Below are 144,179 nucleotides of genomic sequence, written 5' to 3'. Positions count from 1 at the left end.
AGTTGGTATCCTCTCTTGCCCATCATCACAATAACATCCTAACGTCTTAACATTTTAATATCAATGCCTCTTGATTTCTGTAGCTTGAGTAATAAAAATTGAAATGTTTATATAACATTGGATTCATCACTTATCTGAACTTAAATAATTTAGTGGCATAAGCCATCAGCACGTTAAAGTGACAGCATTAAGAAAACGGATGTTAATAACTGGGAAAAGTGCTAAATTTCTCAAAGTTACTAAGTTTTATAGAAAATGAGGGACCAGTAGAGGTGAGGACTATTTTATTCATAAAAAAGCCACTGATTGTTGGGATACCTTGATCCCAGGGGGGAAAAGTCTTCCTAAAATAAGAGTTTGTTCCCCAAAGGCCAGAGGTAGTTTTTTTTTTTTTGTTTTTGTTTTTATTATTTATTTATTTTTTATTTTTGAGACAGAGAGAGACAGTGTGAGCAGGGGAAGGGCAGAGAGAGAGAGGGAGACACAGAATCTAAAGCAGGCTCCAGGCTCTGGGCTGTCAGTACAGAGCCCGACATGGGGCTTGAACTCATGAACCACAAGATTGTGACCTGGGCGAGGTCGGATGCTTACCCCACTGAGCCACCCAGGTGCCCCTCAGAGATAGTTCTGACTGGTGAAGATTAACTTCTGGATTTAGAGGTCATGCCGTAAAACTAGAGGACTTCTAATTTCTGACCAAGAGACCAGCTTTTTAAGTGGTCTACAATTTTTGTTTTATGTACCAAGAATACAAAGCTGAATAAAAAACGATCCCGCTCTAAGCAGTTTTTAATCTATATGGAGGCAGCAAAGCATTAATCTTTCTTTTGGAAATTCTTTCTGGATACTCAAATAATCATGACAATGGTGGAATGTATGGGAGAGGTTTTCCCTGTCACTTGGGTAATTTGTTGTTGTGGCCCAGTCAGCCATTTATTTGATTATATTTTTAGAATCTGCATTCAAAAGTCTGCATACAAATTCTCATTCAGGGAATGGAAAAAATATTTTTTTTTTGTCTTCTGGCCCAAGTCATCTTTCTAAGTCCAGGGAATATTTCGCTCTATCATTAATTCCTTTTCAACCCTTGGACTCTCTCCTCCAGAAGCTTCAAAACATCTTTGCTATAGCCTTCAGCTATCAGCATTACTATTACTAATGCAAGTGCTTTTTCTCCCATTAGACTCTGAACCCAGCCATACTGACCATGTATCATTTGTCTTTGTTTTATTTTGATGCTGTTATTGTAGTCTCAAAAATACATACCGAATTGAATATCTATAATAAATTTTAAAGGCTTGACTTTATTTCCATGTAGAAAAGAATTATAAGAGGAAACTATAATTTGTTACTATATATCTAGTTTCTTCATACATCTAGTTCATTAGGTAAATCAGCATTCTTTTAGTGGGGGCAGGAATGGCTTTTGTCTTTTAAGACTCTTTAATATTTGTATCAAGGAAGCACATGCTCTTCTAATCTTCCTCAATCGAGTAACTTATTCTTGAATTCTTAGTTTGGATAGTAAAAGGTTAACGTACAACTTCGGTTTTGCATTTTGCATTGCAATCTTGATTTCCTTGATAGTTTTTAGTGGGCATTCAATGCATGAGCATGGTTATTGGGTACCAGTCATTGCTTTGCATAGGTTATTTTATTGACTTTATGAGCTAGATACAGTTTTAATCCTAATTTTATGAGTGAGCAAACTCTGAGAGGTTAAATAATTAGCTGGTAATGTAGCTGGTAAGTGATCCAGCTGGATGCAACATAGCCCATTCTTTTTAAACAATTAGCTTCACTTCCCTTAGCTACTATCCCTGTGTGCTTCCCTCGTTGCTCCCTGCACCCCCTCAAAGTATTGACCTCAAATGTTATTCTACCTTGCTGCAGAGTGGAGCATCGGTCTTAGCAGATCTTGGTGCACATGGAGTGCACCAGGGGTTATCACTACAGATCGTGTTTATTGCTTCACCCAGCCAGGAGTTTTTGGCAGTTTTTAGGACCGTGGAGGCTTCCTCTCAACACAGAAGCCAGTGTAAATACACAACAAAGGGACCACACCTGACGAGGGTTTGCTGTCTGTTTAAGTGACCTTGTTCATGGCTCTGGGCCACTGGTGATCCTTCTCATCAGTCAAATATTAAATTTCCCTTTCTGATATTTCCTGTAGACATGTTTGAAGTCCACCCCATTCCTCCCCTCCCCCCCCCCATGCCTTGTGTTTTAAGGAGTGATAAAAATTTCAAGCTCTTCAAAGACAAAGCTGATATGTACTTTTTAGATGACACTGTCATTATAATTATATTGGTCTTACTAGAATTGTCTTTTAAAGATAACTACTTATCACTGCTGTTTCTACCCTACCTGCCAATTGTCAGAGGACAAGATAAATTCAGTGTTTGGCTTTGACATTCACAACTATTCAACAAGAAGCCGATCAGGAATTAGATTTCTGGTACATGATGAAAACTATATTGTAGGGCTGGGCTATGTCAGATTGAGCAAAGATATTTCCTTCCTCATTCTACTACTGCATGAATGTCAATCAGTGAGTATTTCTGGGTGCCCAAAAATGAAATGAATGAAAGAGATGAATCACAGGGGTGCCTGGGCGCTGGGTTAAGCGTCCAACTTTTGCCAGCTCAGGTCATCATCTCACAGTTCTGTGAGTTCGACCCCATATTGGGCTCTGCACCGCAGCACAGAGCCTGCCTGAGGTCTTCTCTCTCTCCTTCTCTGCCCCTCCCTGACTGGCGCTGTGTCTGTCTCCCTCAAAATAAATAAACTTAAAAAAAAAAAAAAAAGAAAGGAATGACCTAAGCCATGTACACAGGAATTTGTTATGAAGAAATGATTCTGACAAACTCTGGTCATCAACAGTCTGGAGACACATTTTTGCTTTTGTAAACTGAATATGAAAAGATGACAGGAAATAATAGTTGAAATTTGTGATGAGTGGTGGTGTTTGAAAGATGAAAACTCGGAAACGTTTGCTTTGGTAGACCTACAAAATGCTGAAGGACCAAGCAGAACTGCAAAAGCCAAATCTGCAATTTGGTTCTCACTGCAGGGGCTTGAGGATCCCAGATCATTAACAGAATTTAATCAACTTGCCTACAAGGAGTTTCCAAGGAGGTTGCTGACATTTCTTGTTGCTGTAGAAGATACAGTTGACAAGTAATAAAACTAAAGTTAACCTTGCCTGCCAAAGATTAGAAAAGGATGCTTATCAAATAGCAATAATTACTGAAGTATGTATGTAAAAATACCTAAATGGAGTTTTACCAAGAATAGCAAACTAAACCATGGAAATTTCCTAAGTGCCTCTTTAAACAGAGTGCTGAGATATAGATGAAACTGTTTTGCATGCTTTTCTCTTTTAAGTATTTAATTTGGAGATTTATCTACCCTATTGTGTAACTCGATTTTATACCTGACATGGAGTCAGATGTATTTCAACATTCTTTTTTGTTAAATTTTCAACAAGTAATTTCAGTTTAGCTAATTTATAATTACAGTTTTACTACTTTACTGTAGTGGTTTATTTCTAATATAATATGCTTCTATATTAAAGGGTGATATGGTGCACAAAAGGTGTTAAGCATATTAACTGATGACATTATTTGCTCTTGACCTTGGATCTTGGTAGTTGCTGGAAGACTGAAGAGAAAGCTTTTTTTTTTTTTTTTTTTTTTTTTTGGCCACTTGGGAGACTACCAAAGACATTAATTTTAAAACTATACCAGAGTAATTACCATTACATTTATGTTAGAGGTTAACATTTGTGTTTTCCTCTTATTGCCTGGCTTTACAGAATGTTATGCCTCACTGCTTTTATTAAATCCAGGTAATAGAGGAAATAACAGTATTATTAACCTTTAACACTGATGAAAAATTAGTTTTAAGTAAAACATGGTTTAAAATCAGAGCAATTGTGTTAGTTGTCTAGCTAGTTTCCCGATGAAACACAGTCCTTGTGTACTCATTGTGTCCATATTTATAATTATAAAAGTAAAAACAAAGTATAATATGAAATAAATCTCCAGGGAAAAGGGATTACATTTTTAATACACACTGTATTCTTACTGATCAATGTTATAGATTTGCATGACATTACATGAAAAAGTACTGATTTTAAAAAGTACCACTTTTCTATGACTGAAAAACAAATTAGTTTTGATAACTAATTGTTACTACTTTCACAGAAAAGCACGTAGAAATTGAATATGTAATAATTGACCCTATCCGAAGTCTCCAATGGGGTGTTTCTAAACATAAATATTTATATAGTTGGTATGGCTGTAGAAAAATTCTCTTTTCCATGATTGTTGATTTTAAAACATTAACTTTTAAAGTGATTTTTGATATTTAGGCAGAGTGATATCTTGCCTCCTTGGTTATACAATATACATACATGGTTTTGTGGGGATGTTTATTCTAAGGGAGAACAAGAAGAAACTGTATCAATTTTATTACTTTTAGACAAATGTGGAAATAGAGACTTAATAAATAAAGTTAAGGAAATAATTTACTATTGGAAAATATTCTTTGTAGAAGAGTTTGGTTTCATAGCCTATTGATTAGTTATAACCTAAACGTAATTTATATTTTTTGAGTCATAAATATTTTACTTAAATTTAATATTAAAGCAAAACATCCACTCTATCAAATATAGCATATGTGTATCCATCTAAGTAACTTTAAATGGTTTTTTTTGATCATTTGATTTTAAATAAATCTTTCAGCCTAAATTTTATCAGTAAGTTGCCAAATTATTTGAAGATAAATTTTTTCTTGTGGCATAAACAGATCTTTTAATTATAAAACTAGTGTTTTCTAAACTACTCTATTTGCTACTATGACTTTGTAAATAATCAAGTATTAAGAAATTTATTTATAATCTATTATTTTTAGTTTAAATATAGAATTAAGATAATTGATTAGAACAGGTATCATTTTGTTTTATGTATTTATTTAAAGCATTATGTAGGAGAACTTTAACATATTTGAGAATGTTTTCTGTGAATTAAATGAAGCCATATAGGGGCGCCTGGGTGGCGCAGTTGGTTAAGCGTCCGACTTCAGCCAGGTCACGATCTCGCGGTCCGTGAGTTCGAGCCCCGCGTCGGGCTCTGGGCTGATGGCTCAGAGCCTGGAGCCTGTTTCCAATTCTGTGTCTCCCTCTCTCTCTGCCCCTCCCCCGTTCATGCTCTGTCTCTCTCTGTCCCAAAAATAAATAAACGTTGAAAAAAAAAAATTAAAAAAAAAAAAAAAATAAATAAATGAAGCCATATATATGAAAGTGCTTTGTAACTGCAAACATGAAATATATAATAATATTATTCTCATGACTTAGAATGGATAATATTTAAACATCGTAGTATTCATAGCATTTCTATAACATACATTTGCCTAATGGAAAATAATTTTAAAAAGTAAGCGCTGTACTTCTTAATCTTTAGGTAAATATACATTCCAGTTGCATGAGCAATTCTATGTAAGGCTCAACAACCCATTTACCTTTTAAATTAACAACCACTTCAACGGTTAATTGAGTATTTCTAAGCCAATAAATTACCCTTCAACATTACTGACTGGAAGCTTAGTTAGTACCCACAACAAGCCTGCCATTAATGAACTCATTCTCCAACAAAAAAAAGAAGGCATCAAATCTGAACTGTGGATGTGTTCGGTTCCCTCATTCTAAACACATTAGTACACTGTATTTTCCCACTTAGAGAAGCTTTTGTACACTGAGCATGTGGCTGTTTAAATGCCCCAGCGGGGCATCCAGAGGCTGCGAAAAAAGGAAAAATTATTTGGAACAATTTGCATTCGTTCAAGGGCAACGTTACGCATTTTACAGCTGGTTTATTGCTATTCTTGTGCTGTTTAAGCTGTCTTTCATGTCAAAAGTCCTTTCCTGCTTACAGATCATCCGGAAGCATTCTGCTGCGTGCTGTTTGCCCGAGTTCCTCCAGGGCTCTGGGCCTTTGATCACGGATACCATTTGCAGTCTGGTTAAAAATAGGAGGCTGCGGAGATAAGCCTGAGTCCTGACAGTGAGGAAAGGCTCTTTTCTTTCTTTTTTCAACTTTGTTCTCTTGTTTTTTAGGATGGGAAACATATGATCCCAGCACAGAGAAATAGTGTTCAGGAGTTAGAACACACTTAGAGGTATAAGAATTTTAAAGGTGAAGAATTTTAAAGGTGCAACGAGGCTCACCAGTAAGTTAAAGTTTTACAAGAACTCTGTGTGCCATTTTCTTTGGGTATAACTCAAGCGATACCCGCCTCTCTTACGTTGAGGATATACGACTAGTTGCACAGATTTCTAGGTTCTGCTCCCGAGTATGGCTTTTAAACTAGGGGAATATCTTTTTAATGGAAAAAAAAATACAATGATGATTGTTGCTAGCAAACTTAATATAAAAGAACAACAATATAATGAAATTGCAATTCGATAAAGGATAAAGCCAGAAAAAAATGACTCACATTTTTATTTTTTATATTACTGGTCATTTATCAGTACCTCCTTAAGTTTGTCTACTTATTGAAAACAAAAGCAAGAGGATTTATTATACGTTGTTGTTTTTGTTTGGTTTCTACAAGAATTGTGATTAACATAATTTTATCAATTTTATGATGTAGGGAGATGGTGACTTTCATTATTGTTTGCTTAAGCAACAAATCCAATATGCCACAAGCCATGAAATTAGAGACTTCTTTGGAAATGAAATCTAATCTAATGGTAAAAGTGCAATAACTTTGAATACTAGAATGTCAATATGATACTCGGTGTGGAATATTTAGTATGAAATGAAATGTACTAGAAGGGGTCTTGGGAGTTTAATGAATGTCTTTGCCAGCAGGCAGGACCATTTATTTGTTAATTTACCCAAATAGAGATCTGTGCAAAGCCAAATCCTGTGATATAAAGCAGGATATGAGCATGCCATCAAAGAGGCTAAAAAGATGTTTGTTTTAATGCCACATCCATTCTTGGCAGTTTTGGAGCCTGCGCATATTTTGGAGAGACAAAGAGGAATTAGTCAAAGAAAGAAATATGGGAGTAAATTTGGAGAATGGGAGTCGGGGTGAGATTGAAGGTGGAGAAATCAGTTTATACAAATTTCAGGACAAAAGAGATTTTGGGGCCTTCCTGAGGAGGCTGCAAGTGAGGCAGGTTATGTGTGGCTGATGGGAAGCCTGGTGGGGGTGGGGCGGGGATGGGAGTGCCTGGAATTCACAGAACCAGCCAGGGGTAGGATCATGGGCTATGTATATTAAGCTCTATCCATACTTTTTCTTTTAATCATAGTGCAATAGCTTTTGCTGCTGGGTTTGCTACAGTAATACATATTTTAAAAATTCTTATCGGCTTAACTTTCAAAATAAAGCAGGAGATTTTGTAAGTTGTTCTTATGTTTGTGTTTAAACCTCACCAGGTGTGGTAGGTTAAACCCCAGCAGACAAAATACTGTGGTTTAATCAGACCAAATTTTATGTTCAAACAGTTTTACATGTAACAATCTTTAGAATGGAGACAGTCTTTCTTGAAAGGCGCTTTTTTTTTTCCTGAAAGTCCAATGCAAAGCTGTTTTGAGCTTGCTGGTTTAATTAGTGCTTTGAATATGTCGACCTGCCGTGTTGTAGGTCAACTTTGACGCTCTACAATATCCTAAGATGGGCATTTTGTATCTCTGTTGAAAAGTGGTATTAAACTTATGCATACCAAGGAAAAGGATCAGGATTTCACTGAAGAGATGGAATATGCATTTGTCCTCATGTCTGGAAAATCAACTTGCTCCCAAGTTTTTAAAGGACTAGGAAGAATCAGTGAAATTTTTGCAATCCTCCTTTACAATATATTCTGGTAAAGTCATTTTGTCCCCTAAGTTCTGAAAGGTTAATTGGATCTCTTGTAATGAGTGACTGCACCCAGTCACATGTGGTTTGGGAATTTATTTATTAATTTAAAAATTGTTATTGTTCAGACAATAACAGTGGGGTACTAAATTCAACTTTCTTTTATTGAGTGGGATTGTTCTAAATTTGCTAGTTTTATGGCTCTTGTAATGAAAATTATTAAAAATGAGCACTAAGGGCCAACTTATTTTAAAAAACTAACCCATGTTGCTCCAATATGTTTTTCATCTACATGTCTAATAAATTGCTCTTAGGTAAATTTGAACCTGCTTTGAGCTTTTTGGAACAAAAAGGTATTTGCCATGTACCAGAGGTGGTCACTGAGAGTAATTTTGTTGGACTAAGGAGTCACTCTTAATAACAAGGAAACTATAAGAAAAGCAGGAGGAGGGGTGGGGGAAGGTGTGGCTTGATACCATGTGATTAAGGAAAGGAGAAAAATATTTTGCAAATACAGTTGTATATTTCATTTGCCTCTCTTCCATTTCATTTTTTGTCCTTCAGTTTTTTCCTTTTTTTCTCAAATTCTCTTTTGATTTAAAAATATATTTATTGTTTATTTTAAAGCTTAATAGGTATCATATATATGTATATCTAATTTAATGGAATAGCATATTACTTCTCAAATCACTCATCTATGAAGGAAAAGGTATTTCAAAGAGGCCCACTATATAGATGTGCCTGTAATTCATGATATCTTAAGTGGTCTCTTCCCAAGGAAGTGAGAGGAAGATATTAATTATCAGTATCACAGCATATCCATGTACCAAAACAGGTTCTGATAAGGAATTAAGTCTTCAGCAAAAAGACATCAAAGAAATCCTAAAAGTGGATTGGACTTCATAGTTGTAGAAGAACAATCTAAAAGGATATCTTTGGTTTAATCATCTTGTCTCTTACATTTTCTCTTATTTTAGGATATTCTCTTTCTTAATGGTCTTTGAATTCACAGATTTTAGCATAGCATATTTTGGGGGAATGTAGAAGTATGGAGAAACTCAAATACTTCTAATAAGAGGCACTAAAACATTGTTATGGGAGAGACTGAAGAAGGTGATCTTATCTGGAAGATCAAGAACTTTCATGTGTCTCAGATATTTGGGACCATATATGAAGATCATCCCAGAGATCTAGCCCATCAGGACTTGAAATTCTATCAAGCATAGGAAAACTTCATGTACATTTCTAGATGTAGATCCTGTATGACTTTGAGGGGAAGGGTTTAGGACTTAAAATACCAAAATTTACAAGTACACAGCCTGTAAGAGTGGTAGGCATTCAGGCATATCTCTAAAGAAGAAGTCCATTGTGCCATTTGCAAGGAGTCAGACCCCTTAAAAATATATACCAAACCAAAAAAACTCAAATGAATCTCAATCATGAGGGAAGAATAACATGTACACAGAATTTCCCAAGGAAACAAAGTAGAAAGAAGCTCTGGTGTGTGAGCAATTCCCTTTGAAATAGCTATGTGAGAGATACTAAGAAACAGAAACCTCTTGGTCCTGGAAACTTTTAATTATAAAGCACAAAATGTCATTGGAAATATCCCATGGGTGAAACTGCTGTAGATATTCAATGTATAAAATTCCTAGGCGTTAGGTATCCACAGACATCAGAGAACTTATATATGAGAGAAAACTTTTAAATGTGGAAAGTAAAAGCCTACAGTAAAGCTCAGATACTGGAAACCAGTCCAGTTGGCCTAGAGAAGAAACCCCATATCTGTGATGGATTGTATTAAGAACTTCAAAATGCAGTGATTCTTGCTTGCTAGTTAAAACTTTAGTTGCTTTATGAATTAGCCTTTATGAAAGGCTGTGAGGTGTTAATCTGTCTGAAGAGAGGATATGTCTAATCATGGGTGATCGGTGGACGCGGACGAGTTGTAGATTGCCAGTATCTACCAGAGACAGCACAGAGCATGAGGGGATGCTCCCTCCCAGGGAATACCATACTTATGAAAAGAGATGTTTGTTCCTAATAACATGAAAATAATTTACAGTAAAATCTTGGATTACGAGTAACTCGTTCTGCGAGTGCCCTGCAAGAAAAGCAAACATTTCTAACAAATTTTGACTTGACAAATGAGTGATGTCTTGCAATATGACGAGACGCTGAATGTCATGTAATCACAACCGGTTCTTCTCTCTCTCTCTCTCTCTCTCTGGGATTGTGGTGATCATCTCCCCATGCTCAGATGCTCAGTCTCAGGCTGTGGTGTTTGGTAGAAATCAGTGATTTTTCAGAACATTGGAAGGTGCGCCCACAAGTGGCGCTAGTGTATTATTTGTCACTGCAAAGCACCTGTGGACAGTCCTTTGCTTTTTCATACAAGAATAAGCTTGGGAATGCTTTGCTTCATTCTAGGTCAGTCTGACTGCATATATAGACCTTTTCCTCTGCTGCCCTATTGCCAGTTATATTAAGTACAGTATAAGACAAGAGTTTATTAATACTGTACTATAGGCAACATCTGTGTGAGCATATACAATGACCCCCATGCAGAAAAAGGTTGAAAAGAAAAGTGGTGAAAGGAAGGAGATGATTATGGTGGAAATTAAGAAGGAAATCATCAAGAAATATAAACGAGGTATGCGAGTGGCTGAAATTGCAAGATTTTATAAGAAGTCTACATCTGCATCTCATTTGCAGAGGAGGAGGAGGAGAAAAAGGCGGAGGAATCCCTCACTTCAGATGAGATTAAGGAGTTGTATAAAATATGGGAAACAGTGCAAAATTTTGTACAAAACACCACCCGAATAAGGCTGTAGCAGTGCAAGGGATGAATCTGTTTAACAACAATGCAATGTCACATTTCTGCAAAATCCTCTCAAAGGAGGCAAAAGCAAGTGTCATTGGATATGTTTCTTGTTAAAGTTGCACGAAAAGAAAAAGATTCCGTTGAGCCAATAGACAGCAGTGATTCCATTAGTGATAGTGAAAGTCGCCCTACACAATAACCCTCCTCTCTCTTGTCTCCCTCACACCAGCCACAAAGGTTTTCAAAGGTACCTGTTGGGATGAGAGCACTGGGTGTTGTATGGAAACCAATTTGACAATAAATTTCATATTTAAAAAAACGAATAAACATTTAAAAATAAAATTAAAGGTAATACAGGTTAGTTTATTTTTCTTTATATTTTGTCTTTTCTTTATTATTTTGTATTATGTTACAGTATTGTAATCATTTTTATATGAATATTTTTGGGTTGTGGAATGAATCATCTGAGTTTCCATGATTTCTTATGGAGAAATTCACTTAGATATACAAGTGCTTTGTTACAAGCATGTTTCCAGAACAGATTCTGCTCACAAACCAAGGTTTTATTGTAATTAATTTTATTTAATCTCATTCTTTGATCATCTTCAGATTATAATTTGACTTCTATGCACTTGCTAATTAAAAAAGAAAAACTACAGAGGAAATGAGTATATAGTCTTTTTACAGCTTTATTTTTTACTGTATGTTACTACAGTAAGAAGTATAGACTCTACAGTTTCTTGAATTGTATTAGTCTGGAGTTTAATCTGTAGTTCAGATAACTTTTGACGGTGGCATGATAACTACACATGGTATTATGAGCTGGCCCCATAGATTACTCTATGAAACCTCATCTAGGGCTAAATGACACATTTGTGCAAGTTGAAAAATGTTGCGCTTTTCTCTGACTAAACATAGCCTTTCACCAGGGACGATGGCTTGGGGAGTGAAGGATGGATTGGCTCTTGCCTCCTACTTTCTCTTGATTGGTGCCCTTGCTCAGTGAACAGCTGGCACAACCACATCGGTGGCCCTGATGGCACCAAGTTTCCTAACAGCAGGCCTGATGGCATCTTGTCTGGTTTTGCTCATCTTTCTTCAAAGCATACTGTATATATCGCTCAGATTTGTACTCAACATACTAAATTGATAAACAAGGGATGGTTATTTTCATTTTGGAAGTTTATGTGCTTCAAAGTAAGGCATAAAATTATGTATTTAAGTGATCTCTCCTATTATTTAGTTTACAAAACAGTTTAAGAATGCATGTAATAGTTAAAATATGTTTGGCTTTAAAAAAGTTTGGTTTGTTAAGTTCCACAAAAAGTAATAATAGATGATGTCTCTTTGCCACATTGCTATCTCCCCTTACCACAATGGCTGCAAATGCAATGTCTACTCTTTTTTTCCCCCTTGGGTTTAGAAAGTTTTCAACACAGGTACGCACAAGTATTTATGGCAGATTGTTCGGTTGCTCCTGATTATTCATTTACTTCTTACCCCTAAGAGGATAATGCATGTTTGTGCCATTGATTTGAGACTTGGCCATGTGACTTGCCTAAGCCAAAGTATATGCCAACTGTGAGAAATTCTTTCACTTCTGGTCCTTGCCATGAGAAAAGTATGTATAAGTTGGGCTCTGCTCCTTCAACCTGGTTTCTAGAGTGAGAAGTCAAATGGAGCAGACCCCATCCACCCACAGCCTGCAACAGAGCCACAGCCAGCCAATCATCCTCCTTTTATGTGAAAAATAGCTGCTTGTCATTGTTAGCTCTGAGATGTGGGGTTATTTGTTATCACAACAAAAACTATTCTAAATACATATTTTAAATATTGCTACCATAACAACTATTTTTCCAATGTTTGCAGCAGTCATTGCCACTTTACATTTTGACAACACTGGATATTGTAAACTGCTATCAACTGGATGACCTCATTTGTGACTCACAGTTTCATTAAGAGTAGATGAGTAGGTTGAAACTAAGAGGGGTTCATAAATTCTCCCAAGGTCAAAGTGCTAGTAAGTGGAAGGATAGGATTTGAACTCAGGTCTTCTTATTTCAAGTTGTCATTTTTCTGGACCTTCCTTTACTAATCTCTAACCCACTTTGCAAACTTCTTGAAGGTTGTGCACCATCCCAATTATCCATCACTCCATGATTCCATGGGAACATGGTGACTCCATCTGTACAGGTGCTTCCTATATATTACTACTCCACCTAGCTCAGGGGAAAGCTTAAAATCCTCAACATGTTCCATGCAATCTGAATTGTCTTTGTGTTACACATCTTCCTTGCCTCAAATTTTTACTTAGTCATTTTTTGTATTGCTCTCTGGCCTCCAGCCACATTGGCTTTATTTCATTGTCCAGGGAGAAGTCATGCTTCCTTCAAGCATGGGGTTTTGTGCTTCTTATTATTTCTGGCAAAACGTCACCTTCTCACCCTAAAATCCTACCATGTACATCTCCTTTCCCCTCACAACCTAGGTCACTCTTATTCTTTCTTTAGATCTGTGCTCAATAGCAAGGAGACTTCCTTGGACTTTCTAGATCACATTGATCTGCATACTCTGAAAGGACATTTACCTCTGCTTCAGTGATCAGTGTAGCTCAATTTGTATAATGTCTCTAAGTTCTATTCCTTTTCTTTCATTATTAGTTTATAAGTGTTTATGTATGTTACTCACCATAGCACTTAACACACTGTCTGGTAGATGCTAAGTAGTCAACAAGCAGTCCTTAAATCACTGAATATATGACCCTAAATCTCAACTCAGCAGCGGTTGATACAACTGAGCTGACAGAAATGGTGTAGGAGTCTTAAGCCTTGATAAAGGGTGGGTTCTGTTTTATGGAGCTGGAGATAGTGATGAGAGGAGAATTTGGTAGGAAGAAGCCAACAGGTCATTTGTGGCCATGGGAACATCACCAGGTAATAATCAGAGAGATAACGGAAAACATTTCCACTGGATGTGACTATACAAGGGTCACTGCTTTGAGAATGTGTATACCAAGAACTGACCTACTTCCCTTTAGTGGCTCAAGTCTTTAAACTTTCCTTCCAGATTTCACAAAGGTTTTGTTTTCAGACTTGACTATCAGTGAGGCTTAGAGATTTTCATGTGTTTCTCTAAGCCTATGATTTTTGTAGGCTTTTATTTCTTGAAGTCTGTCTTCCTCTGTAGGTTTCATTCATTCTTTTTTTTCCCCTTTGCTTGAATAAACAGTAAAATTTGAGGCTAAATAGAACAGAAAATGAAGTGTATCCTATAATCTATTAATGGCATAAAAGCAGGTCCCCTTTTGCAGCACATACTCCCTTCTGGTATTATTGTTACTTATGAGGACAACATAGCTTACTCATGCCTATTTAGTCATGCATCTTTAAATTTTTATTTTAAACATTTTTATTCGTTTTTGAGAGACAGAGAGAGACAGAATGCGAGCAGGGGAGAGGTAGAGAGAGAGAGGGAGACACAGAATCTGAAGCAGGCTCCAGGCTCTGAGCTGTCAGCACAGAGCCCGACGCAGGGCTCGAACCCACAGACCGTGAGATCATGACCTGAGCCGAAGTCGGGTGCTCAACTGACTGAGCCACCCAGGCACCCCTATCATGTACCTTTGCTTTTTTATCTTTTTATTTTTAGTACAGATCTTTGAAGGATTTTCACTCTTTCACTGGGACTGCCTCCCAGTCCATTTCTTTGACAGCAATATACAATTTCGACTTAAAACCAAAAACAAACAGAATTTTTTTTCAGGTTTTCTGATAAACATACATGTGGCAGGGGTATTGGTGTTACACCTTTAAAAATAATATGTTGGTTTATAATGATAAAGAAGGGAGAAGTTGGATGTGAATAGAAAATAAAGGAGCGATAGTTTGCTTGTAAGACTCAGATTAGGTGCAAGAGTTCAGTTTGAGAAGGGTGAGGGGGGCATGGGTATCGATGTGGGTAGAGAGCAGCTCACTCTGGGCAAGACCATCCAGTGAGAGAAGTCAGGGAAGACATCTCAATGGAAGATACAGGGAAAGCTGAGATCTCCTTACAAAGCTGCATTGGAAGGCTCTTGAATCCCTGTATATAAGTATGAATCTACCCAGTTCTTGCATTTTACTCAAGAGTACAGTCAAGCGATTCCCAGTGCAGAGGTACCTCTGCATGCCCCAGAATCCCATAAGCTCCTTAATTTCTAAAGGTCTCCTCCACTCTTTTGGGATCCCAGGAATTGGTTAAGAAGGCTTAGCATTTTTCTATGAAAAATGACACACATATGTCCTCTTCCATGGCATCTACAAAGGATGACATCTAGTTAGCTGAGTGTAATTTAGAGGTGATCCTACTACTGCCACAGTGAGTGATGGCACATGTATAGAAACATGAAGTAGTAAGATTAGCTAGTGTTTGCTATCACATGCCATTAATTCAGTAAAAAAATCCTTGTTCTAAGTTTGAACCCAGATGCCAACAATATGACATTCTGTGACACATTCTGTCACTTGGAGATGTCCCTTATCTGTCCTTCCTTCCTTTGCCTGACCCTGCCTATCTTAGGATCTCCTGACAAACATCCAACACATACCTTCTAAAACCTTATGTTTTTGATCTGATATCTTTAGTTCACTCTGCCACTATTTCTTCTTGTCTGATCTTTTCATAATTCCTTTATAGTTTTCTCCTCCAGTCTCTTCATCCATCCAAGTATAATCTCCCCATCTTCACTGTCAGTTTCCTGACAGACCAACAGATAACCAAAATCTGGTATAAAATTCAATGGAATACTGTGCAGCCTTGAAAAGGAAGAAAATCTTGACACATGCTAAAATAAGGATGAATTTTGAGGACACCATCCTGATTGAAATAAACCAATCACAACAGGGAAAATGCTCTATGAGTCCACTCATATGAGGTACTTAAAGTAGTCAAACACCTTGCGATAGAAAATAGAATGGTAGTTTCCAGGAGCTGCCAGGAGGGCAAATGAGGAGTTATTGTTTACTAGGTACAAAGTTTCAGTTTCACAAGACGAAAAGGGTTCTGGGAAAGGGGCGCCTGGGTGGCTCAGTGAGTTAAGCATCTGACTTCGGCTCAGGTCATGATCTCACGGTTTGTGAGCTGAGTTCCTCGTTGGGCTCTGTGCTGACAGTTTGGAGCCTGGAGCCTGCTTTGTATTCTGTGTCCCCCTCTCTCTCTCTCTCCCCCTCCCCTGCTTGCATTTTCTCTCTCTCTCTCTCTCTCTCTCTCTCTCTTCTTCTCCCTCTATCCCTCTCTCTCAAAAATAAATAAACTTAGAGAGTTCTGGGATGGATGGTGAGGATGATAGCACAGTGATGTGGGTGCACCTAATGCCATCAAACTGTGCACTTAAAAGTGGTTAAAATGGTAAATTTTATGTGATGCGTATTTACGACGATTAAAACATTTTAGGTAAAAAATCTCACTTCTACTATGTGAAACTCATTATAGATTGCCTACTATGTGCCATATGTTGAAGTAGGTACTTCACATACATTACTCCTGATAAATATTCTTATTCTTATTTTATGAGTGGGGAAACAGAAGTTCATAAGAGTTAAAATAATTTCATAAGGTTATATATGCAATTAAGCAGCAGAAATGAAATGTGAATCCGGGTCTGTGTAATGCCTCCATCACCCCATACTTCTTCTACCCACGTGGAACTAAAGTCCTTGTGTAGATACACACACACACACACACACACACACTTCTGTGTTTCATCTTGGCATATAATATGTATTATTCCTTAGCTTAAATTAATTGTGTTTCTATAAATACAAATGTTGAGGCTAACCACTTAATTAATATCACAGAGTTAATCCAGATAATCACCTTATAGTTCGTGGCACAGACTGATTCTTATTGCTTCTGAGAGGAAGAGATGCCTGAACACAAACAGCTTTATTGGTTGCCTCAGGAAACAGGGAATTAGATTGATTGCTTAGGCTTCAGGCTTTGTAATTACAACCTGACATTTTAGTAATGGTAATTTAAAATTTAAGCTCCCCAAAGGCTGAAGACCAAGTCTATCATCTGAACGTTTTTTTGCCACATTTTTGGGAAAAGAGTGAGCTATTTAAAAATGTATCTTGTGGAACTGCCAGAGATTTTTGTAAGCATTTTCTGTCTCTAACTGGACTTAATATGTATTTATCATGTAACAAGAACAGTCTGTCTGGTATAGGCAGAAGCTGGGTCCCCGGTAAACAAAACGGCCTCAGCCTTGCTTGAGCATGTATTTCCTAAGTAGTGGGCACAGAGGCAGGGTAATTGGCTACCTCCTGGTTGTAAGTATAGGTATGTTAACTGTGGGCCTGAGGGGAACCTCCATTTTGGTTTGTAGCTTATTATTAGGTGAGGAAATTACTGGACACCTCCAGCTGCCATTAATCAGCCGCAGAGTCAGACTGGAGCCAAGTGAGAAGCCTGTGGGTGGATTCTGCCCAGTGCTGTGGAAATACAAGAAGACAGAGACAAATGTTTTCCAGCCTAGCAGCACTAAACTCTGCCCTTTCACAGTCCTTAACATGCGTGTTCAAATTGATTTAGTCCATTTACCCCCTCAACCTAACCATCTATTTTCCCTGAAGACTGACAGTTTTATGTGTTGCTACCATGTTATTATGTGTTGCTGCTCTGCCGGTAGCTATAGTATTTCAGAAACATTTACTTCCAGACGTAAAGGATGAGTGAGGAGGGGGTGTAGAGAAAGGGAGGTGAGCTTGCGTCACTTTAATTCCCTTTTTATGGGGTGCAAAACATGCCCGTCATGGCACCGACTTTCTTTCTCCCTCTCTTTTCTTTATTCCTTTTCTGTATCAATGATTTCCATGAAAAAGGCTTGAATAAAATTTCCCACTTGAGAAACACATCTGTCAGGTGATGTCAACGCCTGGCTTACTCCTCTTCCTGTTGGGTTGCAAACATGGCATTCTCTCATGGTCCTGGAATGCTGACATGGTCCGGTGGCAGAAGCCAAACACAGGTAGGGTCAAGCTGAAAAAATCAACGGGGGGCCTTCTGTCCTCAGCTTACTTTTGGAGGGAAGGGGAAGAATCTAGAAGCAATTAATTATCTCTGTTGCTATGTAAATTCAGAAAAGGGGGGTGGGTGAGGATAAAAAACAAGACAGCAAACAGCCCCCTGTCAGCTGCAAGGATGTCAGTCAAGACATTCCAAGTGTTTGTCCAGTTGGAGATGTTTGCCTCAGGATAAGCAGGAATTCAGATCTGACCCTCACCCTCAACATTTTTGGAACTGGATGAAAGTGACTTATCTGAACATGTAAGAATATTTCTGGCACTGAAGGCCAAAAACTAAAATTCAGAGTTAAAATAAATACTCAGAGAAGGAAAGGAAACAGTGAGGTTAAGGGTTTGATCAGATACGAACCTCTAAGTTAAGTGAATTTTACCATACCCTTGTTTTATTCTATCCGGTTTTCATGTACTAATCTATGCAACAGCAAGCAGAGAGACTCTCTTTTTACTCTTCCTGCTTTTGTGTTTAAGGGTACAAGACAACAATTCCATTGATTTATGGAGACAAATATAAAGTAAACAAGCAAAATAAAATTAAATAAGCCAGTTTAAAGTGTACAACTAGATAATGAATATTTCCCACTATTTCCTATGCATCAGTACTTGGTTATATATACAGTATCTGATTCTATTGAATAGTTAGAATTATTGCCCAGTTGATAGAAAAATGTTTTCAAATAGTATTCTTAGAATGACTTTGCCACTTGATGATGAAATAGAAGCTGGGGGAAAGACATTGAGTGAAACAAACATATGCTCACACACACACACACACACACACACTCACACACACTTTTTTTTTTTTTTTTTTTTTTTTTTAGGGAAAAAACATGATTACTTAGCATGGATTAAACTTGAAGATTAGGGTTTTAGTCACCTAGGGACTTCCTAGGTGGGTCCCGTCTGGGCTGCTGGAGGTCACAGGGAGGACTGCCTGAGTAGGTGTTGAGATGGTGTTTGTGGTAATCCTTATGTCATAAGCATTTAGATGACCATCCCTTATTTTCTCTGCAGTTCTCAGGGTTTGCATGGCTGACTGTTCCTAATCCGAGGTCCCCTCAGTGACACGCCGAGTTCTTCTGAAGCAGGGCAACTGTAGGCCCTTAGGGAAATGAAACGTGGTTACTTTAAGCAGACATCCAGTCTCCATTTGATGACTATGGAGTGACTGAGACGGCCTTACTGACATCCACTGGCTTTTCCTTGTGCTCAAGTATTGTTGTGGCTTTAGTGCTTGGAGCACTGGCCTTGTGAGGTCGGGGCGGCCAGATGAATTACCCAGACCGCTTTCTGCAAGACCAGTCTTTTCTTTGATGGGATGCCATGCAAATACCACTGACTAACACAAATCTTCCCAGTGTGAAATTCTGATAGATCACAAAACTACTATGGGAAATTTTTTCTCCTGACAGTGATCTTTAAAAGCTATTTAAAATCTCTCTGTCTCCCTTTGGAATATTTATTCTTGAAAGAAAAAGAGAGAGCACGAGACAGGGAGGGGCAGAGAGAGAAAGAGACACAGAATCTGAAGCAGGCTCTAGGCTCTGAGCTGTCAGCACAGAGCCCAACATGGGGCTTGAACTCACGAACTATGAGATCATGACCTGAGCCGAAGTCAGATGCTTAACCTATCAAGCCACCCAGGTGCCCGTAAAATCTCTTTTTAAAGGGCATAAAGACATATATACACAAACTACTTAGTCATTGAAAAAGTTACCTTTATCGTTTTGGAAATGTGATGCAGAAGTTTTTTTTTTTTTTTTTTTTTAATTTTTTTTAACGTTTATTTATTTTTGAGACAGAGAGAGACAGAGCATGAACGGGGGAGGGTCAGAGAGAGGGAGACACAGAATCTGAAACAGGCTCCAGGCTCTGAGCTGTCAGCACAGAGCCTGATGCGGGGCTCGAACTCATGGATCGCGAAATCATGACCTGAGCCGAAGTCGGCCGATTAACCGACTGAGCCACCAAGGCGCCCCAATGCAGAAGTTTTTTAACACTATCAGGAAGTGGGAGATAGTATGACTGTTCAGAATCAAAAATTGGGATATACATTGTAAAACATTACAACTACCTCTATGGGAACTATAGAATCAAGAGTGTTCTAGAAAATTGGTACAAGTGATTGCCACAGTAATAGTTTAAATAGTTAATATTTTGGTGCCTTTATTCATATTTTATCTGTTTTAATCTTTCCCTAACAAAGTAAAGTAAAAATGAACCAGTAAAAACATTTCTACTTGAATTAACCAAGGAAGTCTCTCAGTAGTCAGTGGAGAATTTAGACAGAGAACGATAAAACTGCTACTTTCTTCATCCTGTCAGAAAGTTAGCAATCTGGTGTGGCTTTCTGGTGCAGAAACGAAGCTTGAGAATGATCAGCAACATTATGGAAAGACTGTGATTGAAGACTCGGAAGTTTTCTTCATTGGTTTTATCTTTTAAATGAACACACCTCTTTAACCGTAAACAAACCTCTTGTGGTTATTTTTATTTGAATAAAGTTCAGTGTTTAAAACTGTTAAAAAATGCAAGTTTTTGTATTCATTGAATCATGTGTGGTGTGTGTGTGTGTGTGTGTGTGTGTGTGTGGCCGTGTCATAAAGTATTCCTTCAGAAGATTTGGATCAATTATAAATGTTTGTGGGATGGTAGTAAGTGGCTCTGTGCTACCAAAGAAAGATTTGTGTGCCATTTAAGGCAGACAGAGAGTATACTGAAAAAGCAAATTAAATTTTATTCCAGGTATAAATTACCATAGCACAAAATGCTTATCTCTTGTATGTTTTCTACCATATAGTATTGACTGAAATGGCCAGTGTTTTGCCTTTTCTTGTTTTCTAGTTTCCCACAGGACACTTAGATAGAGAAGGGAGCTGCTACTTTTGACTAAAGGAAAATGGCCCTGACCTTCCTTTAGGTTCAGTGACTCCAGAGAGCTAAATGTTACTGGCAGTGAGCAGTGTGCTGTACTCCAAAGCCCTGAGGGGAAAGCCTTTCTGTTGTAAAGCAGTATGCTTTATCTTGGTTATATGGTGGTACAGTGTATAAAGAAAAGAAATAGGATCAAGATAAAATACCATCGAGAAAAAAATACAAAATCACCTGTGTAATTAATTCTTTCTAGTTAAATGCTTACGGCTGAGTTGTATTTACACTATAAGAAGGAAATGACTTTGGAAAACTTTTGGTGCAGACACTCATGATCAGTTATATCAAACAGCATCTTACATAGCATCAATACACTGAAGAATACAGATTACTCTCCAGAGTTCTAGCAAATACAACTCAGTCATACTTCCCTTTAGCTAGTTTGCAATCTTAAATCATACCATGTTTCCTTCGCAATTGAGCCAGGGTTAGTACACGAGCTGACCGTCCATCTCACATTCTATTCAAACTGTGGTTCATTTGACTCTGTAATTCAGCTTTTATTTTTACTTTATTTATTCATTTTTAAATGTTTATTTTTTTCACGAAAGACAGAGAGTGTGAGCAGGGGAAGGGTGGCGGGGGCGGGGGGGGGGGATCTGAAAGAGGCTTCATGCTGACAACAGCAAGTCCAACGCGGGGCTCGAACTCACAAACCGCAAGATCACAACCTGAGCCAAAGTCGGATGCTCAACCTCCTGACCCACCCAGGCATCCAAGTTTTTATTCTCTTATTTATTTTTATTTTTTTTAACTTCATTTATTTTTGAGAGAGAGAGAGAGAGAGAGCATGAGCAGGGGAGGAGTAGAGAGGGTGTGGAGATACAGAATCTGAAGCCGGCTCCAGGCTCTGAGCTCTCAGCACAGAGCCCAAGGCGGGGCTTGAACTCACGAACCATGAGATCACGACATGAGCTGAAGTCGGACGCTCAACCACCTGAGGAACCCTGGCATCCAAGTTTTTATTTTTATTTTTATTTTTTAAATTTTTTTTAACGTTTATTCATTTTTGAGACAGAGAGAGACAGAGCATGAACAGGGGAGGGTCAGAGAGAGAGGGAGACACAGAATCTGAAACAGGCTCCAGGCTCTGAGCTCTCAGCACAGAGCCCAAGGCGGGGCTTGAACTCACAAACCACGAGATCACGACATGAGCTGAAGTCGGACGCTCAACCACCTGAGGAACCCTGGCATCCAAGTTTTTATTTTTATTTTTATTTTTTTAATTTTTTTTAACGTTTATTCATTTTTGAGACAGAGAGAGACAGAGCATGAATAGGGGAGGGTCAGAGAGAGAGGGAGACACAGAATCTGAAACAGGCTCCAGGCTCTGAGCTGTCAGCACAGAGCCCAAGGCGGGGCCGGAACTCACGGACAGCGAGATCATGACCTGAGCTGAAGTCGGCTGCTTAACCGACTGAGCCACCCAGGCGCCCCCCAAGTTTTTATTTTTATTTTTTTTTTCAACGTTTATTTATTTTTGGGACAGAGAGAGACAGAGCATGAACGGGGGAGGGGCAGAGAGAGAGGGAGACACAGAATCGGAAACAGGCTCCAGGCTCTGAGCTGTCAGCCCAGAGCCCGACGCGGGGCTCGAACTCACGGACCGCGAGATCGTGACCTGGCTGAAGTCGGATGCCCAACCGACTGCGCCACCCAGGCGCCCCCAAGTTTTTATTTTTAATGAGAGCTTATATGCTTACCTTTCCATTCGATTTACTTTTTTTTTTCATTGTTATTCGACCCTCCATCATTGCAAAAAGTATAGCTGTAGCTCCTTCCCAAGCGGTTCTTGAGTGCCTTAGGGACCTCCGCATACACTGCAGGAAGAAGGTTGCTGGGAAGGCAGAGTTAGTAGGGAGGAGCCTTTTGAAATATTTTTTGATTTGGGGTCTGGGATTTAAATCATGAACTTTTATGTCTGATCTCGTGTGCAATGCCAAAATATTTATCAATAATTTGGCATAATTTCTTTATAATAAGCCACTATTTAAGAATGAAACCTTGAGAGTTTAATGACAGAGCAGTTTAATAGACACATATATAATTTATGGATAATGATATATATGCAGTTATATATTATTATATATAATGAATATATTATATATATGTATATATGTAAATTTATACACACGCGCACACATTTTCCCTTGGTGTATAAATGTATAATGCAAGAAACAAAGTGAAACAGATTTCCCTTGTGCTTAAAGATATCATGCTGGATTTAGTATAATTCAAAAACTAATTATAGAACAACAACTGTACACTAGATGTTAGCAACAGAGAGGAAATAAGGTATATACGTTTTTGTCCCTAAGATACTTATGACGTCATTTAGGCGACCCGAAAAGAAACAGAAAATGTTACTGTGTGACAAGGCACACAGCAGAAGTTCTGTGTCCAGGCTGTGGCGCGCTGCAGGTGCATACAGTGCCCTAAAGGGTGTGAAAATGTGCAGAGAATTATTGAGAGAAAATCTGACCTACAAGCTTGCGTTTTGATTTGAGTTTCTCCTTGCCGATGATGATCAGATTTATACAATAACCTCCAAACCCTACATTGTTATTGTTGTGTTTTTAGCTATGTCCCTGACCAGATATAATTCTTTCCCCTTTCAATCCTGATATTTTGTTACTCTGTGATTTAAAATAATCAGTCTAGGGGCTCCTGGGTGGCTCAGCTGGTTAAGCGTCCAACTCTTGATCTCGCCTCAGATCGTGAGTTCCAGCCCTGCATCAGGCTCTGCGCTTACAGTTCGGAGCCTGCTTGGGATTCTCTCTGTCTCCCTCTCTCTCTGCCCCTTTCCCACTCACACTCTCCTTCTCTCTCTTGAAATAAATAAATAAACTTAAAAAAAAATTGGTCTAGCTGCTTCTTTTGTAAAAAACACAAGGCTTAAAGAATAAACAACACTCCCCTTCTTCCCATCCCTATTACTGCTGTTGTTGACTTTGGTTGAATTTGGTTGAATTTCATAGAACTTAGCCCCACATATGTCAGAGATGGTTTGGGAAATTTTGTGACTCATTTAATAAGTTATTACCTTGGTATTTAACTTCGATGTAATGATCATTACATAAATTAATGCTTCCAAAATTGCTGAGCTTTGGTTAAGTTTAGGTTATGGTAATGTGAATTATGGGAATTAGACATGTTTTATCTTTTATTTTGGTTATCAAAACCATATTGGATTAGCCTGCAGGAAATCTGGTCAATTTTCATGATAAATGTACTTGGCTATATAATTCATAATTCAGTTGCACAGCTGTATAGTCTGGTGTGTTCTCTGAGGCATGTAGCTTTATCTGTAGGTTTGCATCAAGAAAATCTACTGCACTAAGTTTGATTTATATCTCAGAAACACATAAATATGTGCATATTAATTTTGATCATAAAACCAAATTATACACTTCATTTTAAACATTGCATAAATTTTTCCTGAAGTTCACATTCCAGATTTTGAAAGACCACACAAACTTTTGTGGAGGTTTTTTTCACAATATTATTGTAAGGAGTCCCTCGTTTAGAGAAATCTCACTTTTTTTCTGGTCATAGTTCTAATAAAAATGCTCCTTAGTGGGTATTTAAAGTAGGTGTTGGATTTTTTATGGTGAAGAGGCTGGATGGCATAGTGGCTAAGACTATGAGTATTGAAATGACAGGCTATTAAGTATCCCTTTTCTGGTTTCCTAATCGCTGAATGCCACAACATGAACAAAACCAATATATACAAATGTATGTTTTCTTTCGGCCCCATCTGAGATTGAGATAAGGGCAACAGGGGTATGTAGCAATCATTCTAACATGGATTCAATCCCCAATGAATTTACCATCCTGGCTTAACTTAGAAACAGAATACATTATATTAATAAGGACACAAGATTAATGCGGGACTTGAAAGTACTGAGGCCACCTGAGTTCAGCGACAATGGATAGATAAAATGACTCTGAAGCTGTGTGGAAGCTGATGGCAGAATTGATTCCGAGAGCTAAGGTAAGTGTGCTAAGGGGGGTTTCCATGAACCTCATTAAAGTATACCTCTTAGCTATGAAAAGCCCAGGGCATTCTATGAACTGGAAAAGCCCTGTTCCAACGTGGAGAATATCTATTCCACAGTCACTGAAATACAATTTCTTCATCAAGCTTCGGCAATGTGTAATTCTTAAGGTTTTAGAAGAGAGGCAAAAGAGTGTTTCCAGATGTTTGAAAAATATCATTTTAGGCAGAACATTCAGCAAATGAGTTTTTACTTTGGTTGTGCTTACCTTTGAGGAAGTTCAGAGATTTCAACTTAAATAGTGGATGTGAAGTCCATCTTGAATTCAATTTCACGTGAGTATTAGGTTCTTTTTAATTTCCTCTTTTCTGCGTGGTCTAGAAATACACTCCTTAACCAGCTGGTGTATGTCAGGGACAGTGCTGGACCCGATGAGGAAGCTGGTTGCTAAATATTCCCAATTTCTTGCTTTCTGCTTTATTGTTATTATTCAGGCAATTGTCAACATTCAGAATCATCAAAAATATTTAATGGAGAGGAAGGTGAAATTAATGCTGTATTTTTATTCCTTATTAGAATATTAGAATGATTATTTGACAGAGAGGCATTATGTCAATTAAATGTCAAATATGTTTTTAAGATTTTATATAGATGTTTACTGTTATATAATCATTTTTGTGAATGGGAACAAGTTAAGGTTACTGGGTAAATACAGAGTAAAATTTATATGAAATGCTTATTTTATGCACATATACAATTATATAGACAATTGAAACCCAAATTTTGGTGTGCTAAATATCCCTTAAGGGTTATGACACCATTAGAACACTGTCTGTGAACTATATTACTAAGTTTCACCCACACTTGAGAATTTTCAGATGTTTTTATTTTATAAATTCATGATTGTTACATTTATCTAGTATAATTTTAAAAGGTAGAGAAATTACAAAAATTTAATTAATAATTTTCAGTAACTTCTTTTGTTATATGCTGTCTCCATTTCTCTCAATATTCTAAGATTGAAGAAACAGTAGATTACTACCTATTCATGCAGAAAACCTTTGCTGGTAAATCAATAGCACAGCTGGCAAAGCTAATGAATGTAGCATTTAAAAATGCTCGTAGAAGTTCAAAATCTATCCCTGGGTCCCAGAGGTGGCTATTTTTGATATAATCAACCCAAACATGAAACTTCAGAACCACTTAAATACCCACTGGTGAAATACATTTGTCTGTACTACAACTTTCACGATTTTTTCTCACGATTGTCTTTCATCACTCATTATTTGCTTCTGACAATGTTCATTTCTTATACTCTCTTTAAAAAGACAAGTTGCTAATTGACCGGCAAGGTAGCTGGCCCTGGTTAAAGCTCTGTTATTGAATTCCTATAGTGGGAGTGAAAACAAAAATAGTGATGGATACCCATGTTATGCCTACAATTAACAGAGTAAACATCTTAATAGGCATAGAAGACACAAACAGATGTTCTAATTGCATGTCTGTGAGAAACTGATGTTTACTGGTTCCACTCTGGCTTGGCCTTTGAGACCTCAGGAAGTTTCCCTCCCAGTGGGGATTTCAGTGATTTATTGATTTCAGTACAATGAATATTTCAGAAACTAGCAGGATTTTTAAGAGGTTAAATACATCCTTACAAAGGTTAGCATTAATTCATGCTTGAAGGGAATGCTTAACTCTGCCTTAACCAGGGTAAGGATGGTCACATTTGCCACATTCCTGCCTAAGTGGGAAGGAACACAGACAGGGTAACAAAAGGATTTCCTAATAGAGAATGTAGAAATAAAACATTAGCACAGATCTTTTTCCCCCTAAGCTAAACAAAAATGAGAGACGTATGAATAATAACAAACTCCTAAAAATTCCTGGTTGAGTAGTCTTGATCAAAATAGTAAAGATATATTTTAGACTTGTATTTGAGACACTCAGACCTGAATAATGTAATACGTTTCAGAAACTTGAAAGGTTTTAAAAGCTTTAAGAAGTGCTTAATTTACCACTCACTTTCTACATTGAATTTACAAATTTATTCTGATGTAATTATTTGGCCAGTGTCTACCAGAAAGAGTCTTAAAAGTAATCAATGGGTACTTTGTATTCTTCTGCTTTCTTTCTTCTTCATCACATTCATGGATATTGATAAGCTGGTATATCCCCATTAGTATTAATAATGATGCTCATTGTTTATCCAGAATACTTATCCAGAATTTACTTCATGCCAGGTACTGTGTAAGTGCTTGAAACAAATTATCTCATTAAAAGAATGCCATTACATCAGATGAATAAGAATGAAACATTGACAGACTGTTATTTTGTAATAAATGCAAACTATTTTATCTTCTTAGCTTCTCTTTTAAGTTGTGCTCAATTATTGGCTACCTGACATAGGATCTGGCTACAGGTTTTCTTCTTTTAGAGTAAAAAAATTAACAGATAAGAGTTTTGTGGTGGAACGGGCCTCCTGCTTGAAAATTTCATGGCTGTAGACCAGCAATGGTCATATGTGGCCGTTTGGCACCTGAAGTGTGGCTGGTAGAAAGTGAAGACTTGGGATGTGGAAAATAATTTAAAATATTACCTTAAGATTTTTATATTGATTACATGTGAAAAGAGTAATAATTTAGACATATTGGGTTGAATAAGATATATCATTAAAATAAATTTCACCTGCTTCTTTCTGCTTATGGCTACTCGAGACTTCACATTTTAATAACCAGAATTACTTACCTCATGGGCACTATACAGCTTCTCAAATCTTAGAATCAGATTGGATACTGCCAACTTCATTTCCTGTTCCACACTAACTTTTGCATGGTACTTGCTTTTCATCACAGCCACCACAGATAACCCAGCCTTTCACTAAGGCCATCATTAAAAAAATGTAGCGTGATTTCTAACATTGAAACTGTGAAACACCTTGATGTAACAATTCTCATGGTGTCTAATTAATGCCTGTTGAGTATTGCCATAATTTCCTCAAACATTTAAAATACCCAGGATCACCTCTCTGTGTTAAGTGAGGGTCCCTGCTATGCTTTGGCACACTGTTTGGGAGCCATGAACATATGCTATTAGAGACGACAATTTTTAGTTTTGTACATATCTCATAAATAAGTAGAATTATAAGTTCTACCATCTATTCATTAATTTAGTCATTCAAATTTTATCTAAAGTGTGCAAAACACTGAGGGCTACAAACTGGTGATGCAGCAGTGACAACACAGGCAAAATCCCAGCGTGAAGTTCACATTTTTTTCTTTTTTCTTTTTTACATTTATGTTTATTTCTATTTTTGAGAGAAAGTGAGAGACAGAGTGTGAGCGGGAGGAGGGGCAGAAAGAGAGGGAGACACAGAATCCGCAGCGGGTTCAGGCTCTGAGCTGTCAGCACAGAGCCCCATGCAGGGCTTGAACTCACGAACCATGCGATCATGACTTGAGCCAAAGTCGGACGGTTAACCGACTGAGCCACCCAGGCACCCCAAGTTCACATTTTAGTAAACAGAAACAAAGAAACAGATTTTAAAACTCCAAGCAAACAACAAGGTGATTGCAAATCATGATAGGTGCTGACGAAAAAGACATAGCACAGAGCATTGCTGGGGTGAGGGTGGGGGATGGTAACCAGGTGAGGTGGCCATAGAAGACCCTTCTGAGGAGGTAGTTGAACAGACCCCTAACACAGGGAATGGCTAACTAGGAAATAATCTGAATAGAGTGTTGTGGAGGAAGCAACAGCAAAGACCCTGAGGGAGGAAATCACTTGGGGTGTTTGAACTGCAGACAGGAGACATTGTGGTTGAGGAAGGGGAGGGAAGGCTGATGTGAGACCCTGGAGGGGCTGGATCCCACAAGACTGGAGATGATACAGTCATTAGCTTAAGCCTCACTTAGGCAATCTAGCACCTAACAAGTGCCAAGGAAACGTTTGTTGAACTAATGTAGATAGGCAAATGATGGGTGCCAAAAATAGGTACGGGGCCCAGCTTAAAAAAATAAGAATAAAAACCTGAGCACAAAGAACTTTATCTTATCATTCAGGCCCAGAATATGCCTCAATCAGGCTTTTTTGGCCTGCACGCCTAAAATGTCAGAATTATCTTCTAGTTCCAAACTATTCCTACTTTGCGGCTGGCCTGTCTTGTCTACCACAAACTACTTCCCTCTTTGAACTTCAATTTCTACTCCAGGCATAGATTAAAGTTATCATTCCTAGCAACCCAAGCAGTATGCTGCTTCTGGTTTCTAGTTTCTAGTGAACTAACCATTTCCCCCTTTATAACTACCTCTTACTGCTCAGCTTTCTATGTTTCTTTTTGATTGATTCAGTCTTGTATTCTTTTAGAAGTACCCTTGATTTATTCCAGGAAAGATAAATGACCAATAATTTATTTTCTCACTTGCGATTAGTCCCAGGTATGATACACATATGGAGTTGTGGGGTTTGGGAGGTTTCGTATGGGGACCAGCCAAGACTAAAATCCTGTTGCTTGGGGAATTACCTTGATTCAGTACCTTCAGGTACACTCCCAGACAGATCATTTCAGAGCTCATGAAACACAGACAAACTAAATGAAGATGTTTGAATGACAAAGTGTATTAAATAGATTTCAAATTTACAGCAGTAGCAAAGGAAAGGGGACTGAATAGATTAACACGCTTATGATAGGGAGCAAACAGGTAGAAAGCCCATATCACCCAAGTCCTGGGTTATGTCACATTCACATGCTCTGGGCTTCCCTGCTAAGAGTGCAGCTACAAGAACAAGGTGAGTTATAGCCAGAATAGTGTCCCCCTACCCGCCCCCCCCCCCCCCCCCCCGCCAACCAAGATGTTCATGTTCTAATCCCCTGAACCTGTGTCTATGTTGTCTTACTTGGAAAAAGAGATTTTGCAGATGTGATTGTGTTAAGGACCATGAGGTGGGGAGGTATTCTGGATTATCTAGATGAACCTAATCTAATCACATGTATACTTAAATATTAGAGAACATTTCCTGGCTACAGAGAGAGATGTGGGGAGGAAGTTAGGGTCAGATAGATGTGATGTTTCTTGCTGACTCTGAAGATGAAAATGGAAACCACTAGCTAGGGAAGGCTAGTGGACTCAAGAAGCTAGAAAAGGCACAGGAATGGATTTTCCTCCGGGCCTTTGGAAAAGAATGCCACCCAATGAACACCATGAGTTTTCCCCTGTGAAATTCATGCCAGACTTCTAACCTACAGTACTGTCAGGTGATAAATTTGTGTTGTTTTAAGCCACTACATGTGTGGCAGTTTTTTATGGCTATAGGAAACTAATACAGGAAGGAGAGCCAAGGGGCTGGGCAGGTGAAAGTTGCCTTAAGCCAAAGCACACTTTTCTACCAGAGACATGCCAGACCAAGGGTGCTGGCTAGAATCTGGCCACAGTTGCACCTCACTATACAGCTAGAGCTTTTCTTTCCGTTCTGCAAGCAGAGTACAACTGGGGAACGGATTGGTGGCTGTACCCGAGGTACCATAGCTGTCTGTTCAAAGTGGCATGAACCGTAACTTATGAATATTTAAGGTTTCTTGGTTTGCCTATTCATTTCCATCTAAAAATCAAAGTCATTTGCTTCATTGTTTTTGCCTATATTAAACACCATATATTCCATTTATTTAATCCAACTTCATTTTTTGTTAAGCTTATTTATTTATCTTGAGAGAGAGAGAGAGCAGGGGAAAGGCAGAGACAGAGAGAGAGAGAGAGAGAGAAAGAGAGAGAGAGAGAATTCCAAGCAGACTCCACGCTGTCATCATGAAGGTGGACATGGGGCTCCAACTCATGGACTGTGAGATCATGACTTGAGCTGAAATCAAGAGTTAGACGTTTGACATACTGAGCCACCTAGGCAAACCATTTAATCCACCTTTAATATGCTTTACTGACTGACTTACCTTTGACATTGTTTGTGAATCTTATCCATTCTATTCTTTCCTGACTTCTATAGTTGTAATGACTACTCCCAAAGAATGCAGTAAATGCATATTAAGAATCCCACAAAAGGCAGTCCTCCAGGAGCATCTGGGTGGCTCAGTCAGTTTAAGCGTCCGACTTCAGCTCAGGTCATGATCTCGCACTCCGTGAGTTGGAGCCCTGCGTCAGGCTCTGTGCTGACAGCGTGGAGCCTAGGCTCTGCTTCGGATTCTGTCTCCCTCTGTCTCTGCCCCTCCCCCACTCATGCTCTGTCTCTCTCTGTCTCTCAAAAATAAATAAATGTTAAAAAAAAAAAGGCAGTTCTCCACAGGTATGAATGAGTTGAATGTGTTTAGTTGTGTCCCTGCTGTTGAATATAGTCAAGGATGACTCACTACCTTGATGAACCTCACCTTTGCCTCATATTTCCAGTGAATCTGAGGTGATCGTCCTAGAGAATTTTCTAGCACCTCAAGTTAAGCAGACTTGAAATAGATGTGCAGGTTTTTCCAGTAGAGAATTTGTAAGTTCTCTGTTTACAGTCTAACGGTGAACTAAAATATTTACTTATCCCGATACATTGGTGAGGGCTTTGTGTACAAGGACAGATTATATATGTAAACATTTGGTATATATCTAACGTGGGCTTAAGAGATCACATACTATGATTATTGTAAAAAAAGTAAAAGCAGTTTAAAACTATACCTGGCTTTTGTTTCAAGTTTTAAAGATTAAAAATAAACAACAGATCATTATAGTCTCAAAGTAATTACAGATCAAAGAGGCTATTATCTATTTAACTAGTTTAGAATAATGTGGTTTCTGATAAAATTTTGAATTCATAATTAGAGAGCAGATTACTTTGATTACGTAATCCCAAACATTGCTATTAAGTGATTGGGTTTGTCTTGACTTTTCTTCTTTTTCAAGTCGTTTATGGTGGCTGGAGATGGTCTGAAAGACGAAGTTTCTCCTGATACAAAAAAAAAATCAGTTATACAAGGAACTTCAGTGTTCATTGATAGATGGTTGGATAAAGAAAGTGTGGTATATATATACAATGAAATATTACTCAGCAAGAATGAGATCTTGTCATTTGCTACAACATGGATGGATCTAGAGACCATTATGCTAAGTGAGATAACTCAGAGAAAGACAAATACTGTAGGACTTCACTTGTATGTGGAATCTGAAAAACAAAGTGGTGGTTGCCAGAGGGGTGGGGAGGGAGGGGAGTGGTCACAATGGGTGAGAGGGTAGTGGGACACACAGGAGTGTAGTTATGGAATGAATAAGTCGTGGGGATGACAGGTACAACATAGGGAATATAGTCAGCGGTAGTATAATTGCATGGATGGTGACAAATGTAGCCACACTTGTGGTAAGCGCAGAATAACACACAGAGTTATTGAATCACTATGTCGTACACTGATGCAGCACTGTGTGTCAAGGATACTTCAATTTAAGAAAAAGGAAAATTAATGTTCTCTTGAATCAAAATATTTGTGGGAAGGCAGGTGAAACTAGGCTTCTTATTTCAGTAATCCTTGGTTAGTGGGAAGTATGACCCATTTCTGAAGGGTAGGAATCACTTTGCATTAGAAAAATTTAGTTTATTAAGTCCATATTTTCATTTAGAAGTTCTTCCTTTCTCAGTTTGTATGTGAAGAATGAGAAGGCATTATTAATATTTATTTATCTTTGCTAGGTTTTGTATCCTGATCCAGAAGTCGATGGCATATTCGGCTTTCTTCGGCTATATAGGAACTATTAAATATGCCAGTTTTTTCCCTAAAAGTCAGCCTCTACCAAGTAGTTTTCTTAAGAAATTGATCAGTGACTAATATAATAAAAGTGTTAATAAAAGTGTTTTCTTTGGGTTGGAAACATCCAGTTAAACTATTCAATTTCACAGGAAGAAAAAAGTTTTTAAACAAATGCTATAATAATTGAACCGGATAAGTATTAATTTGATTCAGATTTATTAAGATCAGCCAAGCAAACACTATTTGCTAGTCTGTCACATGAAGCTTAGCATTGAGCTTTCCGTTCATGTTGTCACCAGGTTGTAATTTTCTCAGAGATCAGTTCTTAGAGAATTAAATAAAGGCCATTTTAGTAATTAGCCCATGAAGGTGTTAAAATTGTCTTATGGCCCATTAGTTACACTTCGATGTTGCCGGCGTCTATGAAATAAACAAAGATTTAAGCAGCAGAGGGGAAAGATTATTGTAATGGAGACTCTAGCTACTGAGAATTATAAGAGATGACGAAAAGTCATTATGACCTTATTTAATAAATTTATAACATAAAATCTGAAAATTATTTTAAAATGTCATTTTGGCATTTTTTATTAAGAAATGGTATGGGGGGGGGGGCACCTGGGTGGTTCAGTCGGTTGAGCCTTTGACTTTGGCTCAGGTCATGGTCTCCTGGCGCGTTCGGCCGTGATTGGCTAGCTGCTGCCAGCACAGAGCCCGCTTCAGATGCTGTGTTCCCCTGTCTCCCCTCCCCCATTTGAGCTCTCTCTCTTTCTCAAAAATAAGTAAACATTTTAAAAAATGGGGTGGGAAATAAGAAGAATAGATTGAACTTTAACCAATGCACAAGCAGATGCAGTGTGCACGTGTGCACACCTCCACTCCAAATAAACAACACACATAACCAAATTCAGTGCAAGTATCTATCTCTACATTATTATTAAGCTTGGGATCATTTACAATTTTTTTTTTTTTTTTTTTTTGGAGTATGAGCTTTAGTTGAAGGTTCAGATTTAGGATTCTAAAATCTAGAATTTACAGTTAGCTCTTTCATTAGAAAAAGTCAGAATTCTCCATCTTGCCTAGAGCAATTGTTGCTCAAACGGGATTGAGTTCAACTCCACATAAAGGGCTGCAGATGTGCCTCCTAACTTGGGAATAGTGAGCACCGTTGCCAGCAGCTTGCACGGCTTCCTCTTCTCACCTTAGTTTGGAACAATGGGGGGATAGGTGGGAGCCATTTGGGACTCTGGAGTCTTACGTAGCGAGTGGAAAAAGAGAAGAACCAAGTCCCAGAGCTTCTATATACTCTGCTGTCCCTTGCATCTGTTTCATACCTCTAGTCCATGTTGTATGGACCAATGCAGTAGGATCTCAGATCATCTCCTGACTCCTACTCTTCCTAATACACACAAAAACCGAAGTCTTCCTGACTGAAGCTCCAAGATTATTTTTCTCCTGTTCCAAAAATATCTTCAATACTCTTTATGTTCTGAATTGACTTAAATTGATATCTGACTTTTAAGGCATCTATAGTAAGAATTTTCCCCCTATTCCCAGTCATTATGCCCTTGATGTGTGCTCTCTGGTCTTTCAGGTATGTGAAGAGAGTGAATTGGTAGAAAATTCCTCAACTAACATAAATACATTGGGATTACCACTGATGTGACACAAGTGTGGAGTTATATGGAAACGAATTTCCATCAAATGAATTTCCACCCAATGTTTTAGTGAATTTGTGTATGGTGTTACTATTATCAATTCTCTAATGTGCTATCTGAATTTACCTGTTGTGTTTGCATTACACATATAATGCGAGATCCTCTATTTTACGGTCCATTATGGAGCAGCATCGTGGGAAAACTCTCAGGAGATTCATTGTAATTACAGAGCAGATAACTCTTGACTCCTGTTTCTTACTCATTTATTGAGTGTTCTTATGGTGTCTTTAAAAATCTAAAGGTCTGATAGTGTCTTGACTCTGTAGGAAATCTATTGTCTACTGTCGGAATCTACTGTCTGCTGAGAAAAGAGGTGGTCCCCCAGAACTACATCTGCAACAGTTACTTCTGAAAGAGCTACCAAGTATCTAAATAGGATCTTATGAGGTTTGGTAAAAAGGCAACTTTCAGAATTTAAAATCTTTATGTCCTAATATTGCCGCTCTATGCTGTGTGGTCTTGAGCAATCCCTGAATCTCAGTTTCCATCTTTGAATGAGTAAACTGAAAACCAGGGTTAAAGAGATATTTAAGTAAATATATTTGAATAAAAAAAGAACTTTGCCAGTATCTTTTTTTTTTTTTTTTTTTTTTTTTTTTTTGAGAACTAGCATAAGTCACATGCATGGAATGAGAAGTAGCATGCGGTGAAGGAATTTGTATTTTGGCATACATGGGGACAGATGTTGATGATTGAGCTCCCAGTTGAAAAAAAAAAAAAAGAAAACAAACTCTAAAAAAAGATTCTTTGGGGCGCCTGGGTGGCGCAGTCGGTTAAGCGTCCGACTTCAGCCAGGTCACGATCTCGCGGTCCGTGAGTTCGAGCCCCGCGTCAGGCTCTGGGCTGATGGCTCAGAGCCTGGAGCCTGTTTCTGATTCTGTGTCTCCCTCTCTCTGACCCTCCCCCGTTCATGCTCTATCTCTCTCTGTCCCAAAAATAAATAAACGTTGAAAAAAAATTAAAAAAAAAGATTCTTTATGTAGATTCACAAATTCCTTGTAATCATTTAATTCTAGTTCAACACTTTCACAGTTGGGGAGAAGTGGCATGGAAAATTTAATAACAGCCAAGGGTTAAGAATGGAGATCATAAAAATAGATGTTACTGTTCTGAAATTACAAATATTATTTCTCTCATTCTGAAAATAGGTCAAAGATACTTTTAAATGTAATCCATTTTATGGGGACTGCCTGATAAGCCATGCTATAATGCAAATGTTTAGACTTTTTATCAAAATAAATGATAAAAGACAAGCTTCTGTTTTGAAGTGTCCATTAGATATTTAGATATATTGCTTTCAATTTTTTTTTTTTTTCAAATCTAGTTGATCTTCCAGCAAAAGATGTAAGTATGTAAGTATTTAGCACCTGCTAGGTATTTTGTATGATACCAGGTGGGATGAAGGATAATGACTCTTTATCCTTATACAATTATATCTAGATATAATTTAGTAAAAATTGCACCTAAGTGCCACTTCTCCAGAAAACACAGCCTGTGGTGAAGCTTCTGTGCTAATGTTTTCTTGGAGGGATATAATCCCAAGGGAAGCAAAGAGAGAGGGAAAAATGGATGTGAGTCAGAGAACGAGGGAAAGTATATACAAATATTCCATTACTATGCTGGTCAGAGCTTAACAAGAAAAGACTGCATAAACAGGGTGGCTTTAGAGAAGGGGCGTTGTGCACTGGAAAAGTCATGAGGGAAGGTAGAACTGAAAGAATTTATTTGCTGGCCCTTCTCCTTTCCTACCCGCCTCCCTCCCCCTTTGCCTTGAATTCCTTGCACTTCCAAGTCCTGTTCCCTTGCCTGTGTGTGCAGCTCCCAGATCAGCTGGGGTCTCCATGAGCCCCACTGTGTAGGACTTAGGTGCTAGGGATTGTTTGACTCCAACTGTCCAGGTGTGCAGGCGGCCATGTTGCTGGAAGATGAGGCGATGTTGAGGCAAGGTGTCCAGACTTTCAACTGTGGGGAAGCAGGGTGAGTGGCAGAGGTGAGAGTGGCAAGGGGTGCAGATGAGAATGGTCTGATCCGGGGAGATGCATAAACTGGGACTAATACAAGTAATAGTTACTGTTGGAGGATTGTTCAACAAAATGCCATAAGTGTTCAGAGAATCAAGAGATCGCTGGCTCTTTTGGAATTGTTTTTGAACCTTTGTTTTAAGAAAGAGGAGGAAATAAACATTGAAAGTGTGCCTGTGCTATGCCAAGACTAATTTTTTTTTTTTGAGAAAGTGGGAATAAAGACCGGATACACAAACTTTGTAGCAGAGAATAAGACATAGTCAAAAAGAAACTAAGAAGACTTGGGAGAGTGAAGGGTCATGTATTCAGAATACTAAAATGGACTTAATCACACTTAAATAAAAGTTTGTACAAATGGCCTTATAATTCATGGTTCTGGTGTCAAGAAGGAAAAAGAAAGCCTTTTATTACTTTGATGGTCCCTCTTATGACCTTCCAGAGAAAAAATATAAAATCAACCAAAAATAAATTCCTCATTTTCAAGCATGATGCTGAACAGAAATAGCTAGCTTTTTCTGATTTATTTACATGCTTATCTAGCTCACAGAAAACATTTTGGTTACTTTCTTGCTGTTCTAAAAGGATAGAAAAGCATTAGTAGATTTTTTTTTTTTTTTTAATCGTGAGTTCAAAGAACTGCATAAGGGGCCTTTGGAGAGAAAGATCCAGAGACCCAGGCAATGTTATAAGTAGATAATTAATAAAATTGATCCTATAGTATAAAACTAAGAGAAATCGTAAGTTTTGTCTTTTTGTTTTAGGCTCTCTTTTTTATTCCCAAAGATTTCTATATGCTACCCTCTAAGAGACAGTATGCTTCTCTAAGGGCAATGTGTTGCTTGCTGTTGAAACACACAGCAAAATCTGTATAAAAATCATTTTATGTAGAGAAGTAGAAAATTCGCCCTTTAAAGAAAACTGGTAAAACCAGTTGCGAACGCCAACAGGAGTAGAAACCTGAGATTTCCGTGAGTTTCGTGTCTAGCGAAGTGGCCTTACAGGTTGAGGCAGGGCTGGCATGGGCATGGAGCATGCCTGGCAGGCAGCCCGAAGTTGCCCGTCTTGGCCAATAGCATGATTCTCTTTCTATAGTGAGTTTTGGGTAACAATTATTGATCTGATTATCTGTGGTTGCTGCCTCTCAGGGAATTCTGCTTCTTTTACACGTCTATTTATTTTTGAAAGACACACAGAGTGCAGGTGGGGGAGGGGCAGAGAGAGAGAGAGAGAGAGACAGAATCCAAAATAAGCTCTAGGCTCTGAGCTGTCAGTGAAGAGCCCAACACAGGGCTTGAACTCACAAACCTCGAGATCATGACCTGAGCTGAGATCAAGAGTTGGACCCTTAACCAACTGAGCCACCCAAGGGCCCCAAAGGAATTCTGCTTTTCTTGAACTTCTTATAAATCCTCTGTAAGATTATCTTTACTAAACTGAAAACCAAAGTTTAGTAGTTATTCATCCTTTTCTGTCTCCATGACATTCACATGAGCAACACACACTGGGGTGAAGAGGAGGGTGACATGGGCCCCTTGGAGTGGCAGCTTAGAGTTTTGGGGCTTCATGCTTTATGTGACAAACCTTCCTAACTATTGTGGTCATTCTTTTCAACCCTTCCTAATAGAGCATTTGTGTTGTAAAAAAATCAAAGAAACTCTTCAAGATTGTGTAGCATAACCTTTGCCAGTTCTGAATATAGTAAAGCTAAATGCCTCTGAAGCTTTCAAACACACAAAACAAAGTCTGTATGTAACCTCCATACTGCTGAGGCAGGCTGTTTGTTGAATACTTTTTCATAGGATTTGTCTCATTCTGTAAAGTGACTATAGCCATTCTAAAGCAATCATCTTGTTGCCTCTGTTGGGTTCTTCTAGCATTTTTGAAGCTCAAGTTCTCAGTCAGTAGCACGAGTAGCTTTACTGTCAATAGAACTCAACAAATATTAATGTGGCAAGTTTTACCCCAGTTTGGATAAGCAAGATATTTTGCAATCTCTAAAAACTCATTAGCATTCCTGATACAGTAAACCTTGGTTTGTGAGTATAATTCATTCCAGAAACATGCTTCAATCCAAAGCACTTGTATATCAAAGTAAATTTCAAGAACCATTGGCTCAGTTGTGATCATGTGACATTCAGTGCCACAAACTACTTGTATGGCAAGGCATGGCTCATTTATCAAGTTAAAATTTATTAGAAAATTTGTTTGTCTTGTGGAACACTCACAGAGCAAGTTACTAACAATCCAAGGTTTTACTGTATTGGTTTCTTAGGACAAAAATACTCAACATCGTTGACTTTCACTACACATGTAATTCCCACAAGCATGTATGTCCAATATCCAATTCATTACTATAAACATTTGTTGAACATCTTATTTGACCTGACATTAGGTCCAGGCACATGAAGATAACTAAGTTAAAAACAAAAAGGAGACAGAAAATCTACAGGAGACAAAAAGAACCAAAATAAGATAAAGCTCAACCTTCTTTTAATGTAAGGGCAAAGATTCTAGAGACATCATTAGACCTTGAAGGCATTATAATATTTTAACACAATCATTTCTGAGCCTGAGATAGCAAGGAAACTTAATCTTCTTTAGGCATGCTTAAGAGGGCATGGGACACAAATATATACACATGTAAAAATTCACCAAGTTGTGTACAAAAGCTCTATGTACTTTTTTGTATGTAAATTGTAATTCAATTAGAAGAAGGAACTATAGAAGTGCGGATTACACTACATTCAGCATCATTTAAAAAAATGTGGGATTCCTTGGATAATCCGTCACCTGCTCACCCACCTACTGAGAATATTTGTCAACTCTGGGTTCTATATAGCTCAGGCTTTCTGTGTTATAATGCATAGTCTGCATCGGTATAATACTCTTTGGTTAATTCATCGTTGCTTTTGGTGAATACTTTAGCTTCTTAAGCATTATCATTGAATACCTCCTCATTTGCCTAATGTTTTTAAATGTGTACGACATAATTCTCATACCATATTAGTATCACATTCTTTAGTCTCATGCAAGAGACTAAGTGCTATAATTTTAAAAAGACATTCAACTCTATTGTGCTTTGGGAATTTTCTAGAACAGTGGACTAGGCCAGAGCAATTCTCCACAGTGGCCACAAATCTAGAACAAATATTCTGGTTGACTCTGGGGTTGCTTATTTCTATTTTGAACATTATGAAACGTCTTCCTAAACAATAGGTAGACAAATTGCTTTTGTGGTCAGAAAGCCTGTAGTTAGATATAAGGCAGGCTAAGAATGTGAATTTATTCAGTTTGGAGAAGGCATAGAGATAATGTCAACTTTAATTCCTGTTTTTTTCCAAACACAGAGAATAGGCCAAAGGTCATGAGTGGAAATTAAAGAAAAATGGAAAACAGATGTTAGGAAGCTCACTACAGGAATGGAAACACAAGCAGCACTGAATATTATTAAAGAAAAAAAAAAAGACCACTGCTTTAAAAAAAAATAAAAACGTCAGAAAGTGAGATCTTATGAAAATTCTACTTTCATAATGATATGTTTAAAAGAGTTTGACTTCTTAATGTTTTACTAAAGTGTTTTGATTATATATAGTCTCATATCTAGAGGTACACTTTGGGAGCAAAAAAAGATCTTAAAATCCCCCACTATGAACTCCACCTAAAAAGATGATGCCTGGAAAGCAGTTTCTTCTCAAAAACTGAAAATACAGGTGCTCCCCCCATCCTTCCCCGTGCCCTCTGTATCAGACTTTAACAAAGAAAGTTTTTCTTTTTTCAATTGACAGTGGTTGTTCTTTTTCAAAATACATCTATTCTTAAATTATCTATTAGGACACTTGAATATGTTTCCTTGGCATTAATAAGAGCTGTGCAGATTTACTATGGTGAGAAATTGGTTATTAGGTAGAAATTCAGTTAGATTATAAAACACATGAAAATGATTCTTGAATAGATGGCTTACGTTTTTTTTTTTATTTGAAGAGGATCTATGTGTTTTGACATGTTTTGACTTTTATATATTATATTCAGCTAAAATAAAGGAAGATATTGCAAGATCAACAAAAATACATAAATGTATATATGATGTCTTATAAACACACACACAATGGACGTCTAGAGTCTGTCCTCCAACTTTTTCCCTTGTAATCTTTTCGACATTCAGAAAAGATATGTAAAAATGAAAAAGAGGTACTGTAACATGATTAAAAAGCAATTCCTAACACTTAAAAGACCGCAAAAAAAATTAAGAGAAATTATTTTAAATACATAATCCTCAGCATATCTTTTGACCCGAAAGCCCCCCACTGATGATTTTCTTATGTGCCTATGTATTTGTTTAGTTTAGTATTAACCAGTTGACTAAACATTGACAAAGAGGAGTTGGCATGCATATGCAGTAGGTATGTAATTAAGAGGATGTAATTAAGGATCGTTGCTGGATGCACTTACATTAGAGATGTAATTATGAAGAAAGAAGAGTCAGTGCGGTAGCCAAGGCATGAATGCCAAAGTGAACTTGGAAACCCAGAAACTAAAATGAGTTCCTTTGCAGGGGTCGTGTCCACAGTCATCCTGGCCCAGTGCTGTAAGGGCAATGGTAACAGTGGAATAAGGAAGAGGCTGCAAGCCACCGTGTCCAGACCCACTGGCCTGTAGCAAATTATTCCCTCGTCCTTTTTTGTTCTCATCCTACTCTGCCAAACGGAATCCATGGCATACCATTTTTATGTGCAGTTTTATTTTCTTATAAGTAGACACATTAACATGATGGGTTTAACCATAGTTCATCTTATTTATGAGCCTCTGGTTAAATGTTAATAGCCTGAAGTCAAGTATCAAACACAAGAATTTAGAGCTAAAGACCTTGCAAGCTGCACTTACTGACTACACAACAGGATCTCTATCCAGTCAGTCCTGTTTCTTCAGCTGTTTTAATATTATCAACAATGAACACTTAGCATGCTTATTAAATGCCTGGCATGGTTGTAAGTGCTTTAGATCTGTTAACTCATTTAATTCTCATGGTAATCACATAAGGCAGCTATTAATATTATCATTTCCATTTTAAATTTGAGAGAATGCTTAGGCACAGAGAGGTTAAGTAATTTGCCCAAGGCCACACAGCTAATGATGGCAGAGCTGGATATGACTGTGGGTCCTGTGCTCTTAACCACCCTATCACCATCTGTGCCTTTCCACAATTTCTGGATAAACAATTTTATGACCATCTTTTATTGCTGGAAGTAGTCAACATTATTGAATTGGAAGAGTGCTGAGTTGTTCATGCTGTATAGATGATGATGGGGAGTTTTCTCCAACTCTATAAGCCTGTTTTAAGTGTTGAATGTACAGCTTGTACCATGCCACCTATCATTAGACATACTAATCTAATCTAATATCACCATGTAAATTCATCGTCATCCTGTCTGGAGTGTGAATAACTCACAGTCTCAGCCTTAGCAAGATAAACTGATTCTTAATAAAAGAAGACAAGATTAAGTTGGAAGACTAATTAAAAAGAAGGAAGCTGATCTCATGCCCAATAAATTTCTAGTTTTGTCTGTTTGGAAAACATCCAAAGGGTTAATCTATGTGGTTCACTGAAGAGAAATGAAAATTCGGACCGGTGGGAAATGAGATAAGGTGAAAAGAAAGGAGACACAAAATACAAAATAGAAAAGACTTTACGGAAGTAACTCCTCTTCCCTCACATTATACAGTCTTCATATGTAGGAAAAGGTTAACTTCAGAGCCATCCTGTCCTGCATATCAGTTATCTTTATTATTAAGACACAACAACTTTATTTCATAATCATTTTCTTCCGGCCAACCAGCTGTGGTTACTCAAGGCAGATTAACTAGAACCTGATGGATTTCAGCCCCTGTTCAGCAGTGCCAGCCAAATACTGTAATTACACAGGATGCAGGCTGAGATAATGTGGACCTTGTACTGAGAGATAGTCCTAGATAAGTTGAATTGTCAGTTTTGCAGGTTAGGCTTTTCAATTACTGGTGCTGTATCTGTGAAGAGGAAGAAAGAAAGAAAGAAAGAAAGAAAGAAAGAAAGAAAGAAAGAAAGAAAAGAAGGAAGGAAGGAAAGCGAGGAGGGAGGGAGGAAGGAGAAAGAACAAACTCTCATCATTTTAGCTGTTCTGAAAGAAGGTATCTAATAGGCTGACTTCAAGAGATAGGAATAGATTCACCATGGTAGATCTTAAAGAACTGTATGGAGGATGTGCCTGTGCTGAAGTGAATGTAATTTCTGTCTTTTCTGAGCCTGTATATTCTGTGGGTATGGCGTGAGAGCCTCTCCATTCGGCAGTTTGCGGTACACTGCTGATGTTATGAAATTTACATTAAATTGGAAAAACAGTCCTTGTCATACTTTATCCTTTTGGAGGAAATGGATTTCCTTAATAAGAGCACTGCTTTATTTCCCCTAAGAATTCAGATAGGGAACACATTCCTGAATGGCATTCTACCAAATAGAGAGACTGCAAGGGAATGGCTTATTATTCTAAAAATTTTAATGACCCAGAAGCAAAATATTTTTGGTCTTTATATTATAGACATAAATTCTTAAATTCGGACATCAAGTGCCAAGACCTCTGATATATGACTGTTGGAAATCAACCAAAGATGAGGGATCCAGAGTGCACTTATTAATGGTTAATGGATAAATCCCTAAATCATTTGGTTATTATTAACTAGTTCAAAATGTCTCACTTCTAGGTCCTTGTAACCATATCAAACTATCCCAAAGTTCCTTGCTTTAATAAACATAAGTTAAATGTGAAAATATTTTATGTATTTTATTATTTTTTGTTTATTTTTTTTTTAGAGAGATTACATTCACGTGCAAGTGGGGGAGGGACAGAGAGAGAGGGAGAGAGAGAATTCCAAGCAAATTCCATGCTGTCAGGGCAGAGCTTGAGGCTAGGCTCCAACTCACGAACTGTGAGATCGTGACCTGAGCCAAAATCAAGAGTTGGACCCTCAACTGACTGAGCCATTCAGGTGCCTGTGTGTATTTTATATATATCAAATATATTTATTTTATATATCAAAAGTTGTGCCATACTTTCATTTCAGTTTAATGCTTTACAAAGCTCTGTATAGGCAAATGTCTGTACCTTTGCCCATGGGCATTGTTTTTTTCAGGGATATCTTTGTTCCCACCCACTTTCTCCTAGTAAGTGCCTATTAATGATCCAAAGCCTGCATCAGGATTCCACTTCATCCTGGGTATTTTCAATCACCATATCCCTTTTCCTTTTTTCCAGTAATTAATTTCTCCTTCACTTTTGGGTTCACAATATAATATTCCTCCGAATTATCTTGTGTATCACTTCTCCTCTTTCTCAGTTAATAGGCCATTTCTCCAGCTAGAGCTCTTCAATGACATAGAGGCTTATTTGTCTTTTTTTTTTTAAATTCTTTTAACATTTATTTATTTTTGAGAGATGGAGAGAGAGAGAGAGAGAGAGAGAGAGAGAGAGAGAGAGCATGAGAAGGAGAGGGCAGAGAGAGAGGGAGACACAGAATCTGAAGCAGGCTCCGGGCTATGAGGTGTGAGCACAGAGCCCAATGCTGGGCTCGAACTCACGAACCATTCATGACCTGAACCGAAGTTGGATGGTTAACAGACTGAGCCATCCAGGCGTCCCTATTTGTCTTTGATCACTGACACAAAAGAACCAGGAGCATGGTTGGCATTTAACAAATGTTTGTTGAATGCATGGGTGCATGAGTAAACAGTAAAACAAGTCATTCTGAAGAAAGAGGTTAGTCTTCAGGGTTGAGCAAGATTGTGTTTTCCGACATGTAAAGTCAATTGTAGCATAAAAGGCAACTGAAAAATGACATTCCTCTTGAGAGTATAATAAAACCATCCTATTCTTCATTCTTCTTCATGAAGAAGAGGAAAACTCCTCTCATCTTTCCTGAGGAATCTGTAAAAGAAGCATTTCTAGCTTCTTTTCACCTCTTCATTCACTGCCCTCCATTGATTATTGAAAATAGAGAAGAAATAAAGCCAAGTTGGCTCCATGTTTTCTGGGTCTTCCCAATATTTCTGCTGCTCTGCTTTCCACTCTCTGGCAGCCCAACAGGAAAAGCCTGCACTTTTGTTGGGGGGGGGGGTAGAATATTTTTAATGCAGGGGTTATTTATTACATCTGCAGAAGAATGTGACTTATCATTTAACAAAGTTTATCTTTATTGGTAACAAAGGTGCTTTTTGACCTTCCATGTATCTGACTCATATGTCCATCTTTTCTAAGTACCCTAAATCAGTTAAATATTTGTTGCTTTCCTCCCAAATAACTCCAGTACAATGTCTCTAGTTATGCATTCCCAGAATATTGTGAAATTATAATATTTCAGTGAACTCTTATTATCAATGCTGAACTTACTTTAAAATTAGCATTTGAAGCACAAAGTTAAAGCAGAGATATCAAGTAATCTTATTTCCTCCAGAGATTATTTCAAAATCATTCAAAACATATCTCTTTTTTCTCACAGAGTAACATCAGACTTGTGAAGGTCTAAACCCTCATCCAATACAAGTATTGAATATAACCCATCTTCTGTTTGATTAGGCCATATTGTTTCAGCCTGAATCCAGTAACAGGAAACTCAGTAACTCTTGGGACTTCCTGTTTGTTTGTTGGATAACTCCAAGAATAAGTGAATACATTATTTTATTAAACAAAAATTTGCTTCTTTGGAAATTTTATTTGTTTTACTCTCTGGTGGAATAAAAGAAAATCCATAAACATTTTATCCATGATAAATCTTTAGATTTTTAATGTATTCCCTTGAAATCAAAGACCATATGTCTTTTATCCATATACTTCCTTTAATGCCTAATACGAATAAAACAAACATCTTTTGAGCACCAGGCACTGTGCCTGGTGTTAGTCAAAAAAAAAAAAAAAAAAAAAAAAAAAAAAAAAAAAAAAATGAATAGGACATGGTTCCTTTCCCTTGAAAGGCAAACATGTACATGTAAAGAAATTCTTACAAGCCATTGTGTAATTTGGTGTAATGAAAACATACACAAAATGCAGAGGATTTCAAGAAAGAGGATATCAAATACTGCACAGGACAAGGCCTCAGGAGAAAGGATATTGTGTGAATCTTAAAAGATAACTTTTCCAAGCAGGAAAAGAAGGGAGGAATTTTCCAGTTAGCAAAATCAGCATGAACAAAGCCACAGAGGTAAGAAAGTTCAAAGCACATGGAATGAATGTAAGTGTTTGAAGAGGCTGAAGCTTGGGTGAATGTGTGGAAAGCGGCAGATGAGCTTAAAAGTGAAGGTGTGCAGAGTATGATGGCTTCTCATACCTGCTAAAGATATGGATGTTAATCTTATAGGTGAAGGAATGCCATTTTGCATAGAAAAGTGGCTATATTAAATATTTTAGTAGAGTCACATAAGCTGTTGTAAAATGCAAATGGGATGAAATTAAAAGCAATAAATCTATTCAGATGGTTTCTTCTTGTTTCTCTTTTAATATTTGCAGTGGTCCAGCTGACCGCTCAGTAAGAATTAGTGGAAATGGAGATTAAGAGAAAATTGTAAATATGAAGGATATTTAGCCCGTAGAATAAATAAGATTTTTTGGCCGGATGAAGATGAGGTGAGAGAGGGGAGATATTTAGGAAATAAGTACCTTGGGACAGATTTTTTTTCTTTGGAGTATTCTAGTGAAAGAAAATCCAGAATATGACGTATATTATAGCAATGAACCATGGGAGTGTTCTGAGATTCATAATATTATAGAATCGGGATCCTTTAACAGTTGAATAGTACATGAGCCACGGGAATGTGTTGTGTAAGGAAATACCATGATCAAGATCCTAGGGAACATTAACACTTCAGGGGCTGGCTGCAAAGTAGACTTAGAAGGATTGCTCAGAGAGGTGAGAGGTAAAACAAGAGCAAATAGTGCTACAGAAGCCAAGAGAGCAGAGAATTTTCTGGAGGTGGGAAGTATTCATCATTGTCAGAGGTTACAGAAAGGTCATGTTAAACAAGGGCTGATAAATCTCTGGTGTATTTCTTAATTAACTCATCATTGATGATCCTCACTCAAGACTGACTTGAGTGAGTTGAGATGTAAAAAAGCAGGGATGTTGTATTACAGATAGTGGTGCGGCTAGTGTTGTACAAATAGATATATAAATAATATGTAGGTATTCGAACTTTTTAGGGTCTTCTAGTTGTCTATCTAGTTTATTATTTTGCCTCGTCACCCTCTGAAACAAACATTTGGCTGAACAGATTTTATTTAATTTTTAATAATTTTTTAATGTTTGTTCATTTTTTGAGAGACAGAGCGTGAGTGGGGGAGGAGCAGAGAGAGAGAGAGGCGCAGAATCTGAAGCAGGCTCCAGGCTCTGAACTGAGAGCACAGAGCCCGACTCAGGGCTTGAACTCACAAACTGTGAGATCATGACCTGAGCCGAAGTCAGACACTTAACTGACTGAGCCACCCAGGTGCCCTGGCCAACAGATTTTAATAAGAGACTTCATATCAAGATTGGAATATTTGGATCATATACCTACAGCAGGGTTTATTTTGTGGATCTGTTTTCAACATATTTCATCGCTTCTGTGGAACTAAGTGAGAGTGGCCACTGTCCTGGTCATAATGGAGTTGGTGTGGCTTACCTTGCTCACTGAGCATGGAAAGCATGAAGGCCATTATCAACTCCACTCTGTCATATGGTTTGCCAGAACTAGCCTCTCTTGTGGAAGGTCTCCAAAAGGTGAGCCACAGAAATGTCTACCTTTCCTGAATATAAAAGTTATAACATAAAGTATGTTATTAGAAGTTCACAACTGCCTTTGAAATTCTTTGTGGAAAGATATAGGTAGAACTTAAAGGAAAAAAAAATTGTACTATCTAAGAAGTTTAAAACACCAGTCTAATACATCAATGCAACTTTAAAAGCAAGAAATCAAAAACCATAAAAAGATTAAGTAAGGAATATCTATTTTATGCTTTATAGAATTATTTGGAGGATTCTATTAATGGCTTGGAAATGGTAATAGAAATTTCTTTCAATCAATTGTGTTTGAAATAAATATTTCAAACTGCTAAGTAATGCTCAATTTTCTATGTTTATTCTGTGCTTGGTTATTTGGGGGGGGGTGTGGGGTGGTGAAGCGAAGTTAAAATTTTAAGAAATTAGGTTTTGTTAAAAGTACTCTAAGTTAGTTATTTTATCCTTGTTCAGATTGATATTCCAGAAAATGGGCACCATGTGAGATGTTTTGCTGGCTATTCTACAAATCAATAGCAGCGATCTTTAAGAGCTAAGAGAGATTGGCCAGAAATTATATTTAATTTCACAGCAACTTCAACTTGCACTTATTTTCAGCCCAATTTGGTAGGAACTGGCTAGAGCTATTTCAATGCAAATGATCCTTATTTTTCTTTTTTGACCCTATGATCTCGTCTTGAAAATAAATCTCTTTAACGACAGGCTCATTTAGAGTTGGTCTCAAATATTTTCCTCATTGCCTTGGTCTTCAATTGGAAACCTGCCTGAATGGCCCTGGGGGATAACAAGCTTCTAATAGCATTACAAGATCACTCCTTTTTGGAAATATATTCTGGTATCCATAGTTTTGATTTCCTATTAAGCAGTTGATTTTGCCATTAAATTAGGTATCCGTTATGAGTAGTTACTATTTTATTTTGTAGAATATCGCCAACGGGCTTCAACAGGAGAAATGTTCAGTCATGAAAATGAAATCTGTAGGTAAGCTCTTAGGGTGAGCACTGTGGCACTGTGTGGTGTCCCAGACGAGGCTCCTTTGGTAGGTCTTGCTTCTCCACCACCTTCAGCATTGTACCTCACGTTTCCAGAGGGCTATTCTTGCTGCCGCCCTTGTCAGCATTCCAGCCAGCAAGGAAAGGCTGAAGAAAGGCAGCCCTGCTCTCCTCAAGGACGTTTTCAGGAAATTGCACACAAGTTTTCATTTACATTCTATTGGCTAAACACTTAACGACAAGCCCACAACCTAGCTGCAATGGAGTCTGGGTAATGTAGTCCGTATTCCAGGTGACCGCCACACTCTAAGGATTCTTTTTTATTTTTGTCTTTTTAATTTAAAAAAAAAATACTTTTTTTTTATTTGAAAGAGAGAGAGAGAGAGAGACAGAATCTTAAGCAGGCTCAGCACAGAGCCTGACACAGGCTCAGTCCCACAACTCTGGGATCATGACCTGAGTGGAAATCAAGAGTGGGATGATTAACTGCCTGAGCCACCCAGGTGCCCCAAGAAGATTCTAAACTAAGGTAAAAAAAAAAAAAAAAAAAAAAAAAGGCGGGGGGGGGGGGGGATACTGGATCCTGTAGAACAACCAGTAGACTCTGCCACAGTTTTCTTCTTTCTGCTCAGTCTGTCCCACGATCCCCTCCATTAAACTCAGTTCATGATTCCCTTATTTCACTAAAGCTTTTTGGATAATAGCCCTCTCTTTTCTTCAGCTGTTAGAAAAATGACTTCCATGCTTTTTTTTATATATATTTATATTTCTGTTTTTCTCATGTACTAAATAGTATTCCTTAAGGATAAGGGTCTCATGTATCCCAAGCCCAGTGCGCAGTTATGCACCCTGAAGGAATTCAGTAAAACTATGACTAGAGGTCAGAGGTACAGAAATCAGAGATAAAAATAAATATTAGATAGTACTATTCTTGCCAGATTAAGATTCTTTAGAAATATTATAAAATCTATCATGTATTCCCAGAAAGCTGTTGTGCTCCACTGAGCGTCTCCTGTGTGACCTGCTGAGGAACTTTCTTCTGGTCGGTCCCTGCAGTTTTCCACTGGTGGAGAGATCAGAACAGGTCCTGGAAGATGAAAGCTGAGGGACAGTGGAACTATCTATCCACCATTGCGATACTGTAATGACTAGATAGTTCTTCATTCTCTCAGTGTGCTGGGGACAGACGTGAGAAGGAAAATGAATGTAAATCGGTTGGTAAATCTGACTTGTACGTTTAATCAACTGATGAATGGAGGAATCATGCATCTAAAGATAACAAAATAGCTAAATAAAAATCGCTTTTCTGGTCTTGCCACTTTACGGATAAGCTGTTAGTATTTGTGAAGAGCTCTAAACCCCTACACTTTAAAATGTTTCTTCATACATATATTTTTAGCAACATTTATTGGCCAAGATTTCTGAAGTTAAGCTATGACTGTTTTCTATAAATTAAAAGTCCATGTTTGTGGTCAACATTTTAATAATGACAATTAATTAGTGCTGCAAGATAAAATACAGGACACCTGGTCAAATTTGGAAGAGATAAACAATGAATTTTTTTTAGTGCATGTGTATCCTATGCAATATTTGGGACCTGCTTATACTAAGTCAAAATTGTTTCTAAAATTCATATTCAACTAGAGTTCCTGTATTTTTATTTGATAAATCTGGCAACTCTCCACTTAACGATCCATGTCTCTGTCTGCCCATATCACTTTGTCATATGGCGTTGCTGCTCCTCTCTCAAAAGCTGGAGCCTATTTCTTCACTGTGTTGAACTGGGTTGGCCTTGTGACTTGCTTTGATCAATAAAAGGTGGCAGAAGAAACACGGGACAAGTTGTAGAACTTAGGTCTAGGACATTGTGTGGCTCTTTCTGTGGAAATAAGCAACTGTCCTAGGACCATTTATTGAAACTTTTCATACTCAATTTTTATTATTTCTCTGTCAAACATCATATTTTTTTTTTTTTTTATAAATGCCTTGGTCTGTTTCTGGGTTTGGGGCAAAGTTCCATTATTTTAGCAATACTATATTGTCTTAAATGGTATATTTTGTTATAAGATTTAATACCTAATAGGTTTAATACTTCCCTGAGTCTCAAGAAGGATTCTGCCCCATGTCCCACACTTTAGAGGACCCGCAACTCAAACCCAAGGGCAATTTATTTTGTTTTCATCTTGATATTCATAAATTTGGGGGGTGTGTGTGTGTGTGTATGTGAGAGAGAGGTAGACTGATCAATTAAGCAAATGAGAATTGTGAGAGGGATTTGTGAGCCAAAACAAGCCTCCAAGATACGGAAGGGACTGAAATCTATGTGTATCTGTGTGGAAAAGAGAAAATCTGCTTTGCTTTGAAAACCACAGAAAACGTGTCTCTTTTTGGTTAAAGTTGACCTGCTCCAAATCACTCAAAGCAATGCCCAACCAGACAGCATTCCCCAATCAACTGTACTTATTCCTTCTCTTTTGCTTGGGAAGTAGTTTTCAGAGGCACTAGAACTGCCTGGAAAGGGTCAGGTGGGACTTGAAAAGGGAACCTGCCACCTTGGGAGACAGAGTAAAGACTGTATGATCAGGTCCCAAGTTTGACCTCTGGAACCTTGTTCTCAGATGTACTCAGGATTTATTTCAATCAGGTATGGTAAGACACAGAGATGTGAAATGATAGTTATGAAGGAAAATTGTATACTCACAGATCCCTAGAAACAGGAGGCATGTGGGATGCCACATGGGGAAAGTCAGTCAGGAGGCAGAGGAGCAAGGGGAAAGCACAGGCAAAAGTCTTAATTGTTGTTTTCATGGAAAGAAATGGGCAAGGCAGGGTACACAAGCTAAACAGATTTGGGCGTGGCTTTTTGGAATAATTTCATCAGGTTCTGGGGTGTAAGGATTGCCCCTAGTTGCTTGGAACTTGGCCCAGAGGTGATATTAGGGCAGAAGCAATGTGGTTCAACCTGTAAGAGGCTGATAAAGAAGGTGTAGTTGGGTGTGAACTCGGCATTGATCTGCTTGCACATAAAAGCCACAACTCAGGGGAGTCACTTGCTATCTCTAGGAATGAGGTAACCCTGGGAGACGCAGTCTTGTCAGGATCAGCAAGGACCCAAATGTCAAAGCATCATAAATCTGCATACCATTTTTTCCTGTCAACACAACCTGACTCTTACAGATGAAAGGTATATCTTTCACAATTTTTGTACTTAAAATGAACTTCAAAAGATTAAACTAAACAAATACTTGGTCTTGGCTGCATTTTGCGCTTTCCATGAACCATGTCTCAACCTGAGTGGGTGAAAAGCTTTAAGAATAATGATTAATGAGGCGCCTGGGTGGCTCAGTTGGTTAGGAGTCCAGCTTCGGCTCAGGTCACATCTTACGGTTTGTGAGTTCGAGCCCCACGTCAGGCTCTGTGATGACAGCTCAGAGCTTGGAGCCTGCTTCAGATTCTGTGTCTCCTTGTCTCTCTGTCCCTCCTATGCTCATGCTCTGTCTGTCTCTGTCTCTCAATAATAAATAAACGTTAAAAAAATAATGATGAATAAAAAATACAATGGTTAATTAAAAAAACATCATTCCATAATAACTTTAAACCATTATTACAATAGCAGCTAATGACAAATTATTCATTGCTTATTTATCCCTTTATTTGTTGCTACTAAAGTGCAAGTTAATATACATGAAGATAGAATCCATGCAAAAAACTCACCTGAAAATTGAATGTGATTCTGACTGCATGTTTAACATAGTGCAGATAATTTTGCATTTGGCATGTTTACAATCCCATATGACTGCCGGGAATTTATCGTTGGGAAATATTCCTGTAGGTAAGATAAACTCAACAGAAAATATTAAGGGTTATTATTAGATTCAGTTTTTAGGACAAACTCCTACTGCAGGAGTCTGCAAACTACACCTATTGAGCCAAATCTGTCATGTCATCTGTATTTGTAAATAAAGTCTTATTGGAACATTGTCATGCCCATTAATTTGTATATTGTGTATCTCCATTTTCGTACTCCATCAGCAGAATTGAGTAGTTGAGGGAGAGACCTATGGCCTGCAAAACCTAACATACTCTAGCCCCTTATGGAAAAGTCTGATGACTGCTGCCCTTGAGGATGGACTGAGCTCAAAGAGAATATATTTGCATGAAAAAGAACAAAAAAATTATTGTAATAGTAAGATGGCAATTTTCTGAACTAATACAGTAGTGATAGAACAACCAGATGATGTGGAATATTCAGAATTTGATGACCAATTGGATAGATGATGAAGTCAAGGAAAGAACCCCAAATGAATCTGATGTTCCTACTCTGAGTGACAGAGTGGAACTTGATGCCATTAACTGAAATAGGAAGCATATGATAAGCAGGAAGCAAATGAATGTGCATGCATGTGTGGGTGTATTATAAAATAAGGGGTGGTAAGGATACAATAAAAAAATGAAGATTGAGGGCAGTTTGGGTTTGGAATAACTATAAAGTAAGAAGCACAGACATACCTTGGCGATAATGTGGGTTTGTTGTGGACTATTGTAAAGTAAACATTTACAATAAAGTGAGTCAAATAACTTTTTTGGTTTCCTAGTGAATATGAAAGTTATGTTTACACTATAGTCCATTTTAAGTGTGTAATGACATTATGTCTAAAAAATATGCATAACCTCATTAAAACATATTTTGTGACTAAAAAATGCTAACCATCATCTGAGCTTTCAGTGAATCATAATGCTTTTGCTGATGGAGGACCCTGCCTTGATGTTGACGGCTCTTGACTGATCAGGGGGGTGGTGGCTGAAAGCTGGGGTGTCTGTGGTAATTTCTTAAAAGAAAGCAACAGTGAAGTTTTCCACATTGCTTAGCTCTTCCCTTCTGGATTTATTTTTCCATACAATGTGATCCTATTTAATAGCATTTTACCCACAATGGAACTGTTTTCAAATTTGAAGTCAGTCTTCTCAAACCCTGCTGCTGCTTTGTCAACTAAGTTCATGTAATAATCTAAATCCTTTTTTGTTATGTCAATAATTTTCACAGTATCTTCAGGAGGTGTAGACTCCATCACAGAAACCACTTTCTTTGCTCATCTCTAAGCAGCAAATCTCATCTGTTCAAGTTTTATCATGAGATTTCAGCAAGTCAGTCACATCTTCAGGCTCCATTTTGAATTCTAGTTCTCTTGCTGTTTCCACCACATCTGCAGTCACTTCCTCCACTGAGGTCTTGAACGCCTCAAAGTCACCCAGGAGGTCTGGAATCAGCTTCTTCTAAATTTCTGTAATGTTGACATTTTGACCTATTCCCATAAATCATGAATGTTCTTAATGATATCTAGAATCCTGAGTCCTTTCCAAAAGTTTTTCCTTTTCCTTTGCCCAGATCCATCAGAAGATTCACCATCTATGCCAGCTATTGCATTATGAAATTTAAGATTTTAAAGTCAAAATGACTCCTGATCCATGGGGTGTAGAATGGATATTGTGTTAGCAGGCATGAAAACAATATGGACCTTGTACATTTCCATCAGAGCTCTTGGGTGACCAGGTGCCTTGTCAATGAGCAGTGATATTTTGAAAGAAATTTTTTTTTTTTTCTGAGAAGTAGATCTCAGCAGTAGGCTTGAAATATTCAGTAAAATGTATTGTAAACAGATGTGCTGTCATCCAGGCTTTGTTATTCCATTAATAGAACATAGGCAGAGTAGATTTACCATAATTCTTCAGGGCCCTAGGATTTTCAGAGAAAGAAATGAGCACTTGCTTCAATTTTTAAAGTCCCAGCTGCCTTAGCCTCTAACAAAAGAGTTAGCCTGTCATTTGAAGCTTTGAAGCCAGGCATTGACTTCTCTTTAGCTATGAAAGTTATAGATGCATCTTTCAATGGAAAGAAGGCTGTCTTGTCTGCATTGAAAATCTGTTTAGCATGGCCACTTTCATTAACCCTCTTAGCCAGATCTTCTGAATAACTCGCGACAACTCCCATATCAGCATTTGCTGCTTCATCTTGCACTTTTATGTTGTAGAGATGGGCTCCTTCCTTAAACCTCATGAACTAACTTCTTCTAGCTTCAAACTGTTCTTGTGTATCTTCTTCACCTCTCTCAGCCTTCATAGAATTGAAGAGATTGAGGCCTTGCTCTGGATTAAGCTTTGCCTTAAGGGAGCATGATGGCTAATCTACCCAGACCACTAAAATTTCTCCATATCAGCAGTGAGGCTGTATTTTGTTTTCTTATTATTCATATATTCCCTAGAATAGCACTTTTAATTTCCCTCAAGAACTTTTCCTTTGCCGTCACAACTTTGCTAACTGCACAAGAGGCTTAGCTGTAGGCCTGCCATGCCCTCTTCGCTGAGGTTAATCATTTCTACCTTTTGATTTAAAGTGAGAGATATACAACTCTTCCTTTTGCTTGACACTTAGAGGCCATTGTAGGCTTATTACCTGGCCCAATTTCAATATTGTTGTATCTCAGGGAATAAGGAGGCCCGAGGAGAGAGACAAGATTGGGAAAAAGCTGGTTGGTGGAACAGTCAGAACACATGTAATATTGTTGATTAAGTTTTCCATCTTATATGGGCAAGGTCTGTGGCATTGCAAAATAATTACAATAGTCACATCAAAGATCACTGATCACAGATCACAGTAACAGATATAACAATAATGAAACAGTTTTGAGTATTGTGAGAATTACTAAAACGTGACACAGAGACACAAAGTGAGCAAATGGTTGGGAAAGTGGAGTCTACAGACTTATTCCAAACAGGGTTGCCACACACCTTCAATTTGAAAAAAAAAAAAGAAAAAGAAAAGGAAAAAAAAATGCAGTATCTGTGAAGAATGTTAAGGTGAAGCACAAATAAAACAAGGTATGCTTGCGGAGAGTCTTAGAAAGGAAGACGAATCTTGGAGGTCTAGAGTTCAGGGAAATTAGAATATAGATTTTCATTTTGAGAACACAGGAAAAGGTGTCTCTGTCCAAGCAGGAGTGAGTAGAGCAGAGAGAAGGGAGTGATAAAGGTAGAAGGCCTGGAGATGATACATTTACATTTTTTCCCTTTACATTGGGTACAGAATGAAGCAGTGAAGAAGCTCTCAGAGAGGGGACATGCTTCCCTGGGACTGGCTTGCCTTCCATTTCTTCTATAGCAAATCAAAACACTGTGTACTGCAACCTTACCTCAGTGCTTGGTTTTAGCAAGTGGCTGTTCAATCATTGTCAACAAATGAATGAAAGTTCAGTTTAAAACCCTTTTCCTTCGTAAATAATTAATACTCAGCCCCAGAAAGAATTTCCCTTTCTACTTACTTCCCTCTGGTTACATCGTAGCCACCTTTCTAACATCATGAGGAAGGACAATTTTTAATTTTGTAATTCATACGATGCCTTGTGTAGTGCCATGTACATAACTGATGCTTAACAAAGGATGAATAAAATGCTAATCCAGATATTTTTTTCGCCTCAATAGTTATCCCAGCACATCAATGCCTTAAAAATGGTCGGTGGCTTCGAGCAAACAGCATGTCTTGCTGGACTCGGGAATGGTGCCACTTGGCAAGTTTGCAGTCATGGTGGATTTTGAAAATGAAAGCACAAGGGTCTTTTCTGAAAATGCCAGAATTGTTTATTTTTGTCTATCTTTCCTGTAGCTATTAATCATTGTCTTATTTTTGAAGATGTAACTTAGAAAAACATGTTTTATCTCAGTTATATATAGAACCATGTATTTAAAGTTCAAGTGATGGTCAAAAACTCTGCATAAATACAGTATAGATGAGCTCATAATTGTATCACGTTACTGACTTCAGTTTTTCTTTTGTTATTTTATAGATTTTTTTCTCTTAAAAATTAAAAACATGACAAGGGAAAAGCAATTCAAGTATTTCTTTTTTAAAAATCGATTTATTATTTATTTAGAGAGAGCAGGGAGGGGCACGAGAGACAGAGAGAGGGAGAGAGAGAGTCTGAACCAGGCTCCACACTGTCAGTACAAAGCTCGACTCAAGGCTCCATCTCATGAACCCCAAGATCATGACCGGAGCCGAGATCAAGAGTCGGTCACTTAACTGCTTGTGCCACTGTGGCACCTCCAATTCAAGTAATTCTAATTGAAGCAGAAGCACTTCTTCCCAGTGACCTAAGCTTCCAAAAAAAGGATCTGGAAAAAGAAGAGAAAATTAAACAGAGTGAGTAGAAGAAAGGATATATGAAATATAAAACAGAAATCAATTACATAGGAAAGAAATTAAAAAAAATAGAGTAATAAAGGAAACCAAAAGCTGGTTTTTGAAAATTTGTAAAAATCCAGCCAAGTGATTCAAAAAGGGATAGGATTAGACACGAAGACAAAGAGATACACACGGAGACAGACAACAGAGACAGACACAGAGACAGCGATGGACACACAGAGAGAGATAGACTCAGAGACAGAGATATAAACACAGAGACAGAGACAGAAACAGAGACAGAGACAGAGACTGAGATAATAAGACCTGAAGTTCTGATCCTAGTTCTGCATCTCTAGAGCTTCCTGGCAAACTGCTCAGAGAGTTCTTACAGAATAGAAGCAAACCTGAACGCTAAACCTTCCCTTTGTCAGAGCCCGCTCCTCAGCAACTGGCTGGCTGTTCAGAATCGCTCTGACTCGATTAGTTCAGCGGTCCCTCTCTCCTAATTGGAACATTGCCTGAACACGACTACTAATTCCTGTGTCCTTCTTCCCTTCAGCCTTGGAGTCTGCAGTTTTGCCTAGTTGGATTACTTGCCCTATTTATCGATCCACCTATGAATATAAAACAACCATCTTGTCCCTTGACTAGCAGTGGATTTGCTTGTGGTATCTAGACCTGTTTCTTAGTTTGTGAATGAAGCAATTAGACTATATGTCATGGCTTTTCTTTCTGACAAACAATTCCTAATTTAGCAATATAAGACAGCAAACAGTTTATTATGCTCTTGGATTCTGTGAGTGAGGAATTTGGAAAAGGGACAACATTGCAGGCTTGACTTTGCCCCATGATGTCTGGGACCTCAGCTGGGAAGACTGAAAGGCTGTAGCTGCCTGGAGGAATAGAGGCTGGAATCATTTATTGGGATTATCTATTGGAATCATCTCTTGTTTATTTGAATATCTGCTCCCTGTACAAGGAGAACTTGAAACTGGGGCTGCCAACCAGAGAGACTACCCTTGGTCTCTCCAAGTGGTTTGGCTTTTTAATAACATGGGAGCCACAGTGGGCGTTCTGGATCAAGACTCAAAGTGCAAGAGTTCCAGCTAACAAGGTACAAGTAAGGACAACCTTTTCTGACTGAGCCTCAGAAGTTATGCAGCTTATATCCTATGCCTCAGTATGAAGTCTACGTATATTCAAGGTGATTCATAGACCCCACCTTTTGGTTAAAATAAAGGTCATGCTGTAGATGAAGATGTGAGATAGGAGAAATATTTGGAAACTCCACTCTGCTATACTATATGAACAAAACTGGAAATAGAATTTTAGCATTTATTTTCCTCACTCTATTCTCATTTTCAACCCTATGGTGGCCTCCTTCATATTAGGTAAGAGGGCTAAGATTCAAGTGGAATGTCAACTTTTATAATTACATAGTTGTGGTGTGTGTGTGTGTGTGTGTGTGTGTGTGTGTGTGTGTTTATTTTCTATAACTTTCCAGGGATGAAGAAGGAAATGCATTATTATAATTTTAAAAATTTACTGCTGGATTCCCAGATGCTTGAGAAAGTAAGCTGAATATAGAAAGAGCATCACTAATCAAATCAACTCGTAAAATTTAAAGTTTGACAATCAAGGAATATTTTCTCCTCTTAATTGTAGAGTAAAAATCCTGACTCATATTTCAATGAAAACAGGAGTCATAATAAGCCACTGTAAGAAAAGTATTATGTATTTTTATTACTATGTTTCAGGATGTGAATTTCAGTTGTAAAATAATTAGGCATACTTAACCACTGTGTCCCCTCTTTTCTTCAGACACAACATGAGTAATGGGTCTGCAGTGGTGAAACAGATGTAGATTGATGTCTTTTCTAATGGAACTTTTAGTCTAGCTGGGTAGGAGATACCGGAACGGGTGATGAGAGTCGTCGTATAAGTAAACATATTAACGAATATGAAAATTGTAGTAAGCAAAGGGAAGAAGAAGGATTGGGTACCACAAGAGAGAATGAAAAGGAAAGCCCATTTAGATTCAATGAGTCAGGAAAGAAATAATTGAGAAACTGACATTTCGCTGGTACCTGAATGATGCTAACTAGCGTGGCGAATTTAGTTTTTAGGAAGTGGGAAGAACCTTTTCAGCAGATCTGAGTCAGATAAAACTTTGTTAGATTTTATTTTGGTTATTTCAGGAACTTTGAAAAAGGAAAACATCGATAAGTTCCAAACAGACAAGAGAGATGTTTGTACTTGCATTTATAAAAGATGTCTGACTGCTGCTATACAGAAAATAGATTGGAGCAGGGCAGGAATGGAATTGGTCCTGGATGATATATTTGTGAGGATGAGGAGAAAAATTCACTGAGAAAATAATTTTCAAAGAAGAAGAAATGAAGGACCTTCCCAAATTTCCTAACTGCATAGAAATCGCTCAACCCAGAATCGCATCTGAAGGGTATAAATGATAGTACAAGCCTAGACACAATACTACAAGAGAATTCCCTATGTATTTCCTGAATTCTTACCTTCTGTCTTTGCACATACTGTTAATTATAACTCCCAGAGAAAGCCTTCCTCTCTCTAATTATCTGTTGAAATCTTAACCATCTTTCATGTTTTGATTTCAATGTTCCCTCCTCCAGGAAAGGCTGATGCCTCTAACCAGATATTTCCTCTTTCCTGACTCCAACTCTCTTGCACTTAGTTAAAAAAAAATTATTAAAGTATAGTTGACATTCAATGTTATGTTAGTTTCAGATGTACAACATAGTGATTTGACGTTACTCAGGACTCACCACAATGAGTGTAGTCACTGTCTATGTTTCTTAGGTCATTTTTCTACTGACTGTAGACATAAATTTACTTTCGTAGTCCACTGGGCTTGAATCACTGTTGCAGACTCAGGGCTTAGCCGTAGTGTCTGAAGGAGAGGTGATATTCAGTAAATACTGAATGAATCGATTAATTTATAACTGAAATTTACATCCTGAAGCATTATCACAAAATGTTATCACATTATAATATCACATTATGATTTTCTGCTGTTTTTAGAAGTGGATTATTACGACTTTTTTTTCATAAGCCATCTACAATCAATTCCCCAACATGTATCTTCAACAGTGTCTCTATATTATACAAATTGAGTTTAAATTTAAATATGACTCATATTTGATTTTAAAAATGATTAGCTAGGATTTATTCATTTACTTGGAGTGGTATGCACTCCTTTCTTGCTGCCATTCTAGACGAAAATTTGTACCAATAAAAACTACATTAAAAATGACACGTAGTTTTGTGCAGTGGTGGTATGGTAGCCAATGACGTTTATGTGAAGCATGATTACTACTAATTGAAAAATGACAAAAACTCACAACACAAAAGTAAGGTCAATCTTATATATTAGTTTTCATCCCTAGACATCACCTAGCTGAGTAAATTGGTTAAATCGGTGATGAATTTATGTATCAATTTCTTAATGCCTTTCAGTCTATTTTTATTATCCAAGTCTCCAGTTCAACTGAATCATTAGAAGGATTACTTGCAAGCCTAGGGTTCTTCAGTATTATGTAATATTACTTGGTGTTTAGGATTAAATCAATACGTGTGTAAGAGATTAAAAAATAAAGAATGAGAAATCAAGTAGTACTTGTACAATAGAAACAACACAAAATATTTTGTGTTGAAAATAAAATAGGGTGTTTAATTTAGGAAGATGTAAAATTCATGTACTGCAAGCACCTCATATGGTCCATGAGGAGCTTTGACTAAGTGACACATCCATACAGGACCTGATTGATGTCTTTTTTCAAGGCTTATTCACTACATATAACCCAAGCATCACAAAGCCTCTCATAGTACTGCCTTGAAATCTACTAAATGTAACTTGTAGTATATCTCCAGTATTTACTTTTGCCTGCAAGATTATTAAATTTAAAGAAGAAAAGAGATAACACTCATATTTCTTCATTAATAACTAAGCAAATAAAAAGCAGGCTTAATTGAATCTCTTTAGAATTTCTTCCTTTTGCATTACTACTATTTGTAATAAATAGATACCCAGCTTAGAATTTCTTATTATGGCAGTTTTCATAGCTCAACTCAGTGATTTTACAATGGCTTAAACATAGCAGTGTTCAGTGTGGTATAAAAAACCCAGCTATTTATTGGAATGCGGGTTGAAAAAAAGCGATGTAATAAGTCACATGATTCAAATGTCCTCCTGGTTCTCTCACTCCCAACTATGTAAGCTTGAACTATTCTTTTTTTTTTTTTTATAACAAAGAAAGAACACAACATAAAAAAGAGCTGCTTTCTTCTTTTGTCAGTAATCATATTGCTGGATCAGCTAATCTTATTGTTTTGTTCCCTCCTCTCTTTCCGTAGATTGCTTCCAAGTGTAAGAAATGACACTACCGACATTCCACTTGCTCACTAGCAATGCCTCAAGACTTGTTGGTGAACTTATGTGGTGATTTGCTTTAAAATTATGGCCATTATTCAGTTTTATTTTTATCTAGGCTGATTGTGGATTAGTGTACTTGGAGGAAGGATTAAGTACTTTACCTTCTTGCATCAGAAGTATGTAAAGAGCACTCCTGGATAATATCAGGTAATAGATAATTAGTTTGGCACCTGACCAGAGTGAGGTCCGGGCTTGAGTATTTTATTACTTACCAACACAAGTGAGCATTCAGCTTTTGGGTCAACTCAGATACCTGAAAAACAGCTACTCTGGCACGTTTACAACCTGGTGAACAAATTTATGCAATTTTACGTCCCTCTGCTGATTTACCTGGAAAGACCATTATGTAAGGTAATGAATTTAACAGAGGAAAATCAGTAAATGCTTTTGCACACTGTCACTTTATACCGTAAGGGAATATTTGGCATTTTCTCATTTAAACATGTCCATCCTCATGTGAGCTACATATTATAGATACGTGGCCCTTCTTTGAATTGAAAATTTTCCTTGGTTAATTTTCCCTTGAATATTGGATGTATTAAACCAGAGTGTTTTTAACCTGAGTCAAGTGCATGCATTAGTGAGACATCTTCAAATATTCGGGCTAAAATGGCAATACAAAACCAGAAATTATTTCTTTTTTCCTGTATTTGTACTTAAAAGATAGGTGAAGCTCTGGTTAGTGTATTCCATGAGGTGGGGTTAGGACTGGGGTAAGAGTAGAGCTTGGGGTTGGAGTGAATAAGGAAATTAGCAAAGAAAGGGTATTTTCTTCTGTTAGTATCTTGTATTTCTTGAGGGATGATGACCCGGGTTATTCATTTAGGTGTTCTAAGATTCACCAGTATCTAAGCTAATTAAATAAATGCTCGATGAAAGGGGGATGATTGGAACAAATTGAAGGAAGGACAACGAAACAGACTAAGAATAGAATGAAATAAAATTTTATTATTTTCTATTACTCCAGAAAAAAATAACACAACCAATACATCAATAGCGATTGCAAACCAGCAAACACAAGAAGACAAGTCAGAGTAGGAACACAGAAGAAATTGGAAACAGACACTTGAAGACTCTTTTGAAAAGATAGGGAAGAATAGAGTGAAGACAAGGGAAGGAATAAAATAAAAAGCGGAAATTTTAAGATAAGCTCAAGTTACTTTATTAAGGAGTGGTTTTGTTGTAACAACTATTAGTGGGACTGATAATGCTGTGAATTTCTAGCTATCTTGTTAATATACAAAAAGTAAAATGAGCTTATAATCACTTAGGTATCTTTTGTATTAAAATAATCTTTGACCGTCAATCTTGATTTTTATAGTTTTTAAACCATTATAAAGATGAGAGCATTAAGAGTGAGGCGTCAAGGAATCAAACAGTTAGATTTGAGCCTTGGCTTTACCACTTACCATCTTAAGACATTTAACTTCCTATGCTTTAGTTATCTTATCTGAAAAAGAGGTATAAGAAGATCATTCATTTGTCAGAATTACTGTGTGCTTTAAATGAGTTAATACACGTTAAACTCTTGGAAAATAGTGCTTACAGCATAGTAAGTATTATTTAAGTCTTATTATTTTTGGATGAATTCTTATAATTCTTATAATATTCTTATAATATATAAGTCTTATTATTTTTGGATGAATTCTTATAATATAATATTATTGCCCCTATCTCCAGAATCAAATTATTTTTCTTCATAAGGAATCTCAATAAATGTTCAAGTTGTAAGATATCTCCTTGATCTTTTGTCATGTTTATATTTTGAATTGAGGGACAGGTGGTTTTTTAAAAGGCATTTAAATTATCAAGATGATGAGGCTATCATTTTGAGGAGCTCTGTTGTGGATAACTAGAAACAAAAGGAGATGGTTTGGGATTGTCAGCACAAAATCTTCATCTGTTCATTCTCTGAATTCAATTTTCTTTACTCTAAATCTCTTTGCCCAAGAGTGGTCAGGGAAAACGCTGGGAATGAGTTTGATTAGAAATTGAAATAAATCTGCTGAAAACCTAAAATTCGTGTTGGTTTATCACATTCTTTCTATAATCTAATGTGCCTCGAGGAGTGATACTGGATGATTAGAATTGCTGGTTTATGAAAGCAGCTGGTGTGGGTTTAACAGTTTAAAACTGCACAGAGAGCAGAAACCAACATCACACATGTTTTAGCTTAATCACATATGAGTTAGCTTAATCTCTTGATATGAGCTGAACTTATTTGGAAAGAGTTAATCAGAAGTCACAATGCATTCATGTGTGCAGCAGTGACTGGCCATAGCATTAACTGACAAAGAGAAGTACATTATTGAGAAAGAATGTTATATGCAGGTTTTGTTTCTGGAATTCTCTATGTGATTAGCAACAAAAAAGTTTTGCTTTTTTTTCCCCCACAACAATAATAAAAAAGGCATGACTGTTAATACTTCTATCTTTGCTACCATTACTTCCACCCAACCAACACTACAACAATAGTAGCCTTGGTTGGTTAAGTGACTGCTGACAGACTCGTGGTAAAAGCATTTGACATATAATTTCACCTGATCCTTAAAAGGACTTTCTAAATAGTCACTAACGACCCCATTTTGGGGTGATAAAATTAAGGATCGGAGTTGTTAAATTATTAACCCAAAGTCATCCAAATCATGGGTAATAGAGTTGAGATTTGAATCCAGTCTTACATGACAATCAAACCACTTGCCCTTTCTATGATACCAATGATTCCCATAACTTTGTGTTTCACAAGTATTGAGAACTTCAAAGTAATTTGAAGTCCTTCATAGAACTAAGTCAGGGTATTTTTTATTTTTTATTTTTATTTTTTTTTCAACGTTTATTTATTTTTGGGACAGAGAGAGACAGAGCATGAATGGGGGAGGGGCAGAGAGAGAGGGAGACACAGAATCAGAAACAGGCTCCAGGCTCTGAGCCATCAGCCCAGAGCCCGACGCGGGGCTCGAACTCCCGGACCGCGAGATCGTGACCTGGCTGAAGTCGGACGCTTAACCGACTGCGCCACCCAGGCGCCCCAGTCAGGGTATTTTTTAAAATCATCAATCATAACCTCAGAATGCACTGAATATATTTCGTTGTTACCGATATGTTGCTCCAACTGAATATACTTAGCCTTGTGATAACTCAGTGCATTCATTGTCCACATTTCTTATTTGTATGCATACTGATGAGAAGTCTTTTCCGAATTGGCACTGGCTTAATGAGTTGACATTCAGGAACCACTGTATGACACCACAGTGACTTGATTGCTTCCAGCTATATGTTAACTCCATGTTTTATATTAGAGGGATTATTGGAAAACTTGTGTGTAAAATTGCTCTGCCTGTATTAGACTACATTCTTTCATTTATTTCCGTTATGAATTGAGAAATGTGTTCCTATAAAAGGAAATTTGGCTCTAACTCATAATACGCATGATGCTTAAAGATCCTAGAATCCTTGTGATTTGCGTGACGTGAGGTTGATATGCATTTTTTAAATCACTGCGACATGTTAAATAAATAGTCAATCAACATGATTTCTCATGTTCTTTCTAAAGTGAGATATTTTAAATGTTAACATTTTAAATGTTTAAATATTTTCATTTTTTAAAAGGTTTTGTTTGACTTCATGTAATTTGAATTTGTAAGTGACTTGGAAGAGCAGTATTTAGCTAAGTTCATTAAATTCCTTTATAACTTTTCAAAGGGCATATATAGAGAGCACTTGCAGTTTTTAACTCTAAAATTGAACACATAAGTGTACGTTATTGTACACATACATGAAATATTTTCAAAATAATCTCTATAAAGATAGACCCTAGTACATTTTTAGGATTTGCTTTTCTGATCTGTTTAGATTTTTAATATAGGATTTCTATGTTCCCTTCTATCAAATATTACTACATAGAGTCAGATATTTACACAATCTTTCTCAGAATAGTGACATAAAAGGACTAAGCTGTGTCTACCAGCCTAAGGTCAGTATCATACATAATTTCAAGACTCCTAATCTCTGTTCGATTTATCCCTGTAGGGACTGAATGTGTTCACCACCCCAGATTCATAGGGTTAGATGAAGTCATGAGATTAGTGCCTTTATAAAAAGAGACACTAACACCAGATTGTTTGCAAGGACACATGCCATCTAGAGAGAACCCTCACCAGAACCTGACCATGCTGGCACCCTGGTCTCCAATTTCCAGCCTCCAAAACTGTAAGAAAATAAATTGGTGTTGTTTAAGACACCCAATCTGTGGTATTTGTTATGGAACCCCAGCTAAGACCACTGCTAAAATCTGGCTCCTTCTTCTGGTATTTGAATGAATGTTAGGGAATGAAAAACATTAAACACTGTCATGAAAAGGTCTTGAGAAAGCATAGGGACCTCTTCAAACACCCATGGCAACTAAGATCTGGAGTGTTAGCGATTTGTTTCAAGCTGTGCTACCAGCCAAGGTCCCCACGTAGCCAAAGTTAGGCAGCTGGTCAGTAAACCTGCTTAAAACTTGTATTTTCACCTTTTAAAATCTATTCACTAGGAAAGGAAAGGATAGTATTTGTTTAAAGGGAATCTTAAAAATAGTGAAAAAACTTTTATTTATTTTATTATTTTGGAGAAGGGTAAAATTTCATGGCTAATCGTAAACCTTTAGGAAATTTCAGGCAAAAACCAACTTGAGATTCCTATATTATTTAGTATTTGAAGATGGTCTCAATATATCTTTACATACTTTTTATATGAAAATATGGTTACATTTAAAAACTGTGAGATGATTTAAATAACAGGTAACATGTAGCACTTACTCTGTTCTAGATGTTGTTATAGAAATTTATACGTATTTAACTTTCACAGAAACCTTACGAGGTAGGTATTTTAATGGTTCCCATTTTATGAATGAGAAAACAGAGGCCTGCAGAAGTTAAGGAACTTGCACAAGATCGTGTTGGCAGTGAGTCCTAGAGTAATTTGATCCTGGGTAGTCTGGCTTTCGACTCCAGCTTTTAACTTTGCCACAGCTGTGTCTTTTCTCCGTTGTCTCCCATGCCCTTCCATTCCAGGAATGCTTAGTAGTAATTCCTTGTCTCTTTTCTGAACATGTTCTGCTTGGCATCAGTGTCTTGATACTGTCTTTTCCTATCACGTGACTTCCATTTCTTTAAACATGCTTTTGTTATTAAAAAATTTTAAATATTAAATAGATTCCTTCAACCTTTTTCTGTTACGCACTCACTTCTCATAAATTACTAACTGTAATAAGTATTGAATGGCAAAGCCATTCCACTGTAGGAACCAACAGCGGTGCATAGAAATAGACTGAATATTCCACTCTCTTTGGTAATAAGATTTTCTCTCATGTTGCTTATGTATCAGGGCTTCTCTTCCTGTTGTCATTAACCATTAGATTTTAGATATGTCTTTCTTCTATTTCATATGTGTCACTCGTCAGCTTTTGGCTTTCTGTTTAGGGCCATCCTGTCAGGTCATCCTACTCTCCACCTAGGGAAGGATGCCACCCTGATATCCGGGTACTACAGTTTATGTTGAAGTTACTTATCACTAGAAATTAATTTTAAAATTGCCTGATTATCACACAAATTTCCAAATGTGACTAATAACAAAATTTTTAGCAGTGACCACCTCATGGGTTGCTCCGAGGACTGAATGAGCTCACGTATATGAAGTGCTAAACAGTGGGCAGCATCATGAGCACTTACCAAGTAGTACATGTCACTATTATTGCTGTTTTGGGGAAAGGGGCTGGTCAAGTGACTTTGAGTACGTTGGTGTCAATGACAGGTTTTATTTATTTTTAACAATGAAATATATACATTGATATTCCGATTAACAAAAAAAAACTTAAAAAATAGCATTTCATTCTTATAATAACAAATAAGCTTATGTTCAACATAGGTCAGTAAGACCTGTTAAGACCCAGGTATCACCATCACAGACCTTCCGATAACCCTGGGGGAAGAAGTAACAAACTCATATAAACAGTAAACACTATGAAAGTGTACATAATTAAGTCCTCTAGTGAGGTCTAAGGATTGGATGCTGCTCAGGAGAAAAAAAAGCAATCCAATTGGGGCTGAAAATTTTATAAAGATCTTGTCATGATAGTGCTGGAATATGAAGTTTTCTTTGAAGAAAAAGGGCTGTCTGTTAAAGAAGGAAAAATATAGGCATAACTATACAGAAATAATGTAGTATATTTTTGTGGAATATTTGTAATATTAATGGGAAAATCATCATTGATTCTTATGTCTTTTTCTTTGCTTATAGCAGGCACTAGGCAAAACTTTTTCCCATGAAGGAGAATATAATTTTCAAACAAATCCCAGATCATTGTTTCTGTCAGAATCGATGTTACTTTCTAAGTAAATGCTGAAACTAATGGCCTTATAATGCTATTTTTGCAGACTGTATTTATTTAAATAATCTCATAGCTATTAAATTACTACATTGGATCTGGCACATGAAAGTATCTGTGCTTTGCTTTACAAATTTGTTTATATCAAAGGCTGCCTCTTCAAAAAATAACAATGACCTTGGGGTGGAGTGATCATGTCATCCTATTCTAAATAGGTCTATGTTTCTCACTTATAAATCAAAAGGGCAGGGTTGTGGAATTAAATGCACTAAGAGTCATAATTCATCTTGAAATATCTAGGCTGGCATTCATTTGGGAAAAAACATACAGGGAAAAAAATTTCCACACAGAAACATTTAGAAATGAGAACAGGGCTTATACAGAGGGGTGGAATTGGTAAGTAGGGATGGTTTTACACCTGCCTCTCTCTCCTCCTTCCCCTCTTTCTCCTCCACTTCTTCTTCCTCTTCCTCAATTTCCTCCTGGTTCCCTTTTCCTTCTCTAGTCTTTATTCTTTGTGTCTAATCAAAATTAGTATTATCTAAACATCTTCCAGTTTTATTTTCAGAGCTTAACCCCTACAAAATGTCTCTCAGCTGGAATTCCTCAGGCTGTGGCTTTATCTGTGTGCAAAAACAGACTACTGACTTGCTGTGTTCCTGCCATCTTGCCTTACTATTTTTCCAGGTAGTCAACTAGCTCCTCTTGTGGGTCTGATATTTTCCTGGAAAAACTGCCTTCCATCATTAATCACCAGAGTGACCATCACCTTGGTCTTGGAGAAACAAACACTGCTATTCCTTGGGATAATCACCTTTTCTGTAATTTCCCACATACTGAGACCAGATCTAATTTTTAACAGGGTTTATAGAAGGTTAAGGAATAATGGAGAGAAGCTACATTAAGATAGGAACTTATGACTACTGCCAGGCCTAGAGCTGTCTTGCTACAAAGCTGTCTCCATGTGAGAAGGGCTGTTAATTTCCCATGCTTGGGGCCATTTCAAGAAAACAGGTGGCAAACAATTGGGCCCAGCCTAGCCCATACCAATCTCTGTCCAGTCTCTCTCTCTCATACTTCCTAACCAAAGATTAAAACAACCTTGGTGTCGTGACTCATGTGGAGTTACTTAATACATATATTTACATGACTCTTGATCCCATACAAATTTTGAAGCCATTTAGAAACATGGACAGTCTAATGCAAAATAAGAAATCAAGGAAGAGAAAACAAGGATAGAAAGAAGAAATGGGTGAGAGTGATGGGGAACATAGTACACAGATATACATGCTATAACCTCCAAGTTTGAACCAGAAATTTGGCTATGAGTTTTCTGTTAGGCAAGGAAAAAGTGGAAACATGGTGGCCAGTTAATGAGGTCGTATTTTCTTTTTTAATGTTTGCTTATTTTTGAGAGAGAGAGAGAGGGAACACAGTGGGGGGAGGGGCAGAGACAGAGGGAGACACAGAATCTGAAGCAGGCTCCAGGCTCTGAACTGTCAGCACAGAGCCTGATGCAGGGCTCAAACTCACGAGCCTTGAGATCATGACCTGAGCCGAAGTCGGAAGCCTAATTGACTGAGCCCTTCAGGTACCCCTGGTTAATGAGGTCTTAAAGAGTTTACTTGTGTGGACATTCCTAATGAGAACACTGAGTAATAGAGAAACAACAGAAAGAATGCAGGAAATTATATCTTTAACTCCCCTAAAATAAAGTTCCCATTTGATATCTCTTCCTCCTTGGAGTCCAAGACTCCATCATCTTGTACTTGTATTACATAAAACTGCCTTCTAGTTAGTCTCCGTTTGTCTACTTATAACTAATTATTTATATGGAGGGTCTTTAATAGTGTCTTTTTCAAAACTTCAGTTAGATCACATCAGTTCTCTGTTCACTGGGAAACTTTTCTGATGGCTTTCCATTAAGAGAAGAATAGAATCCAAACTCCACATTGACTCAAATTCCTTGTATGATCTGGCCCTTGCTTACCTCTCCAGCACCATCTCCAATCCCATCTCCCTACCACCCCACTCTGCCGTGACCACACTGGGCTTTCTTTAGTTTCTGGAACACACTAAATTTGCTTCTCCTGAAACACTAAGCTCCAGTATTCATATAGCATGCCCCAAAGCCAAGGACACATATTTTGGGTTTTATGATGGCACCTATGTTCTTGTACCCAAACTGTCCAATTATCTATGACTGCATAATTAACCGCTCCCAACTTAATAGCTGAAAACAATTATTTATGTAGCTCATGAATAGGTTGAATAGATTTTAGCAAGGAAATTTTGTCACTGTTCCATTCAGTATGAGCAGAAAAAAGCTTTGACAAAATTGAATAACAATTTTACAGTAAAAAAAAATTGTTTTATAATAAAAACAATTTAGTCAACAAGGGAAGGAGGCAAAGGAGCTTCCCTAACCTTATAAAGGGCACTTGTGAGAACAAACAAATAAAAAAAAACGATACCACATATAACATATACTTAATGTTGAAATAATAAAACCTTTTCCCCAAGAATCAGGAAGAGGTCAAGGGTCCATTCTCACCACTTCCATTCAACATTGCAGTAAATGTTCTAAAAAGTACAGTAGGGCAAGAAAAGAAAGAAAAGCCGTAACAATAGGAAAAGAAGTAAAATTATTATTATTCTCAGATGACATGATTACTTACAAAGAAACTATTATGAAATCTACAAAAAAAGTACTAGAACTAATAAGTGAATATAATATAATTATTATATATAATAATACAAGTTCTATACACACACAAAGAAATTATGGTATTTTTCTATATTTGTAACAAGAAAATAATTTAAAAAGTATCATTTTCTGTAGCTTCAGAAATCATGCAATGTTCAAGAATGAATTTAATGTAAGATGTTGTGGTAGACATAACACAAGTTGATCCCAATGCTATGCTCTGTATCATACCCTCCCCTTGAGTGTGGACAGAACCTGTGGCTCGCTTCTAACCAATATAAGATGGCAAAGGCGATGTCATCTCCTGATTAGATCACTCTGTCTTGCCAACACATACTAGAAAGATTCTTCTGCTGGTCTTGGAGAAGCAAACAGCTTCATACTGTTGCCTACTGTTGCATTCCTACCAACAGTGTAAGAGGGCTTTCCTTTCTCTGCATCCTCACCAATGCTTATTGTTTCTTGAGTTGTTAATTTTAGCCATTCTGACTGGTGTGAGGTGATATTTCATTGCAGTTTTGATTTGTATTTCCCTGATGATGAGTGATGTTGAGTATCTTTTCCTGTGTCTGTTAGCCATCTAGATGTCTTCTTTGGAAAAATGTCTGTTAATGTCGTCTGCTCATTTCTTAACTGAGTTATTTGTTTTTTTGGTGTTGAGTTTGATAAGTTCTCTATAGATTTTGGATACTAACCCTTTATTAGATATGCCATTTGCAAATATCTTCTCCCATTCTGTAGGCTGCCTCACAGTTTTGTTGATTGCTTCCTTTGCTGTGCACAAGCTTTTTATCTTGATGAGGTCCCAATAGTTCAGGTTTGCTTTTGTTTCCCTTGCCTTAAGGAAGACTTTCATTAAGTCAAATTCACAATTCTGATTAATACTTTGGAGTAAAACTTTATCTTCTGAAATGACACTGTGTGACTGTTCATTATCCAACAAAATGGTGAAAAGCCATGGACCCAGTAGAATTTTTATCTAAGACCAAGGAAAGTGATCTCATTGAATAAATTGTGAAGAAATAGTGACAGATTTTTAAAAGTTGCAGGTATACCTGTATCAGTTGTTATAGCTATATCACAACCACCCTGTGATAGTCATTTAAAATGGCAAAAACTTAATAAATTTCTCATAATTCTATAATTGGCTGAGTCTTGATTAATCTCACCTATCTGGTTGCATTTAGCTGAGGGATGACTGGGGGTAAGCTGAATGCTTGAACTTTTCTATGTAATTTTTCATCCCTAAGAAAGCTAGGAAAGACATTCTCACATGATGACAGCAGCTTTGAGGAGTGCAAATCCTAATATGCAATTGCTTATCACGCTTCTATGTGTGTTACATTTGGTGATATCCATTGGCCAAAACAATTCATGTATCTCAGCACAATATAGGAGAGAAATATACAAGAATGTGGAAACTGGGAAGTGTGGCGCTTGGGGACCATTCCTGTAGCAATCTACCCCACTCTACCTTCTGGTCCCAGTGAACCTCACGCCTCCCATGTGCAAAATACACCTACCTCAAGTCCCCAAAGTCTCATCAAACTTGAAGTTTATGATTTTGTGAATTGCATCAGGTCTAGAACCTGACAAATCTTAGATGTAGCTCCTCTTGATCTTGAGATTTATAAATTAAAGACTGTTATCTTCTTACCTGTTCACCTAATATGAAGTGGTGGGTGAAACAGGAACAAGACAATCAATAGACACTCCTGTTTCAGATAGGGAGAAATAGGCACCTAGCAGTCACAGGGCCATAGAACCTCTGAAGTCTGGCTGAGCACGTGTTGTCAGGGCTTTGTAGTCTGGATGCAAAGAATGCTTCTTACTAAAGCTCAGTTTTGTTCCCTGGGATCCATATGTCTTCTGGGTTCTTGACTTTCCCATCCAAGGCAACTTTCTTTTTCCACAAGAAAGTCCCTTGTTTACCACTGAGTAGTTTTCTAAGCCTGTCTCTTGCCTACTGAAAAGTTGGGAGCCCAGATGTCTCTTTTCATTTTGAATGGTCTCAGTGTCTAAACTGGTAATGTTTTTGTAACTGAACCCATGTGTTTGCCCAACATGCAGCAAAGCCAACCACTAAGACATTAAGTATGCAGCAAGGAAAGGGTTTATTCGAGAAGCAGCCAAATGAGGAGACAGGAAGCTGGCTCAAATCTGTCTCACCCAAGTGAGATGAGAACAAGTTTTTATAATCACAGGGACTGGGATTACATACATATGGGTGAAAAGGGTGGGAAAATTTGACTATTGATGAGGAAAGAGAGCATACACATTTAACAAACGTATAGGTAGCATATATCCTGTGTTTATCTTGAGGTGGAGACTTAACAGTATAATGAGGTAAAATTCTGCCTCTGACATCAGAAGGTCATCTGTAGGACAAGGAGAGGGGCTACGCACATACTCTGAGAGCTGGTGTAAACTGGATGGTCTCTGTGGCTCATTGTCTCAGGGAAGTAATGTAGGACCTTGTTGTTCATAGGCTGGAACCGTACCAGTAACCTTTATTTGTGTCAGTCCAGGCCTCTGTGGAGACAGCTTAGTGGATTTGTTAGTCAAGTCTGAAAAGGGACAATAGTGGGGCACCTAAGTGGCTCAGTTGGTTAAGCTTCTGACTTCAGCTCAGGTCATGATCTCACAGTTCATGAGTTCGAGCCCTGCATTGGGCTCTGTACCGACAGCTCAGAGCCTGGAGCCTGCTTTTGATTCTGTGTCTACCCCTTTCTCTCTGCTCTTCCCCTGCTCACGCTCTTTGTCTTTCTGTCTCTCAATAATAAATAAACATTAAAAATTTTTTTTTTGAAAAGGGACAATAGTTGATTAGGGGGATATGGGCTCCTGAAAAACAATCTTTAAATTTTCTGTTGCTCTTCACGTCATTAACCCTATGGGACACGGTTTCACTTTCATTAATTCTATTCTCTTGACAGCACTGAAGGTTTTCTATGAGTCTTATTGAAGTTCACATGCTACTGCTGTATCCATAATTCTTTCAGGAATTTTCCACAGTCAGCAGAATAATATCCTAAATTTGATCAGGTGATCATCCCAGACTTGTAGATATGTTATGTTGCAAGTCAAAGGGGAATTAAGGTAGCAGATTAGGTTGTTAATCAGATAACCTTAAAATAGGGAGATTATCCTGGATTATTCTGGTGCGCCCAATATAATCACAGGGTCTTAACTACGGAAGAGGGAGGCAGGAGAATCGGTGTCAGAGTGATTTGATGTGAGAAAGACTCAACTGGCCATTGCAGGCTTTGAAAAAGGAAGCAAGCCATCAACCAAGAAATGCGGGCAGCCTCTAGAAGCTGGAAAAGGCAAGAAAATGGATCCCTCACTATATTCTTTACAAAGGAACACACTTCTGCTAACACCTTGATTTTAGGTAACTGAGATCAATTTTGAACTTATGACTTGCAAAAATATAAGGCAATAAATCATATTGTTTGAACCCACTAAGTGCTAATTTGTTACAGCAGTAATAGGAAACTAAGGCGTTAGTTTGCATTTAGACAATACCTATAAGCTACCTAGAAGCCCTTTTGTCCAAATGCCACCTACTATGGGTCAATCTTAGATACTTAGTTACTACACTGTGCGATCAAATGATTTCATGGCAGCATTTTTCATGGTAGCAAAATTCTGAAAAGCACCTCTAAACCCATTGTTAGTAGAATGGATAAGTAAATTTTGGAATATTGATAAGATGAACGTCTTATTAACATTGGGTAAATTAACCTTAACATTGGGTTTAAGTTAAATTAACATCGGGTAAATATCTATGGTATGATATTATGGGAAAAAAGTAATTTTCTTGAAAATGTAAATATGAATCCTTTTATATAAAATTAAAAAATAATAGGCTGTATGAGGATACTTACATGTGTTCTAAATCTGTAAAGAACAGGGGAAGGATTGATACAGACTTCAATGTTGGTGGCAATTGGGGACAATGTTATCATGGAGGATAGCACAGGGCTCTCTAAGGTATTGGTGACATTACACTCCTCAGACTGATGAATTTATAAGTGACTTTTTCATTATTTAAGTTATATATTTTATTTGTATTTTCTAAGCCTCTTTGTATATATAATTCACCAAAAAAGTCAAGAATTAAAAAAAAAGCAGCAAAAAGTGAGAAAACATACAAAATATTTCCCCAAGAAAGCTGATATAGTAATATCACTATTGGGCAAATAAAAAGCATGTTGGTCAAAAAAAAAAAAAAAAAGTCCATTCAGCATAACAAAAATAGTAACTCCCGTTGAAGATATAATATTCCATAGCCTAAATTTTGTTTTATTAATTCCACTAATTCTCCAGTGAGTAACAGTTGTTGAAAAATATATGAGGTTTATAGTAGGTTTTAGAAAACCAAGTAGTGATTACTTGTTCTTGTTATACTACTTTGGGGGCAGTAGTCATGTGTGTTGGGGAAGGCTCATAAGAGATAATAGAGAAATATTTCAGTAGAATATTGTAATGCTAATTAACACAGTTTCATAATTTTAAGTAATTTATTCTCTAAAGACTTTTTAGAATGGATAAATTAACAATTATTATAGCTGAATACAATTTATATTTCCCTTTTATTTACAAAATAAGAATGAACAGTCAAAACACAGATTCATCTCATAACATGTCCTAAATTTAAAAAACCAAAGAAGGATGCTCTTCTGCACTTTTGAAGGCTTGGTTAGTAAAGGAAAAAGAATTCAGGAGGATGACTTTAGAATTTTTTGATGACCTGACCTGGATAGCAAAAAATTTGATATTATTAATAAATAACCAATTTCATACTAAAGATACACGTTAAGATTTAGTGTAGACTTTACTTGCTTAAGAAAACAGAAATTTAAAAATGGGTATCAAATAAATCAAACAATCAGATTTGGGGGATCTTTAAGATTAAGATTAAAAGTCAATTTGTCATGCATGTTTTAGTGTTAATCCTTAAGTGTTAAACCAGACAATAGACTATGGCCAGTGCCCAGTCTCCTAGAACCTCTCTGCTTATTTTCCATTTGCTGCACCAAAGAACTGTGGGCACCAGTGTCTATGACTTACACTATGATGTGAGAGAATGTTCAGGAGAACCCGCTGTGTTTGACATGGTGCCCCATTACTTATCCTCTGAGAGCTCTGAACTCACTCATCACTGCAGACTCAATGTACAAGCTAGAACCGGGCACGTTTTAGGCACTGAAATACTTGTTGAGAAACTAGTTGAAAAAGCGAATATTAAAAAAATAATAAAAAAAGTAGTAACTTTTGAAAATAAGTTGTAATTGCATTCCCATTAAAATAATTATTTAAATATTAATTATTGTTAATAATACAAGGACTTTATTGCAGTTCTGCCATTGGCTTGCAGTTTTATCTCAGACAAGACCCCAAAGTCATTTTTAAAAAATGAGTTATAGTGTTTTTTTATAACTGTCTTTATTTTTCCTTGCAGTTCTTTTACAACACATTTGTCTCATTTGGCCTCCTTTTGCGAATTTCAATATGTAAAACTTTTAAGTTATTTTTTTTAATGTTTATTTATATTTGAGAGAGAGAGCACGAGCAGGGGAAGGGCAGAGAGAGAGGGAGACATGGAATCTGAATCTGAAGCAGGCTTTAGGCTCCGAGCTGTCAGCACAGACCCCAACATTACGCTCGAACCCACAAACCATGAGATTATGACCTGAGTCGAAGTCCGACGCTCAACCAACTGAGCCACCCAGGTGCCTCTCAATATGTAAAACTTTAAAGACAGTATTATTTATTCTGTTCTTAGAAACTAATGTAATGATCTTGTCATTTTACATTTATAAAAACAGAGAAGTTAAATGACTTGGCCAGTTAAGTATGGTAAAAAGGGAAAGACCAGACTTCACAATGGATATCAATCTGGCAAACACCTGATGTTGTTCTGTGGTCTTCCTCACTTTCTGCTCTTTCTTTAGGAAAAGAGCATTTTAGGGGTACCTGGGTGGCTCAGTCAGTTAAGCGTCCGACTCTTGATTTCAGCTCAGGTCATGATCTCACGGTTCATGGCTTCGAACCCCAAATCAGGTTCTGTGTTGACATTGTGCAGTCTGCTTGGGATTCTGTCTCTCTCTGTCTTTCTCTGCCCTTCCCCCACTGGCTTGCTATCTCTCTCTCAAAATAAAAATAAAACAATAATAAATTTTAAAAAAAGAAAAAAAGCATTTTATAATTTTCTCCTTAATACAGGAATACAAGTTCACTTCAGAAAATAGTAAAAAAAAAACACACAAATAAAACTGTCCTCATACTTCCACCACCACACAAATAACTACTTTTAAGGATTTTACTATATTATGTTGTAGCCTCTATCTTTCTATTTTTGCATGTATTTACAAAATATATACTTTCACATCTAGAATTTGTTAATTTTGTTTATTGAGTAGCATGTCAGCCATGTTTTCATGTCATTAAATTCTTAAGTTTAGTAAATAATGCTGACTTTATTTTATTTGTTATTTCTTTTTGAAGTTTATTTTTTTTTTATTTGGAGAGAGTGAGACAGAGTGCATGTGCACGAGCAAGTGGGAGTGAGGCAGGGAGAGAGGGAGAGAGAGAATCCCAAGGAAGCTTCACGCTGTCAGTGCAGAATCCAATGTGGGGTTGGATCTCACAACCATGAGATTGTGACCCGAGCCAAAATCAAGAGTCGGATGCTTAACCGACTGAGCCACCCAGGTGCCCCAATAATGTTGATTGTAAAATAATTTAATTAATAATGTTGATTACAGTAATAAAGATTACAACAGTTCACTAAACTAAATCCCCTATTTTTGAACCTTTAGGTTGCCTTTAAGTTTTTACCATTATAAATTGTAATTGTACTTGGAAACAGATTTCCTTCACGTATGAGATTAGTTTTAAAATCTTGATAATGATTTGTAGATATCGATATTGAGGTTGTCCAAAAGTTCCCCCCTTCAACTTCTATATTTTGCCAGAATCTGATTTTTATTTTTGGAAGGCCAGATTTCCAAATGCTTATCTCAATATACAGTTTCTGGTTCATCTGAACTTGGGCAACAGAAGTGATCATGTGATCTCACCAGTTAGAACTACATCTTTACATTCTTTCCTTCTCACTTGGAAAATTATTTACTGGGGAGTGGGGCTAGGCACTGCAAAACAGGAAAATAATCACAAATATAATTCTTGTGCTGGGTTCCAGTCACACACAACCATAGATTGGTTATTTCCATCCATTTCAATGAATTTGAGAATAATTTTGTCTTACTTCCTGAAAAAGGCTATTTGAAATATTTATTAAAATAATATTCCAATGAGAGTGAAGTGTACAATGTGGTGACTCTAGTTAATAATACTGTATTATATATTTTGAAGTTAAGAGAGCAAATTTTAAAAGATTTTATCAAAAGAAAAAAGAACGTATAGTTATGTATGGTAATGCATATTAACTAGACTTACTGGGGTGATCACTTCATAATATATATTCGAATAAATGGAATCATGTTGTATTCCTGTAACTTACATAGTGTTATATGTCATTGATACCTCAGTCAAATAATAGACTCAATGTGTTATTTAATAATAGGAAATATTAACATCTGTAAAATTCCAAGGCTTCCTTTACATTCCTCAATTTTTTATAAACATTAAATACCATCTATAAACATCTATCTGTATATTATCTAATGTAATTTCTGAACATATTTAAGTCATTTAAGTTCTTTAGTAATATGTTGCCATTTTCTGCTTATAGGATCTGTAAATAAAAGGTTAATAATTCTCAATTATACCATCAATTATTCAAGGTTCACTAGATGTCAAACATTGTGCTGAGCATTTTACATAAATGATCTTATTTCCTCCCCACAACAACCATATGAAGAGGGAGCAATTATTATCCCAGAGATGGGGAAACTGAGGCTTGAAGGGGTTAAATATCCTGCCCAGGGCAACACATGAGGTAAGTGGTGGAAGATTTTGAAACCAAGTCATTTGTAAAGGTTTTAAGTAATTTTTTTTTATTGAAGTCTAACATATGTGGAGAAATGCGTAAAATAATAAATGTACAGCTCAATGAATTTCTACCAAAAATATGCATCCTCGCTTAATGTCCATCCAGATAAGGATAGAGAACATGCCTCTCCCAGGTTCCCTTCTGGTCATTCCCTGTAGGTGAACACTAGTCCAGTTTTTATTACTATAAACTAGATTGCCTAATTTTGAACGTCATATAGCTGGAATCATAGAGCATGCTTCTGTGTCTGACTTCTTTTATTAAGCATTATATTTCTAATTTATTGTTGGGTTTAGCTATAGTTTGTTCTTTTAAATTGTTGTATAGAATTTCATTTTATGTATAAACCAGCATTTATTCATTCTATAGTAGGTGGCATTTGGATTGTTTTCAGTTTTGGACTACTACAAACAATGTTTCTATGAACATACTTTATCTGTATTTTGGTATATAGATTTTTGTTAGCTCTGTACTTAGGACTGGAGTTGCTCGGAATGTATATGTTCAGCTTTAACACATATCCCAGATTTCCAAAGTGATTATACCATTTTCCACATTTCGCTGTAGTTTATAAGAGTTCCTATTGCACTAGAACTTTTGCTGTTGTGTTTTTAAAATGATAATTGCAAGTAGAGTAATAGGAAACGATTTTTTTCTGTATTTTTTCATTATATGTATTTTGCTACCTACTTCTTATACTTTAAAAATGCTCTACAGCCCAGTTATATCTCCATTTTTATTTCTAATTTTGTGTATTAGTATATTTTTATTACACTAATAGTTTTATCTATTATTGGTTTGATTTCTAGCAAAAATATCTATGAGGATTATTTATCAATTCTATTGTTTTGAAGTTTTAAAAAATCAGTATTTTCTTCTTCCATTTTATTAATTCTAGTCTCGTTTTCTTCAGTTCATTTTGTTTCATTTTCCTAACTCCATTAGCAGAATACTTAATTTATTTTCATTGTATAATAGTACAATTATGTCTGCTCATGGAGTGATCAAGTTGAAGAGAAATCTGCTGTTGGTATTTTGATTATTAAAGATTATTGTAGTCAAAAGACAGACAGAGAGAGAGAGAGAGAGAGAGAGAGAGAGGGAGAGAGAGAGGTGAATAAGGAATTAATTATCCCTTTCCTTCCCCAGGACATTGCCATGTCTGCATGTGTGGATGAAAAGTATGATTTTAATCTTGCAGCCAGGAGGGCAGTTAGCCACAGGGAAAACTCCAGAGTAGAAGATTAAAGATACCTTGGTCTCTGCTGACATCAGAGCCACTGCATTTCTTTCAAACTTCCTCTTTTGAAAGACCAAGAAAAAAAAATGTTTTCCCTGATTTTTATGCTGTTTGGAGTTCTGCTTTCTGTTATTGTCCAAAACATCCCGATTCTCTGTCCATATCTTTATTCATTTTTGCTTTGCTTGATTTAACAAGGACTGAGAGGTATGATGGAGTGTCCTGGTACTGATATTATTTTCCCTTTTTTAAAACCAGTTTTTGATTTATATAATTCTGTATTTTATTATTCAGCTTGAAGGTTTATGAGTTATAATTTCATGTTATAGACATACTGTTCTCTCCTGCCACATCCTTTTCATAATATAATCTATGATTTTGTATTCAGCTTCTTATTTAAGGTATGTGATGGCTCAATTACATTTCTTTCAAATATTATTAAAAAGTGCATTCTCATTTAACACTGTTAGAACAATTATTTACACTTAATGCTATCTTTTAGTGTTTTCTAATACTCACTCTGTCTTTACACCATCCTTTTCCCTTTCTTAAGTACTCCTATACCCTGACATGATACTTTCCCAAGTAGCGTTTTGGTTATTCATTTTTAGGAAAAATATATGGGCGCTATCCTTTGAGTCACTTTTATACTATCCTTGCCATTAAGATCAAATTAAGAGAGTTCTAGAGGTTCATTGATTATAGCTAGTATGTATCACTTATCCTAATACAACCAGCTGTACACTAGGTCTTTCAACATAATCATCCTCGATTTAGCCAAGCTACTTCCATTTTCTGCTGACTGCTGCATCAAGGTAGTTTCCTGCCACTTTTGTGTGATGCCTCTCCCACTTATGCACCCACCGTACCCCATTTAGTTCAGGTTCCATGTGTGGATTAAAGGAAGGTAGGAGACACAGGATTGGGCAGAGGAAGAAGCATAACAGTGCTATGCTGTTACATACGGGGGGGGGCAGGGGGCCCCTGGGTCAAAATTGCCATCCGGCCAGTGTCCCTTTTTGGGTCAAAATGGTTGGGCCTTTGTCCCTGTTGGGTTGAAAATCAGGCCTTTATATTTCGTCCTCACTCAGACATCACCGCAGCTGCTCCCAAATAGGAGTGATGGTGGCTAAGGCAGGTCTCTGCAGCTGAAGAAGACTGTCAGGTGTCAGCAGCTAGAAGCTGTCGCTGCCTTCCCTCCCTGGGGGCCGGGCAGTGACTTCTACCAGATTCATCTCCTTAAGCTGGCATTTCCCTTCACACATCCTTTTTTCACTCAATCTTTCTTACCTTCTAAAATGCCATTCCCCGGGGCGCCTGGGTGGCTCAGTCGGTTAAGCGTCCGACTTCAGCTCAGGTCACGATCTCACGGTCCGTGAGTTCGAGCCCCGCATCGGGCTCTGGGCTGATGGCTCAGAGCCTGGAGCCTGTTTCCGATTCTGTATCTCCCTCTCTCTCTGCCCCTCCCCCGTTCATGCTCTCTCTCTCTCTCTCTCTGTCCCAAAAATAAATAAACGTTGAAAAAAATAAAAAAAAATAAAAAATAAAATGCCATTCCCCCGTCTCCCCCCCCCCCCCAATATGTGGCATGACTCCTAATAGTTCTCTGGTTTTCATTAAAAGAGACTGGCGGTGGTCAAAGTCTGCAAAGAGTAGAAGAGGTGCCTCGGAACAAATGGCTTTTGATCCTCAAATAATTACTTGTGTTTGCCGAATTTACCTAACTTATTTGGCATCTAAAGTAAAGCATTTTTTCACACCCCCTTCTGTATTTAATAATATTACTTTTAGTGAATTTCATAAAATGAACTAAATGGTAATGGACAGATTTTTAAATTGAACCACATATATATAACCACAACAGCTTAAAATATTTTTAAAAATTAAAACAAAGTAATTAAAACAAAGATAAAATAAAAAAAGAAGAAGAAGAAAGAAAAATAGAAGGAAAAAAACCCCAAAACTAAAGTAATCATAAAGTATAAAAAAGGACAGGGGCACCTTGGTGGCCCAGTCAGTTAAGCGTCCAACTCTTGGTTTTGACTCAGGTCATGATCTCATGGTTCATGAGTTTGAGCCCCATGTTGGCCTCCACTCTGACAGCGTGGAGCCTGTTTGGGATTCCCTCTTTCTCCCACTCTTTCTGCCCCTCCCCTGTTCGTGCTCTCTCTCTCTCAAAATAAATAAATAAACGTTTTTTTTTTAAAGTATAAAAGAGGACAAAAGCACAATTAATTTAATAGTTTCATAGTTACAGAGCAATTTCAACCTTGAACTTTTAATTATAGTCTTATAAAATAATTCTGTAAACAATGGTTTGGTAACTAATAGATGAATTATAGTGAAAACAAAACATCTGTAAAAGCTAAAATTTAAGCAACTACTAAGTCATATCCTGATTTTATTTTTATGATTTATTCATATTTTGAAAACAAACAACACAGTTCCTTAAAAAGTGAAACATAAATTTACCATATGATTCGGAAACCCCACTCCCAGGTATATCTACAAGAGAAATGAAAAGACTTGTACATCCAAAGACTTGTACACAAATGCATAAGAGCCACATGATGGAAACAATCTAATGCTCATCACCTGGTGAGCAGATTAACAAAATGTGGAATATTATTTGGAATCCTTACATGGAATATTATTTGACAGTAAGAAAGAGCCATGTGCTGATAACATGTTACAACATGGATGAACCTCAAAAACATTATGCTAAATGAAAGAAGCCAGATGCAAACTACTACATAGTGTATAATTCCCTTGAATGAAAAGTCCGGAAATGGCAAATCTATATAGTTGAAAAACAGAACAATGGTTACCTGGGATTGAGGGTGAGAAAGAGAATTTATTGCAAATGGGCACAAGAGATCTTTTACGGGTGATGGAAATGTTCTGAAACTCAATTGTGGTGATGGTTATGTAACTCTTTATTTTTTTTTTAATATTTTTTCTATTTTACCTACCTATCTATTTATTTATTTTTGTAACACAATGTTACATTAGTTTCAGGTGTGCAACTTAGTGATTTGACAAGTTTACACATTATGTTACGTTCACCATAAGAGTAGCTTACCATCTGTCCTGTTACATCACTATTACAATATCATTAACAACTCTTTAAATTCCTTTAAAAACATTGTTTGCTTAAAACGGGTGATTTTTTTTAATGTTTATTTTTGAGAGAAAAAGAGAGTGAGTGAGCAGAGGGTCAGAGAGAGAGAGGGAAACAGGATCTGAGGCCGGCTCTGTGTTGAAAGCAGAGAACCCAATGAGAGGCTCAAACTCACGAACTGTGAGATCAAGACCCGAGCTGAAGTCAGATGCTTAAAGTCACCAAGCACTGCTAAAATGGGTGATTTTTATGTTGTGGAAATTATACCTCAGTAAAGCTATTAAAAGCAAAAAACGAACAAAACAAAAAAACAAACAAAAAAAAAACCACACCCCACTAGTTAAAAATAAAGGAATGAACAGCTTAAAGATATTTAAACTCAGAAGAGTATTTCATATATTTGTACTAATAAATATTACACTTTGCAGTTCATACTGTTTCATTGTTTTAAATTTTAAACACAAAAATGCTAAGTGTTTACATAAAATGACATAATTTAAGCAATTATGCTTCATTTTTATAATTTTTATAATTATAAAACTCATTTTTATAATTCATTTTTATAATTACTGTGCTGTCATTATTTATTTTGAATCTACTATTAAAACATGCAAATATGCAGTCAAAGAACTGGAGACACAAACAGCACCTGAAGTGAGCATGGATGGTTCTGGAGCACTTGAACTTACATTCTCAATGAATGCATGATGCTGAACCTGCCTGTGAGGGCCAACTCTATAACTGACATTTCTCTGAGTTAACTTTCTTGTAGAACACAATGTTTATTAAATGACTAATAATTAAAATGTGCTCATCTAAAACTGATGTTATCAAACAAAGCTGTTTTCACAGCAATTGTTTATAACAGTGCATTATATTAATAAAGAAAAAGAGAAAAATATGTCAATAGATGTCAAAAAGTATTATTTTATTGAATTAGATATACTGATTTAAAAATATAATGGGCATAGTTTTAATATACAAAAAATAGCTTTGCCTCAAAAGGAAAGCTAATAATTAATGCTCATTCACTAAAAGAACTACCATTTTAACTTGTTTGATAGATTAGATATAGATATAGATATAGGTATATAGTAAGATATCATTATTTCCAGATTACAAGACTGGATTAACCAAGAAAATCTATGAGAATCAGTTAAACAATCAGTCACTAGGAAATTTCAGAGTGGCAGGAATTTTCGAAATAGTGAATTAAGAAAATAGTTTTTATATCCAAACAAGAGCATAGTAGACAAAGTAGAGGAATTTTCCCTTTACATTTCAACCTCAAACAGACAATATCTAGAATATGCTAAATATGAGATGTGTAATACCTACATGAAATAAAGGTAAAAACTTTACAAAGAGACATAATGGGTAATTGAAATTAATATAAAGATACTCTCTATTCTTGAGTAGGAAGAATCAATATTATGAAGATATCAGTATACCTCAAGTTATTTATAAATTCAATATAATCCCAATGATTAACATAACACCTATATGATATTGTTACTGGTAATCTAATGTAAAACTCAGCTGGAGAAATTGACAAGCAAGTATATTCAAGAGAATTCTGAAGAAAAGAATTAATACTGATGAACCAGCCTTACTGTTTCTAAAGCATATATAATAAAGCAACAAAATTTAAAACTTTTAGTCCTTTTGAATAAACAGACAGCAACAGAACACTATCCAGGAGCAGTACCAAACACCTATAGAGATTTAATTTATAATAAAGTGACTAAATATTCAGAAAAAATTAAGTAGATCTGGATCTTTATTTTTCTCCTATACCAAATATTTAAACATCTAAAACAAAAACACAAAAAGTCTAGAAGAAAACAATAACCTTGTTTATTATTTTAAAGCAAGAAAGGACTTCTTAACTGTCCCTGAACCCAGAATTTTAAAGTGTCCATGAGAATCCAAACTAAGCCATTCATCAAACAAAATAAATTTCTGACTAGAGCAAAAAATTGTCAACCTAGTAAGTACAACTTATATTTTTTAGGGAGACAATTACAATACATATGGCAGAAAAAAGTCTAGTTTCCTTGATTTATAATGAACAAATATCACTGCAGTCAAAGTTGGATCATTTAAATGAGTGAAGAATTAGGGGTAAACATGCAACAAAATATTCATGAGCTACAAAAAAGCAAGGTCTCTAAAAATGTTAATGTTTATTTTCATTGTTTTCCCTTTTGTGTTCTTGATTATGCACCAAAGATTTTTCTTTGCATTTCAGATTGCTTTCTTTAAAATATCCCTCTTTCATTGATTTTCTGAGCTGCTACTTTCTCATTTTTGTAGCTGATTACAAAACAACAGAAAGATAAGAAACACATGTTTTCTCTGTAACTGTTTTTAATTAAGCTTTTGGTAAAACAGAGATGATTGTAATTACTCTTTCATTATCTTGAAGAATCTTCTCAAGCTTCCTCAGTTTCTCAGATCATTCCCTGGAGGCAAAGCAGCCAGAAAAAGGCAACTTTATTAGCTGGTGGCAGTTCTTTAAGAACATAGACTCTAAATCCTTCATTTTCAAAGAAACTTCCCCCATCTTTTTTGCCATTCCTTACTTTCTTCTTATTCTGTCCCTGAAAACTTCACCTTTAGGGTAAGGAGCATGAGCTCATAAAAACTCACAGATGTCCTTCAAAAGACCCAAAATCATATGTAAAAATTTGATGTTCTTTTATGTGTTCATTTTTTTGTTCCCCTAGAGAAAGGGCTCTAGTGCTTTTATCAGTTTCTTAAAGTTGTCTTGAATACTTCCCCTTTCTACTCCTCCCTCCCCTCAAAAAATAGAAGAATCTTTGGGGCGCCTGGGTGGCTCAGTCAGTTAAGCGGCCGACTTCGGCTCAGGTCATGATCTCGCGGTCCGTGAGTTCGAGCCCCGCATTGGGCTCTGTTTCCGATTCTGTGTCTCCCTCTCTCTGACCCTCTCCTGTTCATGCTCTGTCTCTCCCTGTCTCAAAAATAAATAAAACGTTAAAAAAAATAAAAAATTAAAAATTAAAAAAAAAATAGAAGAATCTTGCTTAAAAATTAGGATTAGAACTTTTGCTTCAGTAGTAAAGACTGTGTTAATGTCTTAAAGGCCACTGGGTCTTACCTAGGGAGATAAAGTCTCCAAAGTGGGAAGCTGGAAAGTTTTAGTGATTGGTGGGTTACTACAGGCAGCTAGTGGGTGCGGTCCGGGAGTACTAGACATCCTGCAGAGAGAGGGATAGATCTATCTGTGGAACAATTCTCATATGGTCCAATTGACATTTAAATTCCCATTGGATATAACTCCAGGTGAAAACACTGCAATGATCTGAATGTAAACCTGTTTTAGCAGATATACATAAATAATTTTCACATGTTTTTACTTTACATTGAATATATGAAAAATAGAACTGCGTTTATTTTTTATTGCTGCATAACAAATTGCTATACACTTAGTAGCTTCAAACACGTATTTATTATCTCAGTTTCTGTGGGTCATGGGTCAGTAGTCTGGGCACACTTAGCAAAATCCTCTGCTCAGGGTCTCACAAGGCTGCAATTAAGATGTCAACCTGGGATACAGTCTCCACTAGGGATTGCATCCTCCTCCAAGTGCACATGGCTGGTGGCAGAATTCATATCCCTGCAGCTGCAGAAGTCACAGTAGCTTCCTGACTCGAGGCTAGCAACGAAGAGGATATCTGCTTGAGTCTTTCCCATATCTATATTCTCATGTAAAGGGCTCCCAGACGAGGTCGGACTGGCTCAATTCCTCTTTTGATGAACTAAAAATCAACTGATTAAGGATTTTTTTTTAAGTAATTGCTACACCCAACATGGGGCTCGAACCCATGACCCCAAGATAAGAGTCCAGTGCTCTTCTGACTGAGCCAGCCAGGCACCCCTGATTATATCTAGGAAATCCCTTCATGGTTGCCACCTGGTGTGACGTAATCACGATGTTGATATCTTGTTGCCTCTGTTGAATCTATTGGTAAGAAGCAGATCACTCACAGATTCCTTCCTCATTCAAGGGGAAGCAGTTACAGAAGGACATGACTAACTGGAGGTCTCTCTTGGGTGTGTCTGCAACAGCAACAATTGTGTAAATCAAAGACTGAACTCTGTTTTATTTGAAACTTTACTAAAGTTGTTCACCATATTGAAGAATGTCATTAGCAGCAAACCATCTGTGGCCAGTAGTTACAGATGCCCCAGTCATCGTGATCCCACGCAGAGGGCAAACAGTTAACTGCCTCACTGTGTCTTTTAGAGTACACAGTTTTGCATAGAGAAAAGTTCTGTTTTTAGATAAATGACTCTCTTTTATTTTCTTTATATTATACTTAATGGAGTGTATACTCTTTTATGTGTAGGTAGTTTTGTTGCCCATGAGTTTAATTTTTTTTTTTAATTTTTTTTAATGTTTATTTATTTTTGAGAGAGAGAGAGAGACAGACAGAGTGTGAGCCGGGGAGGGGCAGAGAGAGAGGGAGACACAGAATCCGAAGCAGGATCCAGGCTCTGAGCTGTCAGCACAGAGCCCGATGTGGGGCTTGAACCCACGAACTGTGAGATCATGACCTGAGCTGAAGTCGGATGCTTAACCGACTGATCCACCCAGGCTCCCCTATGAGTTTAATTTTTTAATTAAAGCAGCATTACAAAATGTTTGCTTAAAAAGGTAAGGATACATCTAGTTGGGTTGACATTCACTGTGATAAGTAGTTACAGTTAAAATCTACTTTTTTATATGTAAATGAACTGAGACTTTCCTAGCCATAACTTTAACCCATTAGCACAGAATCATCTATCATTAATTTGAAGGTGTGGGAGGTTTGCTCTTGAATGGATAACATCAACAGCTAAATTCTGAAACTAGGAGAAGAGAGTATGCAGAACTAGATGAGGATGGCAAGAGAGCTCACGGGCTATCTGACAGTATGGGCTTCTCGCCGAGGCAAGGTAGAGGAGTCTGGGAAGAAGACATCGAATGTGGGAGTTGTAGGTAGATATGGAGCCCTTGCAAAAGACCCACAATAATGAGCATGGTTGTTTGGCTTAGGGTGGCCCTGATTAAAACAAGATAATTTTTACATGAAATGTTGGACTTATTGAATTTTTTTGATAACCAACTTATTCTCAATACTTATACACTATCATCGAAGTAATAATACTTGTATAATGATACACAAGTAACAGTCCTTGGCTTACTAAAAGGATATTTTCCCCCAAATAACAAAGAAACTCTTGCTTTCTCTTTCTCTGTCCCTCTCCCTTCCTCTTTCTCTTGCACTTCCCCTTCCATCTTTGGAAGATCAACAGAGTGTAGCTAACAAGTTGACATTCAGGCCACATTAGCTACCACATACTACTTGCATAATTAGACTGTCACTGATTTGCCCTGCAGGCAGACAGAGTAATGAGGGGTATCTCATTGAAAGAAGCAGTCACTCATTATTGCATTGCTTTGGTGCTCATCTTCACCTGCTCAAAGTTCCACGGAGCCTGAGGTAGTGGCACCTTGTTACTCTGTCGAGGAAGCCATGTTCCTGGCCAGTGGTATTGTCTGCTTCACTGGTTGAAGACACCTGATTTTTGTGAGGAAAAATCTTGGGAACTCTTATGTAGAGAAAGGGGTATAACACTTGAAGAAGAAATAGTTTCTATCTTTCCTTCTTTCTTTTTTAAAGTATATTTAGTTTTGAAAGACAGAGAGTGCAGGGGAGGGTCAGACAGAGAGGGATGGAGGATCTGAAACGGGCCCTGTGCTGACAGCAGAGAGCCTGATGCGAGGTTCGAACTCACGAACGGCAAGATCATGACCTGAGTCCAAGTCGGACGCTCAGCTGACTGAGCCACCCAGGTGCGTCAATTCTTTAAATGTAAGATTAGGGGCACCTGGATAGCTTGGTTGATTGACTTCAGCGCAGGTCATGATCTCGCGGTTCCTGAGTTCGAGCCCCTCATCAGGCTCACTGCTGCCGGCACAGAGCCCACTTCAGATGTTCTGTCCCCCTCTTTCTCTGCCACCTCCCCACTTGCACACACTCTCTCTTTCTCTCAAGAATAAATAATAAAATAAATAATAAATAAATAAATAAATAAAATAATAAATCTTTAAAAAACTAAATATAGGATGAAATCAAGGGTTGGGTAGGGTCCAAGGGTAAGAGAGAACATTGGGAATTTTCTGTCACAAATTCTCATTTTTAAATTGAATATAACCTCAGAAAGGATGGTACTTGAGACTTCAGTAGCTCATCAATACGTAATTCTATGGTAGCAGAGAGTAGCTCAATCTGGCCATGACACTTGACCTATTGGGTAGAAGATTTTGCCCTGGAAGGGACTTGTTAATGGCATTTATAAGCTTAAAAGACTAAAAATTTCCTATAAAACCAGACATTCTAGTCACTTTCCAAAGATAAGCTTAGGTTCTGAATATGAATTTATAAATGCTGTAAACCTAGGAAGGAAAGGGCAAACACTGCATTTGACATAGTAATTTTATATGCAATTTCATACTAGAAAAATGCATTGCAGCCAGACATAACTGTCATTCTAGCCCCCAGCGTTTTCTAACAGCATTCCTGGATGCTTTTCTTTTTTCTCTGCCCCTTATCTTCCTACAGTGGATAATTTGAAAGGTAAAGAAGACATATATATATATATATATAGTGCAGGGGCGTGGCCATCCTGCAATAATGATGGTGGGTTTTGACCTGGCTTTTGATTCTTGGCATGTGGTACTGAGCTTGGTTGCAGTTTGTGTACAACCAAAGGACCTTTTAGATCTGCTAAGCATCTTTGGCAAGGATCAACTATTAAAAGGACAGTCTATGTGATGAGAGATTCAAACATTGAAAAACTGGTCATATACATTGAGTCAGCAGAAGTACTAGAAGAAACCAAAGGCAATTAGGATATGCAGCATGTGTGGGGGTGGGGGTGGGGGGTGTTTGGTGTGCTCATATATCATCCATAAAACTTCTGTACTTTTCAGAGGTCACACACTTTTTGAAGTTCCTCAGAATAAGGAAGTTGATGTAATGTCTGTGGAGGGACCCATGACCCTCAAGGGTGAAATAGACTTGTAACAGCACCCAATCTGGTTTGGGAATTCTGCTGCTAGATTAACTCACCAGAAGCTTGTTCACAAAATGGTCAATCTCCAATTCATTGACATTTCTGAAATTTAAGGTTTTCCTCAGGTCTGCCTCAGCACCTGTAGCACTCTTTAAATGAAGTTACCTTGGCGTGCCTGGGTGGCTCAGTCGGTTGAGCATCTGACTTCAGCTCAGGTCATGATCTCCCAGTTCTTGGGTTCGAGTCCTGCATCAGGCTCTGGGCTGACAGCTCAGAGCCTGGAGCCTGCTTTGGATTCTGTGTCTCCCTCTCTCTCTACCCCTCCCTTTCTCTCTCTCTCTCTCTCAAAAATAAATAAACATTAAAAAAAATAAAGAACATATTCCAATGGATAATCTAATCACCACACTCAGTAGACTCTCAAGTAGTAGATGATTTTTGTCAACACCTTTCATACCACTGGGCCCGGAGGAGGGATAAATGTCTTTCTCCCTGTTCCTCATTATTTACAGACTCCATAACTCCTACCTCTCATGCCCCTCCCCAGATTTATCTCTTATGCTATTAGTATATACCACTCCTTTGACATAGTTATTCACTGCTTCCAAACTCCCTCTCACTCATTCCTTAATCACTGGCCCACTGTCACTCTCACTGATGCCATTCCTATCATAATTGTTGGGGTTTGAAAACACACATAGAGGATCCTTCCAAATGCCTCTTAGATTCCTGACCTCCAATGGTACCGTCTCTAGTCTATATCAGCTACTTTCTCCCCAGACATACCCCAGATCTTGTTCCTAATAATGTAAACACCTCCATCATCTCATTATCATGCATTCCACTCTCTGACCACCTCTTTCTATCTTTTTGGTTTTACTGCCTTTCAGAATGTGACTCAAGAAATAGTCTTCAGGCTCCACTGGGAAATAAAAATCCATTGACCTTACCACTTTCTCATTATACAATATCCTTCACCAAATCCCAGTTTTCTCTTTACTCAGGTAAAATTCCATAGCCCGTGATTGTAAACATTCTCTTGCCTAAAGCCTCAACCTTCTTCCCATCTTAGTATTTGCTTTGTAAAGCCACCATTCTATTTACAACTGAATCCAAGTTTAAACTATTCCTACATGGCTGAAAGCGGCTGGAGAAAATTTCAGCCATGATAACTTGTCTCACTTAATTTGTGGCTACCCTCCTCAGCTCTTAGAGTTGCCCAGCAATCTTGATATATTTCCCCAACCCTTTTTACTTTCCCATTTTGCTAGATGATGATTTCATGCTTTCTTCTCTCTTTCTAGCACCCCTTCCTTTCCCCTGCCTCATGCTCTGCTGATGACTTTGCTTCCCTCCTTCCATTCCCTTTACAACTGAAATAATCAGGAGAGGTCTATGGCCCCCATCACGGTTCTTCCTTTCTACCTGGCTCTGTCTTCCATACACTGGCCTTCTCTCTGTCACTCTGAATGGGCTGTTATATCGCAGAGAAGTTAGCAATCCTACTTCTACAACAGATCTCATCACCTTTAAGCTACTAAGACTCAGAAAATTTCAGAAAACGATCTCCTTTCTATTAAACACCATCATTGCTTTCTCTTTCTACTAGATCTTTACCAATAAGCATATATATTCCCTTATTTCTCTCATCTTGTAAAAACACAAAGATATTATCAAAATCCCCTTCCCTTCAGCTATTGCAATATTTCCGTCTTTCTTTTTATAGCAAAATGACTCATTTGTCTATTTTCACTGTCTTCCATTTCCCTCCTCTTATTTTCTTTTGAAATCATTCTATTTATGCTTTTATCCCTAACCCTTCATCATAACTGCTTTTGTTAAGGTCTCAAATGACCTCCATTTGGCTAAAATTCAACTCCAATTTCTCTATCCTCATTTTATGCTGCTGGTTCCTTTTTGGTTTCCAGAACATCACATTCTCTTGGTTTTCTTCCCACCTCACTGGCCATTCCTCCTTGGACTCATTTCCTTTCTCTCCCATCTCTTCAGCCTCTTAATGTTAGAGTGCCCCACAGTACCATCTAGGCCCATTTATTCTTCATCTCTTGGAAATATCATTTATTCTCATGGCTTTTAAGACCATGTATACATGATTAATCCCAATGTTTCATATCTTCCATCTGAACCTCTTCTCTAAATGGCAATCTTGTGTATATCTAACAATCTACTTGGGGTTTTGCACTTAGATATATAATTTATATCTCAAAATTAGCAAGTCTAAAACTGACTATTTCTTCACCCAGATCTGCTTCTCTTATGTTTCTCATCTAAGTTAAAACAATTCCATCTTCCAATTGTTCTAAACAAAACCCCTAGAATTTTAATGGTATTCTTTTTTTTCCACTTAGTTCTTGTTCAATTTATTAACAAATCATTGGACCTTTAACTTCAAAATAGATCCATAACCTGACCACATCCCACCATATATAATGCTTCCCAACTGGTCTAAGCTACCATCAAGTTTCACTTGTATCATTCAATAGATTTCTAGTTGGCCTCTTTAGTTCTGTCCTTGGTTTGCTTTAGTTTATTCTCAACACAGCTCCTAAACAACTCCTAAATTTTTAGAACAACTCCTAAAGATTTAATGTGGACTTTGTCACTCCTCTACCCCAAACCCTCCATGGTTTTGCATCCCAAAGTGCTCCTAAGTGATCTGGCCCCTCATTACCCCTCTGACCCCTTTGCTCTGTTGTAGCAGTTTCAGCCTTCTCATGCCTCCTGACACACACACCAGGCACATTCTGTCTTGGGAACCTTTACACTTCTGCTTTCCCTGCTTGAAAGTCTCTTCCTCATATACCTTCATCCTGTCTCCCTCACCCCCTGCATCTTTTGTCTAAAATGTAATTTTCTCAGAGAGATCTTTCCTGAAAAAACTTGTTTATGTTTGCCAAACTTGACCCTATATTATCCTATCCTCTGGGCTTAAATGTAACTCTTAGCATTTTTCTTATATCTAATGTCACTATAACCTGTCTGCCATTTATGTCGTCTGTCTGTATCTATCTACATCTATTTGTTTAGTTTATTGTCTGAATTCCTCAAAAGAGTGAAAGCTCCTTGAGGGGGGTGTTTATTTAGTTGCTCATTACTAAATAACCAAACTTAGAATAGTCCTGGCTCATGTTAAAATGTTCAAGAACCCTTCGTTAAAGAGATAAAAGATGTTATTAGATTGGCAGCCCTGTGTTGGGTTTCACTGTTTCCTCAGCTCAGCTCACTGTTGTTTTCTATTATACAGGCTCCTCAACTTCCATTTATCATTTCTCTCTCTTTCTTTCCCCTTGCAGAATCATTTTCTTTATTCGGTTTAAACAAAGCAGCCCAGAAATCATTTTGCTACTTGAGGATTCCCTGGAATTCTTACCCTCAATTCCAAGTGGGGTTTTCAAGTACTTTTTCAAAGCAAATATTGTGATCTCCCAAGGAAGATAAAAATTCTCCACTTTCTTTCATAATATGAAATATTAACTATAATTAGCTAGTTAAGTAAATTTAAGTCAAACAATAGTGAGAAGTAAGGATTATATTAGTTTTTAGGTTCCAGATTAGTTCTCTGAGTTTCTCTTTCCTAATGTCTTTCTGCATACGCATTTTAGAAAAGTATGGGATAGCTCCTTGCAACATTCCATTTGTACTATACGTTCGAACTTTTCTGGAAATAGCATATAAAAATGAGATCATGTTGATTAATATTAACTAAGGCTCATGATACTTTAAAATAGAATGACTAGTGGAAGCTGTTTCAAGAGAATATGGAGAACTATTTATAGAGACTAGATTATGCAAAATTATTATCAGAATAAGTTGAAGGAAGATAAGGCAGCACATAAATGAATTTAACAAATGATATTAAATTGTGAGGTATTATGAATATCATCCACGTCAGAAACTTTAGGCGAATGGAACCTACCGGACCAGAATACAGACAAGAAATTTATCATTCAACAAGGACACATACAGATGAAATTCGAGGGATAAAAATAATATGAATAGCACATATTTGAAAGTTAGTTCATCAAAATATTAATTCCAGGGAGTTTTAAAAATGATAGTATTACACTAGAAATGAATTTTCAAGGAAACAGTATGGTGGGAAAAAAGGACAACTCCGTTTACCAGGATTTCAGAATTAAATGTCAATTTAATTGGTGTGATGAAAACATTTCTCACAGAGTAGCATTCAGACAAATTAAGAATAACGTAGAAATAACAAGGTCTGTAGTAAAAGAGACTGCGAGTTCATCAACTGCGCAGAGGGCTGTGCGCGCCGCTGCGTCCTCCTGACTGGTCTTTTGCAAATGGCGCCCCCGGGGTCATCCGGGGGTCATATGGGGGTCATCCGGGGTCATCAGTTGTGCCTTCTTGCACCACGGCTCTTCTCTGATCGCTCTACTACTGGCTCCCTGTTCCAATGGCAGCCTCACTCAGTCCTGTCGCACAACTTTGTGCTTGCTTTTTTCTCTTTGCCAGGACTGTCCTTCACTTCTATCCCTGCTTTTCCCTTTGCCTGGAAAGTTCTTTCCATGGATACTCAACGTGACTTTGTCCATGACACGTTTCTTGATCACCCCACATTTCTTGACCACCCTATCTAAGTTTCATAGCTTTTATTCCTCTTTCTGGTTTATTTTTCTACTGAGTGCTTATTACAGCCTAACATACTCTACATTTTACGTATTTATTTTCTTTTATACATTAGAATGAAAGCTTCATGGAGATAGGAATTTTAGTCTGTTTTACTCACTGATAGTAGTGAACTGGCACATAATAGGTGTTGAGTTAATATTTGCTAAATGAATAATCTCATGAAGGTAAATTTGATGTCTGCTGCTTGCTAGACAATCTAGAAAGAGTTGAATTGACTCTTAGAAATTCTGGGTTTTAGGGGCGCCTGGGTGGTTGAGTTGGTTAAGCGTCTGACTCCAGCTAAGGTCATGATCTCACGGTTTGTGAGTTTGAGCCCCGCATCTGCGCTGTGCTGACAGCTCAGAGCCTGGAACCTGCTTCGGATTCTGTGTCTCCTTCTCTCTCTGCCCCTCCCCAGCTTGCACTCATCTCTCTCTCTCCCTCCCTCTCTCTCTCTCTCTCTCTCTCTCAAAAATAAACATTTAAAAAAAGAAATTCTTTTAATACCTGTTTTTTCACTTACTGGCTGTGCTAATTTGGCTAAACACTTAATTTTCCACATCCATAAAATGAGGATGATAATACAACCTTGACCACCTCCAAGATATTAGGAGGAACAGCTACATTTGCTAAGGAGTCCCATTACTGGCAAGATTTAACCTACAATTATTTGAATTAAATATCAAATTGTAGCATGGGTTTGTATAGATGATTTCCTACGTATTATGCTGCTCAGGATACTTTTATGTATTCCCCACAAAATGATTATTGATGGAGGCTTTCTAGTAAGGGGACATGCTTTCTATTTTGGAGACCATCTTTGAGATCGGTTGGCAAGTGTACTTTGCCCTTTGAGGGAGAGCCCTGGGCCACAGCTGGTCCTTCACCTGGGTAGATTTTGCCTCCCATTTGGCAATATCCACAGGTGTTTCTGATTGCCAGGATTGGGTGGTGGTGACAGTGCTATGGCATCTAGCAATGCTGCTGATAATCCTACAACACATACTGTGGTTTTTTGACAACAAATAATTATCCAACTCCAAAATCCTCCAGAGGCCCTTGGAGCTCAAGCATTTGCCACTCTCGGAATCATCTCCATGGACTCTAGCTTAGGAGTCACATAGTGAATTTCTTTGATGGAAAGATCTGGCAGTGGTCGTTTGGGAGGCTTCTGGGAAGTAGGAGTGTGTCAAGGAGCGCATAGGCACTAGCCAGTAAGACAGACAAAAAGAACCTCTGCGTATGCAAGCTAATACAATAGCAAAATCAGTAAATACTGCCTTGGTCACCTATATGTTTTAAAGGCTACAGAAAGAATTTCAAAATGACACAGTGCAAGAAAAACATGGCTTTGACCTCAAGTCTTCGTCAAACTAAAATGTGAAGAGAAAGCAATGGTAATTGTTGGTCTTTCAAATGAGAATTGTGGGGGTTAAGATTTAGGTTCACTTTATTTGAACATGGTTTTTCATCATTAAAATGATGTTTCTAGACTTCTCCAAATACATTTTCTGAGAAGAGAAAAGAGTGATAATTATTCCAGTGGTCTCAACTCTGTTCTTTTACTAGAGTAACAATTCTCTAAATGTCCTAATAGCAAATTGGATTTAATTCTGAACCAGAATAAATATGGCAGGAACTACAAATTTAGTTGGAAAATCAGGCAATCTGAATTATAGAAATAAGTATTTGTACATTAATCTGTAAACAATTGTAGCAACAATGTACTTAAACAGAGCTAACCTTATTGCGTAGTGATTCTGGGTAAGAAGGGGCCTTTTCTTTATAGAAACCCAAACCACAAAAATTCCCAGTTCTGAATTCTTTCTTTCTTTTGCGGCTAATACTGATTGAAGAAGCTCAAGGAATGCAGAAAATGCTCTTTCCTGAATAGGCTTTTTTCTTTTTTATTTTAAAGGAATATTTACATTTTATATAGATATGCGCCCAAAAGATAAGAAAAAGAGTTTTTAAAACGTATTTTTAATAGTGAATGTGACTTTTTGCCTCTGATTTCAAACAAGAGGCAGAGCAATGACACCTAAATAAACTAGTATTAAATTCAAGGACGTGCTCTTTGGATGTCTTTTGAAAGATTGCTCTTTATGTTTCTTCTTATATGGCTTCTCTATATGAAATTTTTTATACTACAGTACACACAGGCTGAATTTGCTTTCCTTTATACTTAACTAGGGATTTATTGTGTTTGGCTATTTAACGTAATAACATTAAAAGACATTGTTCTTTCCTCTTCCCATGTTTAGAATGCAGTTAATGAATATTTAATTCATGGCAACACTCAAGGGGTCTTAGGCTCATTTAGAAAAGACTGAATTTATAAGTGTATTAATATTTAGTGAATGTGCCTTATCACAGTGTGTCTCCGTTTTTGCTGTTCGTTCCCTCGTGATAAGGTTCCTGAGCAGCGCAAGTCTTCGGAAGTAAGCCCACAGGGCTCCTGGCAAGTTTATTTTGGGAAGGAAATAATCAATTTAGAGCTATTACTGCAAGAGTCCTTATCGAGCTCATTTCCTCATCTAATGCTTCACAAGCTAATATTACATGTTTAGTAACAACTTCAAAGGAACAGAACTGTGCTTTGTAGGTTTTATTAATGTGAAATTTCTCTGAGGGCACCAAGTGTTTGCCATTAACATGACTATAATCCACAGACTTGCAAACATAGGTCATAAAAGCTGTACTGGAGACCTGTCCTGCTATAGCCCAAGACACTATTAATGTGACTCTGTTACTGTTGGATTACAAGGGCTGGGGCTGAGGGTAGTATTGTGCTCACACTCTTGGTTTTTATGCACTCCTCTTCTCCATTACGTTCAACGTACTGAAAAGAGCGATTCAGCCCAAGAGCAATATAGCCAAAACAATGTACAGAGAGTTCTAGTTCACACTTAGATAAAGGTAGTGTGACAATGGCCTGCATTTCAAAGTATCATATACATTGCTTCTGTGTTTTGTTTTTTGTTTCTGATACGTTATCATATATGTTTCTCTATGGAACATTATCCACAGAGAGAAACATTTAATATTCCTGAGTAGAATAGCAGAAAAGAGTATATTTAGACATTGCACGTAAGACACTTGAAGGAAGGAAAGAGTTAGCTTCAAAGCAAGAGCCTACTGAAATTTCTTAATTAGAAACATGAGAGATTATATATATCTGCCAAATCAAGGTAACTTGGTGCCCATTTTAAGACACTATAGCATGATTACCTTTTGACTCTAAGAATGAAAATATGATTTCCCCTCATTATGTGTTTGACTAGACTAACAGGGCAGACTATTTCCTTTGTCAGCCAATAATAAACCCAGCTGGACAGAAATAAGGAGATTATTTTGCTATTTTGTCTCATGCAATTGCCCACTTGAATACGATTTCTTTTCTATTTCAAACTACCACCATCCTGTTCTCTTACAACCACCTCAAGAGGACTTCATTTTCATATGTTGGTTAAACCAGTTCCAGAAAAGTCATGGAAGGAGTGCCCGTGCTCAGTGCTGGTTAGGCTGTGTGGACACTCCTGCAAATGAGCCACAGCTGCATGTTTAGGATGGGTTTAGGGGGCCAGAGTGAGAAAACCAAAACATCCCCTGGAATTTGGCTAGTGTTTTAGGAAAAATAGGATAAAAATACGGAAATTATAGGAAAATCATTAGCAGTTGTTTGGTCATTTTTCTGTGTCAATAGACTTTTGTTTAATATTTTAGATATTTGAGCAGTACTGTAAGGGCTTTTGTTTCGTTTCCTTCACATTAAAAATAGCAAGTCGAGCAGCCAGATTTTCAGGGCAGGGTTATAAATTAGAAAAAGAAGAGAGAAGAAAATGATACGGAACCTCTAAGTTAAATAAACCCTTTTATCCAATTTAAGCTTTGTAAAAGGGAAGAGATACATCATAAGGGAGACTTTTATTTTTGTCTTACAGTTAGCTATCAAAAGGTCTCTATGATTTATATTTGTTTAGAACTCACATCCTTATTAATACAGGACTATTTTCAGAGAGGGATCTTCTTTCTGATTGAAACAAAAATGGCAAAACCCTAGATAAAATCTATGACAGGAAATTAAAGACAGACAAGCATTTTTTAAACAAATTATTATTTTATATTTTCATACAATTCTATGAAGGAAGTGTTTTGGGCATAGTTCTTCTGAAATTCAGATGCCAGAGAACTTTGGTATTTCATACCAGGTGAAGTTATCTTATTGTGAAAGTCAAATAAAGGGCAATTTTTGAAGAGAAAATTAAAAAAAAAACTTAAAAAACAGGTTTTTTTTTTTTTTACTGTTTGTTTTTGAGAGAGAGAGAGAGAGAGAGAGAGAGACAAAGTGCGAGCAGGGGAGGGTAGAGAGAGAGGGAGGCACAGAATCTGAAGCAGGTTCAGGCTCTGAGCTGCCAGCACAGAGCCCAATGCGGGGCTCAAACTCACAGACCATGAGATCATGACCCGAGCTGAAGTTAGACACTCAGTCAACTGAGCCACCAGGAGCCCCCATAAAAAACTTATTTTTAATTTTTTTCTTTTTTTAATAACTTTTTTCATTTCCCTACATTCAAATCTAATGCAACAGTTGATGTAGCACAGACATACATTTAGTTTATCTAAGTTTAATAATTACTTGACATAATAATTCCATATTTCCTCGTGTTCCTGTAAAATGGGTCACAACATCCAGGTACTCTCCCACCTGAACTGGGGTGCGAGTGCATTCACTTATCCCCAGGCCGGCTATTTCTTGAGCTCCATAATATTTTAATCTCATGAGGCTTGTAAAGAAATAATGACCTTAAATCATAAACCTAAAATCCTTTAGGAACTAGCAGAGAAGTTTAAAAAGAATCACTGTCCAGAAGTCCAGGTTTGATACTGAATGTTCCCCAATTTTTTCAAAGATTTTGATTTTCCCCCAGAGTTTCCTTTAAATCTTAGTATCACCACTATCTATGAGCTCTTCCCTTCATATGGTTATAAACATAAATATCTATATCTATTGTAAGATGCAGTTATTTTCATAGAAACTCTTTTCTGGGGCGCCTGGGTGGCGCAGTCGGTTAAGCGTCCGACTTCAGCCAGGTCACGATCTCGCGGTCCGTGAGTTCGAGCCCCGCGTCGGGCTCTGGGCTGATGGCTCAGAGCCTGGAGCCTGCTTCCAATTCTGTGTCTCCCTCTCTCTCTGCCCCTCCCCCGTTCATGCTCTGTCTCTCTCTGTCTCAAAAATGAATAAAACATTAAAAAAAAATTTTTTTAGAAACTCTTTTCTTCTGTTTTTCTTATTCCCTTTCTTCCTTCTATTTGTATCCATGAGTCTTTGTCTTAGAATTGGTAAAATGCCTACAAATCTTATCCTGTCTTGTCATAGAATGACAGATTTGTCCCCATCTAGTGCCTCTATGGGTGTTGGGTACAAGAGAGATGATACACAATTTCCACCAAATATGGAAATAAGTCATCTAGTTTTTTCAGAAGTTGGTACGTATATCATTGTCTAAATTTGTAAATTTCTCTGTAGGATATATTAAGATTCTGTAGAAATTCCCTTTTTTGCAGGTAAAAAGTGGCCAAATACTGCAAATTTTATCAGGTTTATTAATTTTAATGTCACACTTGTGTGTATCAGAGATGCTATACCGATTTCCATTGTTTTTCACTACAGAAAACCCCCAAAACATAAATATCTATTTTTATGTTTATATTTAGAACCCTCCCTATCCCAGCTTCTTGAGAAAACCACACTAAATATAATTAACATCATTTCGATGTTGAATTCCCTGATGCGTCATTTCACAATTGCATATGGTTTTTCTAAAACTTCAATTGCTTTCAGTTGTTACTGTAAATGGATGAAAATTTATAATAAAGCTTGCTGATGTTAGCTAAAGTTTGGTACCACAAATACATGAGAAAAAAAATTATATATTTTACAATGGGAGAGCTGTGAATGCATTAGCATTGTAGACTGGCCTATCTGATGATGCCACTTTTCAGCAACTTAATGAGCAAAATCTAATTTTCTCCACTGTAGTTCTGATGATTCATAGTTCCCTTCCTGCCTCTGGATCAAGATCATATTTTACCAAGAGTCCTGTTACACCTTCATTTGTTCACTTGAGAATTGCTTCCAGCAATGTTCTTTTTCCTGTTAACACCTGTACCAAGCTGTTGAGGAAATAATTTTCAAAGCATGCCTTGAAAAAGAGATTCTTGTCTCTTTGCTTTAATGGAAGGAACATTTCATCCAAACAGAAAAAAAACAGTGCATATAGAGCCAAACTGACTCATAGTTTCATCTACATATTTAATTTTAGTTATGTTGGTAAGATTACTTCCTATAGTGAAAAGTTTCCATGCACATAGCACACTGAAAATAGAACCCATGGCTTAATATATCTTATTTCCATGTCATTTATCACAATATATTCAGGAGACTTTCCCACACTTGAAGGAAAATAAAATTTAATTTACAATATTTTTTATGTTGGTACTCAATATTTGTAGTTGCTAGATTACATAAATAGCCTCATTTTTGAGAATGGTCAAAAGTAGTTTGAGTGTATACCAAATCTATACATCCATCCACCCATCCATCCATTCATCCATGTATCCTGTCCATCCATCATCCATCCCTCATTGTGTATATTCTTTTTTATTTTGAGAGAGAGGGGCAGGGGAGGGGCAGAGAGAGAGAGAGAGAAAGAGAGAGGGAGAGAGAGAGAATCCCAAATAGGCTCCATGCTGTCAGCACAGACCCTGACGCAGGGCTCAATCATGACCTGAGCTGAAACCAAGAGTTGGATGCTTAACTGACTGAGCCACCCAGGTATCCCTTACTGTGTATATTCTTTATGTGGAGATATTTGAGACTTCAGGATTTAGTCAAATATTTAGGACTTCTCATTTTCTGCAGAGCTGAAGAAAAGACAAGGGGTTGGCATTAGACAGAGAAATGGAGGCTGGAGCATAATTCTTTCTACATTGGTCTCCTGAAGGATGTGATTATTAAAACTGAGAAAAGGAGAAACAGAAAGAACCACACCATTTGTTGAAAGAAAGCCCACTCAAAAACAAGAATTATTACAATTTCACTTCTACAAACAGATGTGAAATGCATTACAAAGGAGCTCTATTATCATTTTCCTCCAGAAATAGCCAGTATGCAACACAGAAACCCTCTGACTTTTGCCTCTGCTTTTCTAATAGGAAATAAATCTTAGTAACAGCTAAGAGATAAAGGAGGGATTATCAGAAGAGGCTAGGTACCCAAATCAGGGTCTATAGAATGAAAAAATGAATACATAAAAAAAAAATCTCCATTAGAAAAAACAGAGAAGACAGATGGCAAGAGAAACATACATTTAAAATGACAATAAATAGGAGATTGATTCAAGAAGGAAAATTATAGTATTTGGGCTTGGAACTGGGTAAGAATCTCTAGCTCTATCTACCTGTGTATACTCAGGCAAATTATTTAAATGCATTGGAGCACCTGGGTGGCTCAGTTGGCTAAGCATCCGACTACAGCTCATGTCATGATCTTAGACTTTGTTGAGTTCGAGCCCCATGTCCGGCTCTGTGCTGATACTCAGAGCCTGGAGCCTGCTTTAGATTCTGTGTTTCCCTCTCTCTCTTCCCCTCCCCTGCTCACGCTCTGTCTCTCTCTCAACAAATAAATAAATATTTAAAAAAACCCAGAAAAACAAAAATGTGTACCATGGTACCATGGTGAAGAACCTTCCTTATATTACTGTCTTCTGGATCTAGGTTTTCCCTCTCAGAAGTAACCATTGTTATCATTTTCTTATTTTATTTTTTTTTTTTTAGGGGGAGAGGTAGAAAGAGAGGAAGAGAGATTCTTAAGCAGGCTTCACACCCAGTGCAGAGTTGAACTTGGGACTTGATCTCATGACCTAAGTCAAAATCAAGAGTTTGAGGCTTAATTGACTGAGTCATCCAGGTGCCCCTCCTGTGTATCTTTTCAGACATAATTTGTGACCATATAAGCAAGTGTATAAAGGCATACGTTTTTGTACATATGACACACACACACACACACACACAGTGGCACATGTACTATTTCTGTGACTTGCCTTTTTTACTTAACAATTAACTTTGTAGATTGTTCCATTTCAGTACTACATAAGTTTCTTCATTCTTTCAGATGGCTGCATAGAATTTCATTTTGTATGTAGGTACAATTTATTTCACTATTCCATGGGTGTATACTTAGCTTATTTTTAATCTTTTGATATTATAATTTTGAAGTGAATAACCTTGTACATACCACCCTTTTTTGCATCGCTAATATATCTGTAAAATACTAGAACTGGAATTGCAAGATTAGAGGGCATTTATAATTTCTTTTTGGGGGAATGTAAATTTTTTCAATCTTTAGTATGTAACACACCCCACATGACATAATTGAAAAGAAACAACAAAGTAGGCAGAATGACCCCCTTTCAAAAAAAAAAAAAGAGAAGAGAAAAAAAGAAAAGTTCACATTCTTATCTCCGGAACCTGTGAATACAATACATTACCTTACCAAAAAATAAAATAAAATAAAATAAAATAAAATAAAATAAAATAAAATAAAAGACTTTGCAGATGTGACTAGGGTTAAGGACCCTGAGATGGGGAGATTATCCTGTATTATTTGGATGAGCCAAATCTAATCACATAAATCCTTAAATTGGAGAGCATTTCCCAGCTACAGATAGAGAGAGACATGAAGACAGATGGAAGATTAGAGAGACATTGTGTTGCTAGATGGAGAAAGGGGACTGCAAGCCAAGGAAGACATGTGGCCTTTGGAAGCTGGAAAAGGCAAGGACATAGATTCTCCCCTAGAGCTTGCAGAAAGGTATGTAGCCTTCTGGTCACCTTGCTCTTAGCTCAGTGAGACCTTTGTCAGACTTCTGACCTACAGAATTGCAAGGTTATAAACCTATTTTGCTTTAAACTTTGAATTTTATGGCAATTTATGAAAGCATCAGAGAGTACTAATAAAGGGGAAAAGATAAGAATAACTATCTACATTCCCCTTCTCCTAAGTAAACTAACTCATTCCTCTCACCAGATGGAATCATTTTCGCCTTCTTGGGCATGCTTTCCGAGACATTCTGTGCATTTACAAGCATTTACATACATTATGTCATGGATTCTAAGGCACATATTCTTTTCCTTTTTTTATTTTTAAATGTGCAATTAGGATGCATCTTAGAATCAAAGGTTTTCAAAACTGAGTCCTTCTAGAGGATTTATATTTGCTTCTGCCAGTCATCTGAAATCCTACCAACCAGAGACTACTCCAAATTAAATTATCTAAGTTAAAACTCTTCTGTTTTGTTGAACTACATCGAGAATGTGAATTGACTCCACAAATTTGTGTGAATATCAGCTTATGGTTCAAATTCCAGGAAAAGATTATTTTTCTCTCTCCGAGTAGTGTCAAGTTTGAGACATGCTAGTTTCCTGCTATCTCCCCATATGATGGGTTTACTTTTCATTTAACCTTTAGTGAGGATGTAGCAATTTGGTGACTCACCTGTATGTGTGTATTATTAATTAGATTCTCAGTCTTTGTTGTTTGTCCTTCCTGCTAATATAAATTGCAAATTGCAATTGAAAGTTTCTTAAATTTGATGAAATGTGCTATGTAAGAAAATTTCATTCCGTGGAAATATTTGTGTTTTCTTATGTGTTATAATCTTTGGGGATCAAAAGATTCTGCCTAACTGTTGTTTAAAAGAGATAGCGGGAATCATTGCAACCATACACATAAAGACCATTCTTTATTCTCTACCATTTAATCTCAGATATAGACCATCGCTAATATGAATCTCATCAATAACAAAGAGGAATATTGACTTTTACTTGCCTGAATGTTGGTACATGTAAAAAGAGGATAGCTTTCCCATGCAATCTGGACTGGTTGCTCCCTGTATAGTCTTTATCCAGGGCATTCTCTTCCCTCACCTCTCTTCCTGTGTTGGACCATGTTTACTATTGCTCATGCTTTCTCTTTCATGGTCAACTTCATTTTGGTAGAGCATCTTGCCAATGCTTTCTGGGAGCAAGAGGTGAGAGATAACTTTTCAAAGATAATTTATGTCTCAAAATGTCTCTATTGTAATCTTCCTGTATTCGCTTGTTATTTTGGATGAGTATAGGAATCTGGATTGGAAATAATTTTTCTTCAGCATTTTGAAAGCATTGCTGTGTTGTTAGTTCCCAGCGGTGATGTTAGAGGGTGAAGTCATTTTGATTCCTAATTCTTTGTATGCAACCTGATGTTTGTTTTCTTTTGCTTTTGTTTTACCTTTTATTCCAGAAGCTATTAAGTTTTTCTCTTTGTCTGCATTTTTGCACAATGTTACAGTAATGTGCCTTACTGTGGGTCTGCTTTCTTACACTGTGTTGGGCACCAAATAGACCCTTCCATTCAGAAACTCACGTCTTTCAATCCTGTGGTATTACCTTTAATTATTTTATTAATCTCATCACTCCATTTTTCTATATTCCTTTGACCTCTTTGCAACCCCTATTGTTCAGGTGTTGAACCTCCTAGAATGGTCTTCCACTTTTCTAATCTTCCTCTCCTATTTTTCATCTCTGTGTTCTTCTGCTCTATATGCTGGGGCTAATTTCCTTAACTTTATGGTATTTTCTTATTTTTAAATTTTAAAATTTATTTTATTTTGTTTATATATTTTATTTCAAAATATTTTTTTCCTATCATGCTTTACATTTTAAGAGCTTGTTCTGTTCTTTAAATATTTTTTTTGGAGGATGTACATCTTGCTTCATGAATATGCTTTATTGTCTTACTGCTCTGCTGATACCAATGATGATTTCTTTTTAAAGTGCTATCTTTTAAAAATATGTCAGATTAGTGTCCATTCATTCCAAATTTTTTTTTATTCCTTTTGGTTGGCTTAATCTCTATCTCATATAGGAGAAGCTTTTCTCATATGGAAGTTCTGGGATCTCTGGTCACGATTAAGAAGGAATAAAAAACAGTGATTGGAAGTATTAGACATATGGATGAGATTGCCAGCCTCAAACTTCAGTATAGGGTGATCTAGGAGAGCTAATAATGGTTTGCATGTCAGGTAAATTCCTTATTTTCATTGGGTACTTAAAGTTTAACCATGTGTGGAATCTTCCTTTCCAGATAATTACTCTTTTATCTTCTCCAGACAATAAAACTTGAATTTCTTCAGAAAGAGTAGCCACCTGAAGTCATAGAGTAGGAGAATGTACTTTGGCTTTAGGGATCTAACTGCTCCTTAAATGCCTTTCTTCCATCTTTCACCTTATTTTAACATCACACCCTTCACTTTAATTCTAAAGTTACCCAATTCTGCTGCACCTTGAGACTTATGGAGAGTTTCCAGTTTAAATTGGATTGTCTCTCGGATAAATTGTATGACTCTCCACCAATTTTTGTTTCTTTGTTGATAGCTTGTTATCTTATTTCTTCCAGATGCTTGAGAATTTTTTCTTTGAATCTTCAAAATTAAAACATTTTTCCTCTGTATATTAGAAGGCTTTTCAATTTTGTCTTCCATGTCATTAATTCAATTTTTTCAAAACAAATTTGTCTCCAATATTCATTTTATTTGAATATTGCATTTGGGTTTTTTTCCATCTTTATAGAGATACTGTTGACCTACAACATTGTATAAGTTTAAGGTGTACAATGTGTTGATTTGATAAACATATATGACAAAATAATTATTGTCACAGCATTAGCTAACACTTGCATCACTTTACATAATTACTCCTTCATTTTTATGCTGAGAACATTTAAGATTAACTCTCAGCAACTTTCAAGTATATAACACAATATTATTAGAGATAGTCACCATGCTGTACACTAGATCCCCAGAACTCAGTCATCTTAAAACTGGAAGTTTATATTCTCTGACCAACATCTCCCCTCTCCCCACCATCCCCTCTTCATTTTGTTGATGATTTCCTTTGCTGCACAGAAGCTTTTAAGTTTGATGTAATCCCACTTATTTATTTTTGCTTTTGTTGCCTTTGCTTTTGGTACCATATCTAAAAAATCACTGCCAAGACTGATATCATGGAAGTTACCCCTTATGTTTTCTTCTAGAAGTTTTAGTTTCAGGTCTTATGTTTAAGCCTTTAATCCATTTTTTAATATGAAATTTATTGTCAAATTGGTTTCCAACCTTTAATCCATTTTGAGTTGCTTTTTGTGTATAGTGTAAAAAGTGGTCCAGTTTCATTTTTCTGCATGTGGCTATTCAGTTTTCCCAACACCATTTATTGAAGGGACTCTACTTTCCTACTTTTGAATATTGAATTCTTTGTTTCTTTGTGATCTTTTTTCATTTCATTCTCTCTCATTTAATCTCTCTCTTTCTTTCTGAGAGAGAGAGAGAGAGAGAGAGAGAGAAAATGAGCTGGGATGGGGAAAAGAGAGAGGGAGAGAAAATCAGACTCCACACTGTCAGCACAGAGTGTGACACAGGGCGGGATCCAGTCCTACAAACCATGAAATCATGATCTCAGCCAAAATCAGGAGTTGGACACTTAACAGACTGAGCCACCCAGGCGCTCCTCTTTTAATTTCTTTTTAATCTCTTCTTTTTAATAGTATTGTCACTTCCATATGAGTGGACATATTACTATTATTGTTCACTCTAATTCTACCAAGCTTACAATGAGTAGAAATTGCTCTTATAATCTGGCAAATATTTGATGGTTAGTCCTAGGCTTTGATTAATTCCTTTAATTTCATAGTATACAAAGATAATTTAGTGAGAGGTTGGGAGATGTTCTACCAGGATTGACAAATAAATTCTATATTAATTCGGTGATTAGGCTTTTAATATGTATAAGTTAGTACAACTGAGTACTTTTTCCTTGGTTCCGTCACTACTTCATGCTCATAACAGGAACATATGTCTCATGGTAGTAGACACATGAGATGAACCGGTGTAGCATCCAAATGAACCTCAATTAGAAGGCTTGTCAACATTCCAGAAATAACTGACATACAGCATCGTCTCAGACGTTTGCCACTCCTTTATATCAGTGCTATAGAATCACTGAATTGTACAAAAGGTAGACTTTGAGGCACACCCTTGTTTTACTGATATGTATACAGAGGTTAAAAGACTTTAAAAGAAGGATGAAAGGAAGGTATTTTATCTAGTTTGATATGGAAGAGACAGAAGTTAGAGTTTTTCACGGCCTACTTAATATCCATTTCACGGTGATGCCCGTGGTATCCTGCCTAGATAGAGCGGGAAGCAGGCCTTCCTTGTGGTTTCTTCGATTAAAGCAGAGACTTACTCGGGGCGCCTGGGTGGCTTGGTCGGTTGAGCATCCAACTTCGGCTCGGGTCATGATCTCACGGCTTGTGAGCCCGTGTTGGGCTCTATGCTGAAGGCTCAGAGCCTGGAGCCTCTTCAGATTCTGTGTCTTTCTCTCTCTCTCTGCCCCTCCCCCGCTCACACTCCATCTCTCTCTGTCTCTCAAAAATAAATAAAATAAAAACATTAAAAAAAAAATTAAAGCAGAGACTTACTCATTAACTAACTCAGCATGGGATTCTCTTTTCAAGGGGATGACTAGAGGGTGACAGAGTCCAGGGCTTGACACACCTTTACTGAAGCCTTGAAACCTAAGGGCTTTAAATGGTTTTCCAGCGGGGACCACTCTAAGACAACTCAGGGAATGTATGGTGCAGGTCTAGGGAAAAAAAAAATTACAGGGCTCAGCTTATGATTCTCCCTGCAGAGAGAAATGTTGAAAGATGACCTTGTGCTGGCTTTGGCAGCACATATGCTAAAATTGGAACAATACAGAGGGTAGCGTGGCCCCTGTGCAAGGACTACATGCAAATTCGTGGAGTGTTCCATATTTTTTTTTTAAAAAGAAAGAAACAAAAGAAAAAAGTTATCTCCTATCTTTCTCCTTTTCCCTGTTAGCCTGCTGTCCAGTTAACATAGAGCATTGTGAATAAAATCCTGCTTCACGAAAAATGGTGTGAGTCTTCCAGTCTGACCCCAGTTCCCAATTCTCAGTGGAGCTTCAGCCTGTTTTTTGTGAAAGAAAGTCAGGTCTAATTTCTCCTAATTTCCCTTTGAATAAACTTCAAAATTGCCAAAGCGAACCTAAGGATAATTTTATGACAGATCAGTCTTAGAGATTTGCTGAGGGGAAGGTCTAAAAATCAAATGCAGCAGGCTTGATTTGTACCCTGGTTTGTTGTGGTTATCCTGCCCACCTGCCTTCACTTTCATGACTTGGGAATAAGAACTGATTTCTCTTTCAGGAGATGGGGGAGAAAAGGAAGCAATTAGATTGTATAATTTAGGGAAAGGAGCTAGAATAAGTAACTACCAGAGAACAGAACTGAAGGATAAGGATTTTAGGATTTCTGTTGCTGTTACTTATTTGTTTCCTTGAACCTTAAGGCCATTTGACTTGAATGGGGTGTTTACAGCTTTGAACTACCGAAAAATAAATTTGGCAAATACAATTATTTAATGTTTATTTATTTATTTTTGAGAGATAGAGGGCAGGGCAGAGACAGAGGGAGACAGAGAATCCCGAGCAGGCTTCGCACTGTCAGCTCAGAGCCTGATGTGGGGCTTGAACTCACGAACCATGAGATCATGACCTGAGCAGAAATCAAGAGTCCAATGCTTCACTGACTGAGCCACCAAGCACCCCAGAAAATACAATTTTTAAGTGAAGTCATTTAACTCATTCTCTTTTTTTTTTTTTAAATTTTTTTTTTTTTTTCAACGTTTATTTATTTTTGGGACAGAGAGAGACAGAGCATGAACGGGGGAGGGGCAGAGAGAGAGGGAGACACAGAATCGGAAACAGGCTCCAGGCTCTGAGCCATCAGCCCAGAGCCCGACGCGGGGCTCGAACTCACGGACCGCGAGATCGCGACCTGGCTGAAGTCGGACGCTTAACCGACTGCGCCACCCAGGCGCCCCTAACTCATTCTCTTTTCCTCCACATGCTATATTCCAAGGTGCCCAAATTCTTAAGGCTTTGCTTATAAAGCCATTCAGAGGTGTATGGATTACAACAGGACACATCTTGATTCCATTTCATTCATAGTTTTTTAATTAAAAACATGCATTCTTGTATTCATTTTAACACACATATATCCTGATGGAGTACCTCATCATATGGGCCATGTGCTTTGCTCGGCGTACAAATCTAACTAATACACAGTTCTTATTCTCAACAAATTAACAGTCCAGTGGAGGAGACAACAGATGAAAAACATGTTGCAGTATACTATAGTACATACAGAGGTTATCTGTATAACAGAATTTAGAGCTTCAGTTGTATATCACAGAAAGTGGCGTAAGTGCAAAATGGCTTTTATTGACTCTTAGAGACGAAATGTTCAGGGGGAGGTCTTTCACTGTATGCACAAATACACATCCATGGATCCTCATCTTCAGTCATATCCGAGTAGTCTTGTCTTTGCCAGGCTCACATCATTATCAGCCCGTCTATAGGAAAATAGAGACTGTTAAAGATAGCCAAAACTGGAATCAAATTTCACCATCAAATTGGCCCAATTTGTTTGCTGAATGCCTGCCTTAACCTAGAGCTTCAACTGGTATGCCCAAGCACACTGGCTACTATAATAATACTGGCATGCCTTGAATATGTTGTATATGCACTGGGGTATCAAGTCCCTTCTGTCTTGGAGTACAGTCAGGCAGAGACCCGGGCTAGTCAACTCTGGCTTAGATTTGCTCCATTCTTTTATCTCAACGTGCACTCTAACAATATTTTTTCTTTGTTTTTGTGGCCCATACCATGAACAAAGACTGGGAAGTGCTGCGCTAACTAATATTGATCAATAGAGAGCTATAGCACTTTGCTCAGCCCCTCCTTGAAACGCAACAGTGTCAATTTTATGTGAATTCTATGGATGGAGAGTGGGGGAAGGGGTGCGATTCCTCTAAGACACATTTGAGAGGTTGTTGGCAGAACTAGGGAATGTAAAACAACAAATGGCCACTCGATACAATGGTAGAGGTCTGATTCTATGTTCCATTGCCAGGAAATTAGAGCTTTTCTTGTTCTCTAGAAATAAAATATAGAGCTTAAGTTTGAAATATTTGTCAATGCATCCACTGGCAAAATATTTTAAGATTGTTGCCTTTTTACATTATAATAATTAAATCTTAGGATAGTCTTCAAGAAAAATACTAATTTTTAACTTGCAAAGTAATAAGCAATTTGCATTAGTTAAGAAACAACAAGGGGAAGATTAGGAGGGGAGGGCTTGTAGTGGAATTTTTCAACAAAAGGTCACCCCTGTGTGCAGTCCTCTGTTCCATGGGCATGACAAGTACCTGATGACTTCTGCATTGCCATCATTTATAGGCCTGGGACATGCTTTTAACTGTCTGAGGGAAATTCGTTCCTCAGGGTTATTGCAAATAAGAAGATCTGATTAGTCAATTATCCCTTTGTCTGAAAGAGGCCATTAAATTTGATGAAGGAAGCTGTCAGTGCATTAAAAGGTACAACTGAGTGAAAGGTGGGAACAAATGCTGACAAGTATGGTAAACATGAGACACACCTGACAGGACACAGGACAAGCTGAGCAAATGGCTCATAAAGCCGATTTCACAGAGGACAGTAAAATCCTTCCTTTCAAGTGGTTTGACTTTTTACCAAGCATTTATATGGAGACAGGGTCTCCTAAGGAAAGCGGACTGCATGTTTTTACTGGATTTCGCAGACATCAGTCTTATATAATCATCCTTTATTATAGTACTAAATCTATTAAATTCTTATAGTCTTTTTCCTTTACATAAACATTTTCTCTGACTAAAAACAGATATTCACTCTCTCTCTCTCTCTCTCAAGCACAATCATTGTTTTTGGCAGTTACTCTTCTATATCTCTTTTAAAAGTCATGGAGAATTGGGTTTCTGCTGTAGTGATGGTTGACATAAGGTAATGATTTAGAAATAATTACAAAGAGAAAGTGGCCTGAGGAGGACCCAACAACTTCCCTTTCTACTAAGAAATTTTATAGCTACTGCTTCATAACTCCTCTAGTTATAGATGATTTCATCCCATAACCACTATAGTAATAGTCATTGTTAATATCAAGGCCTCCAAAGGATTAGAGACTTGTTTTGTTTTTAAATAAGCACCCAGACATTTAGATATTTACTCAAGGGTTATCTGAACCTCACTGGTCTGGAAAATACTTTAATTCATGAACATTTAGTAGTTTCTTGTAAGATTTGTAGTTTTGGGTCACTTTGGAAGGCTTTGGGTCATTTTGGAAGTCTGACTTCTTGGTAATTTTTCACAGTAGTCTGATACGCTCTCATCGTACTGTCTAATGAGACATCTACATGTTTATTGTTTAAGGCTGTGGTCAGATGTCGAGTTATTCCTGGTGGCTTGGCCATGATTGCTACTGGGCAAGAACTTCTCTCTAATTTATACCCCTTTATTAGCAATGTAATGCTAGCTACTGAAACAAATAAAGCCCAGATTTTTTGTGGCTAAACAGAATAGAAATTTATTTCCCACTCCTATCAGGTCTAAGAGGCAGCATGGGCTCTCCTCCCTACAGCATGTAGGGACCAGGCTTAGGAAACACTTGGTTTTGGTGGCTATTCTCAGCCTCAAATCTAGCCTGCAGAGAGGAGAAGAAAGAATGGAGAATCTAATGGCAGAATTTTTTTTTTTAAAAATATTACTTTGGCTCACTCTTCACTCACTGAAACTGAGTGTCAGGGGTCTACCCAATATAAAAGGTGATGGAAAGTGTAGTTGCTTACTGGAGAGCTGTTTCTCCATGACGACAGCACATGATGGAAGAAAATCACAGCTATCTGGTGGACAATAGCAGTCTGTCCACAACCTGAGCATGACACTTAACTCCAAAATGCATTGGAGAGAAATCTTCTCCACCTTTCAGTGGACTTTCAGTTTGGAAAGTCAGAAACAGTCCCCTCTAATTTTTTTAAGTTTTTATTTTGATTCTAGTTAGTTAGCATACAGTGCAATATTAGTTTCAGGTGCACAATATAGTAATTTAACACTTCCGTACATCACCCAGTGCTCATCATGACAAGTGCACTCCTTAATCCCCATACCTATTTCACCCATCCCCTCATGCCCCTCCCCTCTGGTAACCATCAACTTGTTCTCTACAGTTAAGAGTCCGTTTCTTGATTTGCCTCTCTCTCTTTTTCTCCCCTTTGCTTATTTGTTTTGTTTCTTTAATTTCACATATGAGTGAAATAACGTAGTATTTGTCTTTCTCTGACCGACTTGTTTCACTGAGAATAATACTCTCTGGCTTCATCCATGTCATTGCAAATGACAAGGTTTCATTCTTTTTATGGCTGAGTAATATTCCATTGTGTGTGTGTGTGTGTGTGTGTGTGTGTCTATCATATATATCACATCTTCTTTGTCCATTCATCAGTCAAAAGTCACTTGAGCTGTTTCCATAGTTTGGCTATTGTAAATAATGCTGCTATAAACATCAAGGTGAATGTATCCCTTTGAATTATTTATGTATTCTCTGGATAAATACCTAGCAGTGCAATTGCTGGATTGTAGGGTAGTTCTCTATTCAACTTTTTAAAGAACCTCCATAATATTTTCCAGAGTGGCTGCACCATTTTGCATTCTCCCCACCGCTACATAAGCATTTCCCTTTCTCCATATCCTCTCCAACACCTGTTGTTTCTTGTGTTACTGATTTTAGCCGTTCTGACCAGTGTGAAGTGATACTGCATTGTAGGTTTGATTTGCATTTTCCTGATGATGAGTGATGTTGAGCATCTTTTCACGTGTCTATTGATTGTCTGTATGTCTTCTATGAAAAAATTTCTATTTGTGTCTTCTGCCCATTTTTTAGTTGGATGATTTGTTTACTTTTCCCATTGGATATTCTTTCTTGCTTTGTTGAAGATTAATTGACTTTATGAATGTGAGTTTCTTTCTGAGTTTTCTATTCTGTTCTACTGATCTACGTGTCTATTTTTGTGCCAGTACCATCCTGTTTTGATTACTAAAGTTTTGTAATATAACTTGAAAGTCCAAAGTTGTGATGCTTCTAGCTTTTTTTTTAGGGTTGCTTTGACTATTCGGGGTCCTTTATGGTTCCACACAAGTTTTAGGATTGTTTGTTCTAACTCTGAAAAATGCTGGTAGTATTTTGACAGGGATTGAATTAAATGTATAGATTGCTTTGGGTAGTATAAACATTTTAACAATATTTGTTCTTCCAGTCAAGAGCATATAATGTCTTTCCATGTCTTTGTGTCATCTTGAATTTCTTTCGTCAGTGTTTTATTGCTTTAAGAATATAGGTCTGTCACCTCTTCAATTAGGTTTATTCCTAGGTATCTTACTGGTTTTGGTCCAATTGTAAACAGGATTAATTCCTTAATTTCTCTTTCTTCTGCCTCATTATTGGTGTATACAAATGCAACAGATTTCTGTGCATTGATTTTGTATCCTGTGACGTTACCTAATTTGTTTATCAGTTCTAGCAGTTTTTTTGGTGGAGTCTTTCAGGTTTTCTATATAATGTATCATGTTCTCTGCAAATAGTGGAAGTTTTACTTCTTCCTTGCCAATTTATTCATCATTGCCTTGCAATTTACTTATGCCTTTGATTTGTTGTTGTTGTTGTCTGATTGCTATAGCTAGAACTTCCAGTACTATGTTGAATGAAAGTGGTGAGAGTAGACATCCCTGTCTTGCTCCTGACCATAGAGGAAAAGCTGAGTTTTGCCTCAAATAAGATGATATTAGCTGTGGAATTTTCATATATAGCCTTTATTACATTGAAGTATGTTCCCTCTCAATCTACTTTTTTGAGGGTTTTTATTATGAATGAATGCTATACACTTTGTTAAATGCTTTCTCAACATCTATTGAAATGATCATATAGTTCTTATCCTTTCTTTTATTAATATGATGTGTTACATTGTTTGATTTGCAAATATTGAATGACCCTGGCAACCCAGGAATAAATCCTATTTGATCATGATTAATGATTTTTTTAACGCATAGTTTGATTCAGTTTGTCAGCATTTTATTTATTTATTTATTTATTTATTTATTTATTTATTTAACTACAGTAATTTTAGTGTTTATTTTTTTTATTTTTTAAAAAATATTTAAGGGGCGCCTGGGTAGCTCAGTCGGTTAAGTGTCCACCTTCAGCTCAGGTCATGATCTCACAGTTTGTGAGTTCGAGCCCCGTGTCGGGCTCTGTGCTGACAGCTCAGAGCCTGGATCCTGCTTCACATTCTGTGTCTCCCTCTCTCTCTGCCCTTTCCCTGCTCATGCTCTGTCTCTCTCTGTCTCAAAAATAAACAAACATTAAAAAATATATAAATAAATAAAAAATATTTAATTACTTTTGGGAAAGCACAAGTTGGGGGGAGTGGGGCACAGAGAGTAGGACAGAGGATCCAGAGCAGGCCCTGCACTGACAATCTGACAGCAGTGAGACCGATGTGGGGCCCGAACTCACAAACCACCAGATCATGACCTGAGCCAAAGTTAGACACTCAACGGACTGAACCACCCAAGTTCCCTAGTTTGCTGGCATTTTATTGATAATTTTTGCATCTATATTCATCAGAGATATGGGTCTATAGTTCTCTTTTTTAGTAGTGCCTTTATCTGGTTTTGGTAATGCTGGCCTCATAGAATGAATTTGAAAGCTTTCCTTTCTTTTCTATTTTTTGGAAATAGCTTGAGAAGAATAGGTACTAACTCTTCTTTAAATGTTTGGTAGAGTTCTCCTTGGGAGGTCATCTGGTCTTGGACTTTTGTTCCTTGCAAGTTTTTTGATTACACACCCACTGTCATTGCTAGTTATTGTTCTATTCAAGTTGTATGTTTCTTCCTGTTTCAGTTTTGGTAATTTATACGTTTCTAAGAATTTATCCATTTCTTATAGGTTGTCCAATTTGTTGCCATATAATTTTTCATAATATTCTCTTATATTTGTTTGTATTTCTATAGTGTTGATTGTTATTTCTCCTTTCTCATTTGTGATTTTATTTATTTGGGCCCTCTCTCTTTGCTTTTTGATAAATCTGGCTAGAGGTTTTAATCAATTTTATTAATTTCTTTTAATGAACCAGCTCCTGTTCTATTATTATTATATATTTGTTTAGTTTCTATATCATTTATTTCTGCTTTAATCTCTATTATATGTTTCCTTCTTCTGGCTTCAAGCTTCATTTGTTGTTATTTTCGTAGCTCCTTTAACTGTAAGGCTAAGTTGTTTATTTGGTATTTTTCTTGCTTCTTGAGGTAGGCCAGTATTGCTATAAACTTCCCTCTTAGAACTGCTTTTGTTGTGTCCCAAAGGTTTGGACTGCTGCTTTTTCATTTTCTTTTGTTTCCATTTATTTTTTTTAAATTTCTTCTTTGATTTCATGGTTGACACTTCTATTTTTTAGTAGCATGTTACTTAACCTCCATGTATTTGTGGTCTTTCCAGATTTTTTTCTTGTACTTGACTTCTGGTTTTATAGTGTAGTGACCAGAAAAGTTATATGGTATGACTTCAGTCTTTTTCTATTTGTTGAGGTCTGTTTTGTAACTAAGTGATCTTTTCTGGAGAATGTTTCATCTGCACTTGAAAAGGTTGTGTATTCCACTGTTTTGGGAGGAAATGCTTTGAATATATCTGTAAAGTCCATTAAGTGTGTCATTCAAAACCATTGTTTCCCTGTTTATTTTTCTATTCAGACAATCTGTCCACTGATGTAAGTGGAGTGTTAAAGTGCCCTAGTATTATTGGGTTATTATCAATTAGTTCTTTTATGTTTGTTAATAATTATTTTATATATTTGGGTACTTCTATGTTGGGTGCATAAATATTTAAAATTGCTATATTTTCTTGTTGGATTGTCTCCTTTATTATTATGTAGTGCCCTTCTTTTTGTCTTATTACAGTCTTTGCTTTAAATTCCAATTTGTCTGATATAAGTATTCCTATTCCAACTTTCTTTTGACCTCCATTTGCATGATAAATGTTTCTCCATCCCCTCACTTTTAATCTGCAAGTGTCTTTAAGTCTAAAACGAATCTCTTGTAGGCAACATATAAATAAGTTTTGGGTTTTTTTTTTATCCATTTTGTTACCCTATGTCTTTTGAATGGAGTGTGTAGTTTGTTAATATTCAAAGTTATTATTGATAGATACGTATTTATTCCCATTTTATTACTTGTTTTGTGGTTTCTTCTGGAGACGTTTTCTGATTCTTTCTTGTCTTTCTCTCTTTCATGTTTTACTGATTTTCTTTAGTGATGTATTTGTGTTTCTTTCTCTTTATTCTTTGCATGTTTATTACTGGGTTTTGATATATGGTTACCAGTAGATTTGTATATAACCTCTCCTGAAATTAACAGTCTATATTAATTTGATGATCATTCAAGTTTGAACCCATTCTTTTCTCTTCTCTCCACATTAGGTATATATTATTATATTCTATATCCTTCATGCGTGTGTGAGCTCCTTGACTGATTTTTACGGAAATATTCGTTTTTACTACTTTTGTGTTTGCTGCCTTTTTACTGTCACTTTTGGTCTCTCCTTTCCACTCAAAGAGTCCCGTTTAATATTTCTTGCAGAATTGGTTTAGTGGTTTAGTGGTTTAGTTTTTATTTGTCTGGGAAACTTTATCTCTCCTTCTATTCTGAATGATAGCTCTGCTAGATAGAGTATTCTTGCTGGATGGAGTAAAATTGAACAGATTTTTCCCATTCAACACTTTGAATATGCCACTCTCTTCTGTCTTGCCAAGTTTCTGTTGAAAAATCTCCAACTAACTTTATGGGTTTTCCCTTGTATGTGAATGACTGCTTTTGTCTCACTGTTTTTAATGTTTTTCCTTACCATTATATTTTGCAGATTTAATTACAATACGTCTTGGTGTGTGCCTGCTTTTATTGATTTTGATGAGAGTTCTCTGTTCCTCCTGGATCTGGGTTTCTGTTTCCTTTCCCAGGTTAGGAAAGTTTTCAGCTATTATTTCTTGAAATAAATTTTATGCCCCCTTTTATCTCTCCTCATCTTCTGGGACTCCTATAATACGAATGTTATTACATTTGATGGCGTCACTGAGCTCCCTAAGTCTATTCTCTTGTTGCATAATTCTTCTTTAATCTCTATTGTTCAGCTTCATTGTTTTCCATTACTTGGTCTTCTAGTCATTAATTCATTCCTCTGCTTCTTACAGCTTGCTGTTCGTTGCATCAAGTGTGTTTCTAATCTCATTTATTCTGGTCTTCATCTTGGATTGATTCTTTTTTAACTCCTTTATCTCTGTGGGAAGGGTCCTCACTGATGTCTTCCATTCTTTTCATAAGCCCAGTGAGTATCCTTATGGTTGTTGCTTTAAATTATCCATCAGGCATGTTACTTATATCTGTCTCAATTAGATTTATGGCTGTGGCCTTATCTTGTTCTTTCATTTGGGATAAATTCCTCTTTCTTCACATTTTGTCTAACTCTCTGCCTTCTTCTGTGTGTTAGAGAAGCCAGTTATGTCTTCTCCTCCTGAAAGTAATGACCTTATGAAGAAGAGGCCATGTAGTGCTTAGGGTCTGGTGCTTTAGGGAATGTCTTCAGTGTGTGCTGCATGTGTTCTGCTGTTGTGTTCTGGCTGGTTTATCCTCCAGGCCAGTTATCAGTAGAGGCTCTCTTTGCCTATAGGCAGTGTTTGGTCCTTGGCCAGAGTGTGGCAAGTTTTAATTAGGTAAGCTCTGGTCTGCTTGTGAAATTAGACCTGACATTACTTCCGAGATATCTGAGGTCCTGCAGAACTCTGGGAGTCTCTTGGGAGACATGGTGAGGGCAGAGTTTGTGCTGGTATTCTGGAGGAGGGGCCTGCTGCACTAGCACTAAAGCAAGCTTAACTGAGAGGGGCAGTCCCACCAAAGCATGGCAAAAGTGGGGATTGGTATAAGCAAGTTAGGCAGCCAGTGTTAGCATTGCACCCCTGCCGGTGGCTCTGTGTTTATGCTGAGGGGAGGGAGAGGGAAATGGCATCTGCCAAAATCTTTGTTCCTGGAGAGGTGTCTCTGTTAACTCTACCTCTTAGGTATGTGCTTGGATAAAAGTGAATAATCTCCCCACTGTGTTCCCAGCCATGCTTCAGATTGCTGTTTCCACACTGTCTGTCTCAGGTTGTTTGCCTGCCTTCTCTTCAGGAACAGATGCAATGCCCTCTGAGCTCTATCTTAGCCAAGCCCACTGACTTTTACAACTCTAGGCTTTAAACACTGTTGGTAGCAAGAACTCACAAAACTCAGTCCCTCTGACTTTCCAAGCCAATGGCTTTGGGGGAACATTCTCCTCGTGCATTCACCGGTGTACTCCTGTTTCTCTTGCCTTTCTCTGCAACCATGGCTCCCTCTCTTCCACAGCAGCTGTGATCACTTTCTCCCCTAAACTCTGTCTCTGCACTTCTTACCTTTTTCAATGTGGCTTCTTCCTTTCCTTTAGTTGTGGAGTTTGTTCTGTCAGTCTTCAGGTTGATTTCTGAGATATTTAAGAGGATTTGATAGTTATCTAGTTGTGTTTATGGGATGAAGCGAGCCTCTGGTCTTCCTACTCTGCCCCATCCTCCTGCCCCCGTCCTCTATTTTTTTCTTTTTTCCCCAAAGTTTAAGGTACAGTAAAAAGAACATCTTCAAATTCCAAGTGCCTAATGGTCTTAGGAATCCATACAACCTCTGAGAACATTGTACCCTCTCCTGACCAGATCTATATGACAATGACCAGAGTATCATTCCCCCCGATAAGCCACTAAAAAGCTTTCTGACTTTTTAGTGAGCTGAGGGTCTCCCTGAGTTCTAGCTATTTGTTGCCATATGGTGAGGATTCATGTTAAAGTAATTACTTTTGGCAAACAAAACTAACATCATAAATTCTAAAAACTAAAAATGTTCCTAAGGTATGAGTCTTGTGTTTTTTTGTATAAGTCACATGACTATTTTCTCAGCTTACTCAGTAATAAAACTAATGTTATTAATATTAGTAGTATGACCACTTATATGGGGCTTTCCTCAAAATGCTTTAGAAGTATTAATTAATCTAATCCTCAGAATCATGCTTTGAGGTATCATTATTATCTCCATTTTACAGATGAAAGCATTGGGGTATAGATTTGCCCAGTGTCAGGCCTCCACGAAGTAGGAGATCCAGTGTTCTGAATCTAAGAAGTCTGGCTCTAGAGTCCAGGTTACAAACCACAACACTGGGCTGCCTTTCCCTCCATTCCTTTTTATGCTGGTTAGATCAAACTCATTGTTTAATGAACATTTGTTTTCTATTTTATGAGTTAAAAAATAAGTGTGGGGGGCGCCTGGGTGGCGCAGTCGGTTAAGCGTCCGACTTCAGCCAGGTCACGATCTCGCGGTCCGTGAGTTCGAGCCCCGCGTCAGGCTCTGGGCTGATGGCTCAGAGCCTGGAGCCTGTTTCCGATTCTGTGTCTCCTTCTCTCTCTGCCCCTCCCCCGTTCATGCGCTGTCTCTCTCTGTCCCAAAAATAAATAAACGTTGAAAAAAAAAATAAGTGTGGAATTCTGGGACCCATGATTAGTAGAAGGCACTGATATTTTTTACTCTGGGGCTGTGATTATGGTTTAAAGGGTTTGGTGGGAATCTGGGCCTGGAAGTTGCTAATCAGACCTTTAGCTGGAGATAGGAAAAATGAGATCAATATACTATTAGGAGGGGTCAGCTAAAATTGGTATATATGTGCATATACAACATAAACAAAGCAACTTCTGGCAGGATGCTATAATTCCTTTAAGCCTGAGAGTACATGATTCTAATCCCCATGGCACCAGCCCCTTATATCAGTCAGATCCCAGCCTGCCTATCCTTCCTCTGCCACTTTATCCACACCTTACATGGAATATCTTTCTTATTGCTGCCTCCTTTCCAATCTAAATCCTGCCCAAAACAGTCTAGTCCATTTTGTTGTCTCTCTGTTGATTACCTCTAGATTTATTTAGAAACTATTACTCAGATGCTGTCTTTTAAAAAATATGTCCATGTTCTTTCTCTCAAACTAGATTCTAAACATATACTAATGGTAGAGAATACATATTTTATTTACTTTTTATCTCCCTACATCACTTAGTGACATATTTCATTTCTAAGTTAATTAAAACTATGATTAACTTTGAGAAACACGTAGAACGAAAAACCCTACCTCTGTTAGAGTCCTATAGAGACGTTGATTGATATGTCAGTTCTTAAAGTTCCTACTGGCTTATGGTTTCCCTCAATTCAATATTATCAGTACCTTTTCCAGATGCTTGAACTAGAAAAGAACATACTTCAGACCAAAAAGTTTTCTAGTTGAATTGCTACACCATTGTTTGCTTTGTTGACTGGGAAATGTTCTGATTCAGCCATTAGGGCATCTCTAATTGTTACAGCTGTTAGAAGCAGAAAAAATGAATAAGATCAAGATGCTTGGACTTTTTGCAGAATCTTAAGACAGGGTACAGCAGAGCAGTGCCTGAGTGGCAGCACATGTGCTGGGAGGACTTAGGCACTCGCTGCCACACTGCAAGTGGTGTGACCAAGTAATCACTGCCAGCTTTGTCCCCACTTCTCCAAACTTGGGATGAGATTCAAACACTTGTTTAAAATTAAAGTAGGTTGTCCCGTTTAAATTTATTTTTTATACTTACATTTCAGAATGTAATTTGACATGAATATTATATATATACACACATACATACATATATATATAACATGAATATTTATATGTGTACGTGTGTGTGTGTGTGTGTGTGTGTGTGTGTGTGTATTCAAGCAAACAAATAAAACATGTGCAACACCTGGGCAAAAATTTATGAGAACACTTTTCCTGTTGGCTGGTTAGAGGACAGAAATCTAATATACTTATTATAGCAATTATCTAGAGAATCTTCTGGAAATACCATATTGATGGAGTCAATTACTTATCACCTACTAATTTAGAACTTATCAGATACCATTTATTTTGGGACACTTGGAGCAATCTTTTGAGAATTCAGCACTAGACACATGTATAACATCTTTGGTTGTACACATCCTGAACCACCTTCCTCTGTTGTTGATAGCATGGAATTCTGAAACAGGGCTGCTCATTGATATATGTCACAGTCCCTTAGGTAAAAGTTGTCTTCTTCCATAAGTTTCATTTTTGCATTGGAGTTAAATTAAAGGAATAAAATGTCAGGGTGCCTGGATGGCTCAGTTGGTTAAACATCCAACTCTTGATTTGGCTCAGGTCATGATCTCACGGTTTGTGGGTTCATGCCTTGCGTCAGGCTCTCCACTGAGCATAGATCCTGCTTAGGATTCTCTCTCCATCTCTCTCTGTCTCCCTCCTGCTCACTGTCTCTGTCTCTTTCTAAAAATAAATAAATAAACTTAAAAAATAAAAATTAAAGAAAAGACTATAAATGTCAATATTGTTTATTTTTATAAACTATTTTTGTGAATATTTTTGCATGAATATTTCCAAAATTATCTGCAATTCCATAAATCATGAAGTTAAGTCAATTATTATTTGGGCAACAAAAATTGCTCAAAGCTCTTATACTCATGTATTTCCCCAAAAGGTGAACTTTCACACACATTCATTCATTCAGCAAATATTTATTGAGTGCCTACCATGGGCTGGGAACTATTCTAGGTACATGGGATACATCATAGGGAAAGCAAAGTCCTCAGCTCTTACTGAGTTGATTTAGTAGCAAGGAAAGATTGACTATAAACAACCAACATAATAAATTGTAAATCATATAATCTTTTAGAGCCTGATACATTTTATGGGGAAAACTAAGTAGAGAGTAGGTTAGAGGAATTGCTGGGTGGGCAGTGTTCCAACCTTAAGAGGCTGATTTGGGTCAGTGTAACTGAAAAGCAGACATATGAGCAAAGACTTGAAAGAGGTGAGAAGGTTGGCCTTTTGGATATTTTGAGAAGAGTGTTCTAGACAGAGGAAATATACATATCAATAATAATTATGGTCCATTTTTATATTACTGATACTGATTATTTTGTGTCTTTTCTTGTTTTACTTGATTAATCTTTCAAGAAGTTGGCCAATTGTATGTTATTTTTATTGTTATTTTTATTAAAAAATTTCTTTTTCAATGTTTATTTATTTTTGAGAGACAGAGAGAGACAGAGTGTGAGTTGGGGAGGCACAGAGAGTGAAGGAGACGTAGAATCCAAAACAGGCTCCAGGCTCTGAGCTGTCAGCACAGATCCTGATGCGTGGCTTGAACCTACACACTGTGAGATTATGACCTGAGCCGAAATTGGATGCTTAACTGACTGAGCCACTCAGGTGCCCCACAAACTTTAAAATTTTTATCCTCTGTATTTCTGTTTTTATATGTACTTTTTATAAACAGTATTTGCTTTTGTATTTTAATCTAGTTTATCTTTGCCTTTTAATTATAACATATGGCTCATTTATACTTAATATAATTACTGATATATTTTGGGTTAACTTTTGCTACCTTTTTTTGCTATTTGTACAACTTGTATATTGTTTATTAATCTTTTCCCTGCTTTATTTATAATTGTGTTATTTCTGTTACTGCATTTTTTCCCACCCTTTAGTTGGAATTTGTAACTTTCTATTCTTAGTGGCTACCCTACAAAATACATGACGCTTCATTTATCAAATGCCAAGATATTTAATATATTTTTTTTCCTGAGGAGGAGCTGGGATTAAAAACCAGCAGTCAACCTCCAGAGGCCATTCTTTTGCACTATTTTCATATACATTGCAGATTGAGAGATTAAGGTCACATCACATAGCTGAATTTGGACTCTGTTTTTCTGATGTCCTAGGTCAGATACATTTCTCAATAAACTAGGATTTACCTCAGAAGCCTCACAAAATCATGAGAATAAAATCTATTACTTTGGGTTCAAGAGGTTCAAAATCTCTTATTTGATTCATTATAATGAATTGTGAATTACTTCAGAATCCCATATGTTGTTTTTGTTTGAGTAAAATCTGAAATATATTAAAAAATACCTACTGCTGTGTTGCCTATTTGCTTTTCTCTTTTTAAATGTCTTATTGAGAAGTGCTGCAGAAATTTTGTCCTGACATGTGGGGGCCCAACTATTTCCTGCCACACTCAGCTTGGGGGGCATAGCCTCTGGGTTATACTCTTTTGAAATTGTCCTGCTGAAGTGCATGTTTTGATTTTGGGATTTTCCAGATGCTTCATAAGCAGGTCCCATGTGTTAAAATTTTTGGAAATTCAGCATGTTTCTCAATGTGAGGCATCTAAGTAGTCCACAAATTTAGGACAGTTACTCTATTAGCTGTGATGAGGAGATTGCTATTGCTATTTAATTTCATTCTATTGTTTACATATTATATGTTTATTCTTCTGTGTTTTATTTTTTATTTTCTCTGGGTTTTTCAAAAGTCTCTACATTTAACATTTTGAGCAATTTGATTTTTATATATAATTAGATCCTCTGGCTACTTAAATTGAAGACACATCATAAGTCCAAAGCAAACTCAGATAAATAAATGTATAATACATTCACTTCTGAAAGGAGGTTATCCTTATGCTAAAATTTTCTGCTTATTTCAAGTCTCAGAATCATAGTATCACATAATTAAAGAATTGGAAAGATAGATACTATGTACACATTCTTTCTCACCTTACCGATGAGGAAACTGAGACCAAGAATATTTAACAGATGGGTAATGGCTGAACTAATCCTAGAACCCAAATTTCCTTATTCCTGATATAAAGCCCAGAAACATATATCATAGACCCTAAAAATAATGGCTTCAAACATTGGTAAAGTGTCATTCTGAAATATTGTGATTTCATAATAAGTCCAAAATTTAGTCTCTGTTTAGGTATCTGAAAGTTAATCTTGTCTTAACATTTCTAAACCAGTCATTTTGATAGGCACCAAGGTCTTAGTGGTGAGAAAAACAGATGTCATCTCAGCTTTTAACAATTAACAAATCATACAAATAAATGTGAAGGGCGCCTGGGTGGCTCAGTTGGTTAAGTGTCCAACTTCAGCTTGGGTCATGATCTCACAGTTCATGAGTTTGAGCCTCACATTGGGCTCTGTGCTGACAGCTCAGAGCCTGAAGCCTGCTTCAGATTGTGTGTCTCCCTCTCTTTTTGCCCCTCCCCTGGCTCTCACTCTGTCTCTGTCTCTCTCTCTCTGTCTCTAAAATAAAAAAACACTGAAAAAAAATTTTTTAATGTGAAATTGCAACTTATATAAATATTCATCCCCTTTTCCCAACTCATTCTAGTCACTTCTTACTCAAACCTAGTCCAAACTTCCTTTATTGATAGAAGCTTTCAGATATGGCCAGGTCAGGCACTCTCCTGTCATTGTACATGTTTTTATTCACTCTCATGGGAGGCCACACAGACTGAAGTTGTGTGAACTATACCATGGAGAACCTAATAGGCCTGGTGAAGACTTGAGTTTTAAGTTGATGCAATGAAAAGACTTTCACTGGCTAATTGGATATTCTTATTCAAATACTTTCTAGGTTTTAAAAAAGATTGCTTGGCTGCCTTCTTGGAAGGCAGTAAGCATAGTTGAAGGGAGTCACTTAGAAAGCTGCTGCAGTAGTCCAATAAAAGATAATGGTAGCTGACCTTGAGGAATGTTGCTTAAGAGAGAAATGGATGAATTTCAGAGATATTTAGGCACTAAATTGAAAGGACATGAGTTAAGAAATATTATGGATATGATAAATAGCAAAATAGTGACAAATATGTTCAGGTCTTCTCACTAAAAAGTGAAGCCTTTCTTCACTCTATTGAATGTAAACTGGCCTTGTGCCCAGCCTTGGTCAATGGAACAGCAGCAAATAGAGTCTTAAAAAGCATTTGCATATTAGGGATCTCTCGCACTGAGCTTAAAATTGCACCCTGTGCACAATCAGTCTGGCCTGCTAGAGGATAAGAAACCATGCATCAGGAGACTCCAGGCTGTTCCAGCCAAGGTCCTTGAAGAAGCTGAGCTAACAGCTGTCAGCCTGGGCCACACCCAAAGGCCATCAGGCTGAACACAGCTCCAACTGCTGACCAACTGATATTCGAGCTAAATAAATGTTGCCTAAATTGACAAAGTTGTGGGGTGGTTTGTTACACAGTAGATTCTAACTGGTACTGTATGTGAAAGAGAAAGAAGTTTATGAAATTAAAAATACTGATATGTTTAAAGAGATGGATACTATATGAAGATTCCTAAAGTATAAGCTCTATCTCCTCTCATTCCTGTTTGAGTAGTTCAACTGCAACTAAATGCATCTAGTTAACAGCCCATTCTATACACATCAATTCCACTAGCCTAAAAAGTTTTTTCTTTCAAAGGTTTGCCTCCTAATTCATCTTTTACATATTACAATATCCCCCCACCCCCCCATCCCCGCATAGAGGTTTTTGGGTTTGTATTTTCTTTGTTTTGTATTCTTAGTTGGTGCTTAGAAAGGATTTTAAAAAATCAGTTGCACGTGTCAGTGATTGAAAATATGAAAAATGCTTTCAAAATTTAAATCATATATATGTCTAAGTAGCTAGGGAAAGATTTTATTGAAAACCTTTGATGTGAGAATCCTATATGCATATCGTTATTAATTTAAAACATCTATTTATAAATCTGAACACTGTAATACAACTACTTGACATGATGGAAACTTCTAAAAATGTAAGGAATGCTTTACGTATCTGAATGCAGGAAAAAGTACTGGGTTCATATTAGCTTTCAAATTGGTTTTAAGGTCCCACACAAATAATAGAGAAAATTCTGTCCTCTGAAATACATTCTTTACAGATCTGAGATAATGTTAGTTGTGATGTCTATCTGACATGTATGTTTATTTTCATACATAATAAATTTTAACAAGGGAAAATATTAGACACAATAAGTATAATTAAAACCGTGCAGTTACCACTTTTGTGATAATTGAGAATGTTTTCTTCACCACTATGAAAGCCACCCTGATTATTTTGGGACACACCTATCAAATTGCTATTTCTTTTTGTGATGTGAAGATTTTTCACACTTTCATAGAGAACAAAGAACTTTGGAAAGGAACCAAACTTCTTAACTTCTTTTTATTTTTAATTAAAAAAAGTTTTCTTTAATGTTTTTATTTATTTTTGAGAGAGAGAGAGAGAGAGAGAGAGAGAGAGAGAGAACGACCGGGGGAGGGGCAGAGAGAGAGAGAGACACAGATCCGAAGCAGGTTCCAGGCTCCAAGCTGTCAGCACAGAACCTGATGCAGGGCTCGAACTCTGACCCCCTAGATCATGACCTGAGCTGAAGTCAGACATTCAACTGACTTAGCCACCTGGGCTCCTCTAAACTTCTTCTTTGTGATTTTTCAAGGTCTCGGATATTGATATGGCTGATAGTTTCAGGCTACCAAACTCTAATTGAAAAATCTATCAGAGATTTTTTATTTTCCTTGGTCCTAAAGGTAGTACCAGTAGTGTATAATCTACTTCTTCATTAGAGAAATGGTTAAACTAAACAATGAATTTAATGCAGATTTCAATAACGTGATAATACCTTATCTTGCGCTGACAGAATAACTTCAGAGTGTCACCTTATTAAATTTGGTTTTAAAATTGCAAACTGGCAGAGTTAATTATTTATGAAGTCTGGTTATTCTGAACTAGAGAACACATTCTTGAAGTTCTTAATATCATTCTGTTCAAAAAATGGTCTGTGAACTTACTCTCACTATATATATATATATATATATACATATATATATATATTCATTAAAAATCATATCATTAAGTTAAATAAGCTTTGAATTTTGGTGACTATATAGTTTTGAAAACAAATGATCATGATCATTTACTGAACACTAACTTTATGGTATGCCCTGTTACATTTTTATTATTTTACTTAATTTTATAACCTATATGGTCAATTCTACTATTATAGATGAGGCACAGATTGGCTAAGTAACCTGTTTCAAGTGACACAGTCAGTAAATGGTGGAGGTGGAGCCACATGAAAACATGCTGACACTTTGGCATGATTTTCGCCTTGAAAGTTCATTACAACTTATAGTATATGGCACTTACCTACATTGACACTTAAACTTAGTGGTATCTGTCCCAATTGGGAGTTGAAGAAGCTAGATATATGATAAGTTTATACTTTGATTTCTGGTTCTACATATTTAAGTAATTTTATAACAAAAATGGTTTAAATAAACATGGGGGGGGTGAGCTTAAATAACTTTTTCCTTTAAAAGCGCCCATATAGTACTAGGCTTTGATACACTGTAATCATTCCATCCAAGTTCAATATTCTATGATTATGTGATTCCTTTGGCTGTGGATTTTGGTCTTATAGGAACCATTTCAAATTACTTCAGTGGCTGTTGTGTAATCCTACTGTACTAGGAAAGAGTTAGGCTCTTTATACACGGGAGACTGTGTTTATTAAACTCATCCACACCCTGTGGTGTGTTTTTATGCACACTCCCTTTGTCTTCTGAAGGAAGTTTCTGCATGTGGGAGAAGGGTGTGAAGGAAAACACAATCCTGGACGCTGCCTGTATGATGAATACAACTGAGACACAAAAGCATCTGCTGGGTTAAAGGCACCAGCTGTTGGCCATACAATGCCGTTGGTCAGGAAATTAAGAAAACTGTGGTGTCAGTGGATCAAGCTGTGAAGAGCTTTATAAAGACTAAATATTGCTATCCACGCTGACATTTGATCAATACAAAGGACTTAAATAAAATATACTTATTTCAAGACTATTTCCTTTTCATTCCATTTTTATTACTGATTTTAGTCAAATAATTTTGAACCATTCTTGAAAAAGAATGAGCTTAATGGTGTGTAAAAAAAACTGGCCTATGATGAAAGAGATTTCTACCTTTAATTAATCTTTTTTTCCCATCCTCTCCAAAAAACTTTGTTTATATTTCATGTCAGAAAACACTTCTGAAACTGATTTCACTTTTACTTTGTAATAATTGATTATCCTGACTTTCCCTTCATCTGTAGCCCCCCTTAATGAAACACAAGGTCTGAATTTCAAAAAATGTATGCACCTGTTTACTTTTAGGACTTGTCTACAATATTTTTTGTAAAATCAGTGAACTATGTTTGTATTGGCAAAGCACTCATGGTCCTGAAGGGTTGTCTTGTAATGTGCCATCGTGGTAAATCACATTTGATTGGTAACTAAGAGTAGAACAGTCTTATAATTCCTTGAAAGGTGGAAAGCTTACATTTTGTAAAATAAAGGAAGGATTCTGAATTTATTTAATGCATTATTTGCATTTAAATACAAATAAATACAGCAGAGAAACTATTATAATTGAGCAAATACACTTAGCTTTAAGCTTCTTAGAAGCTCTGCAAAATGTAAAATTAAAATAGATTGCAGAATTGATTCTCTGATTATCAGAAGGAAAGAAACACTTTTTTTAATGGGTCTTTGAGTATTTGGGCAGAAATACTTCACTCTTTGGTGCACCTGGGTGGCTCAGTTGGTTAAGTGCCTAACTCTTGATTTCATCTCAAGTCATGATCTTACAGTTATAGTCGGGCCCTACACTGACAACCTGGAGCCTGCTTAGGATTCAATGTCTCCCTGTCTCTCTATCCCTCCCCTGTTTGTGCTCTCTCTGTCTCTCTCAAAATAAATAAATCTGTTTGAGTTCTCTCTATCTCTAAATGAATGAATGAATGAATGAATGAATGAATGAATAAATAAATAAAAGAAATACTTTATGTTGATGCCTAATGTTCTATCCATATGGAGTGATATCCATTTGTATAACACTCCTAGCTCTCTAGTCCCCCAGCCTGCCATTTTTTTTCCCAGGGTGGTCAAAGGGATTACCTGTATGTTGGGCACTGGCCTTTGAACACTGCTTCTCATTTGGGGCTGCAAATGGTGGCAGAGGTAGTTTCTTGCTTCTCCTTTCTCTATCAGGTCCAGAGAAACAAAATGACCTGGGAAAGTGTGTTTGCTATTCAAATTCAAAATTTCCTTTGGGTAAGTTTTCCAAGACCAAAGCAGCCAAACTGAAAGCTAGCTCTACCCCATCAAGTAATATCTTCCAACTTACCATTCATAATATGAGAGTTTGGGTCTTCATCTGCTGACACTTTTGTTTTATTTCACAATGGGTACAAACCCTAGAGAGATGAGAAAGCTGCTTTGTATTATGCCACTTTTACCCTCATCTTGGCATATTCCTTGGCAAGACTCCTTAGGAAGCTTGTGAAACAGAAGACAAGGCATATAATTTGTAGATAAAAATACATATGGAGAGACCTGGGGTAGAGTCAGGACTTTGAGCCTTGCATTTGACTAGGACACTCTGTGTACCTTCAATGTGAATAATGTGCTATGGCCTATGTTGTAGAGTGTGGCTGGGTTTCCACGTGGAGTTAGGATTCAGGCTTAGGCCTATGAAAATATCACCATTAAAGACCACTGCAGCTTATAGTAAGGAACATTTCCTTTGGCAAGTATTAATTTCCATAGATTTCCATAGAGGTGGTGGGCCTTAAGCAAAGGAGTAGGCCTCAGTAAAGGGAGAGGACTATGCAAACATAGATGTGTCTTAAGAGCTTCAGTTCAGATAACATCGGCCAAGAGGACTGGGATAGCTCAAGAAAACTGCAAGAACAATGTAGCCCTTAGTCAAAATATCAACTTGGTGTCAGGTGTTCTATATGTGACTATGTATGAGCAGGCATAGGATACAAAAAAGGTCTTCATTCACAGACTATCAGGAGCTTAGCCACCATTGGCTGTGTTCGCTATGTTTTCCAATTAACTTTGCAGGACACTTGTAGTGCCAGCTCTGGGTAGGAGGCACTATTTGCTATTGCTTTGACCTGCCTTTGGAGCCAAGAGAGAGAACAGGAAAAGAATAGTCTGGGATTCATGAGACCTGTACTGACCCAAGAATCACTTCATATTACAAAGTCCCACACTGCTCCGGATTTGTTCATTACATAAGCTCTAACCATGGCATGGAATTTTTCAAGACACAAATAATGACCTCTCTCAAATAAGTGATACATTTTATTACTAACTCAATAAAAGGAACAAAAATTTTATAATCATTTAGTGATTTGATCCATTTTAGAGGTTTTTTTGGAATTTTTTTCTAGCAGCACAATCTTCACTGACTGCCAGTGAAGGACACCCAGGGGATCAGGGCTTAGTATAATGGCAGAGGCTTCATAATGACCTGAGCAGCAATGCCCTGATTTATCTTTAGCATTTCACTTTATTCCACCTAAAGTGACTGATATTTTGTCAACAAATATGTGAAAGCACCAATTATATTTACACCTAAAAAGACCATCAGAGTTTACAAGTTCCATAATAAAATTAATAGTTTATACTTTCCTGTTTTTGTTTTTAATACATTATTCTGGCCCTTTCATTTAGAAAGAAACCCACAATTATGTTACTGTTTTCAGATAGGTCTCAAATCTTGCTTTACAGTTGAGAGGGAAGTATGTATAACATTTGGAACCGAATTTGTTTCTTTTGTGATGTGACTGAATTTATCCCATGTCTGCAAACAATAACTTAATTAAGTCCCCAAAGTGCCTTAGGGTGGTAGAGGACAAGACTTAACAAATTTTGAGGCATTGCAGAATAACAAAAGAATTTTAAGTCATTGTTCCTCAGCTACAGGAGGGACTTTTAGTGTATTCCGCTTTGAGGGGCCCTAACAATAGAGGTGCTGTTCCAGTCCTGAGTTCCCATTCCTGAGTTAGTTAGCAGAGACACCAAAGCCAAAAGGCACTAATGACTTGTGCCATCTGGCTTGTCAGCAACCAGTTTTAGCGAAGTAGTTAAGAAATGTACTCATTATTTATGTACCCTGGCTCTATTATTCATTTTGATACATTTCCCCAATGTTTCCACTGATTAGTCAAGATCAAGATCCTGCCTGTGTCTTCTTGAGCATGTCCTTTACGAGAAGGGTTTTCAAATTAAGACAATTTTGTCATTCATTGGAGTAGCATATTCTTTTTGTACGAAACAAAAGTCTTTTAGGTAATTTGGTAAGCTATTTAGGAATGAGCTACTCAAAACACCTCATAAAGTCCCGCTGTTGGTAGGTTAATAAGTTTGTATTTAAGACTGAACATATTTGAAGCTTGAATAACATAGAATGCTAGAGTGGCTTATTTATAATTTCTTCTTCCTAAACTGTACTCAGATTTTGGTGTGATTAGAGTGGATGGCCACTTCCTTTCAGGTATCTAAATGCAGTCTGAGAATGTATCCTTGTTTTCAAAATCATAGTTTCATTCTCACAGTTTTAGAGCTTAGATGAATCTAAATAAAAGGTAGGTAAATTTTTTTAACATCACCCAGTTTTTTGGAAATAGACCGATCTAAAGACTATGTTTGGCTCCTCCTAGATTTCCTCTGCTGAACCCTTTTTTTACTAAACTGCCTTTTAATGGGAGGTTTCTCAAAGGGATGGTTCACATTTCACATTTCATTATGAAGAGATGAGAGGTGCAGAGAGGATAAGCCTCTTGTCCAAGGTCACACAGCTACTAAGTAGCAGAGGTGAGATTTGAATTGAGACTACATGAGATCCCAGAGTCTTTGATATTATAATTTCCCATGCAGCTTCCCGAGAGTTTCTCACTTAGCAAGTCTGAGTGGGGCTGGGGAGTCTGTTCTGTTGTTGTTTGTTTCTTTGTTTTGTGTGTGTGTGTGTGTGTGTGTGTGTGTGTGTGTATTTAACCCCCCAAATGAGGTGATTTTTTTTCATCAGTAAAAGTTGGGAAACTTACCCAGTGAATAAACGTGTAATGTCCATCCTAGAAAAAGGAGAGATTTTTAACAATAATTTGGGTTTTGCTTAGAAATGAGAATACATCAATGCAAACTGAAAATTGTATATGTTCTGTTCTGGGTTCCAGCTATCCGGATCCCAGATAGCTTTCTTTCTTATGAGTAAGCTGGGGAAAGTTGTTTTTCATAACTATTCAGGAGAATATCCTGAGCCTAATAAAAATGGCCTAACACAAATTAGGCAGTAGGTCTGAAAAAACTGACCATGGTTGCTTTGTAAGAAAGTACTGAAAGAGGAGCCAGCCAAGTTATAAGGATGGACATTTTTCCTTTGTTCAGAAGCTTTTGTGACCTGCTGGGTTGAGTCAAGAACAGGAAATATGAAAGTCTCTGTTTTCTTCCAGGACTCTCTTTGGCCCACTGGATATACAGGAAGCGGTAAAAAGCTGTATGGTGGCTCTGTAGGAATTGAAAGTCCTTGGGCAAATCAATCAGACCTGACTCTCCACATCAGCAAGCCAGGATAATAATATTGGCTAAACTTATTTGAATTCCATCTGGATTTACTTACTGGCAAGTGTAAAGTGTTTTCAAAATACCAAATATTATATAGGGCATCCAAGCAGCTTAAATTTCAGCTGCCCTATCCTTTCCTTTCCTGCACTGCTCAGCATGGTGGGATACAGTGAAGCCCCAAATTGCTGGGCTCCCAGGTCCTGGCCCAATGCTGTCCTCATGTGCTGCTCATGCTGGCCAAGACCTGCCTTCGGGCCACCTACTCTCTATTAACCTCCAACAACAATTTTGGCAGTCCTAAAGAAAATTTTGTTTTTAGACTTAGTGATATCGGAATAAAACCATATGAATTCTCTGAAAGTACAAAAGCTTATAATTGTTACTGAAAATGTTTAAGTTTCCCAGCATGTAATTGGGAACTTCCCCCCTCCCCTCACCCCCAAAACATAGGCCTGTCAGACCATGCTAACATGCTTGAGAAATACATGTGCCTCTGGATGCATGAAATTTTTTAATATTTTAAAACCATCTCTAGTTTTCTTACCATGTATATTTGTTTACTGTACACCATAGAAAGCCTTATTTCTCTATCTTTCCTGAATATGTAGTGTATCCGAGAAATGCAACTTTGTGCCTCTGTAGTAAGTTTCCACATACCATCTCTTTGGGATATCTAAAAACCTTCTACATGAACTTCCTAATGTTGATGGACTCAAAGTCCCCTGGATTTCTATTCTCTGGGAACACTTCTCCAAAGCAGAAGAGCAAAGGTAAAGAAATGCTGGATTGAAAAAAAAAAAAGCAAGTGACAAGTGAATACAGGAAAATTCTACCTTAAGAAGTTTCTCCATCTCATTGCCTCATTCTCAGAGCCTATTCAGTACTTGGAAAAATTCATAACCTGGCAAAATACAAGTATTCATTCTCCTCCAGGCTGTAAGCCAAATCAAACCATTCTTTTTAATTACAGGTGAATAATAACACCCTTAAATTTCTTACAAATAACGTCAGCCTCCTTTTGCTTTTGGACTGATGGAAGGTGATGAATGAAGACCTTTTAATTCAGCACAGCTGGATGTCTTTTGTTGCACTTCCTCTCAAACATTGCTGTGCAGATCTGGCCTATTTTGTCAGATGTGCTGAAAACAACCTGCCTGACTGGAGGTGGAAACAGCCTTCAAACAGAAGACATTTGTGTGATTGAATACCCTGTCGGGAAGGCAGCTGTGGCAGTCAATGTACGAGGTGGAAGATATGCCATTTGTTTGAGAGAGAGACAGTGTGTGTGTGTGTGTGTGTGTGTGTGTGTGCGTGTGTGTGCAAGTGTGTTTTGATTTGATGGTTCTCCCAGGACTAAAGAAGGCCCCTCTGGTCAATTTTTGAAGCTGGTATGAAAGTGACGTTAGTACTGCTGTCAACTTTGAGGCTGTAAAAGAGAAGGCCTACTGTCTGGACTTAAAGCCTTTGTTCCCCTATGGTCTTCAGAAAGTCTGTGAGCTGCAGGCCTCTGTGACATCTGGATAAGGAGTTGACTTGCTACAGGTTGCAGCTTACTCAGCTTCTTCCAAGAATGAATTCATAGCATTTCCCTGGGAAGATGGTGAAAGAGTTCAGTGGCCACCCTTCACCATTTCCCTGGCTTTCCATAGGCTTGCTTGAAATGAGTGATCTGTGACAGGGTGCATCTGGACCTTATCTCAGTAGTGCTGATCAGTGTCCACAGAGACATGAGTGTTGTCGCCCATAATAGATAGCTCAGCTGACTCCAGTTTACCAGGGATGTATTCTCTAGGCACAAGGGCCAAGATGGTGAGCCAACAAACTAGTTTCCCAAGATGAAACAAAGCCTTGGACACTCTAAATGTTTTTTGCTAGACTAGGTGCAAAGTGTTTCTCAACTGCCTTGAGAGATAGGTATTGTCTCCATTTTACAGATTTAAAAAATGATAATAAATGAGGCTTGGAAGAAGGATAGGTAGTAAATTTAGGAAGTAATAAATCTAGAGATTCACACCTGAGTTTAGCTTGAAATCCTGTGCTCTTATACAAATTTGACTATTATCATTTTATCAGTGTCCAATAAAACTGAAAGAGATTATTTGAAAAAAGAAACCAGATTACACTTTAAGAAATGTATAATAATCTTATTCAAAAAGGTTTAAACTCTTAGGATTTATTTAATATGCAAACATAATTTGCTAGATTTTTAAAAATGTCCTCCTCTTATTCTCCTTTTAAATGAAAATAACCCCAACAATGATTACTAGATGTATTTGCAACACCAGGAAGAAAGAGGAAGAAGAAGACAAATGGTGGGTGAGACTCTCCTGTTCAGAACTCTGGTTTCATTCCAATTGTCTTTAAATTCCTCGTGTGGAACCACACACCACAATTAATTCACTCAACAAACTCAGTGATCGATCATCAGCTATAAGTACCTACTATAAGATTAGAGAGTTTAACGCTCCAGGTTTGAATATAAATGCTGTATTTGGAGGAATGTTGAATACAGTAAAGAAATGTCCTTAATTAGCTGGAAACCTAAGTTATTGAAGTAAGCTCTATATGTTTAAACTTTATTGCCTTCACATGCTAGATGTTTTGCAATATGTCTTTGGATATGTCTTTGTTTTGAGGGACTGTCCTGTACATTATAAACTTTTTAGCAATATCCTTGGCCTCTATCCACGGGTTGTCAACAGTACTCTTTCACAGTTGTGAAAATAAAAAATGTCTGTAGATATTGTGAAATGTCTCCTGGGAGGCAAATTGCCCTTGGTGGAGTACAACTGCTTTAAAAGATTTGTTACCATATAAAGCAAAAATTAAATCAATTTTGAAGATTATATGTATGTATGTATGTATGTATGTATATACCCAAAAAACACAAAGAACATGGGGTGATAATTGAATTACATTGTTATAAGTTTCCTATATATTTTTACATGTAATAGTTCACTACTGACTCTACACAGTTTGAAATAACTTGAAGATAGACATTGTAATTCCTAAAGCAACCACTAAAAAAGAAAAAACTGAAAGAGATATACTGAAAAGCCAATAGAGAAATAAAAAGGGAATACTAAAAACAATTGATTAACTCAAAAGAAGGCAGGCAAAAAGAAATGGATGAGCAATAATAACAACCAAACAACAATATGAGAAAAAAAGGAAAAAAAGTCACAAAATGGCAAATCTAGAACTAATCATATCAATAATTGCATTAAATGTAAATGAGCTAAGTTTTCTAATTAAAGGCAAAGAGTGTCAATCTGTATAAAGCAGCAAGACCCAACTATATACTGTTTCCAAAAGATACATTTTAATGAAAAGGCACACAGAGCTTGAAAAATTATATGCTATGCAAATACTATTCATATTAAAGCTGAATGGCTATATAAGATCCATCACAAGGGTGAGTAGATCAGGAGAATTAATTTAAATGTGTATGTGCCTAAAACCAGAGTTTTGACAAACATGAAGTAATAACTAATAGATAGAAAGGGAGATGAAGACAAATCTAAAATCATATTTGGAGATTTTAACACAACCCTCTTAGTAATTGTAATAATTAAGCAAAAATAATCACATAAGAAAAGAGAAAATGTGAAACTACTGTATGTATGTATATTTATATATATTATATTATATATTACATATTATATATAAAATAAAGAGAGAGAGATTGTAGGAATTGGCTTATGTGGTTATAGAGACCAAGAAGTCCCATCCAAGAAAGCCAGTGATGTAAGTGTAAGTCCAAAGGCCTAAGATGGATGGGGTTGGGGAAAGTGGGGAGTGGTGACAGCTGATGCTGTAAGTTCTGGTCTGAGTCAAAGCCTGAGAACCCAGAGTACAGATGTCTGAATACAGGAGAAGATGGCTATCTCAACTCAAGTAGAGAGAGCAAATTTTCCCTCCCTCTGCCTTTTTGTTTGGACCTGATTCACTTTGCTTGGATAAAAGATTTCCATAGCTGGAGACTTTGTATCAAGGCTTCTGGCTCCGTTTCACGAGTTTTTTACATGGTCTAAACTTGTTCTTAAGTATGGATATTGTGCTTCAGTCACTCAAATGTTGTCTTAGGTTCTGACAGTGTCAATGTCTGAGTCTTCAAAGACAATACATTGGTCTCAGGTAAGTATCAGAACACATGAGAATTTCCGGAACCCTGAGTTCAAACACAGATTTTAGGTTCATCCCTTGGTGCTCTTAATGCTTTTGACTAAAGGGACTCCTTAGTGAGTAGGTAGGCTGGTCTAAGGCCAGACTCAAAGACAGCAGACTGGTAAGATTGCCTTACCAAAATCAAGTAGATTACCCAAATGGCCAGACAGAACTAGTTGCTCACCAGTGAATATTGATCTACCTACCAGATCAGTGTAGCTATTCCTTGACAGAGAAAGGAAAGCACACATAAATTGAAGACCTTCTATTCTGTGCTTCTATGTGGTCACATGGGAACTCTTCCCTCTCCACAACCTCACACCAGAGATTGAAGAACATTAAACTGTTTAAATGTGAAGATTCTGAGATATCATTCATTTGTAAATGGAAGCTTCTCTTATCCTTCCCATCTCCTACTGTTGACTGCCAGTGAGGCTGCATGAGACAGCAAGATGAGGATTAGATTAATTAAAGTGAAATAAGAAAGCTACATTTCCTTTGCAAATAAGAGTAATTATGTGTTACATTTGTGAGTCTAATATAAAACAGTCTCCTTTAGGGTTCATGACATGTCACATTCCTTTAATTTGATCAGTCGAATATAGTCTTTGAGACACATACCCCCTATTTTCCTAACTCAAAACTCAATTTGCATAATCATATGAGAATCTTAAACTTATGTTATTAAGAGCCTAAGAATAGGTCTGAGTCTGTAATAATTGGAGGTTTCCATCATTTCCCTGATTCCTTATGTTACTGAAAGTGCTTCCATTGTTGCTTTTCAGCTATTCCTCAAGCAGTCTGCTCTACTGATATTCATGTAAGTTCCTCAGAGTCATCCATTTACTCCCTTGCCTACAGATGTGCTCATAGCTACTTTCAGTGCTTCTCTACCAGCTATAGTTCTTAATGTCCAATCTCTATAGACACTCTGCCACGGTCTCTTATGCAGTACCTCACACAATTGTGTGTTGGTCTCTGACCCACCACCACCTTCTCCCACAATGCACCCCTAGTCCCTTTGTTTTTGTGAATCTCTGCTTCACTCAGCTTTGAATCCCTTCCATATAAGGCTGAGTGTTGTCATCTTTGTTACTGGCTTTGATTCATGTAACCCAAAAGTTGTTAACCATTGGCTTTGATGATGCTATTTCATGTACCCCAAGGATTTGGGAGAGGGCTGGGGGATGGTTGGAAGAAAAGCTTGAATTCTATATCAGTTAAGAACTGAGTTCGGCTTAAATAGTTAGGGTTTATTTTTTACTCACCTAGAACAAGGCTAATATGGTAGTGCCACAATGCCTTTTGGGACTCAGGCTCTTTCCATTTCTCTGTCTTCTGGACTTTATGAGTCTTGTTCTCATGGTTGCAAAATGGCTGATGTGCCTCTAGTATCATGCCCATGTTCCATGCAGAAATAAGTAACAAGGGTGGAGGGCAAAGGATGTGTGCCAATAATTTATTCAGTAAATCAAAGGCAAATAAGTAGTTTTTAAATCAAGAAATCAATAGCTTTCCTGAAATTCCCACCTAGTATTCTGCTTTCATGTCATTGGCCAGAATTCTGACACATGGACCATATCAACATGCTAGAGAGTCTGGGTAAGTAATTAGTTTCAACTGGGCACATTGCCAGCCTGAAAAAAAAACACCGTTTTACTAGAAAGGAAGAGGGAGAAATAGATACTGGTTGGCATCAAGTAGTGGTATCACAGCCACCTCCTAGGATGAATATAGAGAAACTACTACAATTGTGAGAAGATAAAAATCCCCTGGTTCTATTTTATGAAAAACAAACACACCAAAAACGTGTAAAAAGTGACAATGAAAAATTGTCAACCATTTTTCAAAATACTGTAAAAAAGTAAACTTGAGGCATTTTAAACTTGGAGCTAGGCATGAACTAGTGCATTTTTTTCCTTTCTCTCCACCTCTTCCTTCTTTTTCTCTAAAATTATAAATGTTTGAATCTCTTTTCCTTGCCTCGTGCATTGTTTGTGTTCTGAGGCGTCCTCAGCCCTGACCCAGAGAAGCTGGCCTCACAGCCAGTGCTGAGAGGGGGCTCCACTTGAGTCCTAGAAGCTCCACCATCAGAGCATTTCTGTCAGACACTTGGGCTAAAAGGAATTGGAAAACAAACAGTTCAAGTCTAACTCTCTAATTGTACAGAAAAAGAAACCAAGCAAAAGTTCAGAGAGTTGACAAGAGGTCCAAAAGCACATCAGAGGCCCAGCCTTGTTTTGATTTATTTGTCTTAGCATTTCCATCCATCATCTTCCTAATTAATTTCCAACAGGTTGAGAGGAAGTTATCATTATGACTGTTAAAGCGATGGGCCTAGTAAGGGGCTTGGAATAGGAATTCCTTTCCTGAATTTTAGTCCAATTAATTGCTATATGATATATGTTTAGTAAAAAATATCTTTTCACAACAGACTCATTATTTTGGATTAAAGTTTCATTTATTCAAAAAACATTAGTGTGGCATAACATATACCTACATTGTATCGATTTCTTCAAAAATCCTACACATTCAAATTAGGGCCCATGATTTATCTACGTAATGACATGTATTGCAAAACTATATTACCAGACACTGTGTTAGGCACTTGTGGCCTCTGCTCTGGGGGTTCAGAAACTTCTTTTGTCCCTGGGAAGGTATGGTACCAAATACCTGGTCATATGATCAGAAAACATTTTTTTTTTTTTTACCTCAACTAATTTCTCCAGGATTTGGGCTGAAATGCAATGATTTTGATACTAGGCACTATAATAATGATAGCACTAGTAGGGATATTTCCCTCTAAGAAGACACTAATTGCATTTACTATTTTTAATCTGCATTGGCCAAAATGATTTCTGCTTGAACCACAATGATGAAGCTAGAAAGTATGACATTTTCAACTTCCCCACCAAAATCAGTTTAAAATCTTGTTTTGAATTGATATATCTTATTATGATGAAATTCTTAAAGGTTTTAATTTCTTTGGCTTATGATTTTAATTATACATTCATTTTTATAACAGCTTGCAACTGTTTAGTATTTGGTCAGGATGGCAAGCAAGACTATGTGTATCCCTTAATAACATTTGCTCTGATTTCTTTGTTTATTATTTTTAATAACTTCTTGAAAATCTTAATCAGAAAGGAGTTACAGAACAAAGAACTCCAGCCTTGACCATAACATGAGGAACCGATTTTAGCATTCTGCAAATTTGCTGAAGGATGAGACCAGCAACAATAGGGTGGTGCTTCAACAGACTCCCTTCTGTGAAAACAACAGCTGGATGTGCCTGTTGCCACTAGTGGGGGAGGGTAAGGTTGGAAGAAACATTTTTTTCTTCTAGAGTTGGAAAGTTTTCAGTTGGAAATCATGATGTCATCAGGATATGTTTTGTCTGTGACTGTAATTTGCATAAGTTCCTTCCCATGGAACTATGTAAAAAACAAAGGAATGTTTCACTGCACATTTTGTGTCTATAATGCCAATACTTTTAAGAGTCCATGAAGGAGACATCATGTACAAAGAATTTCTTTTGTAAATTGTCTTAGAGGAAGAACTTAATGAGAAAGAAACAGGACATGCAAATATTACAACTTCACATTGTACTCATAGGAAGACTGGGATTGTTTTCCATTCCTGTTCATTGACTAATATTTTAACTATGCACTATGTACTTTTGAGAAGAGGATCCTCATTTTCTTTGATATTTATGGCTTAAGATGCACATTCATTTTATTAATCTTTCTGTTATAATTACCTCATGCATTTTGTCATATTTCGGTCTTTGAAAGGTTTTAATCATCAAGCAAAATATATCTAGGACACATTTGGAGATTTATTTTGATATCCAGTTAAGGAATGTTTTGCTATGGAGCGGAGATATTCAAGTATCAAATATCTGGTAATCAAGAGCCATTGAGTTTTTAACATTCCACATGGGAATTTCAACTCCAAAAACTCTATTTGAACCTTGTGTACATGGTTCAAGTTGGCTGGTCAGTCCCATGTAAATCAGATGCTATAAGTAAAATAATGGGGACAGTGGGTGGAGGCAGGTGAAGAGGGTGGGTATCAATGTGCCAGATATACCCAGCTCTAAACTCCTTAATGCTTTTGCAAATTTAACATTGAAAATATTTTTTTACTTTCATTATTGACTTTAAGTTGTGGTGATATGGCCTACTAGGCTATTTTAATCAATATTCCTGCCAAAACAAGCAAAAATACTGAGTAAAATATTTTATAAAAATATCAGTGATGGGCTCCTGGGTGGCTCAGTCGGTTAAGTGTCTGACTTCGACTCAGGTCACGATGTCAGGGCTCCTGGGTTCGAGCCCCGCATGGGGCTCTGTGCTGACAGCTCAGAGCCTGGAGCCTGCTTCGAATTTTGTGTCTCCCTCTTTCTCTCTGCCCACCCCTGCCCCCAACTCATGCTCTGTCTCTCTTTCTCTAAAAAATAAATAAACATTAAAAAATTAAAAATATATCAATGAAAGTATCAAATAACCAAAAAAAAATTTTTTTTAATTAATTTAAGACTTCTCAAGATAACATCTAACCCAAAGCAGGAGCATGGAGTACTATGGTAATGATGGAAACCACTTCTATCCTGAAGGTCTTTGTTGAATGGGGTGAACTTCAGTTTTGAGGTCAGAATTGCCACAAAAAGGACTGAATTTCTAGGACTGCCCTAGAAACAGACCCAGCTAAAAGCTATAGAGCCTCAGGATAAGGGTGAACAGGGATTAAGCTATCCTCATCCCTCTTTACCCCTGGAAGAATGCAAAAACATTTGCCTCAACCCTGAGCCAAGCTAGAGGGAAGAACGCTCCCTGAGAAGTTGTAACCACGTGCCAGCTCTCTCATGGATTTGTAGCACCAGTTAATACTACTTGTATTATCATACACAATTTAAGCTGTACATTTAATTATAAATGCTTCTTTAATCACTTAAAGGATTGGTAGTATTCCCAGGTAACTGGCAGAAGCAAGTGTGAATACTTTTTGGAGGAATCTGCCTTCATCTGAGGCTTAAGAATTGTCACAAATTAAAAAAAAAAAATGTTGCACACATAAGAAATAAAAAAAAAAAACAAGCATACACAGAAAAATTCACACGAGCAGTACAAGCAGAAAGAACACACAATACAAAGATATCTACAAAAATCTATCCTATTTTTGAAGCAAATAAAGAATCCTCTAAATCTCACTCTCCTTATATCCTCTGACAGACTATAATCAGAGCATTTCTCCTGTCACTTTTCATTGTTCACTCATTTCTTTGTTTACAAAGAAATCCTCCTGTCCTGAAGGAGTAAGATTGACTCATTCAAAGTCCCCTTGAGGAAAACAGAGGCACAAAAACAGGAACCGGGAGACATCTGAATTTATAATACAGAAATTCAACTGATCTCTATAATAGGAATTATTAGATTGAACCATAGAAACTTGTCATTTTTCCCAGGTCAACAACTATTGAATGAACATCAGCAATTTCATATGATTCAACCTAATACATTAGCTGAGCTAAGCTGAGGTTTCAAAGGGACCTCAATACAGAGTACAAACACTATGGTTTAACTCTCTCACAGGTGTGATCAGTTTGTGGTTTGTGGTATGTCTCTTCCTCAATATATGTCTTTGAAGTTCGCTCTAATTTCCCTCATTTCCTAGCTGTCAGGCAGAGTGAAAGATGAGGCTCAGGATAAGTATCTTTCTAAAAAGAGATAACACAAGGGCACCTGTGTGGCAGTTGGTTTAAAGACGGACTTCAGCTCAGGGCATGATCTCCTGGTTCGTGAGTTCCAGCCCTGCATCGGGCTCTGGGCTTACAACTTAGAGCCTGGAGCCTGCTTCAGATTCTGTCTCTCTCTCTCTCTCTCTCTCTCTCTCTGCCCATCCCCTGCTCACGCTCTTTTTTTCTTTTTTCCCTCTCTCTCTCTCTCTCAAAAATAAACATTTAAAAAACGTTTTTGAAGAGATAACACAGAAGTTGAGCACATCTCATTTGTTTATATCCCAAAGGCCTGAAATTAACTAAACATGGCTGTCCCTAATTTCAAAATTTATATTCTCAGTAATTCTGTCATCTTGTCTTCTCCTCTCTTGAGGTTTCTCCTCTGCTAATTGTTTCATTAGAATCCTTTATCTAGTAATTGCTTCCAGTGAAGTACACCTTTTTAAATATTTTTTTGAATTATTGCATATTCACACATATCTTTTTCTTTTCTGCTAAATGATTAATTCCTTTCTCACTTTCTTTGTTGTGGATAAAAAGTTCAGTGCTAAATGTAATTGTTTTTCCTTTGCAAATAACCACTTCTTTGTTTTGTAGCTCATGAAGATGACTCCTCAGAATTCAGGAATTTTATCAGGAAAAAATACAACATTAATATGTGCCTTTTCCGATGAGCCCTTCCTGGAACTCAGTGAGACCTTATAATCTGAAAATTCACATCTTTCCTTTGCTTAGAGAAATTTAAAAATGTTATTGACCTAACAATTTCCTCTCCAACATCTGCTTCTTTTTCTTCTGGAACTCCTGTTTTCCCATTTTAGGATTCCCATTTCTCCTTTCAGAATGGTCTCTATAGTCGGGTTATCCTAGAAACCTTGGGTAACTGCACAGCATTCAAGAAGGTAATTCGATCAAGCTGTGTTAGGCTGTGGAGGCTGCGAAAATGCATGACAAGCTGTTTCAGACCAGTGCACTGGGGACTGTACTGAGCATTGAGTATCTCAAGATTGATGACGTGTACTTGGCCCAGTTGAGGAGGTCTCCAGAAGTTTTCAGACAAGTCTCCATCCTGGCGTGCTCTAGGCTTATGGGTATAAGACAGGGCTTAGAAGAGAAACAGGTATGCTCTCAGTCTGATGTGAACTTGAGTCACTCAGATGCTATGAACTACAACTATGTAGGTTTTAATAAGACCTTGGAGGCCAGCAGATTTGCATCTTCCTCAGAGAATGTTATTTTTTTAATGCATTTATTTTTTTAATTTTTTTTTTAATGTTTATTTATTTTTGACAGAGACAGAGACAGAATGCGAGGAGGTTAGGGGCAGAGAGAGAGGGAGACACAGAACCAGAAGCAGGCTCCAGGCTCTGAGCTGTCAGCACAGAGCCCGACGCGGGGCTTGAACTCACGAGCTGTGAGATCATGACCTGAGCCAAAGTCGGACGCTCAACCGACTGAGCCACCCAGGTGCCCCTCGGAGAATGTTATTGATCTCTCTGCTGTATATTCAGATTCTGCTGATGTTCTTCTGAATCTTTTAGGTGGGCACAAGTAAGCAGTTTTGGTTTCTGTGCCTGATATTTCTGTCAGTTATACCAGTCATGTATATTTATCAATATGTAGTCGTCATAACATCCAATTGTTGTATATTTTTCTTTATGTTTGTCATGTATTCGTACTTCTTCCTCTGCCTTGTTAGACCTCTCCTCCACCTGATCATTCAGTTTCATTACAATTTTTCTCTCTTCAATTCACCATTTCTTTAAGTTAAAAATCATGTTGTTTTCCTAAGTCTCAGAAAGATTATAATGTGTATGTGTGTGTATGCATGTGCTGTCATTAACTTTTCTTATGTTTTTGTTATTATTTTATGGGTCAGTTGTCTTCTTTTCTCCCCCAAGAGTTCCATTTTGCTCTATACCATCTTTTCTGGGTCTTGTGCTTGTTTTTCCTCTAGCTGGTTCCTGTATCCACTTAGGTGCATCACAATTGTTCTTTGCCTATTCCTTGGACTTCATACCGAAACCGTAAGTGTCAGCTATCTGGTGGGTGGTGGTGGATGTAGCAGGCTCTTC

At 37.2% G+C, this 144,179-nt stretch overlaps 2 long non-coding RNA genes and 1 other non-coding gene across 3 annotated transcripts; 2 read left to right on the top strand and 1 right to left on the bottom strand.

Moving 5' to 3' along the window:
* The first annotated feature begins 24,907 nt into the window (after positions 1-24,907).
* On the top strand, positions 24,908-135,043 carry LOC123592780. Its single transcript, XR_006709926.1, has 2 exons — positions 24,908-25,021; positions 132,086-135,043. It is a non-coding gene; the product is annotated as an uncharacterized LOC123592780 (long non-coding RNA).
* On the top strand, positions 107,594-107,697 carry LOC123596577. Its single transcript, XR_006711749.1, has one exon. It is a non-coding gene; the product is annotated as a U6 spliceosomal RNA (small nuclear RNA).
* Positions 109,164-128,914, bottom strand: LOC123592787. Its single transcript, XR_006709930.1, has 2 exons — positions 128,739-128,914; positions 109,164-109,314 (listed from the first exon to the last, which is right to left on the bottom strand). It is a non-coding gene; the product is annotated as an uncharacterized LOC123592787 (long non-coding RNA).
* Positions 135,044-144,179: the final 9,136 nt, after the last annotated feature.

This window comes from Leopardus geoffroyi, chromosome B1 (genome assembly GCF_018350155.1).
Source record: "Leopardus geoffroyi isolate Oge1 chromosome B1, O.geoffroyi_Oge1_pat1.0, whole genome shotgun sequence".
NCBI lineage: Eukaryota > Metazoa > Chordata > Mammalia > Carnivora > Felidae > Leopardus > Leopardus geoffroyi.
The sequence above is the reverse complement of the archived record's forward strand: the minus strand, read 5'-3'. Positions and strand labels throughout refer to the sequence as shown.